Source organism: Salvelinus fontinalis, chromosome 30, assembly GCF_029448725.1.
Source record: "Salvelinus fontinalis isolate EN_2023a chromosome 30, ASM2944872v1, whole genome shotgun sequence".
Classification (NCBI taxonomy): Eukaryota; Metazoa; Chordata; class Actinopteri; order Salmoniformes; family Salmonidae; genus Salvelinus; species Salvelinus fontinalis.
Window position 1 is genome coordinate 22,767,815 of NC_074694.1, and position 132,785 is coordinate 22,900,599.

At 42.2% G+C, this 132,785-nt stretch overlaps 4 protein-coding genes across 7 annotated transcripts in view; 3 read left to right on the forward strand and 1 right to left on the reverse strand.

The window, feature by feature from the left end:
- The window catches only part of LOC129828824 (interferon gamma receptor 1-like), a 19,728-nt gene extending 19,235 nt beyond the window's left edge, over nucleotides 1–493 (forward strand). Inside the window, exon 7 of the mRNA XM_055890055.1 lies at nucleotides 1–493. This exon is cut by the window's left edge and continues 3,139 nt beyond it. The gene's annotated coding sequence lies outside the window, so the exon portion shown is untranslated.
- Nucleotides 494–4,686: 4,193 nt separating this feature from the next.
- On the forward strand, nucleotides 4,687–11,724 carry il22ra2 (interleukin 22 receptor, alpha 2). Of its 2 annotated transcripts, XM_055890057.1 has the most exons (6): nucleotides 4,687–7,956; nucleotides 8,082–8,214; nucleotides 8,669–8,847; nucleotides 8,970–9,139; nucleotides 9,820–9,994; nucleotides 10,431–11,724. In XM_055890057.1, exons 1-5 carry the CDS (start codon nucleotides 7,893–7,895, stop codon nucleotides 9,979–9,981), a joined length of 708 nt encoding a protein of 235 aa, XP_055746032.1. In that variant the 5' UTR covers nucleotides 4,687–7,892; the 3' UTR covers nucleotides 9,982–9,994; nucleotides 10,431–11,724. The 2 variants fall into 2 exon arrangements, with proteins under 2 accessions (XP_055746032.1, XP_055746031.1); XM_055890056.1 differs by having other exon boundaries at nucleotides 4,688–8,214.
- A 658-nt stretch (nucleotides 11,725–12,382) lies between these two features.
- On the reverse strand, nucleotides 12,383–30,002 carry map3k21 (mitogen-activated protein kinase kinase kinase 21). 2 transcript variants are annotated; one of them, XM_055890053.1, is made up of 11 exons: nucleotides 28,289–30,002; nucleotides 22,471–22,651; nucleotides 21,647–21,795; nucleotides 21,071–21,246; nucleotides 18,976–19,216; nucleotides 18,356–18,472; nucleotides 18,049–18,153; nucleotides 17,314–17,464; nucleotides 17,114–17,211; nucleotides 16,230–17,003; nucleotides 12,383–16,106 (listed from the first exon to the last, which is right to left on the reverse strand). In XM_055890053.1, the coding sequence occupies exons 1-11, from the start codon at nucleotides 29,061–29,063 to the stop codon at nucleotides 15,712–15,714; spliced, it is 3,162 nt and encodes a 1,053-aa protein (XP_055746028.1). In that variant the 5' UTR covers nucleotides 29,064–30,002; the 3' UTR covers nucleotides 12,383–15,711. The 2 variants fall into 2 exon arrangements, with proteins under 2 accessions (XP_055746028.1, XP_055746029.1); XM_055890054.1 differs by lacking the exon at nucleotides 18,049–18,153.
- Nucleotides 30,003–42,338: 12,336 nt separating this feature from the next.
- On the forward strand, nucleotides 42,339–71,371 carry pcnx2 (pecanex 2). Of its 2 annotated transcripts, none has more exons than XM_055890058.1 (34): nucleotides 42,339–42,758; nucleotides 46,112–46,314; nucleotides 48,049–48,166; nucleotides 48,323–48,359; nucleotides 48,743–49,888; nucleotides 50,039–50,177; nucleotides 50,298–50,458; nucleotides 51,390–51,468; nucleotides 51,606–51,741; nucleotides 52,374–52,516; nucleotides 52,619–52,772; nucleotides 53,061–53,093; nucleotides 53,755–53,926; nucleotides 54,060–54,170; nucleotides 54,289–54,380; nucleotides 54,528–54,637; nucleotides 54,747–54,855; nucleotides 54,990–55,082; nucleotides 55,482–55,632; nucleotides 55,895–56,036; nucleotides 57,875–58,052; nucleotides 58,353–58,461; nucleotides 58,658–58,787; nucleotides 59,691–59,749; nucleotides 59,924–60,139; nucleotides 60,428–60,681; nucleotides 61,229–61,462; nucleotides 61,694–61,797; nucleotides 63,856–64,000; nucleotides 66,088–66,318; nucleotides 68,538–68,812; nucleotides 69,250–69,425; nucleotides 70,060–70,493; nucleotides 70,776–71,371. In XM_055890058.1, exons 1-34 carry the CDS (start codon nucleotides 42,606–42,608, stop codon nucleotides 70,944–70,946), a joined length of 6,198 nt encoding a protein of 2,065 aa, XP_055746033.1. In that variant the 5' UTR covers nucleotides 42,339–42,605; the 3' UTR covers nucleotides 70,947–71,371. The 2 variants fall into 2 exon arrangements, with proteins under 2 accessions (XP_055746033.1, XP_055746034.1); XM_055890059.1 differs by having other exon boundaries at nucleotides 42,340–42,758; nucleotides 50,316–50,458.
- The last annotated feature ends 61,414 nt before the right edge of the window (nucleotides 71,372–132,785 follow it).

The window sequence follows — 132,785 nt, forward strand, 5'->3', positions numbered from 1 at the left end:
GGAGCAATAGGTAACGATGCTTCGAGGGTGGGTGTTGTCGACGTGTCCCTGGTTCAAGCCCAGGTAGGGGCGAGGAGAGGGACAGAAGCTATACTGTTACACTGGCAATACTAAAGTGCCTATAAGAACATCCAATAGTCAAAGGTATATGAAATACAAATGGTATAGAGAGATAGTCCTATAATAACTACAACCTAAAACTTCTTACCTGGGAATATTGAAGACTCATGTTAAAAGGAACCACCAGCTTTCATATGTTCTCATGTTCTGAGCAAGGAACTTAAACGTTAGCTTTTTTACATGGCACATATTGCACGTTTACTTTCTTCTCCCAACACTTTGTTTTTGCATTATTTAAACCAAATTGAACAGGTTTCATTATTTATTTGAGGCTAAATTGATTTTATTGATGTATTATATTTAACTTAAAATAAGTGTTCATTCAGTATTGTTGTAATTGTCATTATTACAAATAAATAAATGTAAAAAAGAATCGGCTGATTAATCTGTATCTTTTTTGGTCCTCCAATAATCGGTATCGCTGTTGAAAAATTGTAATCGGTTGACCTCTAGTTCGTACTGTGACACGCCTAAGACGGCGCTAAAGTGAGACAGGATGAACAGCTGATCGTCCTCGACGTGGCAGACCGAGTGTGCATCTGAACATCACACCAGCGGGACAGGTACAGGATGGCAACAACTGCCCGAGCTACACCAGGAACGCACAATCCCTCCATCAGTGCTCAGACTGTCCGCAATAGGCTGAGCGAGGCTGGACTGAGGGCTTGTAGGCCTGTTGTAAGGCAGGTACTCACCAGACATCACCAGCAACAACGTCGCCTATGGGCACAGACCTACCGTCGCTGGACCAGACAGAACTGGCAAAAAGTGCTCTTCACTGACGAGCAGTGGTTATGTCTCACCAGGGGTGATGGTCGGATTCGCATTTATCGTTGAAGGAATGAGCGTTAAACCGAGGCCTGTACTCTGGATCGGGATCGATTTGGAGGTGGAGGGTCCGTCATGGTCTGGGGCGGTGTCACAGCATCATCGGACTGAGCTTGTTGTCATTGCAGGCAATCTCAACGCTGTGCGTTACATGGAAGGCATCCTCCTCCCTCATGTGGTACCCTTCCTGCAGGCTCATCCTGACATGACCCTCCAGCATGACAATGCCACCAGCCATACTGCTCATTCTATGCGTGATTTCCCAGGAAGACAGGAATGTCAGTGTTCTGCCATGGCCAGCGAAGAGCCTGGATCTCAATCCCATTGAGCACGTCTGGGACCTGTTGGATCGGAGGGTGAGGGCTAGGACCATTCCCACCCCCAGAAATGTCCAGGTGCCTTGGTGGAAGAGTGAGGTAACATCTCATAGCTGGAACTGGCAAATCTGGTGTAATCCTGTAGTACTTAATGCATCTGGTGGCCACACCAGATACTGACTGTTACTTTTGATTTTGTCCCCCCTTTGTTCAGGGACACATTTATTCCATTTCTGTTAGTCACATGTCTGTGGAACTTGTTCAGTTTATGTCTCAGTTGTTGACTCTTATGTTCATACAAATATTTACGCATATTTGCTGAAAATAAATGCAGTTGACAGTGAGAGGATGTTTCTTTTTTTGCTGAGTTAACAATAATAAATATACAGTGTGTAACCAATGTGAAATGGCTAGCTAGGTAGCGGTGGTGCGCGCTAACAGCGTTTCAGTCGGTGACGTCGCTTGCTCTGAGACTTGAAGTAGTGGTTCCCCTTGCTCTGCAAGGGCCGCGGCTTTTGTGGAGCGATGGGTAACGATGCTTCGTGGGTGACTGTTTTTGATGTGTGCAGAGGGTCCCTGGTTTGCGCCCGAGGTCGGGGCAAGGGGACGCCATAAAGTTATACTGTTAAGTGCATTCGGAAAGTATTCAGACCCCTTGATTTTTCACACATTTTGTTACATTACAGCCTTTCTCTAAAATTAAATAGTTCCCCCCATCAATTTACACACAATACCCCATAATGACAAAGGAAAAACAAGTTTTTAGACATTTTTGCAATTTGATAAAAAAAATAAAAAATGAAGTAATTCATTTGCATAAGTACTCAGTTCTTTGTTGAAGCACCTTTTGCAGCGATTAAGCCTCGAGACTTCTTGGGTATGACGCTACAAGCTTGGAACACCTGTATTTGGGGAGTTTCTCCCTTCTCTGCAGATCCTCCCAAGCTCTGTCAGGTTGGATGGGGAGCATCGCTGCACAGCTATTTTCAGGTCTCAACAGAGATGTTCGATAGGGTTCAAGTTTGGGCTCTGGCATTCAAAGACTTGTCCCTAATCCATTCCTGCGTTGTCTTGGCTGTGTGCTTAGGGTCGTTGTCCTGTTGGAAGGTGAACCTTCTCCCCAGTCTGAGGTCCTGAGTGCTCTGGAGCAGGTTTTCATCAAGGATCTCTCTTTAATTTGCTCCCTTCATCTTTCCTTCGATCCTGACTAGTCTCCCAGTCCCTGCCGCTGAAAAACATCCCCACAGCATGATGCTGCCACCACCATGCTTCACCGTAGGGATGGTGCCAGGTTTCCTCCAGACGTGACGCTTGGCATTCAGGCCAAAGAGTTCAATCTGGGTTTCATCAGACCAGAGAGTCTTGTTTCTCATGGACTGATAGTACTTTAGGTGCCTTTTGGCAAACTCCAAGCGGGCTGTCATGTGCCTTTTACTGAGGAGAGGCTTCCGTCTGGCCACTCTACCATAAAGGCCTGATTGGGGGAGTGCTGCAGAGATGGTTGTCCTTTTGGAAGGTTCTCCTGTCTCCACAGAGGAACTTTGAAGCTCTGTCAGAGTGACCATCGGGTTCTTGGTCACCTCCCTGACCAAGGCCCTTCGTCCCCAATTACTCAGTTTGGCCGGGCGGTCAGCTCTAGGAAGTGTCTTTGGTGGTTCCAAACTTCTTCCATTTAAGAATGATGGAGGCCATTGTGTTCTTGGGGATCTTCAATGCTACAGATTTTTTTTGTACCCTTCCCCAGATCTGTGCCTCAACACAATCATTATAGGGTATTGTGTGTAGATTGATGAGGGGGAAAAATAATTGAATCCATTTTAGAAAGGCTGTACCGTAACAATGTGGAGAAAATTGAAGGGGTCTGAATAGTTTCTGAATGCACTGTATACTATATACAGTGGGGAGAACAAGTATTTGATACATTGCTGATTTCGCAGGTTTTCCTACTTACAAAGCATGTAGAGGTCTGTCATTTTTATCATAGGTACACTTCAACTGTAGTGTATGATTAAGTAATTAAATTGCATTTTATTGCATGACATAAGTATTTGATACATCAGAAAAGCAGAACTTAATATTTGGTACAGAAACCTTTGTTTGCAATTACAGAGATCATATGTTTCCTGTAGTTCTTGACCAGGTTTGCACACACTGCAGCAGGGATTTTGGCCCACTCCTCCATACAGACCTTCTCCAGATCCTTCAGGTTTCGGGGCTGTCGCTGGGCAATACGGACTTTCAGCTCCCTCCAAAGATTTTCTATTGGGTTCAGGTCTGGAGACTGGCTAGGCCACTCTAGGACCTTGAGATGCTTCTTACGGAGCCACTCCTTAGTTGCCCTGGCTGTGTGTTTCGGGTCGTTGTCATGCTGGAAGACCCAGCCACGACCCATCTTCAATGCTCTTACTGAGGGAAGGAGGTTGTTGGCCAAGATCTCGCGATACATGGCCCCATCCATCCTCCCCTGAATACGGTGCAGTCGTTCTGTCCCCTTTGCAGAAAAGCATCCCCAAAGGATGATGTTTCCACCTCCATGCTTCACGGTTGGGATGGTGTTCTTGGGGTTGTACTCATCCTTCTTCTTCCTCCAAACACGGCGAGTGGAGTTTAGACCAAAAAGCTCTGTTTTTGTCTCATCAGACCACATGACCTTCTCCCATTCCTCCTCTGGATCATCCAGATGCTCATTGGCAAACTTCAGGCAGGCCTGGACATGCGCTGGCTTGAGCAGGGGGACCTTGCGATTTTAATCCATGACGGCGTAGTGTGTTACTAATGGTTTTCTTTGAGACTGTGGTCCCAGCTCTCTTCAGGTCATTGGCCAGGTCCTGCCGTGTAGTTCTGGGCTGATCCCTCACCTTCCTCATGATCATTGATGCCCCACGAGGTGAGATCTCTCATGGAGCCCCAGACCTAGGGTGATTGACCGTCATCTTGAACTTCTTCCATTTTCTAATAATTGTGCCAACAGTTGTTGCCTTCTCACCAAGCTGCTTGCCTATTGTCCTGTAGCCCATCCCAGCCTTGTGCAGGTCTACAATTATATCCCTGATGTCCTTACACAGCTCTCTGGTCTTGGCCATTGTGGAGAGGTTGGAGTCTGTTTGATTGAGTGTGTGGACAGGTGTCTTTGATACAGGTAACCAGTTCAAACAGGTGCAGTTAATACAGGTAATGAGTGGAGAACAGGAGGGCTTCTTAAAGAAAAACTAACAGGTCTGTGAGAGCTGGAATTCTTACTGGTTGGTAGGTGATCAAATACTTATGTCATGCAATAAAATGCAAATTAATTACTTAAAAATCATACAATGTGATTTTCTGGATTTTAGTTTTAGATTCTGTCTCTCACAGTTGAAGTGTACCTATGATAAAAAAATGACAGACCTCTACATGCTTTGTAAGTAGGAAAACCTGCGAAATCGGCAGTGTATCAAATACTTGTTCTCCCCACTGTATATACTGTGTGTGTGTGTGTGTGTGTGTGTGTGTGTGTGTATGTATATATAATTACTATGATATTAAATACAGATTTGAAAGAGTAAACATTTATGCTTGCAGGGATGTCTGAAGGACATTTTCATGTCAATGAAATTCTATTTAATGTCAATGAAATTCTACCATAGAGGAAGGGAAGTAGATATTTCAGCAAAGCCAAACAAATAGTATTGAATGAATAGTGGAGCAGGAAACAGGAAAGAGCTCAACTGCTGTTATTGAAATGCTACCTCACAAAGTTACTACTACTAAATAAGGAAGAAACGCCGGATGTCTGTTTGCCTTCGGTTGACATTTTAAGTAATCACTACCCGCTCGTTCCTCTAAATGGCATGGGCAGACTGTGCATCAGGAAGAGGCCCCTAGACTAGTTTCCAGTAAGAGGAGACAATTCCTCTGCTTTTAATTACTACCAGTGAAAAGTAAATCAGATATTCCCATTGTTCTAGCTCTGAGAATGTATGTGAAGTGGGAGCCTCAGGGCCATTACAAAAGCCTGGCTCTCACGGGGAGCAGGTGTAAATCAATAGGAGGAGAAAGGAGGGCCGCCGTGAAACAGTGATGGGATAGAACAGCTGGGGATGCCCCAAAATGGCTCCAAGGCAACCACGTCAAAGGTTGTCAGGATACTTTAACAAAAACACTCTTCTTAACTCTTGTATGCCTGCACATGATTTGCTTCTTCTTGAGAACTTCTAAATTACTGTTGTTTTCACACAAGGATATTCATAAAATATACTGAACAAAATATAAACGTAATATGTAAAGTGTTGGTTTCTTGAGCTAAAATAAAATATCCCAGAAATGTTCCATATGTTGTGCACATGTGTTTACATCCCTGTTAGTGAGCATTTCTCCTTTGCCAACATAATCCATCCATCTGACAGGTGTGGCTTATCAAGAAGCTGATTAAATATCATGATCATTACACAGGTGCACCTTGTACTGGACACAATAAAAGGTCACTCTAAAATGTGTAGTTTTGTCACACAACACAATGCCACTGTCTCAAGTTTGAGGGGGCATGCAATTGGCATGCTGACTGCAGGAATGTCCACCAAGCTCTTGCTATAGAATTGAATGTCCATTTCTCTACCATAAGCCGCCGTCGTTTTAGAGAATTTGGCACTATGTCCAACCTCAGACCATGTGTAACCACGCCAGCCCAGGACCTCCGCATCCGACTTCTTCACCTGCGGGATCGTCTGAGACCAACCTCCCGGACAGCTGATGAAGCTGGGTTTGCACAACCAAATAATTTTTACACAAACTGTCCGAAACCGTCTCAGGGAAGCTCATCTGCATGCTCGTTGTCCTCACCAGGGTCTTGACCTGACTTCAGTTTGGCGTCGTAACCGACTTCAGTGGGCAAATGCTCACCTTCGATGGCCTCAGGCACTCTGGAGAAGTGCACTCTTCACGGATGAATCCCGGTTTCAACTGTACCGGGCAGATTGCAGACAACATGTATGGCTTTGTGTGGGCGAGCAGTTTTCTGATGTCAACATGGTGGTCGGTGGGGTTATGGTATGGGCAGTTATACGCTACGGACAACAAACACAATTGCATTTTATCGATGGCAGTTTGAATGCACAGAAATACCGTGATGAGATCCTGAGGCACGTTGTCGTGCCATTCATCCACCACCATCACCTCATGTTTCAACATGATAATACACAGCCCCATGTCACAAGGATCTGTATACAATTCCTGGAAGCTGAAAATGTCCTAGTTCTTCCATGGCCTGCATACTCACTAGACATGTCACCCATTGAGCCTGTTTGGAATGCTCTGGATCGACGTGTACGACAGCGTGTTCCAGTTCCCTGCAAAAATCCAGCAACTTTGTATAGCCATTGAAGAGGAGTGGGACAACATTCGACAGGCCACTATCAACAGCCTGATCAACTCAAAGTGTTGCGCTGCATGAGGCAAATGGTGGTCACACCAGATACTGACTGGTTTTCTGATCCACCCCCTTACCTTTCTTTTTAAGCAATCTGTGACCAACAGATCCATATCTGTATTACCAGTCATGTGAAATCCATAGATTAGGGCCTAATGAATTTATTTCAATTGACTGATTTCCTCATATGAACTGTAACTCAGTAAAATCTTTGAAATTGTTGCATGTTGCGTTTATATTTTTGTTTAGTATAGAACAAAATGGCATAGAATATACTGTACTTTTATTTATATAAAGTGAATCATACGATATTCTACGTAGGATCATTTGTATTGCTTACGATAATGCACTTTCTAAATGCAATAGGTAGTACGTTTTGATCAACTGCAAAGCCTAATTTGACTTTTACGGTCATTGGGGTTTATTCATTTATGCTTTGTCACGGGTATGAACAAATTGCCATAAATGGCCATTACTACAAAGTTGAAGTAAGTTTGAATTGAGGAAGTATGGTAAAGGTCAGCTTTTTATCTGTTCCAGACCCTGTTCCAGATGCCTATTCATACAATACCCCACACACACCTCAAGCCAACATCCACCCACACACCTGAACCCATGACACTGCTTTACACCACTACACTAGCACATGTTAGTATTCATGGCAGCATAATATTATCTTGTTTTCGTGCAAAGGTGTGATTTGCCCACACACATTGGTCCTAATAAATATCATAACTAACTTCACATATACCTTTATGCCACCATTTGCATAATTCAATTAATTTATTATCTGCCAGTGCAGTTGTGTGTGTGTGTGTGTGTGTGTGTGTATATATATATTTATAGTCCAGTAGCAGGTACAGATGTTAATATTGCACATTTGATATTGGCACAAAGTTTTTTTTCTCTATCCATCTTCACAAGTGTTAAACCAAAATATTATCTACAAAGTAAATGTACGTTTGTTGCCTTTACAATTTTCTGCTTGTTTATCTATATTACCATATGTGCCGTGTCGTCACAAACCTTTGTTCCCTCTTTTAACTTCCATGAGAGGTATAGTTAAAAATGGCACTGAGTTGAGCCAGATCTCTGTCATAATACCTTCATATCATCTATATTACATGGAAAATGTCACAAACAAGTTTAAAAAAGGGAACTATGGTTGGTTAAAAAGGGCACAGAGCTGAACCAGATCTATGTCATAATACCGCGCTACAGCTAACATGGCACCCCTCCTGATCCCCACTCTACTGCTGTGCTACAGCTCCCTCAGTCGCTGCTCAGAGAGTAAGTCCCGTCTTAATATTCAACATGATGCATGTGCATGGTTATAATATCGAATGCCTGCAATGTGTATCTCTCTTCCAGTCAGGAGAAAATGTCTTGCTTTATGATACTGGTCTCTATTTCAGGCAAAGAATATCCTCTAGATGTCTTCGCCCCACAGGAGGTGAAATTCCACTCCCTAGACTACAGAAATGTCTTGCATTGGAAGCAACATGCCAACTCCACCAACGACCAACAATACTTTGTCCAGTGGAAAGTGTGAGTATCAAAACTGTTTGAGTCAAAGCTTTGTGAATCTGACACAGGCTACTATATGAACACATATGTTTACTATATCATCCTATAGCTCAAAATCATGTAGGACAATGAGCTAGGCATGTGGTGATTGCAATTCAGGAGTTGTTTAATTTTCTGTTCAAACAAATTAGAAATACTTTTCAGTATATTTTCTTATAAAAACTGTACATTTTACAACAAGTTAAACACAGGTGAAAAAATGTACATGTATCAAGAAGAGACATGCACCTATCCTACTTTGTTTATATTTCTGGGCCTGTATTCGTAAAGCGTGTCAGAGTAGGGGTGCTGATCTAGGATACGTTTTGTTTTATAGATCATAACTAATAAGATTATATGGACCGGGGGGGTTGCTACTCTGAGACACTTTATGAATACAGGCTCAGATCATTCCTTTAATTTCTCCCCACCTCAGATATGGGGAGAAGCAGTGGACCAATGCAAAGGAGTGCCATGGCATCAGCCGGCTGCTCTGTGACCTGAGCAAGGAGACATCCGACCCCAGAGAATGGTACTACGCCAGGGTCCATGCAGCCAACTCAGGGACCCAATCACCATGGGTCCTATCCGCCAGATTCAACCCCAAGTGGGAGAGTAAGTGCTTCTCATTACTATCAATGGTAAATGGGCAATCAGAAATGTTTTATGCAAACAAGGATTTACAATTTCAGAGCTGTCGTTACTAGACAGCGTGGTTTGGCCTCTGTATCTTGCAGCCTCTGTCAGCCCACCGACTATGAAACTTCATGTGACGGAGAAAGGCATTGTGGTCCGGCTCAAGCCTCCACGCTCTCCCCACAGGAGACCTAATGGCAGCTGGATCAGTGTGAGGAGGCTGCAAAGAATGTCATTTACTATACACCTCATGCAGAGTGATGTTGATGAGGTAACTAGCTTATATTATTTATAATTAGTAAATTGTCCTTAATTAACAATGGAATTTTCCAACTTTAACTCAAACGCCCAGTTTATACCTTGCGCTAACGTGTTTTTGGGGATCTGATTGAGATGATCCAATCACTTTCTTATCAAGGTTTGTTGCGTCTACACTTGGTAATTTAAAGGTGTCTCTTATCTGTCCACTGTCTGCATTGTAACCAGATGTCATTGTCCCTCTGTGTATGCAAATTATTTCACAGATATTATTCCAAAAGTAATATGAATTCACAAGTCAGTGGTGCCACCTGTCAATTATTTTACAGGGCGCTATAATGATGATTTAAATAGTTTGACCATCCAGATCTATTTACACTCTAAAGATATCCAGATACAAATAACTTCCTCCAGAGGTGGTCAGAAAGATCTGATCACAATGTCTTTTAATCGTCTATACCTGTCTAAAAATGTGGGCACGATCAGAATGTGGACATGATCAGGACAAAGGTTGCATATTAACATCAGGTATAAAGGGAGCTTAAGACTTGAGACAAAATGGTCACAGAATAGTTATAAACTACTGAAATAGTTGAGGTTCACAGAATCCTTCAAGCTTTTTACTTAATGAGTGCTGCCAAGTGATTCAGAAGTCTTCTGTCTAAGCCTATTCTCTGACTAATCCTTGTGAAGGAAACCTTTGAAATGGAGGGCTGTGTCAAACAGCTCCTGATCTCAGATCTAAGCCCCGGGACCACCTACTGCCTGACGGCCGAGAGTCGCTTGCACCTGCTGAACCGTAGAAGCACCCGGAGCCCTAGGGCCTGCATCACCACACTGAGGGCCAGGATCTAATGTCTTCCCCCAGGTATGCCTTACGTTACCCAGCACTTTGCGCCTTGGGAACAGGCAACACCTGAGACAGCCACCTTAGGCTAGCATCCGAGTCTGGCCTTTGTTGGTAGCCTAAAGTGTAGACCTGTTGTACACTCTCAGTGTTGACCCCAGGGAGTCAGGGGAGAAAGGCTGTTCAAAACAGGCCAGGACAAAAGATGACAAAATGAGGGGATATGTATTACCGTCATCTGGGAGAGAGAAATCTCTCCCTAGAGAGATATTCATATGGGGCGAGTAGTGACTTGTGCCTTGGGATTACATTTGCTTTGTCAAATCTTCCCTTTGAGTAAGAAACGTCCTTGTTCTGTATTTTTAGATTATTGGCACGTGCAAAGTCACTCAGATTTGTTTTTGGTTTTAGCTTTGAGACGCTTAAGTTTCTCTCCTCTTTTTATTTCCTCCTGCAGGGGGAGCCCTGGATTTCTCTGCCAAACCGGAAACTCAACATGATACTGTGACAATCAAACCTCACTGGAAGTATACACTGATTTATCCACTATTACCTCAGATACTGCACAGGGATGCACTTTTAGGATCCTTCACATTTCTTTCATCGATAACTTTGTTGACAAATGTTGTACGTAAAACAATGAGTAGACACCAAACAATTAAACATTGTGATATGTCATCAATAATTAAATTACCACACATATAGCAGAGGTAGGTAACTAGAGTGTCAGAGTGGATGGTTGGAGGGGTTGGAACACAATTATAATAATTTGTACACTGCAAATGGACCACAACTAAGCCCAAAATGAGATTTCCTAAATCAAACTAATTTTTAGATGAATTCTTGGTGATTTTAACCAAAAAACTTTTTTTTAACCAAAAAATGTAAACTTTGGGAGGACAAAATATCCCACTTGCGAACTGCCTGTTGCATATTAAGTGGAAAGGGGATACCTAGTCAGTTGCACAACTGAATGCATTCAGCCAAAATGTGTCTTACGCATTTAACCCAGCCCCTCTGAATCAGAGAGGTGCGGGGGGCTGCCTTAATCAATGTCCACAGGAGCAGTTGTTGTTGGGGGTTAACTGCCTTGCTCAAGGGCAGAATGGCAGATTTGTCCACCTTGCTGGCTCTGGAATTTGAATCAGCAACCTGGCCCAACGATCTTAACCGCTAGACTATTTGCCGCCACACTATGCTAATGGGTAAAGCACAATCATTCCTATCCTTGTGTAGGTGGGGTTGCACTGTAAGATAGATGTGAAGGAGCTCTGCAGTCTGTGTTGTCGAGGAAAAAAACAACCTACCGTCTCCTATAGAATTGCTAAGGCTGCATTTACACAGGCAGCCCAATTCTGATATTTTTTTCACCAATTGGTCTTTTGACCAATCAGATCAGCTCTGAAAAATACCTGACGTGATTGGTCAAAAGACCAATAATGGGGAACAAAGATCAGAATTGGGCTGCCTGTAAACAGCCATAGAATCCCAGTAAATTACAGTTTCCAGATTACATTGACATGTAATCAATTAATGAATTGAATCAATAATTCAAATAATGAATCAGTTTTACTAGCACTGGTTTTGCAGAAAGCTGCTTTAATTGCAATGACTGTGATATGTGGTTGTCTTACCTACTTTACTTGAATGCACTGACTGTAAGTTGCTCTGGATAAGTGTCTGCTAAATGACTCATTACACTGTCTGTATTCAAATGCAAATAAAACCTACTCATTTTGCTTTGACAAACATATCCTTGCGGATATCTTTATTGAGGTTGATTTACACAATGGACACTAATAATTCAAAACAAATATGAACAATAATTGTTTATCTTATACTACAGTCATCTCAGACAACAATTCAAATCTACAATTCATAAATTGCAATTTCAGATCGTACAACAAATCCTTTTGTGTAAGATCGACAGTCCATTTGATCGCTCTTTATGAATGCATCCTACCTCATACTGTATCTTTAACATCATATCACTATAGATTTGTTCTGTTTCCACCAACCTGTATGGAGCATGACATGGGACAGAATCATGTATTTCATTATTCAGTCTTACGCATGCAGCAACAGTTTTAACCCTGAATAAAATTACTCTCACTATTATGCTCTGACTTTGTTTTGAATTGTAACAGAATGGCAATATGTTTTCAGACTGGTTTTTGATAACCATCAAATGTGTGTATAATACATGTATAATAGGATTTTTTGTTTTTACAAATCATACATTTTCATATTTTACAGATTTAACCTTATCTATGAAGGAATAAAATCTATTACAATGTATTCAATTTCTTGGGATAAACTTCTTTAAAACACAATACAGATGATTCATTCAGGAAATAACTAGAATACATACACTAGGTCACAAATAAAAGTATGTACATGGATACTACATAACAAATCAACTTTCTTTTTTAATAAAATACATTTGTCAATTTTACTTTTACATAATTTCACAAACCAAACGGCTGATTTAAAAATACAGTATCAAAAATCTGTCTCATGGAATGTGAGCGACTTTGAGCTTTGGTGAAAGTGTTGGGAACATAGGAGACGGTAGGTTGTTTTCTCCCTCGTCAACACAGAATCTGCAGATCAACAGCAGAGCTCATTCACCTCTATCTCAGGGTTTCCCAAAGTCGCCCCCCCCCCCCCACCAGCACTACACAGCTGATCCTCAGGACCGAGTTTGGGAAACCCTGCTATAGAGTACCACAGTATGAGTCATAGATACCCATAAAACCTAGCGGTTAAACAGGGAAATGGTTTCAATCGTTTTTCCACCATTCATTTTTCCCATAGGGGATTTTAGAAACACTTCAAATAAGGGCTGTGTAGGCTTACCCTGGTTTGTTTTAATAAGTCACACATCTACACACAATACCTTATACAGAAATATCTGATTTACATAAGTATTCACACCCCTGACTTAATACATGTTAGAATCACCTTTTGGCAGAGATTACAGCTGTGAGTCTTTCTGGGTAAGTCTTTAAGCGCTTTTCACACCTGGATTGTACAATATTTGCACATTTTTATTATTATTAAAACAATTATTTAAGCTCTTGTCAAGTTGATTGTTGATCATTGCTTGATAGTCATGTTCAAGTTTTGCCAAGCATATTCATAACATGATGCAGCCACCACCGTTTGAAAATATGAAGAGTAGTACTCAGCGATGTTGGATTTTCCCAAAAACAACGCTTTGTATTCAGGACAAAGTTTAATTCCTTTGCCACATTTTTTGCAGTTTTACTTTAGTGCCTTATTGCAAACAGGATGCACGTTTTCAATTTTTTTTTCTCTCTTTCTGTACAGGCTTTCTTTTCACTTTGTCATTTAGGTTACTAATGTGGAGTAACTACAATGTTGTTGATCCATCCTCAGTTTTCTCCTATCATGGTGAAATTCCTGAGCGGTTTCCTTCCTCACCAGCAACTTGAGTTAGGAAGGATGCCTGTATCTTTGTAGTGATTGTGTGTTTTGATACACCATCCAAAGTGTAATAACTTCACCATGCTCAAACAGATATTTAATATATTTTTAACCTGTCTACCAATAAGTGCCCTTCTTTGCGAGGCATTGGAAAACCTCTGGTCTTTGTGGTTGAATCTGTGTTTGAAATTCACTGCTCGACTGAGGGACCTTACAATTATCTGTATGTGTGGGGTACAGAGATGAGGTAGTCATTCAAAAATCTTGTTAAATACTATTGCACACATGAAACTTACTCCTGAACTTATTTAGGCTTGCCATAAAAGGGGTTGAATCAAGATATTTCAGCATTTCCTTTTAAATTTGTAAACATTTCTAAAAAAACATGGTATTGGGTATAGTGACACAATCTCAATTGAACCCATTTTAAATTGACTAAACATTTTGAAAAAGTCAAGGGGTGTAAATACTTTCTGAAGGTATGCATTCAGATTTGTTTAGTATGGTCGTCTTGAGTTGATTTACATTTCCAGAAAGAACGTGGGGGGTTTCTGAGGATTCATGCTGGTTGAAATCATGCATGATCATGCAAATCAGCCATTCTTGAAGTGGTTCAAGTATAAAAGAAGGTTGAGGTCAACTGATGTATTACTTAAAGCATCTGATTGTTAACATGGGGATAAAACAGCACTGCGATTCTGTGAACAAAATGTGATAAAACAGGTTTCAAAAAAATAAAATAACTAAAGATCTGTAAATGTCTGTCGTCTCAAACTCTTGTAGTGTTCTTTTCCCAAGCACAGCAAACACAATGCCAATAAAAAGTATGAAAAAGAAAGCCTTATCAAAGTTGTTGTATTAATGGCAGGCATAACGTGTCAGGATATAGCAAGGACCCCATAAATGCTCTAGCTATGACAATGTGATCTCAAAGGCAGTGTTTACATTTATTTTAATTTTAAATAAGGTATTCTTCCAGTTCTACTGACTTCAACAGCTGACTGGGATGTTCCATTAGGAATGTTGATTTAAAACAGTACTACAAAAGGAGATTAACTTTCAGTATTCTTTGAAAACAGTATAACGGGACGAACAAAAATACTGTACATTGGATATTTACAGGACAGTTTTACATGTTGCTCGGTACTGATGACTTGCATGGGACTGAATATTTAGACGATAACAACTTGTATAGTCTAGGTGCATCAAAAAGAAGGCAGTTCCTATCAGCAATCATTTTCATATTAACAAAAAGCTAAGGAATACTGCATCTGTTACTCAAACAAGTATTGGAATATGTTTTTTCAAAATGTCATTCCATCTTTAGGCATTATCTTTATGAACAAAGGTGTGAAATAATCAATACTGTAATGATAACCATTCATACAAAATATACATTTATGATAAGCCAAATAAAACACCTTCATACTTTCCCCCCATCCAATCACCATTTCTTTGATCTTCAAAATAGTGTTTGCACAGGAAGCTAGGTAGACTAAGCCCCCATGTGAATTGGTTTCGAGCCAAATGGTCATATTCCACAAAAAACATAGCAGCGAATAATGCTGAATAGTCTGTACAGTAGTGGTACTGGTTCAGTTGTTTGTAACGCTTGTCTAGTCGTATAGTGGTAAGGTAGTGGCTGACCAGGCCGTGTTTAGTGTTTCAGTGTTGAGACTAGGATCTCCAGTGTTGTTGATTGCACTGTTACTCTACATCTGTCAGTTGAGCCGCATGTTGACTTCCAGACAGAAGTCAAAGATAAGCCTAAGACATTCAATATTACCTCTGACATTGGACAGAACTTGTCCTAAAATAAACACTGTGGTATCTATAAAATAGAATCGATGAACAAAATCAATAGAAAAAAAATAACCAGCATTAAATCAAATTGGAGAAAAATATATTTATAGACAAAAGCAAATGAACATTGTTTGACATTTTAAAGTACGCATCATTTTCTAACTTGAGATGCCACGATCCAAACCAGTGTGTGCAGAAATGGCGCCATTTTTGCAAGAACAAAAAATGGAACGTGTTCCTTCGTTGTTCAATCAACCTGATGCTATTGAAATATGTTTTTCCCCCCAATATTAAATTACCTAGCAAAATATTAGATATAAATAAAATAAAAAGCACAGGTATCATCAAGCAGCAGTGGCCCACATTCAGTTTTAAAAAACATGAGGGCAGTGGAATGCCCTGGAATGTCAAATAAGAGTTGTTGATCCAACTCAAACGTTAAAGATTGTGCTCTGGTACCCTGGTAATAAGGCAGCTTATTTCTGCTATGACAAGAACTTTTTCTCTAGTTCGAAGACGGAAGGGCGACTGGGGCTGCTCTGAATTCGGCAGAGGGGCACGGTGCAGTCACGTTTCTGCCCCTCTGTGTCCATGTCCAGCAGAGAGCAGTCCATCTTGACCTCAGTGGAAGAGAGGACGATGTTGAGGCTCCTGGCGCTCTTCTCGCCAGAGTAGTGGCCCAGGGAGTAGCTCTTGTTTTGGCCCCTCAAGAGACCCCAGGAGTGGGGTTTGCCCCGGAGGGACAGAGGCCGGGGTCTAGAAGCAACAGTCTCCCCACTGGCTGCTTTCTCAGGGGTCTCCTCCCAGTCAGACTTCTTCTGAGAGGTCGTGGTGGAAGACTGTCCCGACGAGGTCGTGTGACAGCCAGATGTACCATTAGCTGTGGAAATAAATTAAGTCAGTTTCATTGCAACAGTTCAGGGTGCAGTTGTACAGTGGTGTCACCTCACAGCATTAAAGAACACTACTGCATTATACAGTCCTGACTGTCACTTTCACTCACTGTCCTGAACGATGGACGAGTTCTTCCTTCGGAGGCTAGAGCCCATGCTCTGAGGCGGAGTCTGCTCTGAGGCTGCAGGCTGGGGGAGGGGCTCGACCTCAGCTTGAGTCCTGCTGCCCGGCCCCTGTGGACCCTGTGGCTGGGAGCCGCTGTTGGGCTGTGCTCTGGGGTCTACCTCCTTCACAGGGATGGGCTCAGGCCCCTCCACGTCCGACTGCAGGAGGCACTTGGTGGAGTTGCACTCTGAGATGGAGGACATGGAGATGAGGTTGACAGGGCCTTGGGAGCCCGCCGACAAGGATAAGGCTGCTTCCTCCTTGCGGGAGGAACGTCCACCAGGGGGGCTGGTGCTGCGGCGGAAGCGTGTGGCGCGCTGGAACAGACCCTCTTTCTTCTTCTTCTCCACGCTGGGCTGGGGCTCAGGGTCGTCTCCCTGTGGGGCCTTGAGCGTGTCACGCAGGTCGAAGCCCAGCCCCACCGAGGCCAGCATCGAGGCACAGACGTAGAGCACGGTATCTGTCCGGCGGCGAGCTGAGGCCCTCTTCAGACTGTTGGTGGGGGTGTGCTGGGGGGTGGTGCTGGTGGAGCTGGCTGAGGTGGTGCTGGGGTCCTCCAGGCCTTCCCCAGGGCAGCCTCCTGCCGTCCCCTCACCCCCCTGCTGCTGCTCATCCTTCCACAGAGGTAGATCGATGTACACCTGATTGGGGAACTTCAGTTGCTTTGGTTTGCTGTTGTCCGAGCTATCTGGTGAGCATATCTCATCTTTATTGGTCCCTAAACATGAAGGACGAGGACAGAGACAAATAGTCATTGATAAGCTTTTGACAAGGACTAAGAAATGGTATTGTTGTATCTGATTATATTAGAAAACAGATTTTCCTCACCTTGCTGCTCTGCAAACAACGCAGCCAATGGAACTGACTTCTGGGACTTCACCAGACTGGTGGACCAGGGGTTGTTTCCATCAGACAGTGGCCTCACTCTGCCAGGACAAGTCAATTTCATCAAACAACCCACACAGACACCATGAAGATGACAGAAGAAATACTGAATGGAGATGGAAAGAAACACTAATGTCCTGTACCTTTCAGAACAGTTTCCCCGCTCCTTGGTCTGAACGGAGCTCGGTCCCCACGTTCGCCCCTTCTTCTTAATCCCCTTCTTGACATCATCAAACTCCTCTGGCTTGTAGATGGTGCTTCGTCCCCATGTCCTGTTGCTCTCGTCCAGAGTCACTGTGATGAATCAGCAAACATCAGTCAACAACTGGCAGAGTACTCCAATGCCCCAGTGACAAATCTCTGTGAGAGTCCAGGCCACCAGCAGATATATTAGTCTTCAAACACCTGAGTAGCTAAGCAATTAGAGGACTGGATTATTTGAGAAGACAACCTTCACCGCAATAAGAAATATAATCCCTGCAGCTAAACACGGGTTAGGAAATCAAAAAGACCCAGTATTTGATGTCAATATTTCAAGAACAGGTTGGGTTGCAAACAAAAAAACTTCTGTGATAAACATTACAGGTTACAAACAGCCTCTGACGCATCCCAACGTGTCCTTCATTTCAAAGCAAACCCATATTATTATCAATAGTAGTAAAAACCCTGAAACACCCTGGGCTTTTCAGAGGATAAACCCCAAGTTCATTTTCTGAAATCAGCGATGATGATAGTCCATCAAGTTGTCTTAGTAGCCAGAAGCACACAGGCAGCAGCTGGTAGTTGGTTGTTAGAACCTTAGCAGTTGAGAAACACGTTAGCCAGTGCACACACACAGCAGACAGTGGCCACATCCCAACAATGCCACAGTTGCTTGCCTTTCTTCCTAAACCCAGTAGAGGGCTGGCACTCGCTGGTGATATCCACATCCTGGTGATACACATACATACTGCCCCTTCGGATACTGTCAATGCGGGCACACACTAGAGGGAGAAAACATTCACGCAGAACCACATCAGCATTTTTGAGAGGGAAGCTTACCCAGTCATAACAGCTATGCCACAATGAAGCACACATAAAAATACTTTATTTGATAGTTATATTGTTTTGTTATGCATTTGACCCAGGTCTGTCGTGTTCCTGTGTTAATGCAGTATGTGGATTGATTGTCTGAGGTGCACTTACACTGGATGGCCCGGAGACGGGGTATGAGTGTGGGGCTGCTGGGGGGGCTGGAGCTGTTCAGACTCCTCCTCTTGTCCATGGAGGGTGACGCCTGCACCGTGATCTTGTGCTGGAAATCTAGAAAACAGAGACACAGGCCAGGGTGGTTGGTCACTTGTTTAGCTTTTACCATTTGTGTAATCTCTAGTGGACAGACTACGCAACATAAATGGTATCGTAATGTCTGTCAAAAGACTGGGATGCGATGACTAACGAGCAACCGTAGTTCCGGTGCTTTGGTTTTCCATCACTGGTTATTTTGATATTATTTGGGTGAAGGTGGTCCTTAAAGTGGGGGTGGGATTTCAAGCTTTGATTTTAAGTGGAATGTTTTTTTGGCTGAGAGTTTCCGTTTAGGGGGGTGGAGACTTTTTTAGTCTCGTTAATATCTTACCTCATACATCTATGAGAAAGAGAGAACCTAATTGAGCATTTGACCAAATAACGCAACATTTTTGTTCTGGGTGTCCGAGATTACCATTGGTGTAAAATTTGTTGAACTTTTTTTCTCAACTCAAAGATAACATTGACCTAAAGACAGACTATCTCGACAAGACAGAAAGACAGTCAGAAACACCCACCTGACGGCAGGCTGATGCGGTTGCCGTCCTTGAGTTTGAGGCGGCTACGTTTGAACTTGCCCTTCCTCTTCTTGACGTTGGGCTTGTCCTTGTTGAGCTGGAAGATGAGGATGTTGAGTTCCCTCTCCAGCACATTGATCTCCCGCTCCGCCAGCTGCTGCTCCCTCCTCTTCAGCAGCTCCTCGTGGGACTTCTGCTGCAGCGCCGCACGCGTCAGCTCCTCCTCACGCGAACGCAGCTCCTACAGGAAGGAAGGAACACATGTAGGAGGGTCAGATGACAGACAACTCTGTATAATATATTTTGTCCCCCCACATTTTGCATTCGGTGGGGTGCACGACTTGCCCAAAGTAACAAAATTATAAATTGAGACCAATCGAAGCCAAGGAGGGGGAGGGAGGGACAGCGATAGGCAGGTGTGCCCGCCTCTGCAATACAATGATAGGGGAAACACTGGAAAAATGATCCACAGCGACAGGTTCTAGACAGGGCATTATATCCTTATCCCTTCTATCATTTGTGCTAAAAATAATTCACAAATACCTTCCTTGTTTACAGATTTACCTTTGCAAATAACTACAAACACCATCCAGCAGAGCAGTGATCAGTGCCCTGGAGCAGAGCCCTGAGTGAAGGAGAGCTCTTTTAAGAGAGGCTGGCCAGCACTCACAGGTTGTAAATCCTAACTGGCTTCATGGAGCTATGCAGACCTTGTGGTGTGTGGGGAAGCGATGACTAAGCCAAAGACCACAAGCTAAAGGGGGCCCCTCAGTTGCTGAGGCACAGCTACAGAGTGGTAGAGAGGCCTTGGACTGCCTGGCTAAGAGGCTGCCAACTCTTGATTGTCAACTAGGTTGCAAATGTAGGGTTAACAAAATCAGTTGATCTACTCTGCAGGGCAGCATTTGGATTTCATGTTCTTGATTTTGTTTAGGTTCCTCTCATAAAACGGAATAATCCTTAATGAATGACTTCTGCAAAGCAGCTTTACAAACCCACTGAAGTGAAAATTTGAGTTATGTTGTGTAACAACGTTGCAACTTGTGATGTTGAAAAACTATATAATAATATGTGTTAAAAATAACTGAAAAACAATAGCCCTATATACTTCCGGCAAAAAACGTCACTGAAGTTTTAGAAGAAAGCTGAACCTCATTATACCTACAGTAGGTTTAGACTTATGGTCCCTCAGAAATATAGATGGATAAGCGTTTTAGATCATATGCAACTTTTAACAATGGAATGTAGAAACTCACACTCTGGAGGAACAATGTATGACTGTCTGTGCTTCTGTTACCTTTTAGAGGTAATGAAATGAAATGTATGGGGAAATAACATGAAGAATTGACATGCTAGACAATCCCTGGGAGAGATGACATATTTCGCAATTTGCCAAGTTTGCTGCTTAACAATTCAGCTGAATTTACATGAAAGCGCATTTGATATAAGAGGGACTAAGGAGAAATACTTAAAACCATTACCACTAATACCTTATTTTGTTAGACACGATTAGCTCGCTCCCAGAAATTAACCATTCAAATCAAAGCATTTCCTTAACTACAGGTTTATTGCACAGCTGCCTTCCAATCGCTTCTAACCTTATACTTCTCAGTTTATACTTGAGCTATACACCTTACCTACTTAATGAAGCAACGAAGGATGAGTAAATTATAAAACAGGTCAAATGTACTTAGTGAAAATTCTAAATACATTGCACAACATCTCTCACTGTTTCCTGAGTGCTGACATAATGCCTCTCACCATTCACATCACGGCATTATGTTTGAGAATACATGCCCCTACACTGATCAAATGAACGAAGGCATACGGGGAGGGATGTGACACTTGCTATTATTACAGATGTATGGTCTTAATTTGACCCACATTGTCACAGCAAAATAATCCTGTAGCACAGGATCTGAACGTATAATCCATAATGTTGCTACATGCAAAGTACAATACTGTTAATATAATTGTGTGTTAGTGTGGGTTTTTAGTGAATTTATGTAAATCATGAAACTCTTATGCATTTCCTGCGATGAAGGAAAATTCTCAGCAACAAAAGAGTGATCAAATTAAGCTCCTACACCTGTACCTTCTCTTTTGTCCTGAGCTCGTCAAACATCTCCTGGATCTCCACCCTCCAGTCCTCCTGCATGGAGTGGAAGGAGTCTTGGGGCATAGTGGCCATCACCGCCTCCTCTATGGCTGTCAGCTGCTCCAGGATGGAGGCAAACGACGGCCGGATGTGGGGGTCCTGTTCCCAGCACTCTGAGATAAAAAACAATGTGGAACCAAGATTGGGATCAATGTTCTGGAACTAAATCAATACCAATATCTAGTTGTGTGATGCAAATTATTATTTAAAAAAAAAGTATATATGATTTATTGTCACATAAACCGTATAGGTGCAGTGAAATGGGTTGTTTTACAGGGTCAGCCATAGTAGTACGGCGCCCTGGAGCAAATTAGGGTTAAGTGCCTTGCTCAAGGGCCCATCTGCAGATTTGTCACCAGTGTCGGCTTGGGTATTTGAACCAGCGACCAAATACACACACAAATGTCCTGGAATGAGAGTGTATTATCCTATGTACTTCGGGCAACATGAGTTCTTCAAAAATGGGTTGAGGAACGGTAACAGCAGATGGATGGTCAGACTTGGTGAGAGCACCTTCCATGAGCTTGGCGAAGGGTTCTGGGCAGGTGGATGGAATAGGGAGGGTTAACTTGTTGACAGCCACACCATAGGCCACAGCCAGCCCATCAATCCCACGGTAAGGCACCTCTCCTGTCAGCAACTCCCATAACAGGACCCCATAACTAGTAGAGAAAACACAGATACAGTGAGCACAATGTCCAAATATTATAACACTATTTTAACACTCAAATTCACACTGCCTAAACCTTTCTTGATGTGCTTAGACCTGCTGTTTAGAGGAACTTGTTCTTGAATAATGGACATGTTGAATACTAAATAATGGCAGTAAAATGTTGTTTACCTGTACAGTGCAAACACAAATGATCCTGTTGAGATTAAGCACCAAGCCTACAGTAATCATCTTTCATGAAATTAATGTTAGCTCCTGATGCATCAGATTGTATTAACCAGTGGAGGGTGTTCAGGGCTACTGTAGGCTATACTGCACATAGTAGTAGTACAGAATGTACATAAAGTTATCTGATAAAACAGTTTTGGTTTAAACAAAATAACAAATCAAATCAATTTATATATATATATATATATATTACATCAGCTGATATCTCAAAGTGCTGTACAGAAACCCAGCCTAAAACCCCAAACAGCAAGCAATGCAGGTGTAGAAACACGGGAGAGCACTTATCAGAAATAGGCCAGGACAAATGTTTCTAAATGTCTTAAAATTAAAGGAGTATCATGGTGCCACCTTTCCAAATCATAATTTCCTAAAAACCCTATTGATTCCAGTCTGACTGTGTTTGGAACAGAGAGAAGGAGCGTGCTGTTATTTTTTTTACCTCCAGACATCGCTGCCTTTGGAGAAGAGGGAGGACTTGATGACTTCGGGGGCCATCCATGAGTACGTGCCAGCAGCACTCATCTTGGTGGTGTTGTGCCACTCTCTGGCTAGGCCAAAGTCTGTGATCTTCAAAGTCTTCCTTCCAATGTCATCGTTCTCTATTTTTTCAAGCAACAAAACTAGGTAAAAAGTAGAGGACAGAGGAGAGGGTTGGTTTGGCGACATACAATGGGATATCTTCTAGGTGTAAAAACAAATTTAAAAAAGCAGCTTTTTCATTATGATCAACGGGGAAGATGACAGGATTATAATAGATCTGTCCCCAGGTCTTAAACATTCTTTATACTGATACTTACAGAACCTGTCTGTAAGGCAAAACCGAACACACCACACTTTAACTGAATGAATAGGCTAGAAACAGTATGAAGTGTTCTCAGAGGACTGCAGTTTTTGCTTTATTTAAAGACGATGTGAATATGCAGAACTTTGTGCGATTCAAACAATATAAATATGCAGTGAAACCCGATTACTACTCCTCTAATTTAGAAGACATTCTTCCTCGTGGACATATAGACAATATGGATATTACATACTGTACCCAAACTATAGGCCTAGCTAAAGAAGGGAGGCCATTGTTTACTTTGGCAGGTGTGCCGCCCTCTACTTATTAAGAACCTATTAACATTGGCATTCACCCCAGGTTTGGACACCTGTTGATTAAAGAGAATGTGTAACAGTCTCTAAGACTGGGGGTGGTTGCCTGAAAGTCAGATATCAGCTCATTCTGTCCTTGACTCCTCCATATCAATACCATATCCAAATTGGCCAAGCTAACAAAACACCATTATCTAAAAACTACAACACATATTTAATTTTACAAGGGAGCACTTTTAACTTTCCCATGCCCGGAATGTTAATAATCATCTACTCCAGAATAGAGCATACAGTAGATAAGGACAGCCAGAAGAGACCTTGACTCTACTGCCAGCTCACAGTCACTGACTTGCCAAATGAGAGGGTGACAAAGCACACAACATAGGCTACATCTGGAGGGTAATGTAACAAAATCACAGTGGACAAGGACAGCAACAATATTGTGGAGAGCTATGGCAGTGTAAGATTATTTTTGTCCTTATTTGTGTCTGTTATTTGTAGAAGATAAATATACTGTAACTGACATAGCATCTACCTTCATTTAGATTTAAACAAATATGTTCTTTAGAGTGGCACAATATTCAAGTAGGCTTATAGGAAGAAACTAGGCCTATTCCTAAATGTGACAATTGGCATTCCATTTCAAAATAGGTTTTTCTGGCTTAACGAGAGCCTATAAAATACAGCGGTTTCATCTAATTGTCCATGATTCTATAAATTCTGATTAGGCTAGTTACCCGACATAACTCTATATTTTTCCAGAACAGGATACAGAAAAGTGGTATGTTCATTGATAACAGACTCCCTGATTACATGATATACTAATGCTAACCTTACCCTGAATGCTGGTCCAAACCTCGGAATACAAGTCGGGTTGACATAGGCTGTATTTCAGTGAGACGCCCATGGCACATTTCAGGCCTTTAAAGGAGTTTCCTCAGATGTGGATTTCGGAACCTGAGCTCTGCCATAGTAATTAACATGATTCGGTAGCAGGGAGGGGAGCAAACCACAGCCTAAAGGACTATCTTTAAAAACCAATTTGTTGAGTATTTCTAACATAGACAAACTATAGGTCTAGTCTATTAGGCCGTAGGCCTGGGTGGCACTGAGAAAAATGTCTTTCCCCCTGTTATTTTTCAGACCATTTCCCTTGTGTTTCTACCACACTATATAAACCAAAAAGTTAGCCTTAAAAAGGTACCAGCTCAAGGTGATAATTTGTAGACAGAACACTGGGTTGAGTCAGTCAGTTTTTCTCCAGCTGTTGTACTATTCAATATGCCAGATAATAGGCAGTTCTTTGGTGGCAATAATAAAAAAAATACTCACAGCTTTTCCAGTTTTCCTTTCAGAAAAAAAACTACAGTAAGCGAACTACTCATTGTGGTTAACTGCAGGGAAGTTTAAAAAAAGTTGCCTTGCAATCTATAGTAATGCTTAGTTTACTTAAAGCCCTCCTCTGTAAGGGCATATATATTGACACTAACAATTTTATAGGTTAGGGTGTAAACTTGAGCGCTAGACACAACAATAGCCATGACTTGGATACACAAAATAACACTGTGTGCACTTCAACAGGGCACTATTGTTACCTCCATTCTGGAGCGAGATTCTTGACATTCTTTAACCTTTGCATCTCTGTGCCCGAAACTACAAAATTAAAGTGTTATGAGGGCTGGCAAGAGGCCAAGTTTCAGTGTGCTCTGCACTGCCTGCCAATGAACATTTCGTCCATCTACAGTACCTCTCTGCTCTCCAACTCCAATCAGCAAGAAGGAATAACCTCTTGTAAAAAAATGTGAAGAATTTAAAAGTTGCAGCTGTTGTGGAGATTAAATATAATGAAAATAAGCCTTTCAGGCCCAGGAGTCTGGGCATTCTTGTGGCTGCTGTCACCTAGCAACTAGTGCTTGACCACTCCATTGTGCAAACTTATGTTAAGCTTTTGCCCCTCATTAGCGGCATTCCTCCTTCGACCGAGGTATTAAAAGATTAAGACACACAAAGACACACAATTTCACTGACTTTTTGATATTCCCTTCAAATAATCATTGATCAAATCAGTGTCTAGTACTACACTAAGTAAATTGTGGGTTGATCAGTTCTGAAGGTGAAGGTAGTTGGGTATTGAAAGTTTGTGCACTGCATTTTGCCTCATCTTACAATGCATGCTCAAGACAAACATTCACAACAATATCCCACAGATGAATTGCCCTCTGGGCTCCCTTATTTGTGGCTGGTGTCCTAAGTAACTGGTTTAAACAGAAAGTGTATAGTTCCCAGTGGGGGTCAGTGGGTAAATTCATTGAGCCCCCTAAACAAACACATTTCCCCCCAATTAAATTCAGCAGGCTACCAGTGCTGTCTGTCACAATAATGTGGAAAGATACACACTAACTTGTGTTAGCAGTGCAGTGCTGCTTGGGGGTGGGGTGTGAGCCAGTGTCTATTGTCCATTTAACATGTGCTACCCGAATAGCTGTTCAATAGAAGAGGTTGGGTTTGCTCACACCGTGAAAGTTTGTACTATGTACTATTTGACAGTACTATGTAGACACGTGTATGATTCCCCAGTGAAAACAAAAATACAGTAAAATTGATGAACAAGGTTCACCTTCTGAGAAATCTGAGCCTGATAAGACGAGCCACTATCGGTATACCGCAAAACAGACACTGTGCCAGAATCATGTTTCACACAACACAGCGGTGATGTCTCACTCTGAAGTATATAGCCACAGTCAACTCAAAAATGTTCATGCATTATTTAGAGGGACGACTCAGAGGCCTCAAAATCCCCACCAAGGTTTAAGTCTAAATATTCTCACCAACTGAAAAACATGCCTAAAACCTAACTGTAGCACGGGTCAGTTCTAGAATCATGTTTTCTAGTGGCTCAGTTTGGTTTGGTTCTTGCAACACCGGGATTGTGGGTTTGATTTCCACATGGGCCATATAAGCCTAATATGAGAAGTTTAGGAAAATGACCATATTATCATTACAATTGTGAGCTCCAACATTGTAACAGCACTCGTGATTTAGGAGCACATACACTGATGACATGGTTTGAAGTTGAGTGTTTAGTAAATCAGGGGCTTAATTTGAGACAATATTTCTGGGGGGGTTGGGGTTAGGGACTCCAGCTGAGCAAAGGTTGATCTTACTTCACATCCTCTTGAGGGTCCCCCCCCCTGCATACAAAGATCCTTCTTTAGGGCCCTGCCTGGTTCTCACATGCCCTGAAGAGGATCTGGGTTTCTGAGGATCAGCCACATGCCTAACAGAACGACAAGCAGATGGAGAGCTCTCAGCTGCTTGTACAGGCCTCTGAAGTCCATAGGGGTGACCGAAAAGGACAGAGCTGGGAGAGGGAAAGTTGCCTGTGTACTGTGGAAATTAATGGAATGCGGAGATGGTGCAATTTCATAGCAGCAATGATTCTGCACTTCCCAAAGGCAGACTGACGTATTTGGGTCAGAATGTAAAACATTACTGCTTTGGCCAATTTAAATTAAATCTGTAATATGTAACTTCTTGGGCAACCTGATCAAATTAGCATAGACATGTGTTATAGGTCTGTTATTCGCAATGAAAGAAAGTCTAAGAAGGGGTAAATCTGTTCTATGTGCACTATTTCTATGCTTCCCATTCAGTTTCGTATTTGCATCTTAATTTTGGTTTTGTACACCAGCTTCACAGCTGAAAATACAATAGTTTTGTTTTGTGAAAAGATATTGCACAGCGGTTTAGAAGGTACAATGATTCTCTGCACTTGCTTGTTTTGTCACAAACTGAAATTAGGCAAACTACTACAATTTTAGCAACCCGGAAATGGCGGAGCGATTCCTGCATTTTGCACCTTTAACTTAATGTATTGTCACAGAGTTCCCGTTCAATTACTTGTCACGCAATACGGGACAGATACTGTACCAATACTTTTGGAACGCACATTTTTTGTTGTTTCGGCTCCGTACTCTGTACTTGGATTTGAAATGATACAATGACTATGGAGGTTAACGTGCAGATTGTCAGCTTTAATTTTAGGGTATTTACAACCATATCGGGTGAACACTAACTTTCTAGCTCATCATTATTCACGATTCATTCAGGACTATCCATAATCATGGTCGCATACACATTAATGTAGTGTTTAAAAACATACTATTTTCTTATTTACAGTAAAAGTGACTCTAAAATGACAATACATTACTTACCATTCATTTCTATTGGGCACCAAATAATCTGAAACAACCAAACAGTTTGTCAAGTCACAAGCTTGATGCAATCATTGCTTGCTATTAATGTGGTGTCAAAGTCAACTTTTGACTACTTTAATACAATTTACAAAATACTACTTTAATACAATCAACTTTAATAAGTAAATTTGAACCAATACTTTTCGTCCTCTAAAATGGGGGGGGCCTATGTTCAAAAAGTGCTATAATTTATAAACGGTTCACCCGATATGGATGAAAATACCCTCAAATTAAAGCTGATTGTCTGCACTTTAACGTAATTGTAATTGTATGATTTCAAATCTAAAGTGCTGGAGTACAGAGGCAAAACATGTTTCACTGTCCTAATACTTTTGGAGCTCACTGTGTGTCAACAATACCTAGGTCTATAGATATAGGAAGTAGTATGACAGTAGTTATCTTTCACCATGCCACTGTGGCCAGGTGTTTGGTCGATTAGTGAATTAATATGATCTTCCTCATCATGTTCTAGCATATCATTAATGTGCGATTAGCATAAGAGGGTTTCAGAGAGTTTGAACAGGGAAAGTCATGGCGGAGAAGACCTTGCTCTGGGTTCCCAAATCATTCCTTCAAATGCCAACCCTCAACTCTCAGTTGCAGGCCTATCTACAACGTGAATGCAGTGTCACCTGAAGTACAGCAGCTGAGCTTACTTTACAATAGCATTCTAGGCAGCTTTCCTAATCAGACAAAGTGCAAAACCCAACATTTCTTGGTGCTAGGAGATATATTGTTTGTCAGTTTTACAGTGATAGTAAACGTGTATTCATGAGCTTTAGGGTAATGTTTTAGTTGGTAGAGGAGATTGTTGACCATTCCTGTGGCCATGTTCAGATTTTCTTCTGTTCTGAAAAGTGATGGATGGTTATTTTGAGCAGATGGTAATATTGATATGTTGCTTACTGTTGCAGGATTTCAGGTCACGGTGAATAATGGGCACAACAGCCTCCTCGTGTAAGTAGTGCATGCCCCTGGCGATTTGAACAGCCCAGTTGACAAGAATGTGTGGTGGTATCCTCCGACCTGTCAAAGCCCGGTTAAGGGTCCCTCCGCGAGCATATTCCATCACCAAGCACAGGTTCGGCTCCTCAAGACAGACACCTTCAAGTTTTATTATATTGGGATGTTGTAGCATGGAGAAGAGCTTGGCCTCTTGTTTAACACCGTCCGAAGTTGCAGTAATGTCTTCGTCAGGATCCTGTCGGGCTGCCTTTACAGCGACCTCTTGGTCCTTCCATGCCCCTCGGTAAACTTTACCGAATCCCCCGACACCGATTATTTCCTCTAAAACCAGTTCACTAAAATCTATTTGCACGGGAGTACTCGGACGCTCCCGCACCCCTACCGTGCTACCGTCGGGAAGTCTGTAAATTGCAGGTTGATACGTAACATAATTTGCAGGGAAAATCCCAACTCGGTGGTTAATTTTACCCGTCCACCATCCTTCATCTCCCGAGATCGCAGCATCCTTCGAGAGGACCTCAACCACGTCCCCCCGCCGCAGACTAAGTTCGTCTTCTCCAGTACTTCCATAGTCAAACACAGCCGTCCACAGCGACCGGGAAAGAGGAGCAGAATGAGCCCAAGCTCTTGCGGTGGGGGAATCTGTCCAGTCATGCTCTCCAGTGTCTTTCGGTCGCCCCTCACCGTTTGGGAAACCAGCCTTGGAAACATCCATTTCTCGGTGTCTGTAGCAGAACCATAGGGTGCAAAGCTGCTGCAAAATCAAACGACCTCTACACTCATTGGAATGCTCGTGAATCGTTCAGAACGATTTCACAAATGGGCAAGACGGTCCCAACATGGTATTCCAATGTCTTGGTAAGACACGTTTGCTACTTTCTTCCACGTCGCCACTCTGGTCAAGTTTATTTGTGGATCAACTTCTGAAACGTAACTATTCAATAAGTTAGCTAGTAACGTTACCTAGTTAGAGTGCTAAGACTAGCTAGCTAGTCACCTATAAAGTTACGCTAGTTTGAATGAACAAAGCACATTTATGTAGCTAACTACTCATCAGGGTGTACGTGGAAGTTGACCCAGTCCCACTACGGACAGTGAAAAATAAGCCCCAATTACTGCTAGCTAGCTTCGTAGCTAGAAAAAACTCATACCTACAGTAGTTGTGCTAACGTTAGCTCCTGAATTATCTATCAGGCTATGAAGTTTAAGTGCCAAAATAGTAACGTTACCTGCACATTGTCGAAATAAACTTGGGTTTAACACCAGAAACATGCGCCAACAGTAGTAGCTATATCATTGTTGGTAACCGAGCTACGTTTTCATCTAACTTTTAGCTGGCAAGTTTAGCTAACGTTAGTTTAATCGCTCCCCAAACCTTTAGTTAGCTAGCCCATTCGTTACGCTAGCTAGCTTAGGTCGTCAGCCCATTGACTGCACTGACACTTTAAAAAGTTTGAATATAAATGCAGCTAATTTCTTGTCAGTATGAATCCTCGTGTAGCCAACAATATGAAGTTTTGTTGCGTTTGAATGATTCGCTAGGATCCGAAAGATAACCAAACGTTCCATCAACTTTCCTCAGAACAATCTGTACGGCCACCGAAATCGCTCTTACTACATACACTGGGCTGCCTGAGCAGCGGGCTGGTCCTGTTAGGAAGTTTGCTCGCTCGTTCGAGCTGAGCTCTTCAACACGCAGATTGGTGGATTTCCCCTCACGTGACATGCATGTCTCTACAGGAAAACAAGAAGAGGAGCAGTGGGGAGGAGCCTTCGTGTGCAGAAAAGTGCGCGCGGTGATGGCATATTATGCCATATCATTACATTTACATTTAAGTCATTTAGCAGACGCTCTTATCCAGAGCGACTTACAAATTGGAAAGTTCATACATATTCATCCTGGTCCCCCCGTGGGAATAGAACCCTGGTCCCCCCGTGGGAATTGAACCCACAACCCTGGCGTTGCAAGCGCCATGCTCTACCAACTGAGCCACACGGGACCACACGGGACCACCATATTATTGATGATGGCAGCAATAATGAATTACATTGCTGCCATGTGTAAACCCATTATTTCATGAGCACCAACACGACAATCACAACTTCAACCAAACAGACATAACTGTTTATTAATTATACATAAACTAGCCTACATTCATTTTGCCTATAATTTAGGCATATAATTAACTGTAAATACTGTCAGGATGTAATGGCAGAATTGAGGGGAGCTGTTGTAACTTCTCAAGGGTTATCTTATTGTTTTGTGTTGGACTGTGATGTTATGCATTTCATAGACTCCTGTTATCACTGCACCCTAACAATAATACTGTGTTCTTGAACTGTTGCTTGTATAAACTGACTGGTGTGTAAACAATATGATAGCATTATCACCTCCCACTATATAAGGGACATGAAACCATTTATTCTTCAAGCTCTTTCCCTGACTGCGATCAGAGTGGGTTCTACCTTCCAGCTGCTCATATGTATTAAAGATTCACTATTATCATTTTAAATTTGTCTCTACCTAATCTTTGGATCAAGTTTTCCACAACATTTGGTGCCATGACCCGGATGAGAGCAACTTGACTTTTTGAACTGTTTGGCGCAACTTGGACCCAGACATCCCTCTGGCCACAACTTAAAAAGGTAAGAGACCTTATTCAAAAATCTCTGTGAGGGACTGTCTGTTTTCCAGCCAAACCTTAATGGTGAAAAATATCTTGTCCTCTTCATCCACAAAATTTGGGGGTTCAATTTGTCAGAACAATTTTATAATACTGAATCTGTCTGGTGTCTCCACTAGTGGGAATCGGTTTGCCGACATGTAGGGATTGTTTTACCTTCAATCACGTGATGCAGGAATTGGATCGCCTGCCAGTAGGAATCAGTTTGCCTACATCTAGGAAAAGTACTTTATAGCAGGAATCGGGTTGCCTGCAAGCAGGAATTGGATATCCTGCAAGTAGTAATAGGATAGCCTGCAAGTAGGAATCGGATAGCCTACAACTAGGAATTGGATAGCCTACAACTAGATTATAGTTATAATATATATAATCGGTTTGCACACATGAGAGGGTTAATGAAGGTGGTTAAAGCATTTGACTATAATTGTTTGGTTGGTATTAGGATGTGTTGAGTATAGTGAGGAAGTGATAGACCAGTGGTCAGGTAGAATTGTGTCGGTTGAAAGACGTAGTTGGAAATCAAATCACATTTTATTTGTCACATACACATGGTTAGCAGATGTTAATGCGAGTGTAGCAAAATGCTTGTGTTTCTAGTTACGAACATGCAGTAATATCTAACAAGTAATCTAACAATTTCACAACAACTACCTTATACACACAAGTGTAAAGGAAAGAATAAGAATATGTACATACAAATATATATGGATGAGCGATGGCCGAACGGCATAGGCAAGATGCAGTAGATGGTATAGAGTACAGTATATACATATGAGATGAGTAGTGTAGGGTATGTAAACATTATATAAAGTGGCATAGTTTAAAGTGACTTGTGATACATTTATTACATCCAATTTTTAATTATTAAAGTGGCTAGAGATGGAGTCAGTATGTTGGCAGCAGCCACTCAATGTTAGTGATGGCTGTTTAACAGTATGACGGCCTTGAGATAGAAGCTGCTTTTCAGTCTCTCGGTCCCAGCTTTGATGCACCTGTACTGACCTTGCCTTCTGGATGATAGCGGGGTGAACAGGCAGTGGCTCGGGTGGTTGTTGTCCTTGATGATCTTTTTGGCCTTCCTGTGACATCGGGTGGTGTAGGTGTCCTAGAGAGCAGGTAGTTTGCCCCCGGTGATGTGTTGTGCAGACCTCACTACGCTCTGGAGAGCCTTACGGTTGTGGGCAGAGCAGTTGCCGTACCAGGCAGTGATACAGCCCGACAGGATGCTCTCGGTTGTGCATCTGTAAAGGTTTGTGAGTGTTTTTGGTGACAAGCCAAATTTCTTCAGCCTCCTGAGGTTGAAGAGGCACTGTTGCGCCTTCTTCAGCACGCTGTCTGTGTGGGTGGACCATTTCAGTTTGTCCGTGATGTGTACGCTGAGGAACTTAAAACTTTCCACATTCTCCACTACTGTCCCGTCAATGTGGATAGGGGGGTGCTCCCTCTGCTGTTTCCTGAAGTCCACGTTCATCTCCTTTGTTTTGTTGACGTTGAGTGTGAGGTTATTTTCCTGACACCACACTCCGAGGGCCCTCACCTCCTCCCTGTAGGCCGTCTTGTCGTTATTGGTAATCAATCACTGTGGTGGCATCTGCAAACTTGATGATTGAGTTGGAGGCGTGCATGGCCCCGCAGTCATGGTTGAACAGGGAGTACAGGAGAGGGCTGAGAACGCACCCTTGTGGGGCCCCAGTGTTGCGGAACAGCGGGGTGGAGATGTTGTTTCCTACCCTCACCACCTAGGGGTGGCCCGTCAGGAAGTCCAGGACCCAGTTGCACAGGGCGGGGTCGAGACCCAGGGTCTCGAGCTTAATAACGAGTTTGGAGGGTACTATAGTGTTAAATTAATACCATACCTTTGTCTGTACACTATACCTTGAATATATTTTATCGCCCCCAAAAACCTGCTCCTTTTACTCTCTGTTCTGGACGTCCTAGACGTCCAATTCTCATAGCTTTTAGCCGTACCCTTATCCTACCTCCTCTGTTCCTCTGGCGATGTAGAGGTGAATCCAGGCTCTGCAGTGCCTAGCTCCACTCCTATTCCCCAGGCACTCTCTTTTGATGACTTCTGTAACCGTAAAAGCCTTGGTTTCATGCATGTTAACATTAGAAGCTTCCTCCCTAAGTTTGTTTTATTCACTGCTTTAGCACACTCTGCCAACCCGGATGTCTTAGCCGTGTCTGAATCCTGGCTTAGGAAGACCTCCAATAACTCTGAAATCTCCATCCCTAAATGGAACATTTTCAGACAAGATAGAACGGCCAAAGGGGGCAGTGTTGCAATCTACTGCAGAGATAGCCTGCAGAGTTCTGTCCTACTATCCAGGTCTGTACCCAAACAATTTGAACTTCTACTTTTAAAAATCCACCTCTCAAAAAACAAGTCTCTCACCGTTGCCGCCTGCTATAGACCACCCTCTGCCCCCAGCTGTGCTCTGGATACCATATGTGAACTGATTGCCCCCCATCTATCTTCAGAGCTCGTGCTGCTAGGTGACCTAAACTGGAACATGCTTAACACCCCAGCCATCCTACAATCTAAGCTTGATGCCCTCAATCTCCCACAAATTATCAATGAACCTACCAGGTACAACCCCAAAGCTGTAAACACGGGCACCCTCATAGATATCATCCTAACCAACTTGCCCTCTAAATTCACCTCTGCTGTTTTCAACCAAGATCTCAGCAATCACTGCCTCATTGCCTGCATCCGTAATGGGTCAGCGGTCAAACAAACTCCACTCATCACTGTCAAACGCTCCCTGAAACACTTCAGCGAGCAGGCCTTTCTAATCGACCTGGCCCGGGTATCCTGGAAGGATATTGATCTCATCCCGTCAGTACAGGATGCCTGGTTATTCTTTAAAAATGCCTTCCTCACCATCTTAAATAAGCATGCCCCATTCAAGAAATTTAGAACCAGGAAAAGATACAGCCCTTGGTTCTCTCCAGACCTGACTGCCCTTAACCAACACAAGAACATCCTGTGGCGTTCTGCATTAGCATCGAACAGCCCCCGTGAAATGCAACTTTTCATGGAAGTTAGAAACCAATATACACAGGCAGTTAGAAAAGCCAAGGCTACCTTTTTCAAGCAGAAATTTGCTTCCTGCAACACAAACTCAAAAACGTTCTGGGACATTGTAAAGTCCATGTAGAATAAGATCACCTCCTCCCAGCTGCCCACTGCACTGAGGATAGGAAACTCTGTCACCACCGATAAATCCACTATAATTGAGAATTTCAATAAGCATTTCTCTACTGCTGGCCATGCTTTCCACCTGGCTACCCCTACCCCGGTCAACAGCACTGCACCTCCCACAGCAACTCGCCCAAGCCTTCCCCATTTCTCCTTCTCCCAAATCCAGTCAGCTGATGTTCTGAAAGAGCTGCAAAATCTGGACCCCTACAAATCAGCCGGGCTTGACAATCTGGACTCTTTCTTTCTAAAATGATCTGCCGAAATTGTTGCAACCCTTATTACTAGCCTGTTCAACCTCTCCTCCGTGTCATCTGAGAATCCCAAAGATTGGAAAGCAGCTGTGGTCATCCACCTCTTCAAAGGGGGGGACACTCTTGGCCCAAACTGCTACAGACCTATATCTATCCTACCCTGCCTTTCTAAGGTCTTCGAAAGCCAAGTTAACAAACAGATCAGCAACCATTTCGAATCCAACCGTACCTTCTCCGCTATGCAATCTGGTTTCAGAGCTGGTCATGGGTGCACCTCAGCCACGCTCAAGGTCCTAAACGATATCTTAACCGCCATCGATAAGAAACAATACTGTGTAGCCGTATTCATTGACCTGGCCAAAGCTTCCGACTTTGTCAATCACGACATCCTCATCGGCATTCTTGCATAGGTATTCCTCTTATTCAGATGGGTTAGTGCAGTGTGATTGCGATTGCGTCGCATGTGGACCTATTGGGGTGGTAAGCAAATGGGAGTGGGTCTAGGGTGTCAGGTAGGGTGGAGGTGATATGATCCTTGACTAGTTTCTCAAAGTACTTCATGATGACAGAGGTAAGTGCTACGGGGCGATAGTCATTTAGCTCAGTTACCTTAGCTTTCTTGGGAACAGGAACAATGGTGGCCCTCTTGAAGCATGTGGGAACAGCAGACTGGGATAAGGATTGATTGAATATGTCCGTAAACACACCAGCCAGCTGGTCTGCGCATGCTCTGAGGACGCGGCCGGGGATGCCGTCTGGGCCGGCAGCCGTGCGAGGGTTAACACGTTAAAATGCTTTACTAACGTTGGCTGCGGTGAAGGAGAGCCTGCAGGTTTTGGTAGCAGGCCTTGTCATTGGCACTGTATTGTCCTCAAAGCGAGCAAAGAAGTTATTTAGTTTGTCTGGGAGCAGGACATCGTAGTTAGCGATGGGGCTGGTTTTCTTTTTGTAGTCCGTGATTGACTGTAGACCCTGCCACATACCTCTCGTGTCTGAGCCGTTGAATTGCGACTCTACTTTGTCTCTATACTGACGCTTAGCTTGTTTGATTGCCCTGCGGAGGGAATAGCTACACTGTTTGTATTCAGGGGCAGGTTTCGGGTCGAGAGCCAGACCCGATCCCCCGGTGCATACACCGGGGCCTCACTGCGGTGGTGGTCGGCACTCATCTTCTGCCGCCTGATGGCCCTTTGCAGACGCACATGGGCAGCGTCCCATGTCTCCTTTGAGTGTCGAAACCATTCATCCACCGCAGGGGCCTCGATCTGGCTCTGATGCCATGGTGCCAGGACCGGCTGGTAACCTAGCACACACTGAAAAGGTGACAGGTTAGTGGAGGAATGGCGGAGGGAGTTTTGAGCCATCTCTGCCCAGGGGAGAAACACCGCCCACTCCCCCGGCCGGTCCTGGCAATAGGACCGCAGAAACCTACCCACCTCCTGGTTGACTCTTTCCACCTGCCCGTTGCTGGGGTGAAGACCTGAGGTAAGGCTGACCGAGACCCCCAGGCGCTCCATAAACGCCCTCCAGACTTTAGACGTGAATTGGGGACCCCGATCAGAAACTATATCCTCAGGCACCCCGTAGTGCCGGAATACGTGGGTGAACAGGGCCTCCACAGTCTGTAGAGCCGTAGGGAGACCGGGCAAAGGAAGGAGACGGCAGGACTTAGAAAACCGATCCACAACAACTAGGATCGTGGTGTTACCCCGCGAGGGTAGAAGATCCGTCAGGAAATCCACCGAGAGGTGTGACCACGGTCGTTGTGGAATGGGAAGGGGTTGTAATTTCCCTCTGGGCAGGTGTCTAGGTGCCTTGCATTGTGCGCACACCAAACAGGAGGACACATAAACCCTCACGTCCTTGGCTAACGTGGGCCACCTGTACTTCCCAGCAAGACAGCGCACTGTCTGACCGATGCCAGGATGACCAGAGGAGGGTGAAGTGTGGGCCCAGCAGATCAAATGATTGCGGACATCGAACGGAACATACTTACGCCCAACCGGACACTGGGTAGGAGTGGGCTCTGACCGCCGAACACCGCCCGAACAAGGAGCAAGGAAAGGGAACAACTTCGGTGGAAGTCGTGACAATTATGTGTGTGGGTTTCCAAGGTCTCTGAGATACTCAACCAAATTACTCCAGGTTGGCAAGCTAAAACCCTACCGGAAGTTACTATCCTACTTCAGCATTGCATGGGAACTATTAAACATAAATCCACCAAAACTGACCATCAGCTACAGTTTAACATGACAGGAGCTTTTTCAACCTGGGGGCCGCGGTCGAAGCAGGGGACGGGGGTTGCAGCCATGGGTGTGGGTGTGGCAGGGGTTGTAACAATGGAGCAGCTAGGGGGGATAGAGAGAGGGATAGGAATAGAGGTAAAGGGATCTTCTATTGTCACGACCCCAATCACTGAAGAAGTGAATGCTCAAAAATACAAGAAATGCGGGAAAGGAATAACCAGCCACAATAGGGACATCCCTCAGGGGAAATAACATCCTTGATACAGTAATGCCCACAGGTAAAGGTGGACCAATCTGGCCAAACATTATGGTAAAAATACAGGGAAAATAAATTCCTATGTTGGTAGATATGGGTGCTACTACATCCACCTTTAGTGAAGAATGTCACGATCGTGTGGAGGATTGACGGACCAAAACGCAGCATTAGGAAAATAAGCCATCTTCCTTTTATTTAGGAGAAGGAAAAAAACGAAACAAAAACACTTACAAACTAACCAAAACAAAAAACGACCGTGAAGCTAATAAACGTTGTGCACATACACAGGCTAACAAACGTTCTGACATAGACAATTACCCACATCAAACGAAAGCCTATGGCTACCCTAAATATGGCTCCCAATCAGAGACAACCGAAATCAGCTGTCTCTAATTGGGAACCCATTCAGGCAACCATAGACTCTCCTAGACAACTACACCAACATAGACACAGCTAGACACATACACTCAACACAAACCCATACACTACACCCAACACCCCCTTTACCATATAACCACCCAAAACCGATAAAACACAAACATTACCCATGTCACACCCTGACCTAACTAAAATAATAAAGAAAACAAAGAATACTAAGGCCAGGGCGTGACAAAGAAACTGGACTTGACTTACCCCTAATCAATAAAACTGTAACCGCTTATGGGATTTCCTCCACCCCGGTAGTACATTTTGAAACAAAACCCATGCCCTGTTCTATAGGACCAGTAAACGTTGAACAGGATTTCCTATATTCAACCACTCAAACATTTAATTTACTGGAAAGAGACTTGCTGACAACACTAAATGCTACAATTTATTGTACTACCGATTTAAGTTTTTGTTGATATCCCTAACAATGAATTTCTAAACCAATTCATGAGTAGGGAAACGGAGAGGGAAACTGTCTCTGTCTCAAGTTCCAGACTCATTATGGATAGACCACTCCAATGTCAGTGGACTGATAGGCATTGCTAGCCCAGTTATAATACATTTTGATCCTAAAAAGAAACTATAGTCTCGACAGCTACCTTAAAAAGGAAGCTCCCTCCAAAGTTTCTCTCCCCTCCTTCTGAATTGGCTGATGTATTCAGAATTTTGGCGCATTACATATTAATCTCAAAATAGACATTTAATGAGTGTGAAACAGAAAGTAATTATCCAACGGAAATTGGATATTCACTAAAATACGAACAATGCCTTCCAATAAGGAAAAGTAAAAAGGAGCAATGGCATCCCGGTGAACAGAACTTATCATGTTTTTAAAATTTTATTTTTGTAAACCTTTTTGTTTGTAGCTCTAGGTACAATAGGGGTGAGAGCAGAACATTGTTTGAAAGTGATCCATGTGTATTCAGAGAAGTGATTGAGAGGGCTTTCCTATTGGAAAGAGTAAAGGGTCCTAGTTGAAGGAAACAAATACGGAGAATAGTGAAAGTAACAAAGACAGTGATAAAGAAAGCAAAATGGAAAGATTCATGTTAATCATGATCTTTCAGTTGATGTCAAATTGAAGGAGTGCTGACAGTATGGTGAATGGTAATACTGTATGTTATTAGTGGCTTGAGATAGCACTCTAATAATGCAATATCTTAGTAATATGGAGAAGCTAAGGTTTCAATACAAGGTCACATGACGAATACAAGTGTGAAAGCATTTGGTTGCCATTGTTTGGTTTTATTATGCACCTAAGCGAACAGAGGGTTTGAGCTTGGGACTGATATTAAAATAGAGGCCGCCATTTGGTGTTTGGGTTCAATATAAGCTTCCTGTGGACCCATAGATAAGGCACCAGTGAAAGTGAGTGGTACTCACTGAACTCAGGCTGTAAGGGACACAGTGGGAACATTTGGAACAGAGGTATGAATAATAATTTCCAATATTATTATTTATAAATTTGATAGAGGTTGAATAATACCAGTGATTTAAGTAAGAAGGTAATGTCATCTAAAAACAATAATCTGTTTCAATTACGTAGAACACTGTCCAAAATTGAAGTGAGTAGATCCAAATAAATGTTTTAGTACATGGACTGTGGAAAAACAAGAAAGAGCTGATAAGATGGCACCAACTTTGTGAAGGCCCTAGCAGATTTCATATTTTGACTAGTTGATGTCCCAGGGACAGAAAGTACTAATAAGGGCACAAGGCGAAACCCAAATGCAGACACAGGAGGCAGGCAGATGGTTGAGCTCCGATATTTATTAGACCAAAAGGGGTAGGCAAAAGGCAGGTCGGGGACAGGCGAGAATTCATAAACCAAGTCAGAGTCCAAACAGAACCAGGCGATAGGCAGGCTCGAGGTCAGGACAGGCAGGGGATCAGTGAACAGGGCAGAGTCCAGACAGTACAAAGGGATAGGCAGGCATGAGGTCAGACCAGGCAGAGTGGTCAGGCAGGCAGATACAGTGTCAGGGCAGGCAAGGGTCAAAACCAGGAGGGCTAGGAAAAAACAGAGACCGGGGAAAAGGGTGTTCCGGGCATACTCCACCCAGACCAGTTGTCGGCTCCAGGTAGTGGGGTTGGTTCAGGCCAGGCATCTTAGGGTGGTTTCTAGGTCCTGGTTAGCTCGCTCCGACTGGCCGTTGGATTGGGGATGGAATCCAGAGGACAGGCTGGCCGACGACCCAAGAAGGGTGCAAAACGCTTTCCAGAACTGAGACGAGAACTGAGGACCACGGTCGGAGACCATGTCCACCGGGAGTCCATGGATCTGGAAGACGTGCTGCACCATAAGCTGGGCCGTCTCCTTGGCAGAGGGTAGTTTAGGGAGAGGGATGAAATGGGCGGCCTTGGAGAACCGGTCCACTACCGTCAGAATGACAGTGTTGCCATCAGACGGAGGGAGCCCAGTGACAAAGTCCAGAGAGATATGGGACCAGGGGTGATGAGGGACAGCTACTGGCTGAAGGAGGCCAGAAGGAGCTTGCCGTGGCTTGCCGATGTTCATGACCACAGAAGCGAACTTAAATGACCTGACGGATCTGGCCACTGTTTCACCCTTCATTGGGGATTCAGATTGCCCTATTGGAAATGACCCCGATCCCTACGAACCTCCCCTTTTCTCCAGATTATTATTATAAAGTTACCTTTCAGGAGTTCCAGTCAAACCACCCCTTTCTGTGTAAAATGCCAATTTCCCAGAAACTAGAAGGTTTTAAGTTCTGTCTGACAACAGCTCAGATATATCATGTATGGTGATGCTTATGGTTTCCATAGCATCAAAGGGGGAATTGTTGTGACAGAATTGGGGTGAGCTGTTGTATCTTCTCAAGCGTTATGTTATTGTTCTGTGTTGGACTGTAATATGTCTTTCATAGAATTCTGTTATCACTACACCTTAACATGAGGCTATTGTGTTCTTGAACTGTTGCTTGTATAAAAGGACTGTTGTGTAAACAATATGATAGTATTATCACCTCCCACTATATAAGGAACATGTAACCATTTATTCTTCAAGCTCTTTCCCTGACTGCAATCAGAGGGGGATCTACCTTCCAGCTGCTCATATGTATTAAAGATTCACTATTAACATTTTAAATTAGTCTCTGCCTAATCTTTGGCTCAAGTTTCCCACAACAAGGCCTATTTATTAACCTTTTAAGACCATATTTTTTAACTATTACTTGTGAATAGCTGTTTTTTTTCACATTTTTGAGGGCCTGTAAAATTTCCACTGACACGTTTTGTTTGTGAATTTTTACAAAGGCTACTGTTATTGTCATGTTCGATGGGGACTTGCATGATTCGTGGCCTATCTATTACATTCAATCACCAAGATGATACTTTTTTCTTTCAATAATATTTTTTTAAATACACTGCTCAAAAAAATAAAGGGAACACTTAAACAACACAATGTAACTCCAAGTCAATCACACTTCTGTGAAATGTGCTCTTCACAGATCTGTGCTCTTCACAGATGAAAGTAGGTTCACACTGAGCACATGAGCACATGTGACAGACGTGACAGAGTCTGGAGACGCCGTGGAGAACGTTCTGCTGCCTGCAACATCCTCCAGCATGACCGGTTTGGCGATGGGTCAGTCATGGTGTGGGGTGGCATTTCTTTGTGGGGCCGCACAGCCCTCCATGTGCTCGCCAGAGGTAGCCTGACTGCCAATAGGTACCGAGATGAGATCCTCATACCCCTTGTGAGACCATATGCTGACACATGCACATTTGTGGCCTGCTGGAGGTCATTTTGCAGGGCTCTGGCAGTGCACCTCCTTGCACAAAGGCGGAGGTAGCGGTCCTGCTGCTGTGTTGTTGCCCTCCTACGGCCTCCTCCACGTCTCCTGATGTACTGGCCTGTCTCCTGGTAGCGTCTCCATGCTCTGGACACTACGCTGACAGACACAGCAAACCTTTTTGCCACAGCTCGCATTGATGTGCCATCCTGGATGAACTGCACTACCTGAGCCACTTGTGTGGGTTGTAGACTCCGTCTCATGCTACCACTAGAGTGAGAGCACCGCCAGCATTCAAAGTGACCAAAACATCAGCCAGGAAGCATAGGAACCGAGAAGTGGTCTGTGATCACCACCTGCAGAATCACTCCTTTTTTGGGGGTGTCTTGCTAATTGCCTATAATTTCCACCTTTTGTCTATTCCATTTGCACAACAGCATGTGAAATTTATTGTCAATCAGTGTTGCTTCCTAAGTGGACAGTTTGATTTCACAGAAGTGTGATTGACTTGGAGTTACATTGTGTTGTTTAAGTGTTCCCTTTATTTTTTTGAGCAGTGTATATAATATCAGTCTCAAAGAATAGAGAAACATTTTTTATTTATTTTTACTTAGAGTCAATTATAAATGTGAAACGATGTCAATAACCATAAGGTCGATTCAATTCAGGATCAGCTCATAAACCGCATGAGGGTTTAGTTTTAGTGATGCAGCACGTATAGCTGGAGGAGTGGCTGCTGCTCGTGCTCTCTCACGAGCTGCGCATCTGGACCAGTGATGTGTACAAACCCTGGATGACTGACAGGGGGCGCTGTATTGAAGCCATCGCGCAGCCATCTTGGTACTCCTCCGTCATAAAAAAAGATATTTTGGAAGCGATAGAGATGCATGTATTAATGTCTACATTCGTTTTAGACACGTGTATTCTATTACAGACACCTTAATGCACACTTTTGAATTATATTATGTGAGCTAAACATAAAAAACATTTGTTGTTGTTGTTGTTGTACTAATGTTACTGTCTACACTACAAAAAAGTATACCTACATACATGTTATTTTGTCCTTGAAACATTTAATTCAAATACTGTAGAATTCCATTCATTCCTATGGAAGACCGCGCCTACCGGGGAGGGCCAATATGGCCGACCGGTGGCTTCAAAGCCACACAATAGACAATACATAGCATCAGCAATCCAGGGTTTATATGCATAATTCATCTGGACCGACGGAGGTAGAGAAGAAGAGAGGATGAGAGAGAGCTGTCCGCACCATGTGAGATCTGACATTTGGATGAAATGATGCGGCGAGTAAATTGCGAATGATAGCTTGATAGAGCCAGTAGGGCTATAGTTTCAACATGGTAACAATGTAGTATATGGGCCACATATGCATTTGACCATCGTGATACGAATCTATTGCAGTTGAGGAGGATGGGCTCGCAACTGGTACAGACTCTGCGTCAGGGGGTTTGGGCATCATTGACCGGAGGTTGGTACCATGACCCGGACCAGAACACATTCAATAACTCCTGTCACCTCTATTTGTGGATGTTCCTTCTTATGTTGCCACTATCACTACATTTGGTGAGTATAAATTCAATCAAAGGCCCAGATCTTGTGTTGGCTATAAGGTTTAGTGCGCCGCGTCACTAAGCGCCTTTTTCATTTACAAACACGGTTCTCTTGGAACAACATTCCGTTCTCATATTTTATTTACAGTGATATTTTTATCCTCAGCACTGAAACGTTTCCGCTTATTTATTAATTGTATTGGCAGAAAATGGAATGGTCGCATTTTTGTCTGCATGCTGTATGCTAGTATGTAGCACAGTGATGGAACGCATGGCTGCCACAGTGATGAAAAAGCAGAAAAGTCCAGGCATTGTAACACTGACTGTAGGTAGCCTACACAGCGTTCACAAAGACAAACGGCGGCACACCTAACCTTTCTCTGCCGTTTGGATGTGATAGTTTAGCCTACAGCACGCACTCATCTGCATTTGATCAATTTATTTTAGTGGCTAGTAGTCCTACGTCATTAATGATGCTGTTTGGGTTTGGTTTAATTTGGTCAAGATAGCCTATAAAAAAAATGTTCCGGCACCAAATGTTGTGGTTGTGGTCTCTTTAATGTGTCACTTTATTTCCATCGTAATGGAATTGAATGTATTTTCATTTCAAGAATTCTATGCTATTTGTTGTACAGAATAGGCCTACTATGTTTCAGAATATGGCCTATTGTCTGGTTAAATAAAGGAAAAGTTTCAATTAATATTGATTTAAGAAAAAACCTACAACGCTTGTTTCAGAGTTTATCTATAAATAACTTGATAAAAAAGGTCAAACGACATACAGTATGAGCTACTCTGAAGACCAAAAGCCTTCTGATTATTTGTGCAGATGTTAAAGTGATGAAGGACTGTCATTCTTATGTAATGGTGTAATATTGTCCCACCACTAACCCATTTCAAGGAGATTAGTTTTGTCCTCTATTTTAAGTTCTTATTTTATTCCCTATACCACAGAATGTGATATTGTGTCACTTCATAAGGGCCTGAATTTCCATATGCTCGATTTCTCAGAAAATAGATATCGATATATGTTTTTATACAAATAATATAGAAATAGCTCTTGTCAATTAATTGTTTTTGGTTGATATATTACTTGACAATAAAATAGGCTGTAATTTTAAATAAGAATTTGTTCTTAATTGATTGACTTGCCTAGTTAAATAAAGGTAAAATAAAATACAAATTGAATACAATGTTATTGTGTGATTATGAATTTTTTGGACTTGGTCCTCAGGGTTTGATGACAAGGAGCTAAGCACAAAACATATGATATCCCTTAGGCTGACAGTTCCTCTGAATTATAGATCAGAGCAAGTCACAAGCCCACGGTTTTACTGTTCATAATTTCATGTAGGCCTATAGCATACCTGTGTTTCAACATAAATGAACACCATGGCTAATGCACATACAGTGGGGCAAAAAAGTATTTAGTCAGCCACCAATTGTGCAAGTTCTCCCACTTAAAAAGATGAGAGAGGCCTGTAATTTTCATCGTAGGTACACTTCAACTATGACAGACAAAATGAGGAAAAAAATTCCAGAAAATCACATTGTAGGATTTTTTATGAATTTATTTGCAAATTATGGTGGAAAATAAGTATTTGGTCACCTACAAACAAGCAAGATTTCTGGCTCTCACAGACCTGTAACTTCTTCTTTAAGAGGCTCCTCTGTCCTCCACTCGTTACCTATATTAATGGCACCTGTTTGAACTTATTATCAGTATAAAAGACACCTGTCCACAACCTCAAACAGTCACACTCCAAACTCCACTATGGCCAAGACCAAAGAGCTGTCAAAGGACACCAGAAACAAAATTGTAGACCTGCACCAGGCTGGGAAGACTGAATCTGCAATAGGTAAGCAGCTTGGTTTGAAGAAATCAACTGTGGGAGCAATTATTAGGAAATGGAAGACATACAAGACCACTGATAATCTCCCTCGATCTGGGGCTCCACACAAGATCTCACCCCGTGGGGTCAAAATGATCACAAGAACGGTGAGCAAAAATCCCAGAACCACACGGGGGGACCGAGTGAATGACCTGCAGAGAGCTGGGACCAAAGTAACAAAGCCGACCATCAGTAACACACTACGCCGCCAGGAACTCAAATCCTGCAGTGCCAGACGTGTCCCCCTGCTTAAGCCAGTACATGTCCAGGCCCGTCTGAAGTTTGCTAGAGAGCATTTGGATGATCCAGAAGAAGATTGGGAGAATGTCAGATGAAACCAAAATATAACTTTTTGGTAAAAACTCAACTCGTCGTGTTTGGAGGACAAAGAATACTGAGTTGCATCCAAAGAACACCATACCTACTGTGAAGCATGGGGGTGGAAACATCATGCTTTGGGGCTGTTTTTCTGCAAAGGGACCAGGACGACTGATCCGTGTAAAGGACAGAATGAATGGGGCCATGTATCGTGAGATTTTGAGTGAAAACCTCCTTCCATCAGCAAGGGCATTGAAGATGAAACGTGGCTGGGTCTTTCAGCATGACAATGATCCCAAACACACCGCCCGGGCAACGAAGGAGTGGCTTCGTAAGAAGCATTTCAAGGTCCTGGAGTGGCCTAGCCAGTCTCCAGATCTCAACCCCATAGAAAATCTTTGGAGGGAGTTGAAAGTTCGTGTTGCCCAGCAACAGCCCCAAAACATCACTGCTCTAGAGGAGATCTGCATGGAGGAATGGGCCAAAATACCAGCAACAGTGTGCGAAAACCTTGTGAAGACTTACAAAAAACGTTTGACCTCTGTCATTGCCAACAAAGGGTATATAACAAAGTATTGAGATAAACTTTTGTTATTGACCAAATACTTATTTTCCACCATAATTTGCAAATAAATTCATAAAAAATCCTACAATGTGATTTTTTAGATTTTTATTTCTCATTTTGTCTGTCATAGTTGAAGTGTACCTATGATGAAAATGGCAGGCCTCTCTCATCTTTTTAAGTGGGAGAACTTGCACAATTGGTGGCTGACTAAATACTTTTTTGCCCCACTGTATTTGTTTCTAGTGACAGGTTGGTTGATTCCTCTGATGACTCACTCATCTCAGTATGTAGCTGAGTGGCCACATGACTACATTATATGGTCGGAGCATTGACTTTTCATTCAGATCATCCTCAGACAATAGTTTTTCTTTCAGTGTCGCTCTTGGCTGTTTGAGCATAATATTGCAGTCCCAAATAGCTGCTTTGGTGTTGTATTTCAGACTTAATTTGAGACTAGTTATCATATCATTCAGGAAAGGTTGGGATGCACTCTGTGATGAAGAAGATTACCATTTTTTTTAATGGGAGATTATTTTATTGTCAGGATATGTGTTTTGAGATATTGAGGGAGTTTGTGTGTTCTATCCTCAGGCTCTTCCGCCCACCACCATGGCACTTAGTATATACTGCACCTCAGTCACCATCTTCTTCATCACGATAAAGATGGTCAACTATCGCCTTCATGTGATGTTTGATAAAGGTGACGTTGTGCCCCCAAGCAGTCTCTCTGATGTCATCCAAGGTGCAGAGAATAAAAGCAACGCGTCAGATTCATGTCTTGCTGCTAAATTAAGGTGAGCTTGTTTATAAAAACAAAATGTATGACAAATATAATCCAAAGTATACAGTCCATTCGGAAAGTATTCAGACCCCTTGACTTATTACACATTTTGTTACATTACAGCTTTGTTCTAAACTTGATTCAATTATGTTTTACCTCATCAATCTACACACGATATCCCATAATGAGAAAGTGAAAACAGGTTTTTAGAATTTTTGCAAATATATAAAAAATAAAAAACAGAAATACCATATTTACATAAGTATTCAGACTCCTTGCTATGTGACACGAAATTGAGCTCAGGTGCATCCTGTTTCCATTGATCATCCTTGAGATGTTTCTACAACTTGATTGGATTTCACCTGTGGTAAATTCAATTGATTGGACATGATTTGGAAAGGCACACACCTGTCTATATAAGGTCCCACAGTTGACAATGCGTGTCAGAGCAAAAACCAAGCCATGAGGTCGAAGGAATTGTCTGTAGAGTTCCGAGACGGGATTGTGTCGAGGCACAGATCTGGGGGAAGGGTACCAAACATTTCTGCAGCATTGAAGGTCCACAAGAACACAGTGGCCTCCGTCATTCTTAAATGGAAGAAGTTTGGAACCACCAAGACTCTTCCTAGAGCTGGCCGTCCGGCCAAACTGCAATCAGGTGAGAAGGTCCTTGGTCAGGGATGTGACCAAGAACCCGATGGTCACTCTGACTGAGCTCCAGAGTTCCTCTGTGGTGATGAGTGAACCTTCCAGAAGGACAACCATCTCTGCAGCACTCCCCCATTCAGGCCTTTATGGTAGAGTGGCCTTATGCAAGCCACTCCGCAGTAAAGGCACATGACAGCCCGCTTGGCGTTTGCCAAAAGAAACCTAATGGACTCTCAGACCATGAGAAACAAGATTCTCTGGTCTGATGAAATCAAGATTGAACTCTTTGGCCTGAATGCCAAGCGTCACGTCTGGAGGAAATCTGGCACCATCCCAACGGTGAAGCATGGTGGTGGCAGCATCATCATGCTGTGGGGAAGGTTTTCAGCGGCAGGGACTGAGAGACTAGTCAGGATCAAGGGAAAGATGAATGGAGCAAAGAGATATCCTTGATGAAAACTTGCTCCAGAGTGCTCAGGACCTCAGACTGAGGTGAAAGTTCACCTTCCAACAGGACAACGACCCTAAGCATACACCCCAGACAACGCAGGAGTAGTTTCGGGACAAGTCTCTGAATGTCCTTGAGTGGCCCAGCAAGAGCTTGGACTTGAACCTTATCGAACATCTCTGGAGAGACTTGAAATTAGCTGTGCAGCGATGCTCCCCATCCAACCTGACAGAGCTTGAGAGGATCTGTAGAGAAGAATGGGAGAATCTCCCCAAATACTGGTGTGCCAAGCTTGTAGCGTCATACCCAAGAAGACTCGAGGCTGTAATCGCTGCCAAAGGTGCTTCAACAAAGTACTGAGTAAAGGCTCTGAATAATTAAATGTGATATGAGTTGTTTTTTTAAATATAAATTTGCACAAAAAAAAATAGTTTTTGCTTTGTAGATTGATGAGGAAAAAAACAATTCAATCCATTTTAGAATAAGGCTGTAACGTAACAAAATGTGGAAAAATTCAAGGGGTCTGAATACTCTCCAAATGCACAATAGAATGTCTCTTTTGGGTAGTGCTTTTGTCTTGAAAAACATGATGTCATCCTTTGATAAATGAACTACCACAGATGACCACATACTCTACGTCTTTCCAAATAGGAAAAGCAGCACGGTTCCTGACAGTGTTGCCATGACAATGTTGACGAGAAACAGGCCGAGTCCAGTCATCCAGGTTACAGTGAAACAGACAGAAACGGACCCTGGGTTGATTGGTGTGGTTAGTGTACTATTATAACTACCCTCAAGCTACATTCTACTACTATATTATATTATGGAATAGACATTTTTGAGTTAAAGCTAAGATGTGAATGAGCACTGCCCCCCCCACCCCCATTTTTCTATTCATCATCATCCATATATTTTGCCCTTACAGGAGTGCCCAAAATCAGAAGACTTAAAGAATACTGAAGGTACTGTACTCTCCTATATTTTTAACACTGGTCTGATTCCCCCCTATAGTGGGAAATTAGTTTTCTATTTTCAAATCTCACTGTGAGAATAAAATGCTCTTCCTGGAATGCATTGTGTGTATGTAGTGATAAAATGATTACTACTCATTATGCTAGCCTAGCACAATATTGCTTAAAATATGCTCAGATAAGCATGTTGTCAGCTTCCAATAAATATGCTCACATAATGTTGGTTTTGCAAAGTGTTGCTGAGAAGATCTATATTCTTTATTGTTAGTTAAGAGAAGAACTTGTAAAGACTGAGACATTATTTTTCTTTCATTTATGAGCCATTCTAAATTCCTGTCAATATGCTCGTTGTAACATTAATATATCTGTTGCAGCCCAGAGTGACAGTATCCCCAAGGAGAAACAACCCAGAGTGAGCCTACAGCCTGAGCAAGAGCTCTCCCCAGAGGACCTGTCTAGCCCCAACCCTGACCAGGCTGCCCCTCTCCTGCTGGGGGAGCAGAAGCATGTGGCTGATAGGGAGATTGCTGATGAGGGACTGCCCTCCTCCAAGGGGAGTGATGAAGAAAGCACAGATGAGACAAAGCAGGAGAAACAGCCCCAACAGGACCCCAACAACAACTCTCTAGAGATCATTCAGGAGCGTGATGACCCCCTCCCACCTCCTCCTCAGAATGACCAGCCAGAGGAGACATACTGCTCAGATGAGATTGCTGTTGTCTTTGTGGACAACTCTGGCCCATCAGCCCGCCTGGATGAGAACGACATGGTCAAGATCATCATCACCATGAGCTGTGATGCCCAGACGGCTGCGGAACTGGAGGAGTCGGTCAAACAGAGCATCCTGGAGTCTGCCCAGGCACAGATGGGCATCGACCCCCATGGAGGGGCTGCTGGCGACTGCCTCATCAAAATCCCTGTTATCACCTTTGACTCACCTGAGGATGATGAACGGAGTGGGGCAGAGAATGAAGGGGAACCCTTATCTGAGGCTGACTCTGCTCAGCTGCAGACCCCAAGCCCAGACGGCCAGATCACCAAAGAGTTGATGAGCGCTGACTCTGCCGCTCTGGACTGCCGGGACATAGAGTACAATGAGGCAGACCTGGAACACCCCAGCCCCCAGTTGACCACAGCCGACAACAGCTCCTCTGGCATCGATGTCCACTCCCACCCTGACGAGAACGACCCTCCGGACCTCAATGTGGATGCAGATGGCTTCCTGCGAATCCCGTCTATGTTCAGGAAGTACGGCCCGGGGGGCAGGACACACGTGCGAGGCCTGAGCATGGACAGCGGGAAGGATGCAGTCCTCATTGCTGACAGATCACAGAATAAACAGACCACCATGACCTCATCCAAGTCAGACCTGGAGGCCAAGGAGGGCCAGATCCCCAACGAGTCCAACTTTGTGGAGTTTGTGTCGCTGCTGGAGTCCATCAACAGCACCAGGGGAGCCAGTGGCAGTGAAAAGCTACCAGAGGAGGTGACAAATGAGGATGACAGAGCCATGGAGGAAGGTGGGTCCAGGTATATGTAGGTTGTCAGATAATGATGATATACATGTAGACAGTTAAGATTTTAGGAGAGAAGCTATTGTCTCTGTTGTGCAAATAGCTGTTTTACTCATTCTTTATTGGTAAAATTGAAAACGAGTGTTGCTTTTGCAGAGGACGTCACTGCAAAAATTGAGGATAACACAGAGACAGAGAGACAGCAGGAGCGGCCAAACCCTCCCAATACTCTGGCCACAACAGACACCCTCCACACCATCCCCGAAACACGGATCCCCATTGTGTCTCCAGACAGGTAAAACTTTTCAAATGTCTCTTAGATATAAAAGGTCATCATCACAATTTACTTTATTTTGTTATTTGATCTGATATTTATTGTAAATGAATGCATTTTTTTTATATAATCGTTGTATAGTTTGTCCTCTACTCTCAGTCCCCAGACAGACCGGGATAAAGACCCAGACTACGACTCCCTACCCTCCCAAACATCTCAGTCAGAGAGCTCCATGCTCCAGGTCATATGCAGACCAGAGGCCACCAACAAGGAGGACGCCTATACTTTCCATACAGTCCACAGTAAGTGCAAAATATTGTTGTGCGGCATCAATTCACTGAAGTCTACAAACTGGTTACAAACACTGGATAATGTGGTAGTGAACTGACCCTTCAATAATCTCCGCCCTAGAATTTTGGCTAACCAATCGCAGCACTTCAATGGATATCAACTGTCGATACATCGGACAAGCATCCGTTTAAATCGCATGAAAACTGAGCGTTTTCTTCAAGAAATAAATGTTTAAATGGCTAAATAATTTAATAGTATCTTGCTACTGCGATTCTTGAAATGCAGAGCCTGTTGGAGTATTTTTTTTAAATGTGAAATTATACTTTTGTTTAGTTCAGCTGGTTAGCTATCTCTAAGTCACATTGACCACCAAACGTTGCTAACACTAGCTAGCCACTTAATATAACCTGTTTTTCTCAAAATGTATGTTAGCTAGCTAACTCCCGTCTGCTGTCAACATCAGGATATGATTTGAGAGCACTAATTGGCTCCAGAAGTGGTTAAAGCTTTGACTGCTTGCTGACAGTGAATTCAGAGCCAGTCAGTGGCAAGCTACACTACAAACTTAATCTTACCAGGTTCCCGTGAAGCAATTGTAATGACAGTCCACCACAACATACCCAAGAGTTTCCTGATTAGCAAGGGGTAGTCTGTATTTAATTGAATTGTGTATTAGAAACACAGTTTTAGAATATTGTGAGTGGATTTGTTTATTAGAAACACAGTTTGAGATCATTGTGAGGAGATTTCGGCAGTGGTTCAATGGGAAATTGGGCTTCCCGGGAAAATGTTGGCAGAGGTTGCAACAGTAACCAAGGGTCAATTGTCTGCTATTATTGCCCAACTATTGTATAACATACTGTAGTGTAACATACTGTATTTTACTTACGTCATATCAGGTAGGTGTTTTAAATGTGAGGTTCTGTCTGCTCTCTATTCCAGGAGACAGACCTCGTAAGCTGTATGCTGAGAGAGCCCTAAACCTACCCCTCGGAGCTGAACTTATCACAGGCAACATGTGGTACTATAACCTCAATTATTTAATATGTAATATTTGTATGAAGTTCTTGTTGTGTTCTATTTACATTTGACAATGTTTCATTTGAGTTGTTTTTAAACGTCATGGGCTTTTACATGTGAACCTTGTCGTGTACCCAGTGATCTCCTCTCTACTTCCTCCAACTCGGAGTGCCAGGACGGGCTGGCGGGTGGACATACAGACTGCCCCTTCCAGCGCCGCATCATCCCTTCACACAGGCTTCGGCCTCGGAGAACTCACCCTGAAATCTTCCAGGTGACTACAACCCCCCACCTCCACCTCAACCCCTTTCCCCCATCCCTTTTCCCCCACCACCCATTCCTCCCCTCCTTCCCTCACCCAAAATCTTCCAAGTCACTACACCCCACCTCTCCACTCTTTCATCCCCATCTCCTCTCTCCTCTCTCCACTCCACCCATAAACCCCTATCCATCCCAGACAGTGGACGCAGGCAACCAAGGCCAAGCGGTGCTCAGACGCAGCACTGCAAAGCAGAGTGCTGGCCATTAATCAAACTATAGTGACTCTGTGAGCAGAACAGAAACTGCCTGCCTGGCTCAGACATCACATAGCACATCGTTCCTCTCAGCGCCTAATTCACAATGTATGGTTCACACCACACACACACCACACACAAACACACACACACAGGAAATACACTGGGTGAAATGTACTGATTATTACTTACAATGTAGCTGTATGAGAACTGATCTAAACATTATCTGTGTCATGACAGCGTGTAGTCAGTTGTTATGAGATGAAACTAACAGTCATGACGGTTTAAGACATCTATTATGTCAGTGTTATGTAACCCTTATGACTAAGGGTTCAATTAAAGTGATATTGACATTTATTTTACACTACAACCTGAATTCCACCTCTGACAGGAGGAGGACTCGATTGATGAATCATCAGAGACCTCCACACAGGAAAAGCCTTCTCGTAAGCTGTACTACAAGCTCAAGCTTTTTCCTGGGAAGTGGGTAAACATATTGTATGACCGGCTCGCCTTGTTGGCGCTATTGGACAGGTAAGAGAAAAAGCTCCCATTCTATCTTTTCTTTTCCATCTCTCAGCGATTGATCAACTAGTTAACAGAGACTTTACTCTGACCTTTGCTCTCTCTCCTCAGGAACCAGGATGTGGTGGAGAACATAGCAGTTGTGTTCCTGGCTTTCCTGGTGGCCTTCCTGGGATTCATCCTGCTGAACCATGGCTGCTTCAAAGACATCTGGGTTTTCCAGTTCTGCGTGGTCATAGCTAGCTGCCAGTACTCATTGTTAAAGGTAAGGAAGGTATCTATTTTGTAACAAAGGATAAGGCTTAATCAACCGTACAACCGTTGCTTATCTGTGTTGACATAATTCAGATCAGTGATAGGATACCAGATCTGTGATAATACTGTGCCATTTTCAATGCTCCACCACATACTCCACTGTAACAATGGAATTAAGCTTTAGCTAAGTACTTTTTATCTGACACATTGCTGATGGAAACACATTTCTCTGTCAGTCATTGACTGTATATCAGTTAATCACGTTAATAACACTTTGAACAAATTGTTTGTATTACAGAGTGTCCAACCTGATGCAGCCTCGCCAACACATGTGAGTCTGTATGGAACATATTCTAAAGGCATACTGTGAAGATACAAGTAACTGCCAAAATAATGGAAACACTTGATTAAATGAGGGATACAAAGTATATTGAACGCAGTTGCTTTCACACAGGTGTGGTTCCTGAGTGAATTAAGCAATTAACATCCCTTCATGCTTAGGGTCATGTAGAAAAATGCTGGGCAGGCCATTATTTTGGCTACTGTGGTTATGCCCCCATAGGATGACAACACCCCCATCCACAGGACACGAGTGGTCACTGAATGGTTTGATGAGCATGAAAACGATGTAAACCATATGCCATGGCATTCTTAGTCACCAGATCTCAACCCAATTGAACACTTATGGAAGATTCTGGAGCGGAGCCTGAGACAGTTTTTTCCATCAACAAAACATCAAATTATGGAATTTCTCGCTGAAGAATGGTGTCGCATCCATCCAATAGAGTTCTAGACACTTGTAGAATCTATGGCAAGATTCATTGAAGCTGTTCTGGTGGCCCAACGCTCTATTGAGACACTGTATGTTGGTGTTTCCTTTATTGAGGCAATTACCTTTACATTTTCACTGGTTGTTTAGTATTTACATTTTTCAAACTAGATGGTTCAAGGCTTTCTCTGCTTCCTTTCTCTCCCCTCTTGATGTTTTCCAGGGACACAATCAGATTGTTGCCTACAGCCGGGCTGCTTATTTCTGTATTTTCTGTGGCCTTATTTGGATTCTGGAACAGATGTTAAGAAGTAAGGATCTGCCTGTGTCCACTGTATATGGCATCACCATAGTATTAGCAGATGCTCTCAAATTCCTGAGAGACATTTTAGTGGGTAAGTGACGTACCATAAATCATTTCTTTTACCTTTTTTCAGTCATCTCCGTTAGATAATTTTAGATTATATTTTATTTTGACATTCTAAAAAGCTTATAGTTCTAAAGTCATGTCTGTTCTATATTCGACAGGCATCACTTACTGCTTTCCTATCACATTTCTCGTTGGCCTGTTCCCACAAATCAACACCTTTATGATTTACCTTCTCGAACAAATAGACATTCATTTCTTTGGTGGAACAGGTGAGTAGCACTCTCTTTTCTGTTTTGCTTGACCTTCATAGTCATGAACTGAATGCATACTGTACCACCATAAACCTAGCCCTTAACCTGATTCCTGTGTTTCCACTTCCTTTGTCAGCTGCAACTGGACTCCACTCAGCAGTGTACAGTATATTCCGTAGTCTGACAGCATTATCTTTGCTGTATGGTTTCTGTTTTGGAGCTCTGAAGGTAGGAATGAATTCATTATTGAGTAAAGACGTGTATGATTACATGAAGGATATGTTTTGCACTGCGACGGAACAGTTTGTTGCTGCGGAGGCAGTTTAGTCGAGCTTGAAATGGTACAATAATCAATATTTCTATTCTATTCTAAAGGAGCCCTGGGATGAACAGCATACCCCAGCCTTGTTCTCTGGGTTCTGTGGCTTGCTGGTGGTTCTATCCTATCATCTGAGTGGGCAGAGCAGTGATCCGACTGTGCTGATGTAAGCCGCCTGCTTTTCTGCTCCTATTGTTATGCCTGCTAACATGCTGACTGTATGAGAGTTGTTAGTGCTAAGGCTAAGATATTCTCCTTTTTTTGTGCACATACAGGTCTCTGATCAAGTCCAAACTGATGCCCACTCTTGTGGACAGTGAGGAAGAGGGTGAAGACTCAGAAGACATCAAGGATCCTCTTCCAGAGAAGCTCATGAATTCAGTGGTAAGTCAGAGACTTGCATTGTTTCCTCCACTTCCACTCAAATGCTGTCCTCTGTTTTTGTTTCAGGACAAAAGTTTGACTTTAACACATTATTATATTCCGCAATTGTGATATTGTATGATTTGCATTTGCAGAAGGAGATTCTTCTTTCGGATCTTGTGGTCTGCTCCATTGCCTACATTTTAACTTTTGCTATTACTTCAAGCACTGTCTTCCTGTCCCTAAAGGTGGGTTACCTACATCCAAACACCATCCCTAAACGATGTGTCATAAATGTTGTTTGTGTCGTAAAGCAATGTTGTCTCATCAGTAAATAATTACTGTGGTGTCGTAAATAAAATGTTATCTGATCGGTTCAGTATTCAGTCAACCCCCTTTTCTCTCCATCTCGCTCTCTCTCCTTTCTCTCCATCTCTCTCCCTTTATATCCCTTTCTCTCCCTCTCTATCCCTTTCTCTCCCTCTATCCCTTTTTCTCCACTTTTCTCTCTCTCTCCCGCTATATCCCTTTCTCTTTCTCTCCATCTCTCTTTCTTTCTCTCTCTCTCTCTCTCTCTCTCTCTCTCCATTTCTCTCTCTCTCCCTTTCTTTTCCTTTCTCTCCTTTTCTCTTCCTTTCTCGCCACAGCCCTTTGTGACCATAGTACTGTATGCGCTGGCAGGGACAGTGGGCTTTGTCACCCACTATCTCGTACCCCAGTTACGGAAGCACCACCCTTGGCTCTGGATCTCCCACCCAGTGCTAAAGAGCAATGAGTACTCCCAGTTTGAACCCAGAGGTTAGTCCTGTCTTTATTTTTTTTATTTTTTTTAAAGTGACACAATGCAGTCTTTCCTACTGTAGACCTTTTGCATCTCTGACTCTTTGGTACAAATTTGATGAAAGACTACATTTAATAGCCTATAGTTCTATACACGTGTGGGTTCAGTTAGTTGGGGAAGACCTATCTCCTGTGCTTTCATCTATACGGATTTGTCAAGTACTGCAAAAGTAAGAAACAGCTCTTGCGTGTTGTGATTAAAGTTGATTTCATTTTCCAGATGATGCTCAGTTGATGTGGTTTGAGCGTCTCTACGTGGGCCTGCTGTGTTTTGAGAAATACGTGGTTTACCCAGCCATCATTCTGAGTGCGCTCACCAATGATGGATTCTCACTCAGTCACCACAAGAAGCTAGGCATCCAGTAAGTACCTTTCTCCTAAAGTTTTTAATTAAAAAAACATACTCCCTCCTTTCCCTGAACCAAGACCCAGACCTGGGTCAAATGCAAAAGTATTTGAAAGTATTTGATGTACGCTTGGTGTGATTTAGGTTTTGCACTTTTGGAACTATTCCAGTGGTTCCATTGTACCAAGCTAACTAAGTCAAGTGCATGCCAAGTATTGGACGTATGTATTGAAGGTTGACGTGTATTGTCATGAGTCTTGCTTGCCCTGGAGGCAGAACTGATTGGTTTCCACTAGATAGGCCAACTGATTGGTTTCCACTAGATAGGCCAACTGATTGTCGATATCATAAAAATTCATGAAAACAAAAATGTGCTTTTTGGTCTTAATTTAAGGTTAGGGTTAGACATTAGAGTTAGCAGTGTGGTTAAGGTTAGGGTTACGTTTAAAATCAGATTTTATGACTTTGTGGTTGTGCTAGCTAGTGACCAATCTGCAGAGCTGCCTTCAGTACATGAGTCATCTCAATAAATGCCAACCTGTGTATGTATTTGACCTAGGTCTTCTAAGAACCATTTTCAGTCTGTATAACATTCAGTTTGGAATGTAAAGTTAATCTCTTTGCAGGTAGACAGAATGAAATCCTTTAAACTTGCCTCTGTCTCGCTTATGTAATTACCCTAAAATGTCAACATAAATCTTAATGTACAGGTAACTGCCAAAATAACGGAAACACTTGAGTAAATGAGCATTGCAAAGTATATTACAATTAGGTGCTTCCACACAGGTGTTGTTAATTATGCAATTAGTTAATTAAGCAATTAACATCCCGTGATGTATAAAATGCTAGGCGGGCCATTATTTTAGAAATCAAAAGGAAAAGGCGCAACACTCGCTCACCATTACATTTTTTTGTTTTATTTAAGCTAGGTTAAAAGATTAACGTTTTAGCCTTCATCTGAATAATCGTCAGGATTATTCTGATGAAGGCCGAAACATGAATCTTTTAACCTTGCTTTATTTTTGGTTGCACCTCGACTGGCGCCGGTTGGCTGAGCGTCCGCCACTTCTTTCCACAGGTATTATTTTGGCTACCGTGGTTATGCCACCATAGGATGACAATGCCTGCATCCACAGGGCACGAGTGGTCACTGAATGGTTTGATGAGCATGAAAACGATTGAAACCATATGCTGCGGCCGTCTAAATCACCAGATTTGAACCCAATTGAACACTTATAGGAGATTCTGGAGCAGTGCCTGAGACAGCATTTTCCAGCACCATCAACAAAACAGCTGGTTATGGTATTTCTCATTGAAGAATGGTGGCGTATCCCTGCAATATAGTTCCAGACACTTGTAGAATCTATGCCGCAGTGCATTGAAGCTGTTCTGGTGGCCCAACACTCTATTCAGACACTTTATGTTGTTGTTTCCTTTATTTTGGCAGTTACATGTAGCAGCTGGGAAAACCTTATCCAGAAACACACAGTTCTTCATAAGTTTATAAAGTCTCCACCACTCCCTTCTGTGCATCTTGGAGGTGGAACAAAACCCTTAGTACCTTAATCAATCACATAAATATCACTTTCAACCCAGTCTGAATTATGTACAGGTACTAACTAGTAGACAGTCAGTCACTTTGATGTCATCATCTGAGCCTGGTCATCATGACAACAGTCACTTTGCATGTCACTTCCCTTGCTAGGGAAGAAAGTGTGATGTATATACAATATTCGCTAGTATTGGTGCATTTGTCTCCCCTGCTCCCCTCCCACTCCATGTCACCCCTCTGCTTTGCTCCGCTGTGTCACGCCTGTACACCTGAGTCGCTCAGGTCTCTGTGTCTCGCTCCAGCTGTGATGTCTTGTTGATGACAGTTGCTGGGATGAAGCTCCTCCGCGCCTCCTTTTGCAATCCCAGCTTCCAGTTCGTCACTCTCATCTTCACTATCGTCTTCTTCGAGTTCGACTGCAGCAGGGCCTCAGAGACCTTTCTGCTGGACTTCTTTATCATGTCCATTGTCTTCCACAAGGTCAGTCTGCGATGTGACCGGAGACTGGTATACACACTCCCAATGACAGACCTCTCACTACAATAAGATAGGAAAGGAATACAACTCACTATGACTGCGGTCCCCAAACTCCCTACAGTTGATTAACAAACATACAGTTTTTTCGGGGTCTATATGAAGCAGCGAACACCTGCCAGCTGCTCTGTATGTAGTGGCCTCCCTACTTTTGATTTATATTGGATTTATTTTTAGGATCTGGTCTAAAAATAACTGGCTTTGCTGTCTGTCAGTGACTCACAGCAGGTCTTTGTTCCTCTACAGCTCAGTGATCTGCTTCACAAGCTCCACTTCATCATGGTCTATATCGCACCATGGCAGATTGCATGGGGCAGCGCCTTCCACGCATTCGCTCAGCCCTTCGCTGTGCCTCGTATCCTTTGGTTTTGACATGTGTAGGAACTACACAACCTTGCGCATATGTTTTGACGTTGCTCTGACTGAAACTGTAATGTAACTGCGAATTTGACAGAAGATATGTGAGTGTGGTAAACCTGTTGTCTCCAATTTAATTGATACCTGGTGGGTTTTCCTTGGTTGTGGTGATTCTCCTTCATGATGCAGCTCAGACTCAGCCATGTTGCTGCTGCAAACATTTGTGACGACTCTGTTCTACACCCCTCTCAGCCCCTTCTTGGGCAGTGCCATCTTCGTCACCTCCTACCCACGGCCCGTCAAGTTCTGGGAGAGGAACTACAAGTAATGGCCTTTCACCGACCACAGCATGAGATAAAGCACCATGAAATATGCATGCACCCCTTAAAGCACCACGGTGTGTCGGCCGCACCCCAGGGCATTCAGCCTTAGAGATGGGACGTGGGAAAGTCCATTATGAATAAAGAAGGGGACAAGGGACATCCGACTCAATTTAAGTCTATGACCAAACCATTGAGTTAGGTCGCTGTCAATAATTATTCATCTGGTGAAAGTTCATTATTAGTCACTCACATCTGTTTCTTCTGTTTTTAATGTGCTCAGAAAATATGCAAGTGGTGAATTATATGTTGACATCCATATAAGGACATTTCTTTCTCAGATGTCATGCACTCAGCTGACTGAGCCGTGTGTTAGTGCTATCCTGGATCCTTGGGATCCTTTTACCCTAAACCCTAACCACTACCCTTACCCTAACCTTAACCTTAACCCTTACCTTAACCATTTTAAATGTAAACTTCAAGGGGGTAGGAACGTCCCAAAGATTCCGGATAGCAAGGACCCTGAGCTAAGTGCTCTAGGCTAGGGGTATACAAGCAGAGTATAGAGACCACTAAAGATGATGGATAAAATAAGTCTTACTCAAGACGTTTACCACTGAAAAGAATTGTCACAGTTCCGGTCTGCTTAAGGGATGTCTCTCCCATTGCAATAGCAACTGGGTCTGGTCTGCTTAGTTCATTGACTGTATATGAACCAGAAAAAAGGATTGAGTGAGATGTCTCGCTTCCTTTTCCGTCTCTAACTCTACTACAGTCACTGAGTTATTGATGAGGATATATGTAATTAATTTAACACACAGAAAAGGTCCTAAAAATAAACCAGAATTAGACAATGTTTACCTTATTTTACTGTCTCCCTAATCTATGGTTTTGTACCATTTTGCAGCACCAAACGCATTGACAACTCTAATAGCAGACTGGTATCTCAGGTTGATAAAGAGACAGGTAACCTATTAAGTTTATTGAATAAATATCAACATGTTTTTTCCCCTAATTAACGTTAAAATAATAATCTGAATTAGAATTTCTCAACTCTACAAAGATCTTCTCATGGTTTATACATGTTGGTTTGTTGGTGATGTCAGTCAGTGTATTTTACATAAGCCTTTATTCCCCCAGGATGCGACGACAACAACCTGAACTCCATCTTCTATGAGTATCTGACGCGCTCTCTGCAGCACTCTCTGTGTGGTGACCTGATGCTGGGACGCTGGGGGAACTACAGCTCTGGAGACTGCTTCATCCTGGCCTCTGACTACCTCAACGCCTTTGTTCACCTCATCGAGATCGGCAATGGCCTGGTCACCTTCCAGCTCCGAGGCCTGGAGTTCAGAGGTCAGATACTGACAAATATTCAGCGACACAGTGAGGAGCACAATACCACACCCAGAACCATATAGATCTATATACATATAGATACTCTGTGGCTCTGATCACACTCTACTGATATGGGAAATATCTTGACTGTTTTGAATGTTACATGTTTGATATGTTTCATTTAATTCTGAAGTTATTCAATTTTTATCTGAAATTGTTTTCTAATAATCCTAAACCTTACATCTCGAACACAGATTTAAAATCACCATTAACATGATTGTCTGTGCTCCTTCTCCTCCTCCCCAGGTACATACTGCCAGCAGAGGGAGGTAGAGGCCATCACTGAGGGGGTGGAGGAGGATGATGCCTGTTGCTGCTGTGAGCCGGGCCACCTGCCCCACATCCTGTCCTGCAACGCGGCCTTCAACCTGCGATGGCTAGCCTGGGAGGTCACCACCACCAAGTACCTGCTGGAGGGCTACAGCATCAGCGAGAACAATGCTGCCACCATGCTGCAGGTGTACGACCTGCGCAAACTGCTCATCACCTACTATCTGAAGGTTGTAGACCTTTTTACTTCTTATGGAAATGTAACAGACAATAAAGGTTTTTGAATTTGCATTTAACCTTTGATCTAAGCAGTATTATAAACTGGGTGGTTTGAGCCCTGATTGTTGATTGGCTGAAAGCCGTAGTATGTCACAACGTATACCACGGGTATGACACAAATTACTTGTTTACAGTTCTAATTATGTTGGTAACCAGATTATAATAGCAATAAGGCACCTCAGGGGTTTGTGGTATATCGCCAATATACCACGGCTAATGGCTGTATCCAGGCACTCTGTGTTGCGTCGTGGATAAGAACAGCCCTTAGCCGTGGTATATTGACCATATGCCACTCCCCCCAGGCCTTATTGCTCAATTATATTATTTTTTTTATTTTTTACTTTCAGCATCTTTGTAATTTATTACCGGTTTTATTTCATAAGCAGTTAAATACGTTTCATCCCACGGTAAGTCTGAGCTTGGTCTTATGCAAGCAAAAGGGAGTAGACCATAAAATCATCAATCTTCTGTTATTATTCCCTTTTGTTTCACCTCTAGAGCATAATCTACTACCTGATCCACTCTCTGAAGCTACAGACGTGGATCAAAGATTCCTCTATCACGGAGGCTCTGGTGTCTTACACCAAGTGGCACCACATAGAGAGAGACCCGGCCGTGTTCAGCGTTAAGATAGACGAAGACTACGTCCACTGCCTCCAGGGCGTCACCAGGGCTAGCTTCTGTAACGTCTATCTGGAGTGGATCCAGTACTGTGCCAACAAAATGGAGGAGGTAAGTAGAGATGTGAGATTGCAATGAACAGTACAATCATGCATGTAGTCAGGAAAAACTCCAGGCCCTAGTCTAGTTAATTTTTCCTGATAAGGTCATGTGGTCAAGAAAAACTCCAGGGCCTTATCATGACATGCAGTATGACCCCATGTTGTACAGTTAGGTTTTCTTGCTGCTGGTCATTTCAGTGGATGTGAACAATGAGAACCTTTGACCTTTGTGCTTTGCCAGCCTGTGGACTGTGACGAGGACTCCCCTCTGGTCACTCTGTGCTATGCCTTGTCTGTGCTGGGTAGGAGATCCTTGGGGACTGCATCTCACAACATGTCCAACAGGTAAACCTTCCATTGCTGTCAAATATTCATTCCTTTCATGATAAATATGGGATTTATTACCCTCCAGGCATGGACGGTAAAAACACATCAATCTACACTAAGCTGTAGTTACATTGAGATTCCATAAGGGGGCAGCTACGGCTCTCGTGTGGTCAGGTGCCACAAAGAGGGACCTCGGAAAATTACAATTGGCTCAGAACAGGGCAGCACGGCTGGCGCTTAAATGTACACGGAGAGCTAACATTAATAATATGTATGTAAATCTTTCATGGCTCAAGATGGAGAAGAGATTGACTTCATCGCTACTTGTTTTTGTAAAAGAAGTATTGACATGCTGAATGCACCAAGGTGTCTGTTTAAACTACTAGCACCCAGCTCGGACACCCATGCATACCCCACAAGACATGCCACCAGAGGTCTCTTCACAATCCCCAAATCAAGAACAGACTATGGGAGGCGCACAGTACTACATAGAGCCATGACTACATGGAACTCTATTCCACATCAGGTAACTGATGCAAGTAGTAGAATCAGATTTAAAAACTGATACAAATACACCTTATGGAACCGCGGGGACTGTGAAGAGACACACACACAGGTACAGACACACGCATGCGCACACACACGCTAGCACACGCACTGTACATTGTAATATTGTTGTCTGGTGGTTTTATGCATTTTGTGTTGTAGATATGTAGTGGTGTATTTATGTTATATGATGTACTGTTTTATCTTTTGTTTTATGTGTGATGTAAGTGCCTTAATGTGTTTGGACCCCAGGAAGATAAATACCGATACAGTTGAAGTCGGAAGTTTACATACACCTCAGCCAAATACATATAAACTCAGTTTTTCACAATTCTTGACATTTCATTCTTGTAAAAATGTCCTGTCGTAGGTCAGTTAGGATCACCACTTTATTTTAAGAATGTGAAATGTCAGAATAATAGAAGAGAGAATGATTTATTTCGTCTTTCATTTTTTTCATCAAATTCCCAGTGGGTAAGACGTTTACATACACTCAATTAGTATTTGGTAGCATTGCCTTTAAATTGTTTAACTTGGGTCAAACGTTTTGGGGAGCCTTCCACAACCTTCCCACAATGAGTTGGGTGAATTTGGCCCATTCCTCCTGACAGAGCTGGTGTAACTGAGTCAGGTTTGTAGGCCTCCTTGCTCACCCATGCTTTTTCAGTTCTGCCCACAAATTGTCTATAGGATTGAGGTCAGGGCTTTGTGATGGCCACTCCAATACCTTGATATAGATACTTTTGTACCTGTTTTCTCCAGCATCCTCACAAGGTTCTTAGCTGTTGTTCTGGGATTGATTTGCACTTTTCGCACCAAAGCACGTTCATCTGTAGGAGACAGAACGCGTCTCCTTCCTGAGCAGTATGACGACTGAGTGATCCCATGGTGTTTATGCTTGCGTACTATTGTTTGTACAGATGAACGTGGTACCTTCAGGCATTTGGAAATTGCTCCCAAGGATGAACCAGACTTGTGGAGGTCTACAATTATTTTTCTGAGGTCTTGCCTGATTTCTTTTGATTTTCCCATGATGTCAAGCAAAGAGGCACTGAGTTTGAAGGTAGGCTTGAAATACATCCACAGGTACACCTCCAATTGACTCAAATGATGTCAATTAGCCTATCAGAAGCTTCTAAAGCCATGACATAATTTTCTGGACTTTTCCAAGCTGTTTAAAGGCACAGTCAACTTAGCGTACGTAAACTTCTGACCCACTGGAATTGTGATACAGTGAATTATAAGTGAAATAATCTGTCTGTAAACAATTGTTTGAAAAATTACTTGTGTCATGCACAAAGTAGATGTCCTAACCGACTTGCCAAAACTATAGTTTGTTAAAAAGAAATTTGTGGAGTGGTTGAAAAACGAGTTTTAATGACAACCTAAGTGTATATAAACTTCCAACTTCAACTGTACAAATACACTGTAGTATCACAGTGTACGCAAGTCTCTTTAAACTTTAACCCTCTGTTTTCTGTAATGTGATTCAAAAAGACAATGTTCCCTTTCTCTGTCTCTCTAACTCAGTTTGGAGTCCTTCTTGTATGGGTTCAACACTCTGTTCAAAGGAGACTTCCGTATCGCTACTAAAGATGAGTGGGTGTTCACGGATATGGATTTGCTGCAGAAAGTGGTGGCCCCAGGTGTGAGGATGAGTCTCAAACTCCATCAGGTATTCACAATAGCCTATCTTGAAGACAATAACATTTGCTCTCTTGTTCCCTTATTGAAGTAGAATATGTAGGTGACTGTACATTTAACCTTAAACTCTTCCTGTGCATTCTCAGTGGACTGTACATGTATCTATTAACCATGGTATCTTGCTGTACAGTGCCTTCAGAAAGTATTGACACCCCTTGACTTTTTCCAAATGTTGTTGAGTTAAACTGAATTTAAAATGAATTAAATGGCCTACACATAATACCCCATAATGTCAACATGGAATTATGTTTTTACAAATGTTTACAAATTAATTAAAAATGAAAAGTGTAAATGTCTTGAGTCAATAAGTATTCAACTCCTTTGTTATGGCAAGCCTAAATATGTTCAGGAGTAAAAATGTGCTTAGCAAGTCACATAATAAATTGCATGGACTGTGTGCACTAATAGTGTTTGACATGATTTTGAATGACTACCTCATCTCTGTACCCCACACATACAATGGTCTGTAAGGTCCCTCAGTTGAGCAGTGCATTTCAAACACAGATTCAACCACAACGACCAAAGAGATTTTCCAATGCCTAGCAAAGAGGGGTACCTATTTGTAGATTGTAAAAAAATATATATTTATATATCCCTTTGAGCATGGTGAAGTTCTTAATTACACTTTGGATGGTGAATCAATACACCCAGTCACTACAAAGATACAGGCGTCCTCCCTAATTCAGTTGCCAGAGAGGAAGGAAACCGCTCAGGGATTTCATCATGAGTGAATTTAAAATTGTTACAGAGTTTAATGGCTGCGATAGTAGAACACTGAGGATTGATCAACAACATTGTAGTTACTCCACAATACTAACCCAAATGAAAAGAAGGAAGCCTGTACAGAATAAAAAATATTCCAAAACATGCATCCTGTTGTCCTGAATACAAACTGTTATGTTTTTGGCAAATCTAATACAACATACAGTATTACTGAGTACCACTCTCCATATTTTCAAGCATAGTGTGGCTGCATCATGTTATGGGTATTCTGGTAATCGTTAAGGACTGGGGAGTTTTTCAGGATAAAAGACGGAATGGCGCTAAGCACCAAATCTACACTGGAGTTTCTTACCAAGAAGACAGTAAATGTTACTGAGTGGCCGAGTTAGTTTTTACTTAAATCTACTTGAAAATCTAAGATCTGAATATGGTTGTCTAGCAATGATCAACAACCAATATGACAAAGATTGAAGATTTTTGAAAATAATAATGGGCAAATGTTGCGCAATCCATGTGTGGAAAGCTCTTAGAGACTTACTCGCAGCTGTAATCACTGCCAAAGGTGATTCTAACATCTATTAAAATATATATATTTAACCAGGCAAGTCAGTAAAGAACAAATTCTTATTTACAATGACGGTCTACCCCGGCCAACTTGTGCGCCACCCTATAGGACTCCCAATCACGGCCGGATGTGATGCAGCCTGGTTTTGAAACCAGGTACTGCGGTGATGCCTCTTGCATTGAGATTCAGTGTCTTGTGCCACTCTATTGACTCAGGGGGTTGAATACTTATATATCTAATAAATGTTTCATATATATTTTTTTCAAATGTTTGAATTTGTCTTCCACTTTAACATTACAGAATATTTTGTGTAGATTGTTGACAAAAACATTAAATTAAATCCATTTTAATCCCACTTCACTTTGTAACACAGAAAATGTGGAAAAAGTCTAGGGGTGTGAATACTTTCTGAAGGCACTTTACAGTAGAGCTGCAAAGATTGATTTATTTAGGCCAGGATGCAATCAAAAGCGCATTGTCGATAAGTGCACTGACTGCACTTTGCTTTTAAAGGTTATTTACCCTTGAGCTGACATCTGCAGCATTTACTGTGAATGTGATTCCCGCAAATGTCAAGAGAAATTGCCTTTAAAAGGAGCAATTCACAGGTAAATAGGCGGATGTCGGCTCCAGTGCAAATTGCGCTATAAAAGTTTTCGACAATGCTCTGTTAATTGAATCCTGTCCTTTAAGTGGTTCAGTAAATCCCTGAAATAAACCTTTTACTTATGGCGGTTCTACTTACTGCTCTGTTCCTTGGTTGTTCTCAGGACCACTTCACATGTCTGGAGGAGACAGAGGAGCCAGCCATCTTGTACGAGGCCATTAGTAACTACAAGACCAGTCTGGTGATCTGCCATGAAAGCGACCCAGCCTGGAGGAAGGCGGTTCTGTCCAGCCGGGACACTCTTCTCACACTGAGACACATGGTGGATGACGGCACGGACGAGTACAAGATCATCATGCTCTACAAACGCCACCTCAGCTTCAAGGTCATTAAGGTGGGTGTGGGATGAATGGTGTAGGGTGTAGTTGCCCCTATACACTGATCTTGGGTCAGTTTAGCATTTTCCCCACCAATGGTTAAAAAACTTTACCCCAGATTGGAATGAACAGTTGTGCTGAACACATGATGAATTCCAAGCCCCTATTCTGTAGCTACTTCTGTAGATCAGTGAGGAGTGTATAATGTAAGCAATATGGCAGTTTTTCTACCAACCAAAAGACAAGATGAAGCTATTACGATATTGCTTACATCTATCCAGTGCTTTCAGATCTATAGAAGTGCCTATGGTATTATAGTTCAAACTGGAATTATTCAGAATTGCTGTCTATTCAAGCTGTGTGAAGCTGTCTGGAACATGAGATTACTCTGATGTGCCTTAAAAAATTATTCACAACCCTTGACTTTTTCCACATTTTATGGTGTTACAAAGTGGGATTAAAATGTATTTAATTGTCTTTTCTTGTCAACAATCTACACAAAATACTCTAATGTCAAAGTGGAAGAAAAATTATAAATTATGTATTTGAAAATAAAAAATGAGGAAAAAAATACTAGTATATCTTGATTAGATAAGTATTTAACCCCCTGAGTCAATACATGTTAGAATCAGCTTTGACAGCAAATACACCTGTGAGCCTTTCTGGGTAAGGCTCTAATAGCTTTCCACACCTGGTTGATTGGTTGATAATCATTGATAGACAACCATTTCCAGGTCTTGACATAGATTTTCAAGCAGATAAGTCAAAACTAACTCAGCTTCTCAGGAACATTCACTCTTCTTGGTAAGCAACTCCAGTGTAGATTTGGCCTTGTGTTTTTGGTTATTTTCCTGCTGAAAGGTGAATTAATCTCCCAGTGTCTGGTGGAAAGCAGACTGAACCAGGTTCTGTTTCTTTTTTATCCTGAAAAACTCCTCAGTCCTTAATGATTTCAAGCATACCCATAACATGATGCAGCCACCACTATGCTTGCAAATATGAAAAGTGCTACTCAGTGATGTGTTGTATTGGATTTGGCAAAAACAAAACACACGTTGTATTCAAGACAAAAGTAAATTGCTTTGCCACATTTTTTTGCAGTATTGCTTTAGTGCATTGTTGCAAACAGGATGCATGTTTTGGAATATGTGTATTTTGTACACGCTTCCTTCTTTTCACTCTGTCAATTAGGTTAGTATTGTGGATTAACTACAATGTTGTTGATCCATCTTCAGTGTTCTCCTATCACAGCCATTCAACTCTAACCTTTTTAAAGTCACCATTGGCCTAATGGTGAAATCCCTGAACAGTTTATTTTCTCTCTGGCAACTGAGTCCTGTCTGTAACTTTGTAGTGACTGGGTGTATTGATACACCATCCAAAGTGTAATTAATAACTTCACCACGCTCAAAGTGATATTAAATGTCTACTTTTTTAAATTATTACCCATCTACCAGTAAGTGCCCTTTGCGAGGCATTGGAAAAACCTCCCTGGTCTTTGTGTTTGAATCTGTGTTTGAAATTCACATCTCGACTGAGGGACCTTACAGATAAATGTATAAGTGGGGTACAGAGATCATGTTAAACTAATATTGCACACAGAGTGAGTCCATGCAACTTATTATGTGACTGGTTATGCAAATGCTTACTCCTGAACATATTCATGCTTGCCATAACAAAGGGGTTGAATACTTATTAACCTAAGACATTTCAGCTTTTCATTTTTAATTAATTTGTAAAAACATAATTCAACTTTAACATTATGGGGTATTGTGTGTAGGCCAGTGACAAAAAACTCAATCAATCAATCAACTTAATCAATTTTAAATTCAGTCTGAACCACAAAATATGGAAAAGGTCAAGGGCTTTGAATATTTTCATAAGGCACTGTATATTAATAGTTTAGAGTGAGCAGTGTGGGGTGGACGAGTTGTTGGTTTGGTTAATGAAGTAAAGAAACTTTATCCAAATGGGTCTGCCATATCCAGTTGATTAAAATTGTAATTTAATCAGAGTAAAGAAATGTGGAATTGGACAAGGTGTGTGATGTGTTTTCAGGTGTCAATAGTACTACCCTGATCCCTCTCTGCCATCGCCAGTAGATTGAAGTCATGATTTAATCATAGTATCATAGTTGATTAAAATGGTGATTTAAATCAAAGAAGTATGGATTTGGACTGTCATGTGTATTCATATGTCAGTAATACTACCCTCTTCATCCTCTCCTCTCTTCTAGATCAATAAGGAGTGTGTAAGGGGCCTGTGGGCCGGCCAGCAGCAGGAGCTGGTGTTCTTGCGCAACCGCAACCCAGAGCGCGGCAGCATACAGAACTCCAAGCAGGCCCTGCGAAACATGATCAACTCGTCGTGCGACCAGCCACTGGGCTACCCCATGTACGTGTCCCCCCTCACCACCTCCTACATGGGCACCCACAAGCAGCTGAGGAGCATCTGGGGCGGCCCTCTCAGCCTGGACAGCATCAGGACCTGGCTCCTCTCCAAGTGGCTGCGGTGAGTGCTGGCTGCCAAGGGGAAACAGAAGAGTATCCTTTATCAACCAGTCTGCTAGAGCTCTGCTCCCCTATGGGTGGAATCCAATCAGGGACTTTTCTGCTGTGACAGCACCACTCTTTCCAAACCCTATAGGGCTAAAGTGCTGCGACATGTTTGGCTGCATCCAGAGAGATTGAAATAACTAACTGACCATTAGCATCTTCTGTTAGGCTAATGGAACTTTTATGTTTAGAGTGTTTATTGGGTGGAGGTACGGCTGCACTGTGTAAGCCTTTTATAGGTCCATGCTTTCGATTGACATTAGATGTAGATTTTTCAATCCAGATTCATTGCCCTTGAGTTAAACATAATTTTAATAGAGCTGTCGGACGGCATATAAAGGTAATATAAAGGTAACACACACACGCTATGTGTGTGTGTGTGTTGTGTTGCAGGGTGCGGAAGGATAACCTGACCAGTTGTAACAGTGGTGTGAACATCGAGGATGTGGACTGTGCAGGGGGCTCCTCTTCTCTGAGCCACAACCCAAACTCCATCACCTCCCAGAGCCTGAGTCTTTACCAGGCCAGGCCCAACAGGACCTCTCACGCCAATAGGCAGCACGCTGCAGGTTTGGTTCACCAGCTTTTCTCTACTGGAGATGCACACGTATGCTCAACAAATGCAATACATGATACGTTTAAAGGGATGGTTCACCCAAGTTACTAATTTACATATTGGTTTCCTTACCATGAAAGCATTACACATCTAAGTAGAGTACATTGATGTGTCTTGCACAGTTATGTTCAGGGTTTTGCCATGTTAGGTTCTGACATCTATGTTCAGGGTTCTGCCATGTTAGGTTCTGACATCTATGTTCAGGGTTTTGCCATGTTAGGTTCTGACATCTATGTTCAGGGTTTTGCCATGTTAGGTTCTGACATCTATGTTCAGGGTTTTGCCATGTTAGGTTCTGACATTTATGTTCAGGGTTTTGCCATGTTAGGTTCTGACATCTATGTTCAGGGTTCTGCCATGTTAGGTTCTGACATCTATGTTCAGGGTTCTGCCATGTTAGGTTCTGACATCTATGTTCAGGGTTCTGCCATGTTAGGTTCTGTCAGCTATGTTCATGGTTTTGAAACGTTAGGTTCTGCCAGCTATGTTCATGGTTCTGAAACATTAGGTTCTGACAGCTATGTTCATGGTTCTGACATGTTAGGTTCTGACACGGACTGTGTCTTCTTTTCTTTATGTGCATCCAGCCAGGAGAGAGTACCGGAGCCGCTCAGTGCAGCCCCAGAGCCAGCGGCCTCCAGTCACCAGCCAGTCAGGGCCCATCCTGGACAGCCAGCAGGTGTCAGCTTCTGCCAATGGCCTGGTGCAGCTCCTCTCCAACAGCCAGCTGTCCTTCAACACCTCAATCGCCTCCATCTTCTCCCAGGTGCCGCGGCTCTCCACGGCCGGGGGCCAACTGAGCTCCCAGCTCCAGGCTGCAGCCCACCACCGCTCAAGCCAGGTGTCCTCCTCCAGTTCCACCCTCAGCCTGCTGTTCGGCAAGAGGAGCTTCTCCAGCGGTCTGGTCATTTCCGGCTTGTCGGCGGCCGAGGGGGGCAACACCACGGACACGCAGTCATCCAGCAGCGTCAACATCGCCATGGGTGGACCCTCCTGCCGGTCCACTAGCCGAGCCACACAGGTAGAAGCTCCAGCCCGATAACATATTTAGTAGCATTTATTAAGCTTAATTCATGAGACTATATTAACGTTTAACTATGTTGTGGTTACCTATGTTAGCATTTAATGTCAACAGTTGATTGAGGACACTTGTCAGAACCTTTAAATAAGTCAAATTCAAATGAGACTAAATTTTTCTTTTTAGTTGGTACAATGCATCAGATTTCAGATTGTATTAAATAAATGTAATGAAATAATTCTGAATGAATTAAAAAAATTCTATCTTTTCTATGTTGCCCCCCAGTGGACATCAGAGCCCTACGAGAGTATAGATGCAACCTACTCCAACACTCCCAATGGCGTGAAAGACAACAAGCCTTCAAGTGACAAAGGCTGCACACAGGTCGCAGATAAGAGCCAGGAGGACACAACAACTTCTGAAACCCACGAACTTCCAGAGCAAAAGACTATCTGAGACCACCAACACCTGCCTCACTCCGCAGCATGTTCAGCCCCAGTGTTCTGAATGTAAACAACAATGCCTGTTGCTCGAGTGACAAAATAAACTTTTTTGTAAGAAAGACAACTCCTGCACCGTTCATGATCCTATACCGGGAGGGTTGTCCAAAGGGTTGTGAATTATGTGGTGTGTTAATAGTGTACTAAAAACTCATAAACACTTAACAAATTAAACACATTCAAAGGTTCAGTCGTGTTCAGGGTGTCGCTGGATCACTGGATTCATTTCATACTGTGGAGTAAATGTGAACAATAATCACAGATCACTTTAAGGATATATCTGGTGCATGAGATATGGGCACTTTCCATGGACTGATGTTAATTTTTCACAATGTGCTCAGTGTACCAATAAAAAACCTAACAAAAGGTGCTTGAAACAAAGTTTTGAGCGTTCATAAATTGGAAAATATTTTGTCACTTTCTAAAGGTTGTATCTCTATTGGTTGGTGAGGTGTTGGCTGGGAAAGTAGAACACATAAGCCTTTTCTCAATTGTGCAAAAGTAAGTCCTCTCCTCGACTCCTCCGCCTTCCTCTCCTCCATGACCCGGAAACTGATAATTGGTCCCCATATGTTTTGAGTGTCAATTCGTTAATAGGTGAACAGAGGAGTTTGCTCCTCTCCTCGATTGCCTCTGCAGAGGATTCTCAGGTGTATCCTACCGCAGATGTTCTCTTGTGGGAGAAAAGCATGCATATGTTTAAAAACAATACACAACTGATCCTTTTAAGTATAGATTGTCTAGCACACCTCCATACATTTATTTTTACCACACTAAGGGTAAAAACCCTCTGAATGGCACACATACACAATCCATGTATCAATTGTCTCAAGGCTTAAAAATCCTCTTTAACCTGTCTTCTCCCCTTCATCTACACTGATTGAAGTGGATTTACCAGTGACATCAATAAGGGATCAAAGGTTTCACCTGGATTCACCTGGTCAGTCTATGTAATGGAAAGAGCAGGTGTCATAATGTTTTATACACTCAGTGTATATAAAACAGGAAAATCCCGTTTCTGACTGCACTGGGCCTCTAATGAAATGATGGGTGTCCATATTCGCTCTTTAAAGGACCTTTATATCAAATAGTGTCTGTTACAGGTGAGTAGGTTTCAAAATATATAATAATACTGGGAGAGATGTAGACCCGCACACTGTCGAAAATGAGGAAAAATCCAAAACAGGTTTAAATGCAAAAATAGAGATTATTTATTGGGACATCATGATGCCCAAAAAGTGCATTGTGCAGAAAAGTTCATAATGTAAGGTGAAAAAACAAAACAAACGTTTTGGCATCAAGCCATCAGGGTTGCGTTCAGTATGCCAGAACGGTACGCAATGTTGAATTCAACAGACACGGAAACGGTACTGTACTGAACGACCAGTTAATTAAAAGGTGTACAATGTGCTCTGAAATTAGAGAGCCAGAGTTTGTTAACCAGTGGTGAAATAACAGTTGTCAGCAGTTGCCCAATATCACACCAATATTATGGTGTACATGACAGGAGGCTGGTGAGGGGAGGACAGCTCACAATAATGACTGGAATGAAGTGAATGGAATGGTATCAAACACAAGGAAACCCTGTGTTTGATGTGTCAATTCCATTCCAGTCATTACTGGTCCTTTGTAGTTCAGTTGGTAGTGCATGGTACTTGGTAGTGCAACCCACACCAGGCTAGTGGGTTCAATCACAGGGACCACCCATACTTAAAATGTATGAATGCATGAATTTAAGTCACTTTGAATAAAAGGCTATAAATGGCATATGTTATTCATATGAGCCTGGCGTCCTCCCCAATAAAGGTGCCACCAGTCGCCTGTGGTGCACATGCTTAATGTTGAATGCATTCAGATATAAGGCTGGATCTAATGTTGCCCGTCTGATGCCAATGCTACATTGGAGTCATTCAACGTCTCTAGATTAGAGGTGATTTGTCTAGAAACAACTTATCCTTGATTGCGAAACGTTTTTGGAAACCTTCAACACTCAGCTTAATTATCATCCAAAAATAACTTTACAAAATAAAATAAAAAATAGACTTACTTACTGTTAGCTGTTTTACCACAGATTTGTGTGACACAGCTTCGAGACAAATTTCTTTGTGTTCCCGAGTTTCCATTTAGCTAAGGAAGTATCACAGTTCAGTTTAATGTGCAACGCATAACACCTATGTGTGGTTAAACGGCGCACAGTAAGTTTACCTTCTTTATTTGTACAATTATTTTGGGGTGATATGAAATTATTTTCTGGAGTTTCCAAAACCGTATAACACGCAATCTTTATTAACTTTTGACAGAGCGTTGGGATTGTTGTACACATTGGCTGCACTGGGGTTGAGAGCTAGATCTAATGTAGAACGATAAAGAGCCTGCAAATTATAGAAAAGCAGTTGGGAAATGAATGTTTCAATTTCAGATACTTATTATTAAGTCAATGAATGTGAATAAATGAAGGTGGTTAACTTCTAACCCCAGTGCCATATCTGCAGTGGCAAACATTGTGATTGTGCCAAAATCTTGGACATCCAATATTCTACTAATTATGACAGTGCGAGACATGTTTTATATATTGTACATTTCATGCATATACATTTGAACAAAGAACATCACATTTAGGGTTAGATTCAATCCAATCGCCCTTTGCCGGCTATGCACCTATTAAAGGCAATGTTTCCGTGTTCACGGAGACCGGAAACGCTACATAATGTTTTTTTATTTGTTATTTTTATTTAACTTTTATTTAACTAGGCAAGTCAGTTAAATAACAAATTATTATTTACAATGACGACCAAACCCGGCCGACGCTGGGCCAATTGTGCCCCGCCCATGGGACTCCCAGCCTGGATGTTGGCTCAATCGGAAATTACCATTAAATGTCAATCGCGCTATAATGGGATCTTCCTCGATCACTATTTATTGGATACAGAGACAAATATTAAAGGTGTCTCAGGCAGTATTTTGAGTATCTAAATATAGTGTAACCTTAACCTACAGTGATGTAAACTACTAAAGTCGTTTTTTGGGGTATCTGTTCTTTACTTTACAATTTATATGTTTGACAACTTTTACTTCACTACATTCCTAAAGAAAATAATGTACTTTTTACCCAAAAGTACTCGTTACATTTTGAATGCTTAGAAGGACAGGAAAATTGTCAAATTCACGCAATTATCAAGAGAACATCCCTGGTCATCTGTACTACCTCTGATCTGGCCGATTCACTAAACACAAATGTCTGGGTGTTGGAGTGTGCCTCTGGCTATCCATAAATAAATTAAATAAAAAAACAAGAAAACGGTGCCTTCGTGTTTGTTACCATTAGGAATTTTAAATGATTTATTCTTTTGCTTTTGATACTTAAGTATATTTTTTCAATTACATTTACTTTTGATACTTGAGTACAGTATATTTAAAACCAAATACTTTTAGACTTTTACTGAAGTAGTATTTTACTGGGTGACTTTCACTTTTACTTTAGTAATTTTCTTTTAAGAAATCTTTACTTTTACTAAAGTTTGACAATTGGGTACTTTTTCCACCACTGCCGATCAATGTATAGAGAGACAGAGCAGTGCTGTAAGAGGGTGCAGTCCAGAAATTAGATGAGAGCTCTACCATCTATGCCAAAAGCCTGTGCCTCTGATGGCGACAGTAGAACTGTGATCACCACATTCTACAGTATTCCCATGCTAGAGTATTCACTGCATGCCATAGACGTACATAGAGGCTGTCAGTCAGTCAGGACCAAAACATTTTCAGTGGTAACCCTCATTATGGGCCATACAATCACTACCCTCTGGGCATCAGTAGATACCGTCATTCTGGCTCCTATATGGCTGTAAGGCAGTTTTCAGGCTGTTGTGAAAGGGTTCATGGATACTTGTTAGTCAGTGAGACCAGTCTCAGATACAGACCACCGTTACAGTTCCACGTCAGTCAGCACCTACGCAATCGCCTCTTTGCAGCATACCACCCTGCATACCACTGCTGGCTTGCTTCTGAAGCTAAGCAGGGTTGGTCCTGGTCAGTCCCTGGATGGGAGACCAGATGCTGCTGGAAGTGGTGTTGGAGGGCCAGTAGGAGGCACTCTTTCCTCTGGTCTAAAAAATATCCCAATGCCCCAGGGCAGTGATTGGGGACACTGCCCTGTGTAGGGTGCCGTCTTTCGGATGGGACGTTAAACGGGTGTCCTGACTCTCTGAGGTCATTAAAAATCCCATGGCACTTATCGTAAGAGTAGGGGTGTTAACCCCGGTGTCCTGGCTAAATTCCCAATCTGGCCCTCAAACCATCATGGTCACCTAATAATCCCCAGTTTACAATTGGCTCATTCATCCCCCTCCTCTCCCCTGTAACTATTCCCCAGGTCGTTGCTGCAAATGAGAACGTGTTCTCAATCAACTTACCTGGTAAAATAACGGTAAAATAAAATAAAAAATAAATAAAATAAAATAAATAAATAAAAATTTCAGAACCCTATATACTATTCTGCCATTCTATCTCTTTCCTGTTGGATTGGGGGCTTTAATGTTTGCCAGAGAATACCTGGAGTAGCTCTTGTTACCAGCATGGGGGCAGTAGTTGGTTGGGTTTGTGGAGGTAGGAGGCATGTAAAGGGATCCCATTAAAAACTTAGAGTCAAATGTTTTCAGAGCCTGCAGCTGGTTCATAGCCCTCCGACTGATTGACATCTCGGAATGGCAACATCTCATAATAAGCTGTTAACTGGGTTGAGTGCAGACAGAAACACTTTGTTCTGGACTGGGGCCCGTCCAACCCAAACAGGCCCTCGCACCTGAATCTAATCCCACCTCTCCAGACTGCTGAGGCTGTGGGGAAGGGAGTGAGAGTTTTGGGAGACTAGGGGAAGGAGTGGGGCACAGCTTTTTTTTTACCCTTTTTCTGGCTGTGTTGATGCTTTTGGAATTATGGGAAAATGTAAAAAACTAAGCTCACATTCTACCCAAACTGTCCAGTCTGTCAATGGCATAATTGGTTTTCTGGTGTTTTGTCTTCACGGCTGCCATCATGAGCAGCCTTCGCTGGGTTCAGCTGTCTGTCTCACGACGCCTCACTCTCTCTCTTTCTGTGTGTGTGTGTGTATTTGTATTTATTAAGGATCCCCATTAGCTGATGTGTGTGACACTCAACCTAGCTCCCACAGCCAGACCCGGGTCATGCAATATACTGTAACGCTATGTTCAGTAGAAGATGTAACAGAGAAGATATTGACTTCAATACTACGGAGTCAAAGGATAGAATGTACATCCCCTCCATATGGCAGTGGGTTAACTGCCTTGCTCAGGGGCAGAACAACAGATTTTTACCTTGGGGATTCGATCCAGCAACCTTTCAGTTACTGGCCCAATGCTCTAACCACTAGGCTATGTTACAAACGGAATATTTACATTTACATTTACATTTAAGTCATTTATCAGTCATATAATATCATAAAAATTGGAGAACGTATAGTATCAAGCCTCTTACCTGGTCGTACAATATCAATCCAATTGGAGGACTATAGTATCATATGTCTTGTGACGTACAGTATTATACATCCTGCTTGAAGGCCTCTCTAGGCTTACTCATTCACGTGCCCAGGCCCCATAGGCATATCCAAAGGATCCCACCATGGTCACCAACGTAGTCGACCGATGTAGAGAGAGAGAAGTGCCTTAGCGGAACGCAATCTTGCAGTCCAGAGTCGAGAACTCTACCATCTACGGCAAAAGTCCAAACTCTTGACAGAGACAATATAATCACTGCATGTTACAATAGTAAATAGTAATCTGTTTGCCTATTTATTAAACTGATTGTATATTGAAATAAGTCTTTGAGATACTCAGAAGGAGCTCCCAAGTAGTCAGCGGTTCAAGGCACTGCATCTCAGTGCTAGAGGCGTCACTACAGACCCTGGATCGATTCCAGGCTGTAGCACAACCGGACGTGATTGGGAGTCCCATAGGGCAGCGCACAATTGGTCCAGCGTCACCCGGGTTAGGGTTTGGCTGGGGTAGGCCGTCATTGTAAATAAGAATTTGTTCTTAACTGACTTGCCTAGTTAAATAAAAAATGTATAAAAAGACGGTCCGTGTAAGTTCCGATTTTCAGGTGTGGGTGGATTTAAATGTGGAATTCCTGTCATTGACCAAATACACAGCCAACACTTTCTGTCCCTTCAGAAAAGCAGTTCAACCTTATAACTCCGTTCTATTAATCTATTCATGAATCAATTAATAGCCTCCATACCACGCCTCAGTGCCAAGATAAGGTTAGGTCTTTCAATTTCAGGTTAGCTTTGTAATCTAGGCACAACAATGATAGTGTGTATTGCCTTATTAATAAACTGCTGTTTCTGTAAATGGTTAGCTAACTGATATATCCTAGCTACCAGAGGTGGGTAGTAACGCGCTACAAGTAACACATTACATGTACTTAAGTACATTTTTGGCGGAATTTGTACTTTTCTAGTTACTCTCTGTTGGCAGTACTTATACTCTTACAAATGTTTTACTTACTCAGTACATAATGGAGCTGGAGGGGATGGCTACGGTTTTACAGGTTCCTAACCAATTGTGCTATTTTGTGTTTTTTTGCTGTGTTTGTAACTTATTTTGTACATAATGTTTATGCTACCGTCTCTTATGACCGAAAAGAGCTTCTGAATATCAGAACAGAGATTACTCACCTCGAACTGAACAAAGATTTTTCTGTAATGAGTCTGATGCGAAGGATATACTGCAGCTTCCAGACCAGGCCCAAAACCCCGTCATTTGCATGAAGAGGAAATGGAGATACAGGGGCTGAAGATCCGGGTGCCTTGTGAGAATTTGTCGGCGAGTAGGTACCATCTGTCTTACTGGCCAACGTGCAATCACTGGAGAATAAACTGGATGAGCTCCGTTCCAGACTATCCTACCAACGGGACATTAAAAACTGTAATATCTTATATTTCACCAAGTCGTGGCTGAATGACGACATGGATAATATACAATTGGCTGAGTTTTCCCTGCATCGGCAAGACAGAATAGCTACCTCCAGTAAGACGAGAGGTGGTGGTCTGTGTCTATTTGTCAGTAACAGCTGGTGCGCGATATCTAATATTAAGGTAGTCTCTAGGTTTTGTTCGCCTGAGAGTTTGTCTATATTTTTTGTAGCTGTCTAATTACCACCACAAACCGATGCTGGCACTAACTCACTCAATATGGAAGTGGTCAGATGACACGGATGCTAAGCTACAGGACTGTTTTGCTAGCACAAACTGGAATATGTTCCGGGATTCATCCGATGGCATTGATGACATCATCCCCACAGTGACCGTACGTACATATCCCAACCAGAAGCCATCGCTTACAGGCATCATCCGCACCGAGCTAAAGGCTAGAGCTGCCGCTTTCAAGGAGCGGGACACTAATCTGGATGCTTATAAGAAATCCCGCTATGCCCTCAGATGAACCATCAAACAGGCAAAGCATCAATACAGGACTAAGATTGAATCCTACTACACCGGCTCTGACACTCTTCAGATGTGGTAGGGCTTGCAAACTATTACGGACTACAAAGGGAAACCCAGCCATGAGCTGCCCAGTGATGCGAGCCTATCAGACTGGCTAAATGCCTTTTATGCTCACTTCGAGGCAAGCAACACTGAAACATGCATGAGAGCACCAGCTGTTCCAGACAACTATGTGATAACGCTCTCCGTAGCCGATGTGAGTAAGACCTTTAAACAGGTCAACATTCATAAGGCCGCGGGGCCAGACGGATTACCAGGACGTGTACTCAGAGCATGCATGGACAAAACAAAAGTGTCTTCACTGACATTTTCAACCTCTCCCTGACCGAGTTTGTAATACCTACATGTTTCAAGCAGACCACAATAGTCCCTGTGTCCAAGAACGCCAAGGTAACCTGCCTAAATGACTCCCGCCCCGTAGCACTCACGTCTATAGCCATGAAGTGCTTTGAAAGGCTGGTCATGGCTCACATCAACACCATCATCCCGGAAACCCTAGACCAACTCCAATTCGCATACCGCCCCAACAGATCCACAGATGATGCAATCTCAATTGCACTCCACATTGCCCTTTCCCACCTGGAAGTCTAGGCCCAAAAGGCTCCTTAACAGCTTCTACCCCCAAGCCATAAGACTGCTGAACAATTAATCAAATGGCTACCCAGATTATTTGCATTGATGCCACCCCCTTTTGATACACTGCTGCTACTCACTCTTTATTATCTATGCATAGTCACTTTACCCCTACCTATATGTACATATTACCTCAATTACCTCGACAAACCTGTACCATTGACTCGATACCCCCTGTATATAGTCTCGTTATTGTTATTTTATTGTGTTACTTTTTTTACCTTAGTTTATTTATTAAATATTTTCTTAACTCTTTTTTTTTTTACTGCCTTGTTGGTTAAGGGCATGTAAGTAAGCATTTCACGGTAAACTCTACACCTGTTCGGCGCATGTGACAAATAACATTTTATTTTATTCAAAGTAATTTCTGAAAGAACTAACTTACTTTTAATCCACTACATTTTACCAAATCACTTCAGTTACATAGATTTATATTATTGTATCGTCGCTGTTGGATTAAAACCTCGTAACTCCAAATGTGTTTATTATTATTGTAGTAGAGTTAAAATGGTTATTCCATCAAACTTCTAATTATTAGAATAGTACACAACGCAGAACAGAACAACCAGGTTAAGGGTTAGTGGCCAAAGCCCGGGAACAGGAATATTCCAAGTTCAGACAGAAGGGGGAGTCAGATCGCTATGATCGCCAGGAACTTTACTTTTGGTGTCTATTTTTAATTGTTGCGCTACTGGTGCTACCTGTTGATGTTAGGTAGGCAGCTACAGTAGCTGAATGATGTTAACATCTTCGGGTTTTGTTTGATTAAATGTATTTTATTTCATCTGGGTGCTTGTGTCACCTACTAACACCCTGGTACTACCTGTAGCTCCCGTTCTCCTCAGTCCGAGAAAACACTGAGAGAGGAAGGTATGTGTTGCAGATTACTCCTTTGTAGAAGTCCATAACGTGAAATATATAAAACATCCCAAGGTTAATGCTGTAGATATTGTTATAAGGGAGTGTGAGACAATTGAAACATGTAATTTTCAGTTTATTGTTGTTATTAATATAGTTTACAGAGTGCTAAAAGTGCTGCTGTTGCTAGCTAACGTAAACTCACATAAACTTGTACATCGCCTTGGTCCGTACAATTGCCCTTATTTTAGCGCCCCAAAACGTAATACTTCCAGATCAACTGTAATGTCAATACCATTGTAAAGCACAATTTCTCCCCTTTCCAACAAAATCGATTACATGACCTAAACACTGCCCGTTTCTGCATAATTCAAGCAGGCAATGAGCCCCGTCGGATCTTTTAAAAAATGGCGGGTGGGGAAGCGAAACTAATGCGTGGTAGTGAGAAGGACAGATGTCGTGTGGGAACATAGCTGTTTTCACTCGATCTGTCCAACTTATCACCTTATCGCCTCTAAAATGTAAATAAAACACTATAACGAGTTTATATAATGTGTCATTACATACCTATTTGAAGGTTTGTGTTGAATTTGAATCGGGTTTTTAGGGCTGTGCTAAATTGATCTTAGAAGTAAACAGCGGCTTTGAGAATGATGATCGCATGTAATGATGACGAAAAAAGTTTGTAGCCTCGTTTGAATGTCGCGGATACGCACATTTGTACGGAATGGGGTGAGTTTAAGTTAGCATGCCTTTCTGTGATGCAGACGGTTAGCTGAGCTACCGACTGGTGCTGGCGTTGCATTGGGGGAGATGTAGTTTGGTCCTCTACAGTCTGAATGGAATAGAGGCGATTTCACGTTGTAACTTGTTTATGTTGCAGTGTTTTTGTACATGAGTTGTTGTATTTTGGTACTGTCAACACTGAAAGCACCTAGCAATGTATTGGGGATGTGAGACAGGATATGTGTTTTACCTTTCTTCATGCTCCTGTGTAGAACAACTTGTCAGATTGTGCATTGGAGACTGTTGTGTTCCTGTCCTGTCTTTTCATAATACTATTGCAGGTATGGTTCTATTGTCTAAGAATTAAGATTATACATTCTTTGTATTAAGGACTGGTTATTATTTTATAGTATACATTATGGCTTTATGTATGAGTGTGATTGTGTGAGTCCGAGAAAACACAGAGAGAAAGAACAACTTGTCAGATGGTGCATTGGAGACTGATGTGTTCCTGTCCTGTCTTTTCACAATACTATTCCAGATCAACATAAAAGCCTAAAAGACAGCCGTGGTGTCACTCTTCATTTCTTGGTTCTCTTGTGGTACATAAGAAACCCGCTACATTATGTACCTTTTGTTTTTATTTGTACATGAATCGATACTAATTGTTCACCTTTATGTCTGTATGAACGTTTCCCAACCTCTTGACCAATAAAGTGTATTCAAAATAGCTTGTCATCAAAACTCTGAGAAAAGTTGTCTGTCAATACCCGTGTCTCCACCACGGCTCTTGAAGTGAAGCACGCAGCTTCACTGTTGAGAGTTTTGTTCGTGTGTTCTTAGCCAGACACGATCAGAGGTAATTTATATATATATATATTTTTTTACTTTTACCACTTTTCCTCCCCAATTTTGTGGTATCCAATTAGTAGTTACAGTCTTGTCTCATCGCTGCAACACGATGGGACAAGAACATCCCTGCCGGCCAAACCCTCCCCTAACCCGGACAATTGTGCGACAGAGCCTGGACTCGAACCAGAGAGCTAAGTTACACTTTATTACCTTCCACCTTTGTAATATTAAATATATATGGAGTAAGATAAGTATTTCTCAGATATAATTCTGCTGTTGATATTGTGTTTTGAGGGAGAGTGCAAATGAAATGGCTAGCTTTGGCTAACCTAGGATCTGACAGACATGAGTTTAATCTCATGTTTTTAGCTTTCCATATGATTTCGGTTTGTTGGCTAACTAGCCACCTTGTCATTGGCATAACGAGTGAACAAATTATTCAGATGTGTGTGACAATAGCTAACTAGCTATCACATTAGGTTGCCACTAGATATTATGGTTAAGCTAGCTAACTGCATTGTCACCCATGTAGCTAGCTAACGTTAGCTAGATCAACAGGTCAGCCCAGAGCAGCATCCTCCCACTACGTTGCTCTCTCTCACTCTGTGTGTGTGTATCTAAATGTAATTCTGTTTTAATGACAAGGCCTGTAAGCACATATGTCATACAGTGAGTGCATCATTTACTTAAGCTTACCCCTTGACTTATTCCACATTTTGTTGTTACAGCCTGATAAAAAAAAAGTTTAAAAAACTTTTTGGACTTGGAAAACATCATCAAACTCAATTGCCTTTTCCTATAATTTTTTTGTTTGGTTTTCCCACATTTCAAATTCAGTAGGGAGATGACAAGCCTAGTCTACGTGAAGTGAATATGTTGGGTCCTCTTCACTAGCTGACCACCACTACCAAGACCTGTGTCAAGATCAGTTACTCACCCCACCGGCCCTCCCCTTAAACTCTATGTATAAGAGAGCAGGACTGGAATCAGTGTGGCAGGATAAGATGATTACACAGCAATTTTACCTGACGGTTTATCTGGGCGGGGGGGGGGGGATTGGGGGGGCAAGGAGGCAACTTGATTTAACTCGGATAGCTTTTATTCAAAAGTTTATAGTGCAAAAAGTTAAACAATTAGTAAATCATGCCGCAAGAGATACCCGATCAGGGCAAATAGGCACTGGAACAAATAAAGTCAAATCTGAGCGGTGCCAGATTCTGTTCCGGCTCAAATTAAGCTCTGGAAACGCAGCAGTTGGCGTTCCCTAACAGAAATATGCAAAAACCCTCGGCTAGGATCTCGCTAGCTTATGCTTGGCTCTGCCCACCTCCTTGCTTGTTCCGCACGCTGTGCATAATTGGCTCCCATTGTAAACGACGCCGATGTGCACATGCTCTTTAAAGAAAGGCACATGCACTTTAGACAACAGTTCACTGATAAAGTGGAGAGGTTACATAATGAGATATGAATGAGCAAGATCATACATTTTTTTTTATTGGCAGCCAAGCACCAATCATCATGTCACCAGCATACAAATAATATCCTTATAGATATGTATTGGAACTCTGCATCAAGCTCATCAATGTGCGAAGTTTATTCTAACTTATTTAATTTGCCTAATAAACTCTTCATGCCTTTTCCACATCGTGGTGGGAGGACAACAAAACATATCATTGTGTGACTCCACATTTACCTCGACTCCACATGATGGTTGGGGAGGGTACGTTATTTCTAATAAGGGTTACATGGAGTTCTCTGAAATAAAAATGGATGGCCCTCCCTTCAGCAGTGGCATGCATTCATGGATGCCAAGGGAAGCCAGGTTCCCCAAATATTTTACAAATAAAAATTCTAACATTAACTTTCATCTCTCTGTGTTTTCATAATTTTCCTTAAATTCGCAAGTGGCTGAATCTCACCAGAGAAATCATCTGAGCAAGGGAAACTGTGCCCCTCTGTCTCAGTATGTGTAGCCCATGTATCTGATGCTTTCTGGAACAAAAGATGTTGCCGCCATAACATTTGATTGATTGATGCCAGCAAAGATTTGGCCTCCCTTGATTGAAAAACTTATAAAACAATTTGCCAATCAGCGTTGAGCTGAGGTCATCTGTGGGTTGTCCTGGCGCAGCAAAACTCTCCCAAAAGGAGGTCGGTTTGGATTTGGCTCCACACCAATCAAATCACATCTTGCGCAAAACGTCATCAGTCAGAAAAACGTGTCTGTTTCTGGTCTGCTGGTGTTGATGTCCTGTAGTAGCTAGCTTGCTAAATCGGCCCTTTCCTAAGCCATGGATGAAGATAGGGATTTGGACTTGTGGTTTTGCTGGTTCATTGTTGCCCATGCAAAGAAGTTACACTAGCAAGCATTTTAGCTAGGTAGCCTATGAAAACAAAAACTAAAAGCGTTCAACTAGTCTACAAGTAGGGTGAGTCCCACAACTTTAAAAAAAACACACACGATATTTTGCAACATTGATTGGACTAAAAGGTTTTCGGTATCTTTAAGCTTCTTTTCAGTGTATTAAACTTAGCATACAGTGTTGTGAAAAAGCATTTGCCTCCTTTCTAATTTTCTCTACTTTTGCATATTTTTGATACTGAATTATCAGATCTTCAACCAAAACCTAATATTAGATAAAGGGAACCTGAGTGAACAAATAAACACAACAATTACATACTTATTTAATTTATAACAACGTTATGCAACACCCAATGCCCCTGTTTGAAAAAGTAATTGCACCCTTACACTCAATAACTGGTTGTGCCAACTCTTCCATGAAGAACTGCTTTAACTCAGCGACATTGGTGGGTTTTCAAGCATGAACTGCTCGTTTCAAATCCTGCCACAACATCTCAATTGGGATTTGGTCTGGACTTTGACTAGGCCATTCCAAAACTTTACATTTGTTGCGTTTTAGCTATATTTATGTATACTTGATTGTGTGTTTTGGATCATTGTCTTGCTGCATGACTCAGCTGCGCTTCAGCTTCCACTCCAGCTGACAGACGGATGGCCTGACATTCTCCTGTAGAATTCTCTGATACGGAGCAGAATTCATGGTTCCTTCTATTAAGACAAATAGTCCAGGTCCTGAGTTAGCAAAGCATTCCCAAAACATCACACCACCACCACCATGCTTGACCATTGGTATAAGATTCTTACTGTGGAATGCAGTGTTTGGTTTTTGCCAGGCATAAAGGGACATATCACAATCTCTTTCAATAATGACAGGAATGGAGGAGGTCTTTATTAAAGTGAGATTGCTAAGGTGAACACCGCCATGTTTTGTTTTGCTCAACCTAGGTCGAGGTACAGACACGGTCTCAATGGGGATAGCTGAGCTGATTACACTGACTGTGCTAGTGGGAGACTCTATTAAGCTGGCAGTCTGGCTAACAGCCCGCTGCCTGGCCTGCACCCCATCTCATTGTGGAGCTAGAGGAGTTAGAGCTCTGTTTATGTTCATAGATAAGATGAGAGCACCCCTCCAGCTAGGATGGAGTCCGTCACTCCTCAGCAGGCCATGTTTGGTCCTGTTTGTGGGTGAGTCCCAGAAAGGGGGCTAATTATCTATAAATTCTATATTTTGAGAGGGGCAGAAAGCAGTTTTCAACCAGCGATTGAGTTGTGAGAGTCTGCTGTACAGCTCATCACGCCGAGTTAATCTATGCAGCCTACTCAATCATTTTATATAGCGTTCCTCACTGAGTTCCCTGAATTCCCATTGGACCTTGTAGTCATGGCAGATAATATTCTAATTTTTGGTGGCTTTTGATATTCACATGGAAAAGCCCACAGACCCGCTCCAAAAGGATTTCGGAGCCATCATCAACTCAGTGGGTTTTGTCCAACAAATAACCTCTGAATGATTCCCCGACAACAACATCTTAACCAGTTCAGTCCTCGTAGTGATCCGTGCCAAACTACTGCCGTTCAGAGTGGTTGCTTCAATGGCTTCCGGTAATTGTTCCTTGGAAAGCCCCAGCTGTTCCACCAAGTCGGCATCAATAAAGCTGCCATCGGCACCTGAATCGATAAAAGCGTTCATCGCTAAACTCTGATTCTTATTCATGAGGGTCGCAGGAAAATGAGGTCTGACAGGGTTCTTGGAAGGTTGAAACTGGCTCGCTAAAAGTCCTCCCACACTTAGCGAGCCGGGCAGTTTAACGGACGCTGAGGACAAGCGGAGATGTAATGTCCCGAGCTACCACAGTAGAGGCAGCTGTTGGTCTCACGTCTACGTTGGCGCTCATCCTTAGTTAACCGGTACCGCCCCACTTGCATGGGTTCAGGATCAAGCGGCAAGACACCTCCACTAATCCCATGTGGAGAATAATGATCCACACGTTCCGGTCCCCCTCCTGACCCGAATGGTAACCGAGTAGCTGATTGATTGGACGGACCCCACTGCTTCTCCCTCCTTCTCTCTCGGTCTCTATTATCTACCCGAATAGATAATTTGACCAAACTGTCCAGGTCACTAGGCTCTGGATAGGAGATCAGCTCCTCCTTGAGTTGCTCCGACAACCCCTGGTAAAAAGCCGCTTGTAGTGACTCCTCATTCCACCCACTCTCCACAGCCAATGTCCGGAACTCAATCACAAAGTCTGCCAAAAGCTTTCTCATTTCTGCCGTGAACTCCTGGTATGACGCCATGCAGGTGTCCTGTTGTTCCCAAACAGCTGAAGCCCATTCCAGAGCTCTACCACGCAGCAGTTCAATAACAAAAGCTATCCTAGCCTTATCTGTGGCGTAAGAGTAGGGCTGCAGATCAAAAACTAAACCACACTGCATAAGAAATGAACGGCATCCTCCCAAATCCCCTTCGTATTTATCGGGCGTCGGAACATTGGGCTCACGGAAGGAAACAGCTCCAGGGGCGGCAGGTGAGAGGGGTGAAGCAGGTGGTGGATGATCCGCCGACAAACTGAGCCGAGCCTGGATACTCGTCAGACTAGCAGAGGAGTTCTGAACCGACAACGCTAACTCCTGTAGCGCCGTACTGTGTTGTCCCAATATCTTCTCCTGAAGGGTAATGGCATGGCAAACGGAGTCCAGGTCCGCTGGGTTCATGTTCTGGCCGGATCGTTCTGTCACGCTTCTTCTAAAGTTGAACCCAGAAGCAGACCAGGACAAGAAGAGTAAGACGAAGGTGAGTATTTATTGACAAGTTTGAATGTAGTGATAGAAAAATCCAAGTGGCGGAGCGGGCAGCGGAGGTGAGTTGATGGGATTGAATAGGCAGATCCAATGAAGTAACTGAAGTCACCGACGACCAGGTAGGGATGAGATGAGTGTTCCGGGTGAATGACTGTAGACAGAAAAAACGGAGGTGAGTTCAAGGCAAGCAAGATGTACAAAACAACAAAACAAACTCTATCAAACTGGAGGCTGATACACTGGCACAACATACTGTTCATGGCTAACGATCCGGCAGGGAATGGATGTCAGGTCAGAGCTTATGAAGTGGAGGGATGATGATCAGGACCAGGTGTGCAGATAGCTGATGGGATACAGGTGCGGGTAATCAGAGATCTCCAAACTAACTACGTCGTCCGGCAACCAGACAGGGTGCATTCCAGGACACCGGAAAAACACTCCAGGACAGATCACAGGCAAAAACAGACTCAGGAAGCGGGATTCGTGACAGCCTTCCTGAAGACAAAAAATGTATACGGAATAGAGGTCGACCGATTATGATTTTTCAACACCGATACCGATTATTGGAGGACCAAAAAAAGCAGATACCGATTAATCGGCCGATTTTTTAAAATTGATTTGTAATAATGACAATTACCACAATACTGAATGAACACATATTTTAACTTAATATAATACATCAATAAAATCAATTTTGCCTCAAATAATGAAACATGTTCAATTTGGTTTAAATAATGCAAAAACAAAGTGTTGGAGAAGAAAGTAAAAGTGCAATATATGCCATGTAAGAAAGCTAACGTTTAAGTTCCTTGCTCAGAACATGAGAACATATGAAAGCTGATGGTTCCTTTTAACATGAGTCTTCAATATTCCCAGGTAAGAAGTTAAAGGTTGTAGTTATTATAGGAATTATAGGACTATTTCCCTCTATACCATTTGTATTTCATTAACCTTTGACTATTGGATGTTCTTATAGGCACTTTAGTATTGCCAGTGTAACAGTATAGCTTCCATCCCTTTCCTCGCTCCTACCTGGGCTCGAACCAGGAACACAACGACAACAAGCAACCCTCGAAGCAGCGTTACCCATGCAGAGCAAGGGGAATAACTACTCCAAGTCTCAGAGCGAGTGACGTTTGAAACGCTATTAGCGCGCACCCCGCTAACTAGCTAGCCATTTCACATCGGTTACACCAGCCTAATCTCGGGAGTTGATAGGCTTGAAGCACAGCGAAGAGCTTCTGGCAAAACGCACGAAAGGGCTGTTTGAATGAATGCTTACGAGCCTGCTGCTGCCTACCACCGCTCAGTCAGACTGCTCTATCAAATCATAGACTTAGTTATAACATAATAACACACAGAAATACGAGCCGTAGGTCATTAATATGGTCGAATTGGGAAACTATCATCTCGAAAACAAGACGTTTATTCTTTCAGTGAAATACGGAACCGTTCCGTATTTTATCTAACGGGTGGCATCCTTAAGTATAAATATTCCTGTTACATTGTACAACCTTCAATGTTATGTCATAATTACGTAAAATTCTGGCAAATTAGGCGGCCCAAACTGTTGCATATACACTGACTCTGCGTGCAATGAACGCAAGAGAAGTGACACAATTTCACCTGGTTAATATTGCCTGCTAACCTGGATTTCTTTTAGCTAAATATGCAGGTTTAAAAATATATGCTTCTGTGTATTGATTTTAAGAAAGGCATTGATGTTTATGGTTAGGTACACATTGGATTATATCCAACGCAGGACACGCTAGATAAACTAGTAATATCATCAACCATTGATTGATTGTTTTTTACAAGATAAGTTTAATGCTAGCTAGCAACTTACTTTGGCTTCTACTGCATTCGCGTAACAGGCAGGCTCCTCGTGGAGTGCAATGTAATCAGGTGGTTAGAGCGTTGGACTAGTTAACTGTAAGGTTGCAAGATTGAATCCCCCGAGCTGACAAGGTAAAAATCTGTCGTTCTGCCCCTGAACGAGGCAGTTAACTTCTCTAGGGTAGGGGGCAGCATTCGGAATTTTGGATGAAAAGCATGCCCAAATTAAACTGCCTGATTCTCGGGCCCAGAAGATATGATATGCATATACCTGGTAGATTTGGATAGAAAACACTCTAAAGTTTCCAAAACTGTTAAAATAGTGTCTGTGAGTTTAACAGAACTGATTTGTCAGGCGAAAACCTGAGAAAAATCCATTCGGGAAGTAGTTTTTGTTGTTTTGTAGTTTTCTATTCAATGCCATTACAGTATCCATTGACTTAGGACTCAAATGGCAGTTCCTATGCCTGCCACTAGATGTCAACAGTCTTTAGAAATTGTTTCAGGCTTGTATTCTGAAAAATGAGGAAGTAAGAGCAGTCTGAATGAGTGGACCCTAAAGTGTCACAGAGCTTTTTCATGCGCATGACCGAGAGAGTGCCTTTCTTGTTTACCTTTTATATTGATGACGTTATTGTCCGGTTGAAATATTATCGATTATTTAGGCTAAAAACAACCTGAGGATTGAATATAAACATCGTTTGACATGTTTCTAAGAACTTTACGGATACAATTTAGATTTTTTGTCTGCCTGTTGTGACTGCGTTTGAGCCTGTGGAATACTGAAGAAAACGCACAAACAAAACGGAGGTTTTGGATATAAAGAGACTTTATCGAACAAAAGGAACATTTATTGAGTAAATTAATGTCTGCTGAGTGCAACCATATGAAGATCATCAAAGGTAAGGGATTCATTTTATCTCTATTTCTGACTTGTGTAACTCTTCTACTTGGCTGGTTACTGTTTGTAATGATTTGTCTGCTGGGCTATGTTCTCAAATAATCGTAAGGTATGCTTTCGCCGTAAAACATATTTAAAATCTGACACCGTGGTTGGATTCACAAGAAGTTAATCTTTAAACCTATGTAAAATAACTTTTGTTTTCTGAATTTTTATAATGAGTATTTCTGTAATTGAATTTGGCGCCCAGCAGTTTCACTGGCTGTTGAAGAGGTGGGACGCTAACGTCTCACGTACCCAAGAGAGGTTAACCCACCATTCCTAGGCCGTCATTGAAAATAAGAATGTGTTCTTAACTGACTTGCCTAGTTAAATAAAGATTAAATAAAGGTGTAAAAAAATACCGATTTCCGATTGTTATGAAAACTTGAAATCGGCCCTAATTAATCAGCCATTCCGATTAATCGGTCGACCTCTAATACGGAATGCTTCAATCTGGTTTTAGACTAATCATAGCACTGAGACTGCACTCGTGAAGGTGGTAAATTACCTTTTAATGGCGTCAGACCAAGGCTCTGCATCGGTCCTTGTTCTCAAAGACCTTAGTGCTGCTTTTGACACCATCGATCACCACATTCTTTTGGAGAGATTAGAATCCCTAATTGGTCTACACGGACAAGTTCTTGCCTGGTTTAGATCTTATCTGTCAGAAAGATATCAGTATGTCTGTGTGGATGGTTTGTCCAAATCAATTGTAAGTTTCGACCACTATTGTTTTCACTATATATTCTACCTCTTGGTGATGTCATTCGGAAACACAATGTTAACTTTCACTGCTATGCAGACAACACACAGCTGTACATTTTGATGAAACATGGTGAAGACCCAAAATTGCCTACCCTGGAAGCCTGTGTTTCAGACATAAGGAAGTGGATGGCGGCAAATGTTTTACTTTACTTTACTCGGACAAAACAGAGATGCTAGTTCAAGGTCCCAAGAAACAAAGAGATCTGCTGTTGTATCTGATCTTGATGGTTGTACAGTCATCTCAAATAAAACTGAAGGACCTTTGCATTACTATGGAACCTGATCTCACTTTTGACGAACATGTCAAGAATATTTCAAGGACAGCTTTTTTCCATCTTCGTAACATTGCAAAAATCAGAAACCTTTTGTCCAAATATTATGCAGATAACCTAATCCATGCTGTTGATATTCCTCTAGTGGTGTGGGGGTTGTGCTTTGGCAAAGTGGGTGGGGTTATATCCTGCCTGGTTGGACCTATCCGGGGGTATTGTTGGACGGGGCCACAGTGTCTCCGACCCACCCCTGTCTCAGCCTCCAGTATCTATGATGCAATAGTCTATGTGCCGGGGAGGCTAGGGGCAGTCTGTTATATCAGGTGTAATTCTCCTGTCTTATCTGGTGTCCTGTGTGAATTTAAGTATGCTCCCTCTAATTCTCTTTCTCTCCCTCCCCTCCCGGAGGACCTGAGCCCTAGGATCATGCCTCAGGACTACCTGGCCTGATGACTCCTGGCTGTCCCCAGTCCATCTGGTCGTGCTGCTTCAACTGCAGTTTCAACTGTTCTGCCTGCGGCAATGGAACACTGACCTGTTCACCGGACGTGCTACCTTGTCCCGGACCTGCTGTTTTTCGACTCTACCGCACCTACTGTCTCGACCTCTGAATGCTCGGCTATGAAAAGCCAACTGACATTTACTCCTGAGGTACTGACCTCTACAACCACTGTGACTATTATTTGACCCTGCTGGTTATCTATGAACGTTTGAACATCTTGAAGAACAATCTGGCCTTAAATGGCCATGTACTCTTATAATCTCCACCCGGCACAGCCAAAAGAGGACTGGCCACCCCTCAGAATCTAGTTCCTCTCTAGGTCGCTTCCTAGGTTCCTGCCTTTCTAGGGAGTTTTTCCTAGCCACTGTGCTTCTACATCTGCATTGCTTGCTGTTTGGGGTTTTCGGCTGGGTTTCTGTATAACACTGTGACATCTGCTGATGTAAAAAGGGCTTTATAAATACATTTGATTAATTGACCCATGTCTGTGCTGACTTGTGGTAACTCTGTGGTTCTAAATCAGTAGTTGTTTAGTAAACTGTCAAACATCAACTTGCTTGACCATGCTGCAGGTCATATGCAATATTTGCTTTGTGGGCTAGAGTATATACAGTGCATTCGGAAAGTATTCAGACCCCTTGCCTTTTTCCACATTTGTTTACGTTACAGCCATCACTACACACAGTACCAACAAACGACAAAGCGAAAACAGGTTTTAGGAAATTTTCGGTAAATTATAAAAAATATAAAACATACCTTATTTACATAAGTATTCAGACTCTTTGTTATGAGACACGAAATTGAGCGCATCCTTGAGATGTTTCTAAAACTTGATTGGAGTCCACCTGTGGTAAATTCAATTGATTGGACATGATTTGGAAAGGCACATCCCAGTCTATATAAGGTCCCACAGTTGACAGTGCATGTCAGAGCAAAAACCAAGCCATGGGGTTGAAGGAATTGTCAATGGAGCTCGGAGACAGGATTGTGTCGAGGCACAGATCTGGGGAAGGGTACAAAAACATTTCTGCAGCATTGAAGGTCCCCAAGAACACAGTGGCCTCCTTCATTCTTAAATGGAAGAAATTTGGAACCACCAAGACTCTTCCTAGAGCTGGCTGCCCAGCCAAACTGAGCAATCGGGGGAGAAGGGCATTGATCAGGTGACCAAGAACCCAATGGTCACTCTGACAGAGCTCTAGAGTTCCTCTGTGGAGATGGGAGAACCTTCCAGAAGGACAACTATTTCTGTAGCACTCCACCAATCAGGCCTTTGGCCACTCTACCATAGATGGAAACCACTCCTCGTTAAAAGGTACATGACAGCCCACTTGGAGTTTTCCAAAAGGCCCCTAAAGACTCTCAGACCATGAGAAACAAGAATCTCTGGTCTGAAGAAACCAAGATTGAACTCTTTGGCCTGAATGCCAAGCGTCACATCTGGAGGAAATCTGGTACCATCCCTACGGTGAAGCATGGTGGTGGCAGCATCATGCTGTGGGGATGTTATTCAGCGGCAGGGACTGGGAGACTAGTCAGGATAGAGGCATAGATGAACAGAGCAAAGTACAGAGAGAACCTTGATGAAAACCTGCTCCAGAGCGCTCAGGACCTCAGACTGGGGCGAAGGTTCACCTTCTAACAGGACAACGACCCTAAGCATACAGCTAAGACAACGCAGGAGTGGCTTCGGGACAAATCTCTGAATGTCCATGAGTGGCCCAGCCAGAGCCCGGACTTGAACCCGATCGAACATCTCTGGAGAGACCTGAAAATATCTGTGCAGCAACGCTCCCCATCCAACCTGACAGAAATTGAGAGGATCTGCAGAAAATAATGGGAGAAACTCCCCAAATACAGGTGTACCAAGCTTGTAGCATCATACCCAAGAAAACTCGATGCTGCAATCGCTGCCAAAGGTGCTTCAACAAAGTACTGAGTAAAGGGTCTGAATACTCATGTAAATGTGATATTTCAGTGTTTTATTTTTTGTAAATTAGCAAACATTTCTAAAAAACTGTTTTTGCTTTGTCATTATGGGGTATTGTGTGTAGATTGATGAGGGAAAAAAACATTTAGTCAATTTTAAAATAAGGCAGTAACCTAACAAAATGTGGAAAAAGTCAAGGGGACTGAATACCTTCCGAAGGCACAGTATATAGGGTGCCAGTCAAAAGTTTGGACACACCTACTCATTTAAGGGTTTTTCTTTATTTTTCCTATTTTCTACATTGTAGAATAATAGTGAAGACATCACAACTATGAAATAATACATATGGAATCATGTAGTAACCCCCAAAAATGTACAACAAATATAAATATATTTTATATTTGAAATTCTTTAAAGTAGCCACCCTTTGCCCTGATGACAGCTTTGCACACTCTTGGCATTCTCATCCATAAAAACAGTTACATTCCTCCACAAATAAGTCCCCAATCAATACTTTAAACTGCCCAAACGGAACCAGAACATCAAGATGAAATTAAGCTTGAAATTTGTTCCAGCGATACGGTGCATTAAGACTAAAATCAGATTTACCTAGCTCGGTGGAGACCCAGGAACCTCAAGAGTTAACCAATCCTGTGAATGGGTTAGGCAACTCAGGTTTCTACCTTTATACTGTATATTTCAACAGCAGAGTTAGATAAGACGGAAGTTTATGAAGTATGGACTTGTAAACAGAAAGGGAGAAATGTAGAACTCTACGGGTCTTCAGCGAAGTCCTGCCAACCTTTTGAAACAGGATGCGGTGATGAGTATCAACTGTCACCTGTAACAAAATGAAGGGCACTATGGTAGATGGTACAGTATCTACCCAAAGGTTTAAGATTAGTAGTTGCTGCACTTTGATAAATAATATCACCATAATTGATACACACGGGGCTCCCGAGTGGTGCAGTGGTCTAAGGCACTGCGTCTCAATGCTAGAGGCATCACTACAGACACCCTGGATTGGATCCGGCTGTACCACAACCGGCCGTGATTGGGAGTCCCATAGGGCGGCGCACAATTGGCCCAGCGTTGTCTGGGTTTGACCTGTGTAGGCTGTAATTGTAAATAAGAATATGTTCTTAACTGACTTACTTGCCTAGTTAAATAGTGGTTAAATACATTTAAAAAGTAAAAATAAATCATAACCAGTGGCGATTTTAGCATGTAAATCTTGGCGGGGAAAACTCTAAACAATACATTAATTGCACTATAATGGCAACAAGCAGTGCCCACAGACGTTTCTTTCTTTCCAGCACAATGGAGTGAATCCTTACCACCACTACACCTGGCTATCAGCGGAGCAATTCATTCAGCCATGTTAACTGCCTTTTTAAAAAACATAGCTGATATGGCTGACCATATCTCCCTGGCATATTACATCATTTGTGCAGCAGCATATAAGACATTTTAGGACTCATCTTGTTGTGCGCGACGGTCCTTCAGTGGCAAAGTTTTTCATCAAAGAAAAAGATTTACAATTCTGAGTTGGATGACCGTTCAAAATGCATTTCCCCAGTCTGACTTCCCAGTTGCAATGCTTGCGGTTAGCCACTGTCACCGATTCCATCCAAACAACTCATTGTTGAATTTGCGATTTCCAAGTTGTGTAATGTTTACGTCCAATGGCCGATGAGCACCGATACATTTTACCTATATTTTCTCTTCAATATTTCTAATCGTATGACAAGGATTAAAAAGGATTTGCGAGTAGACTTGATTCACAATGATGACTGCTAGTTTAAATTGTGAAAGTAAGATGTTGACATGATCAGTCCAATCAAAGCTACTGTACATATAACTTGATTTGACGTCATTTGTGGCCAATGACCTTGAGCCTTCTTGGAAGGGCACCTGTAATATAACTCTATGGTAGGACCCAAAGGGCTGAAATTTTGGATGTCTACCATTACTAATGGACTGAAGCTAGGCAATTGCGCAAGGTCCCCATGAGTGACAGAATACTGAGCCAATCACGGCGCAATGCTCCCATTTTCTGCTGGCCCGCCCCACCACCACAGAAAGCACTGAGTTAGGCTGAAACACCTGCATTTTGGAGCTGCCTTACTCAAGAAAACAAAAAGAGACCATGATTGTATGCGGCTTTATTAACTCAATTATATTTGCAAACTGATGTGTGACACGTATTAATGCCAAAATAACATGCAACCCCCCCCCCCCCAAAATGTGGGTCTCAGAACAGGTGGGGCTCTGCCTCAATAGGCTCTATGCATTATACCGCCTCCAACATTCGAATTTACTTCCGATCGGGTTGATGACTTCCGGAGCGAGTTCTGCTCTTGTTTTTATCATTAGCTTACTAGCTATCGTCGATGCATTTCTGACTGAAATAGTTCGCAATGACTACGTTTAAATTACAGCCCCGCGAAGGAGGTGCTAATGAACATTATTCAGTGCCTCTGTGTTCAGTGTCTTCCAAATGTAATGGTATTGTGAGCTTCCATCGTTTCACGGTCGATGTAGAGCTGAGAAAAAGGTGGTTGGTGGCATGGCAGTACGTTGTCACCAAACACACAAAGGTTTGTAGTACACATTTCGTCGAAAGTGACTTTGTTGAGGGAAGAATTGTGGGGCGACAATACCTAAGAGGTGTTGTTACTACTTTTCTTTGCGTGGAACTGGCACATTCAAAAGAGACCTGGTGTTTGGGAAAGAAGACTGAAACCTCCTGCTCCGACAGAGGGGATGAAGAACAAGGTGCTCTGCCTATGGACTGTGCTGTCTCTGATCCGGTCCAGAGCATGGGCCAAGCCAGTGTAAATGTACATGTGTTTATTTGCTAGCAGCAAAATAATAATTTGTTTATCTACGACGTATATCAATAATGTGTGTTGTAGTGAATATCAAATCAAATTTATTTATATAGCCCATCTTACATCAGCTGATATCTCAAAGTGCTGTACAGAAACCCCAAACAGCAAGCAATGCAGGTGTAGAAGCACGATGGCTAGGAAAAACTCCCTAGAAAGGCCAAAACCTAGGAAGAAACCTAGAGAGGAACCAGGCTATGAGGGGTGGCCAGTCCTCTTCTGGCTGTGCCAGGTGGAGATTATAACAGAACATGGCCAAGATGTTCAAATGTTCATAAATGACCAGCATGGTCAAATAATAATAATCACAGTAGGTGTCGAGGGTGCAGCAAGTCAGCACCTCAGGAGTAAATGTCAGTTGGCTTTTCATAGCCGATCATTAAGAGTTTCTCTACCGCTCCTGCTGTCTCTAGAGAGTTGAAAAAAAGCAGGTCTGGGACAGGTAGCACGTCCGGAGAACAGGTCAGTGTTCCATAGCCGCAGGCAGAACAGTTAAAACTGGAGCAGCAGCACGGCCAGGTGGACTGGGGACAGCAAGGACATGCCACGGGGACATGCCACGTAGTCCAGAGGCATGGTCCTAGGGCTCAGGTCCTCCGAGAGAGAGAAAGAAAGAGAGAATTAGAGAGAGCATACTTAAATTCACACAGGACACCAGATAAGACAGGAGAAGTACTCCAGATATAACAAACTGACCCTAGCCCCCCAACACAAACTACTGCAGCATAAATACTGGAGGCTGAGACAGGAGGGGTCAGTAGACACTGTGGCCCCATCCGATGATACCCCCGGACGGGGCCAAACAGGAAGGATATAACCCCACCCACTTTGCCAAAGCACAGCCCCCACACCACTAGAGGGATATCTTCAACCACCAACTTACCATCTGGAGACAAGGCCGAATATCAGTTTGTGTGGACCTTGTATTGGCTTTAATTAGGCAATGAGTAACAGGGGTGGGGGAAATAAATCAAGTAAACACAGAATAGCCAGAATGCAAGATTGAATACAATGTTAGAGATGTGTAATTGATTAACTGAACTGTTGAACATTTGATGAAATACTTATTTTTCATAAAACCACTAAACTTGGCACCCATGCAGGGGATCCATTCAGGTGCGAGAGACACTTCTGCAAGTAGTGGTAAACATAAAAGTGGTCAACCTTCTCTCTTATAGTTTTTGAAACCTGTAGATCTGTATATATCCTTTCAACTAGGATGTCCTTCTGTGTACAGATGACAGTCACACCAGCTACAACCTGTAGATCTTTATATATCCTTTCAACTAGGATGTCCTCCTGTGCACAGATGACAAAGTCACACCAGCTACAACCTGTAGATCTTTATATATCCTTTCAACTAGGATGTCCTCCTGTGCACAGATGACAAAGTCACACCAGCTACAACCTGTGAGAAGGATTTGACATTGCACCTGCCAGTAGTAAGCATGAAATCTCTTCAACTTCAGCTCTCCATTCTGTATCTTCAGGTAAGGGCAGTCAACATAACTTGGTACATTTGGGCACTTGACCTCTTAAGAGTCCAAAGTGTGGTCTTACACTGGGATCAAATATAATGCCATCTGGAGAGGATCCTAACTACGGAGCATCTGGGTGCACTACGAAGCCACACGGAAAGAAGTTAACATTCTTCAGTGTGCAGTACTTCTGTACAGTCACTGGCTCCATGGCTAGCCCCCTCTTCGCCATGGTCTGCATACCAGATCCCTTGAACATCCGCTCAGCTAGGTGGTCAGCTGAGGTCTCTCCCCGGACATGGAAAAATGTTATTCACATTTTCCTGAGCTTATGCCATTCCGGGCTGCTGCTCTGCTCCCTTGTAGCAACCTCGACTTTGTGTGACATCTCGTAGGTTGTCTCTAATGCCTTGAGGTGGAACTGCTCCTGATGGCTAAGGACGTAAGCACACTGGGAAGCCTGAAGCTTGTAGCCATCTAATGGAAGTATTGGTGGAGAAGTGGTATCGGCAATCTTCACAATTTCACGGGTCTTTGGCTGTGGAAGCTGATAGGACAGAACACTGCCGGCTTGCACTGTCCCAAAGGCGGACTCAACCAGCGGTACGTCAGCTGACATTTCCATTGTTGTCACAAGAGGGGCAGTAAGTGGAGAAAAGTCTGCATACGTTTCTGAGACGCGAAGAATGTCTATGTCAGGCATGTATCCATTGAGTGCTTTGTAGAGAGAACTTATGCAAAACATTTTAAAACCTTAACATCAGGTTGGAGAGATTACTATGACAGACTCATGTAACTTTTCCAGAAACAGCATAAGCCCGAAAGTTCAAATAAAATGAATAAAAATATACAGATTTATAGATTATATATTTACCCCCAGTCTTTGTCCCAAACATTTGTCATTATCATCTGGATACAATCACAAGAAAATGTTTTCTAAAATGTTTCCAGTCTAGGAACCTCCAACTTACCTTATTCCATCAGCACACGAGTTAGTAGGTTTACGGAACTCTATCCCATCAACCGGGCCTGGTTTCACACCCTAATTAACAAGGATTTACTGTTACATAGGCTGAATACTTTTCAGGTGCATTTTTTTATGGATATTGATAGACTCACAAGTGTTCTTGGCTTGTGCCAACGCTGTTCTGTGTCTGTGCAGCTGTGAACTGGTGGTGCAGCAGGAATGTTTAGTTGAGAGTAGTGTACTGTCTGGTAAAGAAGGGCCACCAGATGATTGCACAGAGCACTTCCTGCAACACAGGAGCAGTGGCTTTGGACCACTATCACTGGTACGGAGTGCTTTGACACCTTCTGTGAAGATAAGACTGAAGTGACTGAAGTGAGAAACAAGAATGATGCGGCCCATAAATAACAAACATAGTAGTGTCTAGTCTTATTAACGAGGGGCTCATTTAACTATACAGGAATACATTGTGTCTCAGTAACACAATAACCAAACACTGCATCAACAGATCTTTACCAAATAACCTGTTAAGTGGGCAATTCTAAATTGGGATTGGGACCCATCATTAAAATCTATCTACTGATAAGATTAAACGTTGACACTGTCTCTAACACATTTTGACCATGATGACAGTGTCTCACAGGAGATGTTTAACAAGGTCCCTAGTAGCTATCTGTAACCTTTCCCTACTCTCATGCTGTGCGGCTTTTCACTCTTCCTCATGGATCTGTGACAGGCAGCCCTCACGGTGATCAACCCTGTCAATGTATCTTTGTTAGATACTGTGTAGAAGACATGAATAACAATTATTTTTAGCTAGCAAGCATAACTTAACCAAGCTAATGAAAATACATACATTCTCAGGTAGATTCTGTCAACGTTACATCATTTTACGAAGTAACTAACTAGCTAGCTACAGTTAATAGTTAAATTAGCTAGCTAATGATTGTAGCTAGCTAACGGTATATCTGTCACTGACTTGGTACTCACCTTCATAGTTGTCTATGTAGCTTCCTATACACACCTTGAACCCCTTTTCATTCTTGCTAGCTGGAGTCTCAGAGGCTGATTTAACAATTCGATGTACATCATTAATATTAATTTGAGGCAAGTCCTGAAGACACCTAGTAAAAAACTGCGACATAGTGGTAGTAACGTTATATCGTTGATAACAACTAGACTGACCAGAAATTGCCACAATGATAGGAAGTGTGTTTAGAACGTTCGATCATGGAATGTGCATAAGGGCTATTCATTGGGGCTTTGTCTCTAAAGCGTTCCACAGGAATGCTGGCACATGTTGACTCCAATGCTTCCCACAGTTGTGTCAAGTTGGCTGGATGTCCTTTGGGTGGTGGACCATTCTTGATACACACGGGAAACTGTTGTGTGGAAAACCCAGCAGTGTTGCGGTTCTTGACACAAACTGGTGATCCTTCAACCTAATACCATACCCCATTCAAAGGCACTTAAATATTTTGTCATGCCCATTCCCCCTCTGAATTGCACACACACAATCCATGTCTCCAATTGTCTCAAGGCTTAAAAATCGTTCTTTAACCTGTCTCCTCTCCTTCATTTACACTGATTGAAGTTGATTTAACAAGTGACATCAATAAGAGATCATAGCTTTCACCTGGATTCACCTTTTCAATCTATGTCATGGAAAGAGCAGATGTCCTTAAGGTTTTGTAGGCTCAGCGTATGTTTTTTAAAATGTCAAATGTATAAAATATAAAAGTATAAAGGTATTGATATGCGTGAACACATTCGATTGGAGAACCATCTAATGAGTGTTGTTAATCTGAAACATTCTTACGAGAGTTTAAAAACAATATGGATTTTGTTTTGCAACAAGTTTTAAATCAGCAAGGGATTCCTGCATAGCTATAAAATCTGGTTGTAGTTTTGACACAGCCAGATCAACAGTAGGAGCAATAGCATGCATAACAGTATCATCCGCATATAGATTAAGTTAAAACAATTTACCGGATTGGCCATTGGTGTTTATATAAATAGTGAAGAGAACAGGTCCCAAAATCGACCCCTGTGGTACACCATTATGTACTTCAAGAAATTCAGACTAAGATAGTCATAAAAACGATGTTGGAGCTCAGGCCTATCGAGGACAACTTATTCAAAAAATGAGTATGATCAAAAGTATCAAAAGCTTTTGACAGGTCGACAAACAAAGCAGCACATTTCATTTTAGTATCTAAAGCATTGACAATATCATTAACATCTAAAGTGGTTGATGTAATAGTGCTATGCCAAGTCATAAACCCTGATTGGTTAACATTAAAAATACATTTCTCAGATGAAAAAGAGCAAAGTTGTACATTTACTAAAGATTCAAGAATCGTAGCTAAACAAGGAGTCCTTGAAATAGGCCAATAATTATTCAGATCCCTACTATCCCCGTCCTTATAGAGTGGCAGCATAAGCTGATTTCCATACTTTTGGAATATTTTCTGATAACAATGTTAAATAAAAAATGTGGGTTAATGAGGCAACAATGAAACACTTAAGCAGACCAGGATCTAATTGGTCGGCCCTTGTGGATTTCTTGTTGTCTATTGCTAGCAAAGCATCCAGGACTTATTTTTGTGTAAATAGCCTAAAAGAAAAGCTTTGACTATCATTTATCTGATCATTTAGCAACCTTCCCCTAACAGCATCAAGCCCAATTTCATTGTGAATAGGCTCAGAAGTTCTTTCAAAGAGATAGCCCGCTGAAATAAAATGGTGATTAAATGGATCAATGGTGGCATTTTTTGCCGTAATGAAGCCAGTGTCTGAATTAATTTGTTGTTGCAGAGAGGAGGAAGTATAACTCTTCAGGGATTTGACAGTTTTTCAGAATTTAACCGGGTTCCCATTACAATCCGAAAGAGCGGTTACATAGTAATCGGATTTAGCCTTTCTGATTTGTGTAACACAATGATTCATCAGATGCTTAAAAGCCTGCAATCCTGGCCTTGACCAAAGCATCATCTCTTTTATGAATGACTTCTGATCATTCCGGACCTTTAATCATCTACCTCTGCAGGTAATCTAATTATCATGATTCACAGGTACTGGCATGCAACTCCACAGCTGTTCTTGTTCTCATTCCTATTGGTTCATTGCTCTTTTACAACAGGCTTATACACAAACGTATCCCTGGTGTAAAAGTAACCAAATGTGTATACTGCGTAATGACGAATAAGCAATCAAATGCAGGGTTTTTCCTCTTTCAATTCGTAGCAGGGCAGCTATTGAGACAGAACTCAACTCGAGCACAACTCGAGTTGTTTGTTTATCAGGACAATATGACCTAAATTCAGAATTTATGTTTAATCAAGGAATGTTTGCTTGAAAATCCCTTAGGAGTTCAAATTTTAAAAAGTATACAAGGGAGATCTATGTGATTTAACAACCGTATCATAGTCTTACTTTCTGTAATTACAGAAAATGATCAAGCATTTACACAAATGTGGGTTCTGCTGTTTTGTTTAACTATATATTTTGTATAAGGAAAACTGCTACTAAATCAGCTTGTTGTAAGTAAGCCAAGTGATCTACCCAATTGCATAGAATATGAAAGTGCCTTTGATATTTGCCAAACAAAGTGAATGAGATCCTTAATTCGTCAGTTTGCATTATCATCTAAGCTCTGATCTGCTTGTTATGGTGTCCAACAATGTTATTTCTCTCTCTCTCTACCCTCGCTCATTTGCTCCACTATTCTCCTAACATCTGTCAGCTGGCTCTTCACATTGGCAGTCCACATCTCATGATGCTTCTGAACGTCTGTTTATTCATGAGACATCTTTAGCCATGTTTCTCCATCTAAACTACAGCCAAATTTGGCCTTGTATGAGAGAGAGATTTAACCTGCATGTTTAAGATTCAGAGCTCTGTGAAATGTTGTGACAGTTATGGCTACGTGCAATTAAGTTGTCTCAGCGTTGTTAAAAAGGCGACAAAGTATTAGTGCAGACAAAATAGAGTTGAATGAGATAGGTTCACAGAAATGCGATACGATAAAGTATGATTTAGGATTATGTTTGAGTCACGGTGGAGCATGTGTCATGTCTGACTAGATTTCCTTGTTTATTTCCTATATTGTGCACTACTTTTGACCAGAGCCCTGGGCCCGTATCCAAAAATCTCTCAGAGTAGGAGTGCTGATCAAGGATCAGTTTTGCCTTGTAGATCATAATGAATAAGATTATATGGACAGGTTGGGACTTGATCAGCACTCCTACTCTGACACGCTTTGTGGATACAGGTCCTGGTCAAAGGTAGGGAATAGGGTGCCATTTGGGACGTAACCCAGGGGGGTTAAGCAATGTTTTCAGACGATCGCTTCTCATCTCGAAAATGGATGTATTTTCTCTCAATGTTAACATCTTTTAACCCTTATTTTTTTTAACGGAGTAAGATTGTCCACAATAGTATTGAAGACATCTGCAAAAAGTTTCAGAGATAGCTGAAATACAATCAAGGTCACTAAAATAAAGATCATGGGGGAAAAAAGCCTGTTCACTTAAGTTTTTAAAGTTTCTCTTTGTGATGACACAAGGCCTAGATTTTTTTATTCTCAAATCTCTAACACGAACAACTAGGCAATGGTCAAATCAAATCAAATTTTATTTGTCACATGCGCCGAATACAACAGGTGAAATGCTTACAGTGAAATGGTCACTAATGTCTTGTGCGAAGATACCAGAATAAACACATTTCTCTGGTGTATTCGTTAAAATAAGAACAATCAGAGTTGACTTTGAAGGATCTTTAGGGTTGGGCCGTGTAGGCTTAGTCACCAGCTGGATTAGGATTAGATCATTACACATCTTTTAGATTGTCTGAAGCCTGCATTTCCCAATCATAATTTAGGTCATCCAGGATAATAACTTCTGATGTAGTAAAAGAAGACAACAAACTAGTTAACTCCGAGTGCACAAAGGTTAGCCGAGGGAGGACGGTAGACACCTGTAACTGTTCAAATGAATGGGTACAAGATAACAACTGACAACACCCCTGGCAGTATAGACGATGTATAGACGATCAGTACGATGATAACACTTACAAAGGATGGGAGGTATTACCTGAGCGGGGCTACTGTAGGTCTGTCTCCGAGTCAAAATCTTAATGCGAACTTGAAATGTGAAGAGAGGGTCCAGGCTCCTAGATGGTTTGGGTGGAGTCCATCATCTTTTGTTTTGCAAAAAGTGTCCCAGCAACGGCACTGGACTAGAGATACTCGGCTGCTTTTCAGAGCCTTTCAGGGTGTTTATCAGCTCAATATGAACCTTTTTCATTAGCTCTGATTTACCCTTTTGATATCATTTGATCCCACATGCACTACGGCAGCTGATATAGGACTGACAGAAGAAATCCTGTGATATCCTTCACCATAGCCCCCAGGTAGTGCATGGTTAAGCTCTCCAGGAACCGAGATGTTCCTTACCATGGAGCTATTAATAATGATGGCTGAACGAATGTGAGTGGCTGTGGACGTGAGATGGGGGACCAATCTGGATTTAGGAAATCCCATTCCACTGATACTTGCCTACTAAATGTAACTGACCACTTCAGAAAGGAAGTAGATGGAGGGAAATCTTGTGGTATGGATATGTTATATCTCCAAAAGTCGTTTGATACAGTGGATCATGAGATTCTGTTAATCAAACTAAGAGCCATGGGCTTTAACAACTTAGCAGTAAAGTACCTCCTGTATATAGCCTCACTATTGTTATTTTACTGATGCTCTTTAATTATTTGTTACTTTTATTTAACACTTATTTTTTCTTAACTGCATTGTTTGTTAAAACCTCTTATGGCTGCATCCCGCTACTGGGATCGATATGACAACAGCCTGTGAACGTGCAGGGCGCCAAATTCAAACAACAGAAATCTCATAATTAAAATTCCTCAAACATACATGTGTTTTATATCATTTTAAAGGTAATCTTGTTGTTAATCCCACCAAAGTGTCTGATTTCAAATATGCTTTTCAGCGAAAGCACTACAAACGATTATGTTAGGTCACCACAAAACCACATTAAGCACAGCCATTTTTCCAGCGAAAGATAGCAGTCAGAAAAAGCAGAAATAGAGATAAAATTAATAACTAACCTTTGATTATCTTCATCAGATGACACTGGACTTCATGTTACACAATACATGCATGTTTTGTTTGATAAAGTTCATATTTATAACAAAACAATCTGAGTTTACATTGGCGCGTTACATTCACTAGTTCCAAAAACATCAAGTGATTTTGCATAGCCACATCGTTTCAACAGAAATACTCATCATAAATGTAGATGATAATACAAGTTATACACATGGAATTATAGATATACCTCTCCTTAATGCAACCGCTGTGTCAGATTTAAAAAAAACATTACGGAAAAAGCAAATCATGCAATAATCTGAGACGGAGCTCAGAACAATAGCCAAATTAGCCGCCATGTTGGGGTCAACAGAAACCAGAAAATACATGATAAATGTTTCCTTACCTTTGACGAACTTCATCAGAATGCAGTCCTAGGAATCCCAGGTCCACAATAAATGTTTGATTTGTTCAATAATGTCCGTTATTTATGTCCAATTAGCTACTTTGGTTAGCGCCTTTGGTAAACAATTCCAAAGTCACAAAGCACCTCCACTATAACGTGACGAAATGTCCAAAAGTTCCGTAACAGTCAGTAGAAACATGTCAAACAATGTACTGAATCAATCTTTAGAATGTTGTTAACATACATCTTGAATAACGTTCCAACCGGAGAATTAGATTGACTTCAGAAGAGCGGTGGAATGGAGGTCCTCCTCATGTGAAAGCGCATGGTGAAAGCATGCTCAGCTCGTGGCAGTGATTACTCATTCCTGTCTCCATCGGCTCCCCTTCACATTAGACTCATCAGACAAAGTTATATTGACTGTTGACATCTAGTGGAAGCCGCAGGAAGTCAAAACTCATCATTATCTCACTGTAATTTCATTGAGAGCTTGGTTGAAAATCTGCGACCTCAGAAAAAATTCAAACAGGAAGTGGAACTTCTCAGGTTTTTGCCTGCCATATGAGTTCTGTTATACTCACAGACATAATTCAAACAGTTTTAGAAACGTCAGAGTGTTTTCTATCCAATACGAATAATAATATGCATATGTTAGCAACTGGGACTGAGTAGCAGGCAGTTTACACTGGGCACGCTTTTCATCCGGACGTGAAAATACTGCCCCTTATCCCAAAGAAGCTTGGAAAATTCCAGAAAATTATGTCATGGCTTTAGAAGCTTCTGATAGGCTAATTGACATAATTTGAGTCAATCGGAGGTGTACCTGTGGATGCATTTCAAGGCCTACCTTCAAACTCAGTGCCTCTTTGCTTGACATCATGGGAAAATCTAAAGAAATCAGCCAATACCTCAGAAAATATAATTGTAGACCTCCACAAGTCTGGTTTATCCTTGGGAGCAATTTCCAAACACCTGAAGGTACCACGCTCATCTGTGCAAACAATAGTATGCAAGTATAAACACCATGGGACCACGCAGCCGTCATACCGCTCAGGAAGGAGACACGTTCTGTCTCCTAGAGATTAACGTACTTTGGTGCAAAAAGTGCAAATCAATCCCAGAACAACAGCAAAGGACCTTGTAAAGATGCTGGAGGAAACCGGTACAAAGTATCTATATCCACAGTGAAACAAGTCCTATATCGACATAACCTGAAAGGCCGCTCAGCAAGGAAGAAGCCACTGCTCCAAAACCAACATAAAAAAGCCAGACTACGGTTTGCTGCACATGATGACAAAGATCGTACTTTTTTGAACAAAACAAACATTTATTGTGGAACTGGGATTCCTGGAAGTGCATTTTGATGAAGATCATCAAAGGTAAGTGAATATTTATAACGCTATTTCTGACTTTTGTTGACTCCACAACTTGGCGGGTATCTGTATGGCTTGTTTTGGTGGCTGAGCGCTGTACTCAGATTATCGCATGTTGTGCTTTCGCCGTAAAGCTTTTTTGAAATCTGACACAGCGGTTGCATTAATAAGGAGAAGTTTATCTTTAATAAAGGCAAAGTCGACTTAGTGTATGTAAACTTCTTACCCTCTGGAATTGTGATGCAGTCAATTATAAGTGAAATAATGTGTCTGTAAACAACTGTTAGAAAAATTACTTGTGTCATGCACAAAGCCGACTTGCCAAAATGATAGTTTGTTAACAAGAAATTTGTGGAGTGGTTGAAAAACGAGTTTTAATGACTCCAACCGAAGTGTATGTAAACTTCCGACTTCAACTGTACATACATAAATATATACACATACAGTTGAAGTCGGAAGTTTACATACACCTTTGTTGGAGTCATTAAACTCGTTTGATGAAGATCAGATCAAATTTGATAACAAATTTATGCAGAAATCAAGGTAATTCCAAAGAGTTCACATACTTTTTCTTGCCACTGTATATTTTCAAAGAAGCTCGGATCATTATTATTTGGACCGTATAGGTTAATAACCCATATCTGTTCATTGTTCAATAACATATTTAAAATAATCCACCTACCTTGATGATCTGTTTGGACAATTTGGACGTTTGGATATAAATTACTGTTAATTAATATCATCACCCCTTTTGAATTTCTTTACTAATCGGAGAAATATATTTCACTCCACCAGTCCTTTTTCCACAAAACTTCATCTAAAATTGTTGAATGAGTTTCCTGTAAACAATAGATATTATATTCCTTCTCTTTTAGCCAGGTAAATACTGATTGTCTTTTCTCATTATCTGCTAAGCCATTACAATTATAACTGGCTATACTTATTTCACCAATTACCATAATGAGACCATAAAGTTTCAAATCTATTTATGATAATATATGTTTGTAAACATACCATTAAAAAGTAACATGTTGATTGAGCTGTACCATGATACAATATCTGCTTTGCTACTAAGTAAACCTCCAAAAGGGTCCCCACAATTCCACCCGCTAAAACACCTCCTCATCCCAAATTGGATTGTCATCCCAATGCCCGGCAGACTACTCTCGACTCCCCGGATCCCATGGCCTCGGAGAGACCGGAACCCATCCTTCGAAAAGAGCACACAGTGCCACCCACAGAACAGAAGCAGATCAACTACCAAATGAATTTCCACCACCCTCACCTTGATGTGTATTATATATAGCCACTAAAAATATATATATTTTTAAATCCTGTTTATCATATTTACCATAATTAGCTATTCATATTTGTAGTAATGTAGGCAGTTTATGCAAATGATTTTTACCTCTCACCAGTCTCACCATGACCAAAATTACATTATGGCAAGCAATTAATATTTTAGCAAACAATTTATTGTGATTCATCCTATATTGTCCCTAACGTCTTTTACTCCCTCGCAACAATTGTGGGATACATACACACACATACACACACACACTCATACACACACACACTCATACACACTCATACACACTCAACCCCTTTCCCCCACAACAACCATAGATTCGGATTCAGTTGCACCATCCCAGAGCCCAACTCAAAAAAGGTTGTGATTTACATTATGGCAAGCAATTAATATTTTAGGAAACTATTTATTGTGATTCATCCTATATTGTCCCTAATGTCTTTTACTCCCTGGCAAAAATTGTGGGATACATACATACATACATACATACATACATACATACATACATACATACATACATACATACATACATACATACATACATACAGTTGCAGCTGTATGAGAAGGCCTGCAAAACTGAGCAAAAAAAATGGGCAGAAATGGGGAGATTTGATTAACAATTGTCACGTCCTAGATGATGGAGGTCAGATATACCCCCTTACCCTGAAACACCCCACATGGTCCCCCGTAGTGACCATATTTCCAAGCATCTCCGTGCAGTCAGACCTTTGATTTTGTTCCACCATGGCCACAATAATTTGCCCCTCTCTGAATGTCCGAGTGTGACCCCCTCCCCATGTGTTACTGCAGCTAGTGTTGCCAGCACTGCCACTGCCTGGGTGGGGGCACTCCACCGGAATCCCCACCGGCTAGGTACAAGGTTGTCATGGTTCTCATTAGCAGCTTTGAGAATTTCCTTGTATATTATGCTCTCCCATCAGGGGGCCCTGGCTTTGCAGGACCAACCCTCCCAGGCAGGCTCAGAATCTTGAGGGGGCGGTGCTGCTCTAGAAGGTTTTTCGCATTTGGCTGCATACAGGCCGCTTACAGCAGAACCATGAAACAGATAGGGACTTCTCCTTAGTATCTGGGTCGTTCAGTTGGGTGTCTAGGATATAGGGTTGTGGATCGTTCCATCAATATAGGACCATAAATAAATAAATGATATGTATAATTTATTTAAAAAATGTAGTTCCACCCTGATAGGACAATAAATAAATAAAATGTATAATTCATTATAAAATGTACAGTGGGGCAAAAAAGTATTTAGTCAGCCACCAATTGTGCAAGTTCTCCCACTTAAAAAGATGGGAGAGGCCTGTAATTTTCATCATAGTTACACTTCAACTATGACAGACAAAATGAGAAAAAAAAATCTGAAAATCACATTGTAGGATTTTTTATGAATTTATTTGCAAATTATGGTGGAAAATAAGTATTTGGTCAATAACAAAATTTTATCTCAATACTTTGTTATATACCCTTTGTTGGCAATGACAGAGGTCAAACGTTTTCTGTAAGTCTTCACAAGGTTTTCACACACTGTTGCTAGTATTTTAGCCCATTCCTCCATGCAGATCTCCTCTAGAGCAATGATGTTTTGGGGCTGTTGCTGGGCAACACGGACTTTCAACTCCCTCCAAAGATTTTCTATGGGGATGAGATCTGGAGACTGGCTAGGCCACTCCAGGACCTTGAAATGCTTCTTACGAAGCCACTCCTTCGTTGCCCGGGCGGTGTGTTTGGGATCATTGTCATGCTGAAAGACCCAGCCACGTTTCATCTTCAATGCCCTTGCTGATGGAAGGTTTTCACTCAAAATCTCACGATACATGGCCCCATTCATTGTTTCCTTTACACAGATCAGTCGTCCTGGTCCCTTTGCAGAAAAACAGCCCCAAAGCATGATGTTTCCACCCCCATGCTTCACAGTAGGCATGGTGTTCTTTGGATGCAACTCAGCATTCTTTGTCCTCCAAACACGGCGAGTTGAGTTTTTACCAAAAAGTTATATTTTGGTTTCATCTGACCATTTGACATTCTCACAATCTTCTTCTGGATCATCCAAATGCTCTCTAGCAAACTTCAGACGGGCCTGGACATGTACTGGCTTAAAAAGATGAGAGAGGCCTGTAATTTTCATCATAGGTACACTTCAACTATGACAGACAATCGTGGTTATACATTGTGGATACGTAGCAACATATTTTGGATACTCACCTAATCTGACCAAAGAACTCTTTCATGGAAAATGAAAGATACACTGGTTCTTAATGCAACCGCTGTGTTAGATTTTTAAAAATAACTTTACTACAACATACAGCTTGGGTTATTGTGAGACAACGCTCACCAACATGGCGGAGAATAGGCATCAACATATTACACAGAAATACGAAATAACATCATAAATGTTGTCTTACTTTTGCTGAGCTTCCATCAGAATGTTGTACAAGGAGTCCTATTTCCAGAATAAATCGTTGTTTGGTTTTAGAATGTCCATTTCTTCTGTCGAATTCGCGCCACAATGCTAGCCAAGGTTGCTAACATTCCCATCCCCTCTTGGCGCAAAGAACGGAAAGCTCCAAAAGTCCCAATAAACGTTGAATAAAGTGATAAAACTCGGTTGAAAAAACCTACTTTATGATGTTATTATCATATGTATCAAATAAAATCAGAGCCGGAGATATTCGCCGTGTATACCGAACGCTTTTCAGAAGACAATGTCAAGGTCTCTCGCGCACCGTCGAAGACAAAGAAAATACCAGACCTGTCACTCCAAAAGCTCTTGTTCGGCCTCAGATCAAGCTGGACACCCCATTCCACCTTCCACTGCCTGTTGACATCTAGTGGAAGGCGTATGAAGTGCATACATATCGATAAATAAAAGCCAGTTGAATAGGCAGGCCCTGAAACAGAGCCTCGTTTTCAGATTTTTCACTTCCTGTATGGAAGTTTGCTGCCAAATGAGTTCTGTTTTACTCACAGATATAATTCAAACAGTTTTAGAAACTTGAGAGTGTTTTCTATCTAATAGTAATAATAATATGCATATTGTGTGATCTAGAACAGAGTACGAGGCCGTTTAATTTGGGCACGATTTTTTCCAAAGTGAAAACAGCGCCCCCCTATTGACAAGAAGTTTTTAAGTGGGAAAACATGCACAATTGGTGGCTGACTAAATACTTTTTTTGCCCTACTCTATATCCCTCATCTGCACAAAATTTAAAGCTCTCACAACCCCTGCTCACAGACATACATTGGTTCTGGAATATGCAACCATTTCCTTTCTCACTCACTTAACGCCACACTTTCCCAAACACCAAAAAACACACTCCACACCATCCATCCACACATACCCACATACAGTGCCTTCTCTGTCTGCTGTGTTTTTATCTCCACCATGTTGAATTAGTGCTTTTGTGTTCCAATTAGTTATATTTGAAGTTAGATAGAAAAGCTATATATATTTTTTTGTATTATTACAATCCATAACAGGGCTAGAATTGTGTGTTTCATTATTTGCCTCCTCTATGAGAACTTTGTAATTTTTAGAATAGCCATGGAGTAGTCTTTGAACAATTGGTTATCAATATACAGTTTATCGACTACGAGAGCTACGCGTTTACCTTTCAATCTACACTGCTCAAAAAAATAAAGGGAACACTTAAACAACACAATGTAACTCCAAGTCAATCACACTTCTGTGAAATCAAACTGTCCACTTAGGAAGCAACACTGATTGACAATACATTTCACATGCTGTTGTGCAAATGGAATAGACAAAAGGTGGAAATTATAGGCAATTAGCAAGACACCCCCCAAAACAGGAGTGATTCTGCAGGTGGTGACCACAGACCACTTCTCAGTTCCTATGCTTCCTGGCTGATGTTTTGGTCACTTTTGAATGCTGGCGGTGCTCTCACTCTAGTGGTAGCATGAGACGGAGTCTACAACCCACACAAGTGGCTCTGGTAGTGCAGTTCATCCAGGATGGCACATCAATGTGAACTGTGGCAAAAAGGTTTGCTGTGTCTGTCAGCGTAGTGTCCAGAGCATGCAGGCGCTACCAGGAGACAGGCCAGTACATCAGGAGACGTGGAGGAAGCCGTAGGAGGGAAACAACCCAGCAGCAGGACCGCTACCTCCGCCTTTGTGCAAGGAGGTGCACTGCCAGAGCCCTGCAAAATGACCTCCAGCAGGCCACAAATGTGCATGTGTCAGCATATGGTCTCACAAGGGGTCTGAGGATCTCATCTCGGTACCTAATGGCAGTCAGGCTACCTCTGGCGAGCACATGGAGGGCTGTGCGGCCCCACAAAGAAATGCCACCCCACACCATGACGGACCCATCGCCAAACCGGTCATGCTGGAGGATGTTGCAGGCAGCAGAACGTTCTCCACGGCGTCTCCAGACTCTGTCACGTCTGTCACATGTGCTCAGTGTGAACCTGCTTTCATCTGTGAAGAGCACAGGGCGCCAGTGGCGAATTTGCCAATCTTGGTGTTCTCTGGCAAATGCCAAACGTCCTGCACGGTGTTGGGCTGTAAGCACAACCCCCACCTGTGGACGTCGGGCCCTCATACCACCCTCATGGAGTCTGTTTCTGACCGTTTGAGCAGACACATGCACATTTGTTGCCTGCTGGAGGTCATTTTGCAGGGCGCTGGCAGTGCACCTCATTGCACAAAGGCGGAGGTAGCGGTCCTGCTGCTGGGTTGTTGCCCTCCTACGGCCTCCTCCACGTCTCCTGATGTACTGGCCTGTCTCCTGGTAGCGCCTGCATGCTCTGGACACTACGCTGACAGACACAGCAAACCTTTTTGCCACAGTTCACATTGATGTGCCATCCTGGATGAACTGCACTACCAGAGCCATTTGTGTGGGTTGTAGACTCCGTCTCATGCTACCACTAGAGTGAGAGCACCGCCAGCATTCAAAAGTGACCAAAACATCAGCCAGGAAGCATAGGAACTGAGAAGTGGTCTGTGGTCACCACCTGCAGAATCACTCCTGTTTTGGGGGGTGTCTTGCTAATTGCCTATAATTTCCACCTTTTGTCTATTCCATTTGCACAACAGCATGTGAAATGTATTGTCAATCAGTGTTGCTTCCTAAGTGGACAGTTTGATTTCACAGAAGTGTGATTGACTTGGAGTTACATTGTGTTGTTTAAGTGTTCCCTTTATTTTTTTGAGCAGTGTATTTTCCTTGAAAATTGGATACAGAACTTTGCGCCGTTCTGCAATTTCCTTCGGGAACTGGTCATTCATGCCTACTTTCGTGCCAGCAAGTGTTTAACCCAGGCTTTTAACCATTATTTGATCTTTAAAGAGAGCAAATTTGGCAATGATTGGGCGTTCATACCCTCTGTCTGAAGCGGTGTACACGTTCGAGTTGGATTTTGTCAATAGCTTCGCGTGGGATCTGAAGCGCTGTAAGGAGGAACTCTCTAACTACAGATTCGGGAACTTTTCCTTCTTTCTCTTGGATACCTGGAAGTACCAGATTCTCTTTCATGGATCAAGTCTGTATGTAAAGTAAGGCTTCCCTCAGAACGATGTTCTCCTTTTTAAGTTCATTAACTTCGGTTTCAATCTTATTGACTGTCCCTTTCAGCTTGTTTGTGTCTTTCTCCAATGTCGCAGCTTTTTCGTCACTCATCTCGAGGCTTGCCTTCAGCTCTTTTATATCCTTACTGACTAGTTCAAGTATGCCCAGTTTGTAATTTATTAATTTTAACAGATCAGTTTCGACCTTTCCATTCCCGGTAGTGAAAATATTAAATAGTTTGTGTCTGTAGAAGAGTCACGTTTTTATTTTGAAAAATGGTTCCGTTGTCTTACTCTCCATCATCTTTGGGTGTTGCTTGTTTTCGTAATATATGTCAATACATTTCTCTAGTCTTATGATTTGTTTTGTGTTGTTATCCAGATTGAAGGTTATTACCCACCAGATTGAGAAGTGCTAATACAGTTGAATTCGGAAGTTTACATACACCTTAGCCATATACATTTAAACTCAGTTTTTCACAATTTCTGACATTTAATCCTAGTAAAAATTCCCTGTCTTAGGTCAGTTAGGTTTGCCAAGTTATTTTAAGAATGTGAAATGTAAGAATAATAGTAGAGAGAATGATTTATTTCAGCTTTTAATTCTTTCATCACATTCCCAGTGGGTCAGAAGTTTACATACACTCAATTACTTCCGGCGCCGACAGAGATGGCCACCTCACTTCGCGTTCCTAGGAAACTATGCAGTATTTTGTTTTTTTACGTGTTATTTCTTACATTGGTACCCCAGGTAATCTTAGGTTTTATTACATACAGTCGGGAGGAATTACTGAATATAAGAGCAACGTCAACTCACCATCATTACGACCAGGCATATGACTTTCCCGAAGCGGATCCTGTGTTTTGCCTTCCACCCAGGACAATGGATCTGATCCCAGCCGGCGAACCTAAACAACGTCGCCATAAAAGGGGCAAACGAAGCGGTCTTCTGGTCAGGCTCCGGAGACGGGCACATCGCGCACCACTCTCTAGCATACTACTCGCCAATGTCCAGTCTCTTGACAACAAGGTTGATGAAATCCGAGCAAGGGTTGCCTTCCAGAGAGACATCAGAGACTGTAATGTTCTTTGCTTCACGGAAACATGGCTCACTCGAGAGACGGAGTCGGTGCAGCCAGCTGGTTTCTTCACGCATCGCGCCGACAGAAACAAGCTTCTTTCTGGTAAGAAGAGGGGTGGGGGGGGGGGGGGGGGGGGGGGGGTATGCCTTATGATGAACGAGACGTGGTGTGATCATAACAACATACAGCAACTCAAGTCCTTCTGTTCACCTGACCTAGAATTCCTCACAATCAAATGCATTATCTACCAAGGGAATTCTCTTTGATTATAATCACAGCCGTATATATTCCCCTTTATTTGACTCTATGTAAACTGGAAACCACATATCCTGAGGCTGCATTCATTGTAGCTGGGGATTTTAACAAGGCTAATCTGAAAACAAGACTCCCTAAATTCTATCAGCATATCGATTGCGCAACCAGGGCTGGTAAAACCCTGGATCATTGTTATTCTAACTTCCGCGACGCATTTAAGGCCCTCCCCCGCCCTCCTTTCAGAAAAGCTGACCACAACTCCATTTTGTTGCTTCCAGCCTACAGACAGAAATTAAAACAAGAAGCTCCCGCGCTCAGCTTTGTTCAACGCTGGTCCGACCAATCTGATTCCACGCTTCAAGACTGCTTCGATCACGTGGATTGGGATATGTTCCGCATTGCGTCCAACAACAACATTGACGAATACGCTGATTCGGTGAGCGAGTTCATTAGAAAGTGCATCGGCGATGTCGTACCCACAACAACAATTAAAACATTCCCAAACCAGAAACCGTGGATTGATGGCAGCATTCGCGCGAAACTGAAAGCGTTTTTAACCAGGGCAAGGTGACCGGAAACATGACCAAATACAAACAGTGTAGCTATTCCCTCCGCAAGGCAATCAAACAAGCTAAGCGTCAGTATAGAGACAAAGTAGAGTTGCAATTCAACGGCTCAGACACAAGAGGTATGTGGCAGGGTCTACAGTCAATCACGGATTACAAAAAGAAAACCAGCCCCGTCGCGGACCAGGATGTCTTGCTCATAGACAGACTAAATAACTTCTTTGCTCGCTTTGAGGACAATACAGTGCCACTGACATGGCCCGCTACCAAAACCTGAGGACTCTCCTTCACTGCAGCCGACGTGAGTAAAACATTTAAACATGTTAACCCTCGCAAGGCTGCAGGCCCAGACGGCATCCCCAGCCACGTCCTCAGAGCATGCGCAGACCAGCTGGCTGGTGTGTTTACGGACATATTCAATCAATCCTTATCCCAGTCTGCTGTTCCCACATGCTTCAAGAGGGCCTGTTGTTCCTGTTCCCAAGAAAGCTAACTGAGCTAAACAACTACTGCCCCGTAGCACTCACTTCTGTCATCATGCAGTGCTTTGAGAGACTAGTCAAGGACCATATCACCTCCACCCTACCTGACACTCTAGACCCACTCCAATTTGCTTACCGCCCCAATAGGTCCACAGACAACGCAATTGCAACCACACTGCACACTGCCCTAACCAATCTGGACAAGAGGAATACCTATGTGAGAATGCTGTTCCTCGACTACAGCTTAGCATTTAACACCATAGTACCCTCCAAACTCGTCATCAAGCTCGAGACCCTGGGTCTCGACCCCGCCCTGTGCAACTGGGTACTGGACTTTCTGACGGGCCGCCCCCAGGTGGTGAGGGTAGGTAACAACATCTCCACCCCGCTGATCCTCAACACTGGGGACCCACAAGGGTGCGTTCTGAGCCCTCTCCTGTACTCCCTGTTCACCCACGACTGCGTGGACATGCACGCCTCCAACTCAATCATCAAGTTTGCGGACGACACTACAGTGGTAGGCTTGATTACCAATAACGACGAGACGGCCTACAGGGAGGTGGTGAGAGCCCTCGGAGTGTGGTGTCAGGAAAATAACCTCACACTCAACGTCAACAAAACAAAGGAGATGATTGTGGACTTCAGGAAACAGCAGAGGGAGCACCCTCCTATCCACATCGACGGGACAGTAGTGGAGAGGGTATTAAGTTTTAAGTTCCTCGGGCGTACACATCACGGACAAACTGAATTGGTCCACCCACACAGACAGCATTGTGAAGAAGGCGCAGCAGCTCCTCAGGAGGCTGAAGAAATTCGGCTTGTCACCAAAAGCACTCACAAACTTCTAAAGATGCACAATCGAGAGCATCCTGTCGGGCTGTATCACCGCCTGGTACGGCAACTGCTCCGCCCACAACCGTAAGGCTCTCCAGAGGGTAGTGAGGTCTGCACAAGGCATCACTGGGGGCAAACTACCTGCCCTCCAGGACACCTACACCATCCGATGTCACAGGAAGGCCATAAAGATCATCAAGGACAACAACCACCCGAGCCACTGCCTGTTCACCCCGCTATCATCCAAAAGGCGAGGTCAGTACAGGTGCATCAAAGCAGGGACTGAGAGACTGAAAAACAGCTTCTATCTCAAGGCCATCAGACTTTTAAACAGCCACCACTAACATCGAGTGGCTGCTGCCAACATACTGACTCAACTCCAGCTCACTTTAATAATGGAAATTGATGGAAATTGATCAAAAATGTATCACTAGCCACTTTAAACAATGCCACTTAATATAATGTATATGTATATACTGTACTCTATATCATCCACTGCATCTTGCCATCTTTATGTAATACATGTATCACTAGCCACTTTAAACTATGCACTTTTATGTTTACATACCCTACATTACTCATCTCATATGTATATAATGTACTCGATACCATCTACTGCATCTTGCCCATACCGTTCTGTACCATCACTCATTCATATATCTTTATGTACATATTATTTATCCCTTTACACTTGTGTGTATAAGGTAGTAGTTGTGGAATTGTTAGGTTAGATTACTCGTTGGTTATTACTGCATTGTCGGAACTAGAAGCACAAGCATTTTGCTACACTCGCATTAACATCTGCTAACCATGTGTATGTGACAAATAACATTTGATTTGATTTGATATTTGGTAGCATTGCCTATAAATTGTTTAACTTGGGTCAAATGTTTCGGGTAGCCTTCCACAAGCTCCCCACAATAAGTTGGGTGAATTTTGGCCCATTCTTCCTGACAGAGCTGGTGTAACTGAGTCAGGTTTGCAGGCCTCCTTGCTCGCACACGCTTTTTCAGTTCTGCCCACAAATGTTCTATGGGATTGAGGTCAGAGCTTTGTGATGGCCACTCCAATACCTGGACTTTGTTGTCCTTAAGCCATTTTGCCACAATGGTCATTGTCCATTTGGAAGACCCATTTGTGACCAAACTTTAACTTCCTGACTAATGTCTTGAGATGTTGCTTCAATATATCCATATCATTTTCCTCCTCATGATGCCATCTATTTTGTGAAGTGCACCAGTCCCTCCTGCAGCAAAACACACCCACAACATGATGCTGCCACCCCCGTGCTTCACGGTTGGGATGGTGTTCTTTGGCTTGCAAGCCTCCCCCTTTTCCTCCAAACATAACGATGGTCATTATTGCCAAACAGTTCTATTTTTGTTTCATCAGACCGCAGGACATTTCTCCAAAAAGTACGATCTTTGTCCCCATGTGCAGTTGCAAACCGTAGTCTGGCTTTTTTATGGCAGTTTAGGAGCAGTGGCTTCTTCCTTGCTGAGCAGCCTTTCAGGTTATGTCGATATAGGACTCGTTTTACTGTGGATGTAGATACTTTTGTACCTGTTTCCTCCAGCATCTTTACAAGGTCCTTTGCTGTTGTTCTGGGATTGATTTGCACTTTTTGCACCAAAGCACGTTCATCTCTAGGAGACAGAACGTGTCTCCTTCCTGAGCGGTATGATGGCTGTGTGGTCCCATGGTGTTTATACTTGCGTACTATTGTTGTACAGATTAACATGGTACCTTCAGGCATTTGGAAATTGCTCCCAAGGATGAACTAGACTTGTTAAGGTCTACAATTCTTTTTCTGAGGTCTTGGATGATTTCTTTAGATTTTCCCATGATGTCAAGCAAAGAGGCACTGAGTTTGAAGGGAGGCCTTGAAATACATCCACAGGTACACCTCCAATTGACTCAAATGATGTCAATTAGCCTATCAGAAGCTTCTAAAGCCATGACATCTTCTGGAATTTTCCAAGCTGTTTAAAGACAGTCAACTTAGTGTATGTAAACTTCTAACCCACTGGAATTGTGATACAGTGAATTATAAGTGAAATATTCTGTCTGTAAACAATTGTTGGAAAAATTACTTGTGTCATGCACAAAGTAAATGTCCTAACCCGACTTGCCAAAGCTGTAGTTTGTTAACAAGAAATTTGTGGAGTGGTTGAAAAATTTGTTTTAATGACTCCAACCTCAGTGTATGTAAACTTCCGACTTCAACTGTATTTAGTCTAACTTATCGATATTGAATATTACGTTTTTATCTTGAGGTGGTCTACATAGCTGTGTTCAGTCCGCCATCTTGTGTTCAGTCCGTCATAAGTTGACTGTTTCCAAATTGTACATTTGGCCGGTAAATATTATCCTGGAACTGTACAAAATAGGTGCAGCTCCTACCTACCCTTACCACCTGGGACCCTGGGACTAAACACCTCCCTCTGCAACTGGATCCTGGACGTTCTGACGGGCTGCCCCCAGGTGGTAAGGGTAGGTAACAACACATCCGACACGCTGATCCTCAACACGGGGGCCCCTCAGGGGTGCGTGCTCAGTCCCCTCCTGTACTCCCTGTTCACTCATGACTGCACGGCCAGGCACGACTCCAACACCATCATTAAGTTTGCAGATGACACAACACCGACCATACAGCCTATAGGGAGGTGGTCAGAAACCTGGCCGTGTGGTGCCAGGACAACAACCTCTCCCTCAACATGATCAAGACAAAGGAGATGTTTGCGGACTACAGGAAAAGGAGGGCAGAGCACGCCCCCATTCTCATCGACGGGGCTGTAGTGGAGCAGGTTGAGAGCACATCACCAACAAACTAACTAATCGTACAAGCACACCAAGACAGTCGTGAAGAGGGCACAACAAAACCTATTCCTGCTCAGGAGACTGAAAATATTTGGTATCCTCAAAAGGTTCTACAGCTGGGGTTAGAGCTGTTTAGAACCCTCTTGGACCTAGACTTGGTGCCCCCCCCCCCCAAAAAAAAAATAGGTTTGCGAGGAATCAGCTAAAAGTCAATCAATCCACACAGTGTGATAGTTAGTTAGATTGAATCACACAGTTTGTAGGATCACCACAGTTATAGGCAGCAAGCCAAAACCCAACCACAGACTAGAAACCAGCCAGCACTAGAACCCACAATAAACACAACCAAGGCACAAAACTCGCCAGCATAACAACAGCATGTTATCAAATGCTGGGGCCCATCAAAACAGCAAAGCAACGGGGGCCATTTTACCAGTATGATAGCCAGGAGAGAAGCACCTTGGAGGGGGTGTATTTTATATCTGTATTTATTATGGATCCCCATTACTCTTCCTTTTGTCCAGCAAAATGAATGCAATTATACAATTTGAAAAACATTACAATACATTCACAACAGATTTCACAAAATATTAAGTGTGTGTGCTCAGGCCCCTACTCTACTACCACAAATCTACAACACAAAATCCATGTGTACGTGTGTGTATAGTGCGTATATTATTGTGTGTTTGTATGCATGTGTCTGTGCCTATGTTTGTGATGCTTCACAGTCCCCTCTGTTCCATAAGGTCTATTTTTATGTTTTTTTAAATCAGATTTTACTGCTTGCATGAGTTACTTGTTGTGGAATAGAGTTCCATGTAGTCATGGCTCTATGTTGTACTGTGCGCCTCCCATAGTCTATTCTGGACTTGGAGACTGGGAAGAGACCTCTGGTGGCATGTCTTGTGGGGTATGCATGGGTGTCTGAGCTGTGTGTCAGTAGTTCAAACAGACAGCTCGGTGCAATCAACATGTCAATATCTCACAAATAGTGATGAAGTCAATGCATAATATTAATGTTAGCTCTCTGTGTACATCTAAGGACCAGCCATGCTGCCCTGTTCTGATGCAACTGCAATTTTCCTGCAAAGTTGCATCTGACCACACGACTGAACAGTAGTCCAGGTGCGACAAAACTAGGGCCTGTAGGACCTGGCTTGTTGATAGTGCTGTTAAGAAGGCAGAGCAGCGCTTTATTATGGACAGACTTCTCCCCATCTTTGCTACTGTTGTATCAACATGTTTTGACCATGACCGTTTGCAAGGGTTACTCCAAGCAGTTTAGTCACCTCAACTTGCTGAATTTCCACATTATTCATTATAAGATTTAGTTGAGGTTTATTGAATGATTTGTCTCAAATACAAAGCTTTTTGAAATATTTAGGACTAATTTATTCTTTGCTACCCATTCTTCAAAACTTCTTCTTAATAGGGGGCGCTGTTTTCACTTTGGGAAAAAATCGTGCCCAAATTAAACGGCCTCGTTCTCTGTTCTAGATCATACAATATGCATATTATTATTACTATTGGATAGAACACACTCTGAAGTTTCTAAAACTGTTTGAATTATATCTGTGAGTAAAACAGAACTCATTTGGCAGCAAACTTCCAAACAGGAAGTGAAAATTCTGAAAGTGGGGCTCTGTGTCAGGGCCTGCCTATTCAATTGCCTTATATTTATGGATCTGTATGCACTTCATACGCCTTCCACTAGATGTCAACAGGCAGTAGAATGTTGAATGGGGTGTCTAGCTTGATGTGAGACCGAATGAGAGCTTTTGGAGTGACAGGTCCGCCCTATTGGCAGTATTCAACTGCGCACCAGGGAACCCCACATTGTCTTCTGAAATGCGTTAGGTATACACGACGAAATGCTCCGGCTCGGACTTTATTGGATACATATGAGAAAAACATCATAAAGATGCATTTTCAACCGAGTTTGACCAGTTTATTCGACGTTTATTGTGAATTTTGGAATTTTTCTTTCCATGCGCCAAGAGTTCTTGGACATGTGCGCTCCACAATGCTAGCCAAAGTTGCTAATTCGACAGAAGAAATGGACATTCTAAAACAAAACAACGATTTATTCTGGAACTAGGACTCCTTGCACTACATTCTGATGGTAGATCATCAAAGATAAGAGAATATTTATGATGTTATTTTGTATTTTTGTGGTTTATGTTGGCTCCAACAAGGCGGAGAATTGGTGGGCGCTGTCTCACAATATTGCATGCTGTACTTTGTACTAAAGTTATTTTTTTAAATCTAACACAGCGGTTGCATTAAGAACCAGTGTATCTTTCATTTGCTGTACAACATTTATTTTTTAGTAAAGTTTATGATGAGTTTTTTGGTTAGATTACGCGACTGTCCAAAATTTCTCCGGACAATTTGGTGCATTATGGCTACGTAATTCACAATGTAAAACCACGATTTGTAGCCCTAAATATGCACATTTTCGAACAAAACATAAATGTATTGTATAACATGAGACTGTCATCTGATGAAGTTGTTCAAAGGTTAGTGATTCATTTTATCTCTATTTGTGGGTTTTGTGAAAGCTATGTTGGCGGTGAATAAATGGCGTTGTGTGTTTGGCTATTGTGGTGAGCTAATATAAATATATATTGTGTTTTCGCTGTAAAACACTTTAAAAAAATCGGAAATATTGGCTGGATTCACAAGATGTTTATCTTTCATTTGCTGTACAACATGTATTTTTCATAAATGTTTTATGATGAGTATTTATTTATTTCACGTTGCTCTCTGTAATTATTCTGGCTGTTTTGGTGCTATTTGTGACGGTGGCTGCAATGTAAAACTACGATTTATACCTATAAATATGCACATTTTCGAACAAAACATAAATGTATTGTATAACATGATGTTATAAGACTGTCATCTGATGAAGTTGTTCAAAGGTTCGTGATTAATTTTATCTCTATTTGTGGGTTTTGTGAAAGCTATGTTGGCGGTGAAAACATGGTGAAAACATGGCGTTGTGTGTTTGGCTATTGTGGTGAGCTAATATAAATATATATTGTGTTTTCGCTGTAAAACATTTTAAAAATCGGAAATGATGGCTGAATTCACAAGATGTTTATCTTTCATTTGCTGTATTGGGCTTGTGATTTCATGAAATTATATTATTTGATATCCCTGTGGCGCTAGGCTAGGCTATGCTAGTCAGCTCTTTTGATGAGGATGATCCCGGATCCGGGATGAGGGGTCCGTAGAGGTTGTGTTGCAGTCATTTCAGTCACTGTAGTAGCTGACATGTATAGTGTTGAGTCATTCGCATACATAGACACACTGGCTTTACTCAAAGTAAAGATTGAAACAAGTAAGGGGCCTAGACAGCTGCCCTGGGGAATTCCTTATTCTACCTGGATTATGTTTGATAGGCTTCCATTAAAGAACACCCTCTGTGTTCTGTTATATAGGTAACTCTTTATCCACAATACAGTAGGGTGTGTAAAGCCAGAACACATACATTTTTCCAGCAGCAGACTATGATCGATAATGTCAAAAGCTGCACTTAAGTCTAATAAAACAGCCCCCCCAATCTTTTAATCATAGATTTCTCTCAGCCAATCATCAGTCATTTGTGTAAGTGCTGTGCTTGTTGAGTGTCCTTCCCTATAAGCATGCTGAAAGTCTGTTGTCAATTTGTTTACTGTGAAATAGCATTGCATCGGGTCAAATACAACTTTTCCAGAAGTTTACTAAGGGTTGGTAACAGGCTGATTGGTTGGCTATTTGAGCCAGTAAAGGGGGCTTTACTAATCTTAGGTGGGGAATGACTTTTGCTTCGCTCCAGGCCTGAGGGCTCACACTTTCTAGTAGGCTTAAATTGAAGATATGGCAAATAGGAGTGTCAATATCGTCTATTATCCTCAGTAATGTAGTTTCCAGTACAGGCCGGTGGAAGCCGAAAGGGAGGCAAATGCTACACCGGGCTGAAGGAGAGTGAAAAATAGTAAATCCAAGTAGGCTAAAACTACTTGAAGGGGACACCAGTAACTAACCACATAATTTACTCAGTTGACAGCAATTACAGGGAGGAGGAAAAGAGGAAGGGAGAGGGAGAGAAGGAGGAACGTGCACCGCCCACAGCCTACCAAGGTTGAAAAGAAGGGATGTCTACTGCTCTAACTTGTGAGAGAGATAGAGGGAGGGAGCACGAGAAAGGGGAGGGGGGAAAGAGGGAGGGATAAAGAGAAATGGGAGGGAGAGAGGAAGAGGGAGAGAGAGAGGAAAATGGAGGGAGAGAGATGGAGAGAGCGAGGAGGGAGGGAGGGAAAAAGGGGCAGGAGAGAAGTAATGTGCTCTGCCCACATCCTACCAAGGTTGTCCCTTGTAGCTCAGTTGGTAGAGCATGGTGCTTGCAACACCAGGGTTATGGGTTCAATTCCCATGGGGGACCAGTATGAAAATGTATGCACTAAGTAAGTCGCTCTGGATAAGAGTGTCTGTCCACAAACCACCAAGGTTGAAAAGAAGCAATACCTACTGCTCTAACGTTCACCTTCATTGGGCAGAAAAGATTAGGATGCCATCAAGGGAAGGACAAGGGTGTAAGAAAATCTGATGCAGACAACACTCGTATTTTAGCTAGTTGGATCGTTCTTGAATTGACATTTCACTAAGCCCCACACCAGAATTTTGGGCAACTAATCACAGTGCTCCAATGGAGAAACAGAGAGACAGCTTCTATCTCAAGGCCATCAGACTGTTAAATAGCCATCACAAAGCGGCTTCCACCCAGTTACATAATCCTGCACCTTAGAGGCTGCTGCTCTATATACAGACTTGAAATCACTGGCCACTTTAATAATGGAACACTAGTCACTTTAATAATGTTTACATATTTTTGCTTTACCCATCTCATTTGTATATACTGTATTCTATTCTACTGCATTTTCGTCTATGCCACTCCGACATTGCTCGCTCAATGCTGCCCCCTCTCATTGAGTAACTCAAGTTGAAGGCCGACCGGGGTACTACAGGCTTCCATTAGCAACTAAATTATCCTTTTAACTTATTCTGTGTGCAATTTTAAATTTGTGCATTCTACTGTTCTTACTCTCAACAGTAAGTTGAGACCCCAACTGAGTTCCTAAAAAATGTATAACAAATCAAACAAAATTTGGGTCAGGGGCCCCCTAGCAGCCGCTGAGCCCTAAGCGGTCGCTTGGTGGCAAGGGCTGGCTCCGCACCACTCCTTTCGTAGTTTTTGTGATTATTAAACAGAGACAACATGATAGGATGAGAGATAGTGCTAGAGCAGTGGGTCGGATTTCAACCCATGCTTGCAGTGTACACAGAGGCAGTGACTTAGACCATTGGACTACTCCAGTCCACAGTTAAATATCATTTTTTAAATATGTCATATACACTACATGACCAAAAGTATGTGGACACCTGCTCATCCAAAATCTCATTCCAAAGTCATGGGCATTAATGTGGAGTCGGTCCCCCTTTTGCTGCTATAACAGCCTCTTCTCTTCTGGGAAGGCTTTCCACTAGATGTTGGAACATCGAGGCGGGGAATTGCTTCCATTCAGCCACAAAAGTGAGGTTTCTGGACCTTGCTTTGTGCACAGGAGCATTGTCATGCTGGACCAGGAAAGGGCCATCCCTAAACTGTTGCCACAAAGTATGCTGTAGCGTTAAGATTTCCCTTCACTGGAACTAAGTGGCCTAGCCCGAACCATGAAAAACAGCCCCAGACCATTATTCCTCCTCCACCAAACTTTACAGTTGACAGTATGCATTCAGGCAGGTAGCGTTCTCCTGGCATCCGCCAAACCCAGATATGTCCATTGGACTGCCAGATGGTGAAGCGTGATTCATCACTCCAGAGAACGCTTTTCCACTGCTCCAGAGTCCAATGGCGGGAAGCTTACACCACCCCAGCCGACGCTTGGCGGAATGGTGCCAGGAAGATAACCTTTCCCTCAACAAAACAAAGGAGCTGATCATGGACTTCAGGAGACAGCAGAGGGAGCACGCCCCCATCCAGGTCGACAGGACCGCAGTGGAGAAGGTGAAAAGCTTCAAGTTCCTCAGTGTATACATCACTGACAATCTGAAATCGTCCACACACACAGTGTGGTGAAGAAGGCGCAACAACGGCTCTTCAACCTCAGGAAGCTGAAGAAATTCGTATTGGCCCCTAAGACCCTCACAAACTTTTACAGATGCATAATTGAGAGCATCCTGTGCTGTATCATCACCTGGTACTGCAACTGCTCTGCCCGCAACCGCAGGGCTCTCCAGAAGGTGGTGCGGTCTGCCCAACGCATCACTGGGGGAACACTGCCTCCCCTCCAGGACACCTACAGCACCTGATATCACAGGAAGGCCAAAAAGTACAGTACAGCTGCATTAAAGCTGGGACCAAGAGACTGAAAAATAGGCCATCAAACTGTTAAATAGCTATCACTAGCCGGCCTCCACCCAGTACCCTGCCCTGAACTTAGCCACTGTCACTAGCCGGCTACCCCCCAGTTACTCAACCCGGCTGCCGTATGTACATAGACATGGAATCACTGGTCACTTTAATAATGGAACACTAGTCACCGTAATGTTTACATACTGTATTCAACTGTATTCTAGTCAATGCCACTGCGACATTGCTGGTCGTAATGTTTATATGTTTCTTAATTCCATTCTTTTACTTTTAGATGTGTGTATTGTTGTGAATTGTTAGATACTACTGCACTGTTGGAGGTAGGATAACAAGCATTTCGCTACACCTGCAAAAACATCTCTTAAATGTGTATGCGACCAATAAAAATAAATGGTGATCTTAGGCTTGTGTGCGGCTGCTCAGCCATGGAAACCCATTTCATGAAGCTCCCGACAAAGTTATTGTGCTGATGTCGCTTCCAGAGGCAGTTTGGAACTCGATAGTGAGTGTTGCAACCGAGGACAGACGATTTTTACGCGCTTTAGCACTCTCCGGTCCCGTTCTGTGAGCTTTTGTGGCCTACCACTTCACGGCTAAGTCGCTGTTGCTCCTAGACGTTTCCATTTCACAATAATAGCACTTACAATTGATCGGGACAGCTCTTTCAGGGCAGAAATTTAACGAACTGACTTGTTGGAAAGGTGGCATCCTATGACGGTGCCACATTGAAAGTCACTGAGCTCTTCAGTAAGACCATTCTACTGTCAATGTTTGTCTATGGAAGTTGCATGGATGTGTGCTCAATTTAATACACTGGTCAGCAACGGGTGTGGCTGAAATATCTGAATCCATTCATTTAAAGGGATGTCCATATACACTATATATACAAAAGTATCTCTCAAATCCATTAAAATGAACTTGTTGGCCACATGTGAGCATGCAGAAGAGTCACTGCATTTTGGGAGGTATGGGGCCTTTGTAGAGGGGGACGCCTTCTCTGTGTCATTTCCAGGGGAAGAGCGGGCTGGAAAGCAGACGACATACTGTACACATTTTTAGTAATTGTAGAATATGCCTACTGTATAGTACTTGTTACCTTTACTCAGTTTTGTTAATTATTAAACTAGGATGTAACACATACAGTATACAATGTACAGTATATTAGTGCTCAGTCCTAGTAAGTGATACATAATGGGAGGAAAACTTAGTTCAAAAGAACATCACATATGGGAAAAAGTCTAAAAAGTGTTTATTGTAAGATGTTACATTTAGAATGTATTTATTTCTCTAGCAGCACTATTTAAATGACACAGATATTCAGGGGCAGTTACAAGATTTGCATTTTTTTCTTTTGCAAGGTGTTGTTTTGTAAACAAAGAAAAAAACTGAACTTTACATCATATGCTTACCACAATTTGACAATTTCTAACAAAGATGTTCGATATGTTAAAAAATAAGTTAAACATTAATAAACACTGTCTTTTGAGTTAGAAAACAAATGAAATATAGACCAGTTAAAATAAATAAAACAATACAAAACAGCAAATGTGAATGGCATTATTCAACAAAAACGTTACAATTTCATCATTACCGGATATATACACCACAGTCTTTAAAAAAATCTATTTTTCCAATTATGTTTAGGGTGGGAGCACAGGTTCTCTGAAATATTACAAAATGATGACCTGCTTGACAAAGATTCAAACAAAGCCCCAATAATTGTTCAGTACTTGTTAATTATATAAACGTTCTTGTATGTTTAATGCATAACTTGAATGTTTTATCTCAAATGACAAATGAGTTGACTAATGTCAAGGTTGTGTGAAAATGAATTTTGAGGAGGAAAAGTTATATACGTTTTCATTATTTTTCACATGGGCCTACGACAGTGAAGTGAAGAGGGTGGGTTTATGACAGGCTATTCTGTGTTTGTTACAAACAGAACGCAAGAAACAACACCATCAAAATCCAACAAAGATATTCTTTCCCTACATGCCTAGAAATGGACTGAGAGAACCATTTCAGCCTTCGGTAAATGTTTTGGCACATTCTAGCAGAGAAAGCAACTATAAGCAACAGGAGAACGTTTGGCAACTTCACATGCACTCCGTAGATAAAATGAGATTTACATGACCAAATTATATCAGGTAGAATGACAGCCTATAACAACCACCTAGAATCAGGAAACCCAGTGCTTATTTAAACCAATAGCCTGGTGTGATTTTGTCATAGATTGTCATATTAATACTGTCATGCTGAGAAAGGAAAATAGTGACTGACAAGATACTTGACGTGTAGAACGTCTCAATGCTCACCAATCCATGACTTCCTAAACACAACCCCTCCAATTACAGTAGGCTATGCCCCTTTCAAAGAAGATATTTGTCACTGTGAAAGAGGGCAGCTACAATAGAACAGATAATGTCAAACTTAGGGGTCAGTAAAGGGTGTCCACTAAATTACTGGAGTCACTTTCATATGCCACTTTCTAGCTTGAATGTCACTGTCTTTCTTGAATATATGAAGCACCTAAATATTTACATTACATATCTCAAATGTTTGCTTTCATTACATTTCCATAGCAAGATCTTTTAACAGCTCAACAAGACAAAATAAAAAGTCACATAACAGCCTGCTCAATAAATTGTTACATGGAAATGAACAGCAAATGTGACTTGTAAAAGTCATTATTGACTTGCCCTGGCAACACTCTCAAGAGATAGCTATAGCGTTCACAATCATCAAAGGTTGTCGTACAACAATCCCTCTTGATGCCCTTGAGAGTTCAATTGAGCGTTCCCAAACATGTGTTAAATGGCCTTTAGATAAAAGTTATTGAGTCATGCAACTGCATACTGTCAAATCATCTGAAGTGACCTACTGTTATGATATGGGGTGTAGTTTTTTGTTAGCACATAGATAAACAGCACACTACCATTTCCACTCCCCATCCCCAGGTGGCAGCAGCAATCGGGCCATATGTTGTGCCAAGCCTTGATAAGCAAACAGGTGAGGGCAATCAGGAATCGACAGAGAGAGGTGGACATGAGATTCTTAGCCAGACAGTGTTTTGTGTCATGTCTTTAGTTTTGGACATGCCTTTTTGCATGTACTTATTTTCATCAACATAAAAACACAATCATCTGCTTGGGCTGGCTGACCAGAGTCAAAACAGAGCCATCCCTGGATCCCGAAAAAATGTGCTGTCTCCTGGGGCAAGTGCATACAACATGGTCCACATACTCTGACTTCTCAGGTTAACAAACACATTAAATCAGGTTACAGACCATTTAGCTAGGCCTAGGACCCCTAGACTTAGCGAGTGTAGCAATATCAGTAGGCCAGCTAGCTGGTTCGTAACACTACAATAATCTAATCTCATTCATATGAATAGGATTAAAGTCATTCAGGCAATTGACGAGAATATACTAAAAAAAGACTTAGATATTTATATTGTCAATATTAGTGAAACATACTAGAAGTAAAATAATCTCTCAAAAGAGTTCTAACGTTACTAACTGTCTGCATAATGCAATACTTGAATACATACTCATACAGTATTGTTTATGGTAAATAACTGAATAATTATTTTATTTAGCAAAAGCATGCTGAATATAAAATAGAACTTTCAATTACTTGAGTGACCTTTAAAATTGTTATTTTAATTCCAGATCATTGATGGTATCTACAAAGGCATTGCGAAAAGAAGGTTCTGGCATTCTAAATCAATAAACATGCTCTGATTGCCTCACCAGTTGTGTACGTTGAAAAGAAATTTGAGAAATACCTGTACAAAGTGATCCCTATCATCCCAAAGCAAGACACAATTGTCATGAATGCCTCTGATCGAGGTAAAATGTGTGTTACACGATTCTCCTTCCTACTCTTTTGCTATCGCTATCCGGAGTGAGACCGGTTTACATAAACATTACACCAACGTTCTATATCTATGCAGGTTTATGCGTCTGGTCACAGCCAGTTCCATAAATTGAGGTAAGGGACGTATGCATTATGTTGAAGAGCAAGGACAAAAGGGAAAAAAACATTATGGAGAACATTAAATTATGGAGAAAACCTGCCACTTACAGTTTACAGACATGCTGCCTCCCAACAGCCCATGCATCTAATCTCATGATTGAGGCTTTCTCCCAGTCACAAAGTGTTATTATTCAGCCATTGGTAACCAATCAAACTATTATTTAGCTTGTGGTGAATAGGTAACCAGTTCCAACGCTCTGTCTAAATGTAAAGAAATAAGGTAAATTTACTATACACATTTTTAACATGAATCCCACACTGCTATGTTCCCATGTTACACAAATTCTATGGATTGTTTACATGAGAGGCGATCTGTTCTAATTAGCTACCCAGCATTCCGAAAACCTTTTTATAACGGAAGAAGAAAGCCAGAAGTGTTTAACTGAAATATACTGTCAGCTGCAACTGTGTTAAAAAGTGTAAGTGTATCTTTGGTATTTGTAAAAAAAAAAATAATAATACAAAAAATTTGATGATATGAAAGTAAAGTTCCAAAACCATATCAGAAGTAGGGATTATTAACATTTAGACAGAGCTTCAGGACTGGTTACACATTCCCTGCCGCAAAAGAATAGTTTTCATGGGAGCCAAAGGACTGTATATAGCCATTTGTAACCCGGAACCAGATTTATGCCTACAGGATCATGTTAAACAAACGGTGCTCAGTTTTAAGCAGACAGTGAATAATCAGAATAGTACAATATCCGAGGAACTAGTCTAGCAGTTAGTGCTCTTGAGATCATGGCCTGCATCACTGACGGACACCTGTGGTGGTAATATTGACTAATAATATTTTGTGGTTGAAAATAGCCTTCTTTCTTTGGTAATTCCTGAAAAGCCTCATCAATGTACTGTATCTTTGTAGATAACTGGATATTGGAAATCAGTTGAGAGATGAGATGGGAGTAAGGTATGGATGACACTTAATAGAGGACAAAATCGGTTTGGTCAACAGACAAAACAGGTGGAATCTAATGCTGTTCCCCACATTCTTTCAATATCATTTTGTCAACTTGATTACACTGTAATGTTTTGGTCTTGTGACAGTTTTAGATAAGAATTCTTAATTGTTTTTAATTGTTGTGGACAATGCATTGGAGGCAGCATTTCTGAAGGCATGGTAGGTGACAGTCTCTCTAGAAACCCAAAGGTGAAGTAAGTCAATTGTATGTAATTTCATGAAAAGCCAGTATCTTTGTTTGCACAGCTATACTTCCCCACCCTCAAATATGGACGCATATAAAAGGTACCTGTGACAGAAAACGATCTGGTATTGCCAATTCCCAAAATCATTCTACAATTTATATTACAAAAAATATATGTAATGTATACTATTAGACAAAACCCAGCAAGACAAAACCCAGCAAGACAAGTTCACTCATAATATGTATTATTATAGCATTATTTCAATCAATGTTTGTGTGGCAGGGTGACAGTGAGTCACCACTAATGTCCCTTCGTGGACATTACAAATGGTTTCTAATGGAGTTAGAGGAAAGAGAATAATTAAAACATGTTTAGCGCTTAGAGAAAAAACAACAACAATTGAACAAACGAATAAGACAGGTGTTTATAGGCATGACCCTTTGAAAGCAAGTACCCAAGCTCTCTCACTATCTGAACATAAAGCTAACCCAGTGGACAACATTATTATTATTTTTTTTACATCGGACCAGAGGCGGCATGCCCATAGGGGGCAAAGGGGCACGTGGCCCCTCAGATTTGTCTTGTGTAAAAAATATATATACACTACCATTCAAAAGTTTGGGGTCACTTACAAATGTCCTTGTTTTTGAAAGAAAAGCACACTCCGGGAGGCTGGCGTTCTAGACAGAGTTCCTCTGTCCAGTGTGTGTTCTTTTGCCCATCTTAATTTTTTACTTTTATTGGCTAGTCTGAGATAAGGCTTTTTCTTTGCAACTCTGCCTAGAAGGCCAACATCCCGGAGTTGCCTCTTCACTGTTGACGTTGAGACTGGTGTTTTGCGGGTACTATTTAATGAAGCTGCCAGTTGAGGACTTGTGAGGCGTCTGTTTCTCAAACTAGACACTCTAATGTACTTGTCCTCTTGCTCAGTTGTGCACCGGGGCCTCTACTCTTTCTATTCTGGTTACTCACTACTCTTTCTATTCTGGTTAGAGCCAGTTTGCGCTGTTCCGTGAAGGGAGTAGTACCCAGCGTTGTACGAGATCTTAAGTTTCTAGGCAAATTCTTGCATGGAATAGCCTTAATTTCTCAGAACAAGAATACACGAGTTTCGGGAGGAAGTTCTTTGTTTCTGGCCAATTTGAGCCTGTAATCGGACCCACAAATGCTGACGCTCCAGATACTCACCTAGTCTAAATAAGACCAGTTTTATTGCTTCTTTAATCAGAACAACAATTTTCAGCTGTGCTAACATAATTGCAAAAGGGTTTTCTAATGATCAATTAGCCTTTTCAAATGATCAACTTGGATTAGCTAACACAACATGCCATTGGAACACAGGAGTGATGTTGCTGCTAATGGGCCTCTGTACGCCTATGTAGATTTTCCATAAAAATAAAATGAATCTGCCGTTTCCAGCTATAATAGTCATTTACAACATTAAAAATGTCTACACAATATTTCTGATCAATTGATGTTATTTTAATGGACAAAAAAATGAGCTTTTCTTTCAAAATCAAGAACATTTCTAAGTGACCCCAAACTGGTAGTATATATAATATAATATATATATATATATATATATATATATATATATATATATATATATATATATATATATATATATATATATATATATATATATATATTATTTTCTCTGTAATACTACTAGCCACCTTGCAATTTTATGAAGTTGTCTTTAGCTTGCCCAGATTGGAAACACATATCTCCCAACCTCATAACTAGCTACCAAGAAGCCATTTCAGGCTATCAATAGTAGCTAGCTTGTCTATCTATCTTAGCCGGCATGCCTGCTGGCAAGGTTGGTAGACTTTAGAAAAGCAAGCAATAACTAAATGTACTGATTAAGATTCTCATTCCTTTCAATCTTTTACCCAGATTTTAGCAGAGAACCATATTTATTTTATTTTAAAAAGAGCCACCAGTCAGGAAGACACAGACAGCTCAAGGGGTATGATTAGATATACAGAAAAATACTTATGGGTCTAGTGACCATTATGCCCCGCTTGGACATAATAATGTAGTACCACATTAAATCTTAAAAGGGAACAATGACATC

What these genes read in the sequence shown, in the direction of transcription:
- il22ra2 (XM_055890056.1), top strand. Translation starts at nt 7,988, where the DNA reads ATGTGCATGGTTATAATATCGAATGCCTGCAATGTGTATCTCTCTTCC. An exon ending in ATTCAACCCCAAGTGGGAGA is followed by an intron (nt 8,848 to 8,969) that starts GTAAGTGCTTCT and finishes TGTATCTTGCAG; the next exon opens with CCTCTGTCAGCCCACCGACT. An exon ending in TGCAGAGTGATGTTGATGAG is followed by an intron (nt 9,140 to 9,819) that starts GTAACTAGCTTA and finishes ATCCTTGTGAAG; the next exon opens with GAAACCTTTGAAATGGAGGG.
- map3k21 (XM_055890053.1), bottom strand. Translation starts at nt 29,063, where the DNA reads ATGGATGTTTCCAAGGCTGGTTTCCCAAACGGTGAGGGGCGACCGAAA. An exon ending in TGACCTGAAATCCTGCAACA is followed by an intron (nt 22,652 to 28,288) that starts GTAAGCAACATA and finishes CTTTTTACCTAG; the next exon opens with TTTTGTTGCTTGAAAAAATA. An exon ending in CTCGTCCATCGTTCAGGACA is followed by an intron (nt 16,107 to 16,229) that starts GTGAGTGAAAGT and finishes TTATTTCCACAG; the next exon opens with CTAATGGTACATCTGGCTGT.
- pcnx2 (XM_055890058.1), top strand. Translation starts at nt 42,606, where the DNA reads ATGGGCTCGCAACTGGTACAGACTCTGCGTCAGGGGGTTTGGGCATCA. An exon ending in AGTGATCCGACTGTGCTGAT is followed by an intron (nt 54,638 to 54,746) that starts GTAAGCCGCCTG and finishes GTGCACATACAG; the next exon opens with GTCTCTGATCAAGTCCAAAC. An exon ending in TCATCACCTACTATCTGAAG is followed by an intron (nt 60,682 to 61,228) that starts GTTGTAGACCTT and finishes TTTCACCTCTAG; the next exon opens with AGCATAATCTACTACCTGAT.